Genomic DNA, 144,179 nt, shown 5'->3' on the forward strand with positions numbered 1-144,179 from the left:
TGGCCCAATTGCCGTGGACGGTCCGGGAGTCAGCGTGTTTTTACATGAGTAGAATGTGTGCTTTTATTTCAAATGCACCTCTGGGTTAATTTTGGGGCATAGGAATTTGTTCATTCCCCCCCCCCGAAAAATATAGTCCGCCCCCCCCCCCACAAGGTCTGAGGGACGGTGGAACAGCCCATGGCTGAAAAAGGTTGCTGACCCCTGCCTTAAAGCACGGGTAGGCAGACTAAGGCCCAATCGCCTTCTAAATCCGGGAATCAGCGTGTTTTTACATGGCTAGAAGGTGTGCTTTTATTTAAAATGCATCTCTGGGTTATTTGTGGGGCATAGGAATTTGTTCTTTTTTTTCTTCAAAATACAGTCCGGCCCCCCACAAAGTCTGAGGGACAGTGAACCGGCCCCCTGCTGAAAAAGTTTGCTGACCCCTGGTTTAAAGGAAGCAGGAGCGGAACAAGTGGGGGCGGGGGGTGGTCCACCCCGGGCACCGCCCTGGAGGGGGTGTCACTCGGGACCGCGCCCCCGCCTCTCACTTCTGCACGGCAGCCTCGGGAAACAAAAAACAAAAAAAAAGCTGCAGCTGCGCCGGCGCGGCCTGCTAGAAGGGGGGGGTGGCACTCGGGGCCCCGCCCCGCAATCGGCGCCTGAGCCTGGACGCTCCGTTTAGAAGTTGTGGGGGGGTGCAATCCCCCTCTACGTAGCGATGCCACGCCCCCCATTGGCATGGCAATTTGCCGCCCCGGGTGTCGCTGCGCCTCGCTACACCCCTGAAAGGAAGGCTTCGGGGGGGGGTATGAAAAGGTTATTTTAAACAATTTTTTTCGACTCATTATATATCATTTAATCTGTGGGGTCTTCCTAAAGCACTTTCCCCACTTGCGATTCCAACTTTTCGCACTTCCAGCAGCCTTTGGAATTCCTCCCCGTATGTCAATTTCGCCTTAATGTCCGGAAAAACCCAGACGTATGGCAGCCCTAACAAATTTATCCATTTCAAAGAGCGAAACAAGCTGGAGGAGTTTGTCCACAAAACTTATTAAGGGGACACATGCTTATTTTTATTTATTTCGTTCTGGTGCATTGCCACAGTAGGGAATGAAAACAAATATTTGAACGGCAACCTTCCCTCTTGGAGAGGAATGGGTAGGTTTTGCTACCGAGAATACAGGTTAGATTTTCACACTGCTGGCAATATTGTCAGAAAGGTGCCTATACTGAGGTGGAATACGCATATTTATTTTCAGCATAATCTAAGATCAATTCATTTAGGCTGATAATTAATTGGCTAAAACTAGTTAATGAGTGGGCAGCACAGGTCTCAGAAGCAATCAGCTGCCATGATATTGCCACCCTGAAAACAATGGCTGACTAGGATACATTGGTTTTGCTTGCATAAAACAGAGCCAGGTTCAAGGTCTCAGCACCTAATTGGTGTTTTCCTTGCAAATAAAACACAAGAGATTCCCATAAGGATTTGAATGGCCTGCCTTCCCAAAAGGGGGACATTATTTTTTCTCCCTTCAAGACCATTTCCCCAAACAAACCAGAGATGCCCCCCGATCACTTAAATCAGGGGTCAGCGAACTTTTTCAGCCGGGGGCCAGTCCACAGTCCCTCACACCTTGTGGTGGGCCAGACTATCTTTGGGCCGGATCTGGCCCCCGGGCCTTAGGTTGCCTACCTATGACTTAAATCGACCAATGAAAAAAGAACCCCAACGTGTTGAAATATAAATTATCACTAGATGATTACCTGTATGAAGATAATGTAACATTTATTTGAACTGGCAAATTAGTTGATGAATCAGTTAAAAGTGCGGAGGTTGTTCAGCTACAGAAACCTTTAATCTCTAACAGCCTCGCAGAGCTGCTTTGGCAAAGGTTTATTACCACAATTTCCATTTTTTGTAAAGTTTATGATATGGGGGGAATGTTAGACAATTCCAGATATAACTGGAAACGGGGGTGATGGGCTAAAATACGGAAGAAACGCCACACAGAATTGCATATTATCTTTCCCTTTTTTTAAAAAAAAAGCAAAAAACACACACACACACAAAATCCTTCTATTGATTTAATAAAGATAATTCCTGGAATGTAACATTAGAGTCTTTAAACCTGTTCCTGTCTCCAGAAGTTCCTTTTCCTATATAGATAAGTCTGTTGCCTGATTAAAGATATATCAGCCGTACCTGCATATACAGTGGGCTGCAGGATTATTTGTTGCAGAAGCTGCCCTCTAAGAAGAGGCTTTGGGAGAGGATGAGAAGGAATTATTATTATTATTATTATTATTATTATTAGTAGTAGTAGTAGTAGTAGTATACTGCCCTTCCTCTGAAGATCGCAGGGCGGTTCATAACAGAAAAATACAAAATGAGAATACGTCTTGTTAGGCGGCCCCAGCCACACATGGATATTGTAAGGACTTGTCTTGTAAACAATGGTTTGCATCCAGAGAGGTCCTCACATGAGTGACAGGGGCTTCTGTCCTCCACAGGAGTGGGATCTCCACTTTCCACCAGCTCCCCTTATGCCAGACGCAGCTCCAACATGCCTCATCAAGAGCTGTTCCTCGCAAGAAGCTTTCCATCAGCTTTACGGAACTGAGCTGGAGATGCACCACGCCACACGTGGAATTTCATCCACCATCTGAATCCCTTAATCGTTCATAAAATTGGCTGCCCGATTACTTGTGGCACCTTTCTAATCCATCGAGCAGTTTCAAAACCATCAATCTGACTGACTAATTGAAGGAATGCTGCAGCCTTAATCAAATATAATGTATCATGTCTTCATCATGGTGTCACCTTTTTCGCATGAACTCTGCTCCTGTGCTATGATCATCATCAGCCTGAGTCACAGAAATTGAGTGAGTGAAGCTTGTCCCTTCACCTTGGCTGCATTTGGACAGAAAGGAACTTAACCTCCTGCCGGGCTCCTGCCCTAAGTTTAGTACAGTGGTACCTCTTCGAACTTCATTCGTTCCAGAGTTCCGTTCTTAACCTGAAACTGTTCTTAGCTAGAGGCGTGCTTTCGCTAATGGGGCCTCTTGCTGCCGTTCTCATCCTGGGGCAAAGTTCTCAACCCGAGGTAACTCTCCCAGGTTAGCGGAGTTTGTAACCTGAAGCGCTTGTCACCTGAGGCGTTTGTAACTCGAGGTACCACTGTATTATGTCCAGATCCTAAACTCTGGTGAATCTCTAGGCTGGTCTTATCATTAGGCAGAATGAGGTGGCTGCCTTAGGCAACAGAGTTGGGGTGGTGGTTGGGGAAGGAGGTTCCACCTAAACATTAGGAAGAACTTCTTGACAGTAAGAGCTGTTCGACAGTGGAATTTGCTGCCAAGGAGTGTGGTGGAGTCTCCTTCTTTGGAGGTCTTTAAGCAGAGGCTTGACAACCATCTGTCAGGAATGCTTTGATGGTGTTTCCTGCTTGGCAGGGGGTTGGACTGGATGGCCCTTGTGGTCTCTTCCAACTCTATGATTCTATGATGGAGAGCATTCCACGTGGCCTAATATCTTCCCACAAGTGCAGAGCAAAAAATTATCCCATGGTCAGTGTTGAAGGAAAATTCAAGTGCCAGTTAAGACAGTGGAAATGGAAGAGAACACCATCTTCCCCTTTGCTTCTGGCAGAAAAATATATTGGGCCACCTCTGGTGAACCCTTACTTTAGTTTGTTGAAACAAGCCAGTTTCATAACCTATGGTTTGACTTGTTTCAGCAAACCATAGTTAACAGTAATCACAGTTTCTTGGATCTGGATAACCCAGCAAGCTGAGGTTAATTAAAATGGAAACAAAACCTTCCAAAAGCCTCCTTGCAGCCACAGCAGAGGCAGGCATAAAAGCCCGGTGCTTGATGGGGCTTGTTCCTATCACAGTAAACCATGGTTTATCATGATGCCCAAACCCAGTTCATCATCCCCAAGTCTTTAAATGTTTGCCTCTTAAATCTCTGCATATTATTAGACGGCGGTTCGAATATAGGAGCCAAGCCAGTTAAAAAGGCTTGACAAGCCCTATTTATCTTTTCTCTCCTCCCCACCCCGCTTGCTAATTTCCCGACTTATTAATATACAATGCTTGCTCACTTATTTTTAAGCACCTTTTTTAGTATTTTTAATCATGTTGTCCCAATTAGGTAGCCCTGTAAAAAGTTGCAAGGGAATGATGAAACACCCCCCCCCCCTTTAAAAACAACTACAGCCACACCACAGTGTTCTCCCTTTTATTAATTTATCTGGACAGAAAAGTGATTCCCAAGGCAGGAAAAGGGTGGGGGGGGGAGGAGATGCCTTTGCCCCCTTGCTTTCAGCCTGAGAATGAATTATTGAATGGGCAGAAAGAGAGGGTGGGGAGAGCAGAGAAAAGATTTCTTTTAACTGAAAATTGTATGTAACGAGAGGTCATAAATGTGAGTACTGCACCTTTAAATTCACAGCTGCCATGCAATAAATATATTTTACGTGGTGGGGCATTTCAAAGGCGGCATTCCTGGCGTGTTTTCTTGTCTATAATGGAGGGGCTGGTTTAACGCAGCAACATAAACACTCCGGGTCCTGTTGATTTTATGGACTAGCACGCCTGTAATTTATGATAAAGTATCTGAGCACTGGGCAGCTCGGGATGGCTTTGGGGAGGGGGCGTTAGTGGGGGAGAGAAAGAAAGAGGGAAGATAAAAGGGGGGGCGGAATTACAAGCATGCATTACTTGAAATCTGAAACAATATGAAAGGCTTAAAAAGAATGGTGACGGAGGATTAAATTATGCCGCGATCCTGGAGGCCTTAAGACGTCCAAGGTGCAGACTGTTCTAACATGCTGGCGTGTTGGTGAAACTGTGTTCTGGATTTGTAAAGAGCCAAGAAGCTCAGAGCAACCCGCAGAGTTCCCTATCTCCTGTTTTCCCCTGGTAGGAAGCCTGTTGGGTAGCTCAGGCTGAAGGAGAGTGAGATTGACTCCAAAGGACACCCAGTGAATTTCATAGGTGCATCAGAAGCTGCCAAGGTATGAAGGGAGGCCATTGGCACATCGAGCTCAGCACTGTTTTACACCAGGCATCCCCAAACTTCGGCCCTTTAGATGTTTTGGACTACAATTCCCATCTTCCCCAACCACTGGTCCTGTTAGCTAGGGATCATGGGATTTGTAGGCCAAAACATCTGGAGGGCCGCAGTTTGGGGATGCCTGGTTTACACTAACGGGCAGCGCTCCCTGGTTTCAGACAGAGTTGTCTCCCAGTCCTGGCAAAGGAGATTAGATGCTCCTCCACTGAGCTACAATTGGCTCCATACTTGCTTACGAACTGCCTATGCACCCTCCAGATGTTTTGGACTACAACTCCCATCAGCCCTGGCCCACCAGCCATGCTAGTTGGGGCCAATGGGGCTTTCAGCCCAAATTTCTGGAGGGCACACCAAGTTGGCGAAGGCTTTGATGGAGTTTTGTAATGTTACGGAAGATATAGAAAGAGGTAAAATTCTTTCATACTACCGGAAGGGATTGGAAGGTCAAACTTAATAATGATAACGATGATGATAATAAAAATCCTGTATTTATTCCTAGATTCCTACTCTAGAAATCTATGAAATCCTTACTGACACCCTATTTAATGTAACTTATGGAACTCAGTGCCATAAGGTGAGGCAGTGTCTACCACAGGCTTCCTCAATCTCAGCCCTCCAGATGTTTTGAGACTACAGTTCCCAGCATCCCTGACCACTGGTCCTGCTAGCTAGGGATCATGGGAGTTGTAGGCCAAAAACATCTGGAGGGAGCCTGGTCTACCGGCTTAGCTTTAATCATGATAGTGACAGACTAGGTAACTTTGTAGGAAAGGATGACAAACCTATCAGAAACCATCATAATAAATAGAACCTCCAGGTGCAAAGGCAGTCTACCCTGGAAGGCCAGGTGCTAGAACAGGCACCCCCAAACTGTTTTGGGACTACAACTCCCATCATCGCTAGCGAACAGGACCAGTGGTTAGGGATGATGGGAATTGTAGTCCCAAAACAGCTGGAGGGCCGAGTTTGGGGATGCCTGTGCTAGAACAACCTTGCAAATAGGTCCACAAAAATGCTGGGTGGGGGCGGTCAAAGAGGGGGGATTGCTCTATGGCTCCTGTAGCAGCCTTCTCCCCCCTTCCTTCCCTTTTGCAGTCTGGAGCTTTGCTTTGCTGAGCACAGAGTAGGGGGGTTTCCCTCCCTCCCGTGCCCTGTACATAATTTCCCTGCTGAGCGCAGAGGCAGGATGGAGCCCTCTGCCCTTCCTTTGTCAGCCCACTCTCATCCACCTGTGAGCAATTCCTTGGCACCTGGGGCTTCCAGGCTGGTGCTTAAATGCAAGGATGTTCTAGGGCAAGAGATAGGATCAGACTCTTGGAAGCAAAAGACTGGATGATCTTGCTCAGAAACCATGCTGCGCACACACACACACCGTATATCTCCAAAATGAGAATCGGTGACTTCCTCCGATCCCATCACTGCTCTTCTGGGTGTTTTCATAGTTTCCCCTGCAATCATCACCCCTCCCCTTTCCTTCTTCAGTCCAGATGTGATCCCAACAGCTGGCATGGCTGCAGCAGGGGAGAGGGGAAGATTCAAACGCTCTTACATAGCAACAGGGGTGAGGGGTGCAAGGGACGATCATTAATCATTTTTGTAGGGAGAACCTAACAGCCGTCTGCTCACAGCCTGGCACGGGGTGGGGGGCGGAGAGGGGAGGGGGGGAGGGATGGAGGCTTGTTTTCGGTGACGTGGCAAAGACTGGGTCTGAATCTGGAGTCTCACTGGAGCACAAGAACACGAGGCTTTGGGGGAGTTAAAAAGTCTTACGGCATCCCTCCCTCTTTAGAAATTCATTTCTAAGTTCTGTTCCTTGCTTTCTGAAACTGGGATCACATAAGGTAGATGGGTAGATCAGGGTGCAAGACTCCAGGATTCTATTCTACGCTTTGTCATTGTGCTAAAATATTGGAGTTGTTGTGTTGTTGTTTTTAAGTGTGTGTGTGTGTGTGAAGGCCCACCCCTTCCTGTCTTGACCTGTAACCAGCCTTGAGATTCAAATTCAGGCAATGTAGAGTTCCAAGTTACCTGCCTGCCTGAACCCTGGATTGCAGGGACAGAAAGAAAAGACCTGGCTTCCAGCCTCCTAACTGAATTTCTGCATTGCGGATGCTAAGCAAGCCTGGATCTGACCAGTGCCGGGAATGGATGGGAAGTGGGAATGCACCCTTGAGTTCCACCACGGAGAAAATAAATAAACTTAAAAGTAGTCCAAAAGAGCTTTTCCTGGCAAGCAGATAAAGCGAGGCCAAAGATTTGCCTGCTACCTTTCTGCACAGTGGGCTGCAGTTAAAGATTGGCAAAAAAAAAAAAAGCCTGGTAACCCTCAAAACTGCCATATTTCAAAAAGTAAAAATCAGGACACCCCGAAAGACCCCAAAATTATTGAGCTTTTTTAAGGAAAACTCCAAAGTTGTTGACCTTTCAGAAATTCCCCCCAGATGTCAGTTCCGCCTTTGAAATCTCAGTAATGTCCAGGAAAATCCGGACCCACCCAAACCCAGCCCCCCCCCCCTGTTTCTCAACTCTTGATTGCTGCCAACCCACAAAAGGGTTTGAGCTCCATCTCACAAGATTTTTCAACTTCTTGTCGAACGAACAGACATGGATATTTGACTTGAGTTGCCTGGCTGCCCCCCCCCCCCACCGCAGCCCGCTCCCCAACTAATAATATTTTCACCTTAAAGTTTGCACCAAAAAAGAGAGAGCACTTCTTCGAGTGCTTTCTTCTTAAGCCTCCTCTCAGGGAAGATAATTGAGCAATTAGTGACAAATTACCTTCAGTGGCTTTCCCCCCTAATGAAGCCTTATGTAACAAAGTGCCAATTAAAAGCCACTCCTGAAGAGAGAGATGTGCAGTTTAAGAGTTTTCCCTGTTCTTCCCTGCTATGGAGTCTGTTCCCCTATTGACTTTGCTCCAGCTTGGTCGCTGGGATAAGCTCCAGTCCATTTAGACTCTCTAAAGGCTCTATTTTCATGGCACCCTTAGAATGGGGCAGGGGAGATGTTTGTTTTTTGTTTGCCTTTTAATGAGAAGCTACCCAGCACACATTTCCTGGAACAATTTGCAAACAGAAACATAACCTGTCTTTTGAATTGTGCACATCTCCAAATTTTGCGTTGCGGTTGTTTAGCCATCATGTACAGAAATGCATGAACTACTAGGGGTGCATGTACTGGTGAAAATAGAATTCAAACATTTGTTGTGTGAGTCAAAGCAGCGTGTAAAGTGTGTGTATATTAGTCAAACCGGCAGAGAAATTCACACTAAAAAGCTGACAGATTTTCATGAGGATTAAAAAAAAAAATAGTAATGATCGCAAATTGCTGAGGAAACAAGAAGAAATGAACATAAACTTTGAAAAATTAAAGGGAGAGAAACCGAAAATGGACAGATGGCAGTGTCCAAACTTTTTTCAAAGAGGGCTGGATTTGATAAAGCAAAGGGCCGTGAGGTCCGACCAAAGCGCCAACCAAAGTTGTTGAACTTTTTTCCGGGTTCAAGTTGTTGAGGTTTTTTTTTAGGATTTTACCCCAGGAAATAAACTGCCGCAGGGGCTGGATTAAACCCACCGACGGGCCAGATTAAACCCCCAAAATGGACTTTGGATGTGCCTGGATTGGACCATCCCTAGCCTTCAAATTTCACTGCACTTTTCATTTGTACACCACCTTTCTATATTGCTATACACAAGGTAGTATACAAGGCAGGGATGCAACAAAATATACACCAGAGATCACCCTACAGCGATCTGATGCAATTCAAATAAGTCATTATCAAAATCTGGCTATAAAATAAACAACCTATATCAAATAAAGTAATATTCAATGATGCATTTAGAATGGAATGGAATGGAATGGAATGGAATGAAATAGAATAGAATAGGATAGGATAGGATAGGATAGGATAGGATAGGATAGGATAGGATATGGGTTGACAGTCATTCTTGGCTAATCCTTTGCAGTCCTTTGCAATTCTCTGTGATGGGAGACTCAGGGTCTCTGTCAGAGGATGCTCAGTGCCCTCGGCAAACTGCAGTTCCCAGGATGCTTTGAGGGGGAAGCCTTGGCTGCTAAGCTGGCCTAAAACAGAGACAAAGCCTGCCCACCATATTACCTCCAAAAAGCCGCCGACTCTTTTTGCTGGCATTCCAAGATAAAACTTACCTTTGTCGTGTCTATAAAATTTGCCCTTTTCTCTCTTTGGATGCAACGAAAGCTCTTGCTTATTACACCCCCTCGCCTCCTGCTCTCCCTGCTCCTGTCCATTCTTCATCTTGTGTCCCTCAGATCTCTTTCCTTCAGCTCACATGATCTCAGCTGCTTGTCATCATGATCAGGTACACGCTTCTATTCTGTTTTAGCCGGGCTCCCTGTATTGTAAATTCTTCCACTGACTTTCAAACGTCTCCTTTCTCGTCCCCACTTCTTTTCCTTCCTCTTTACAGGACTTGACTCACTAGTAATATCATCTCTTCTTCTTCCTCTTCCTCCTCTTCTTCTTCTTCTTCTTCTTCTTCTTCTTCTTCTTCTTCTTCTTCTTCTTCTTCTTCTTCTTCTTCTTCTTCTTCTTCTTCTTCTTCTGTGAGCCCTCGTAGCCAAGTAAGATTGTCTTCCATGAACACGGTCTGAACAGTGACTGTGGAGGCAGATTCTGGATCCCCATGTCCTACCACAGTGGGGACATTGGTTTCCGGGTGGGAGTTGATCACGGTGTGGATTTGCCAAGCGTGCCTTCCTCTTAGCATGTTTCTCCCTTGCGTCCTGAGTTTGAGCATCTTCAAAGCCCATGACACCTTTGGTAAAGGCTGTTCTCCAACTGGAGCGCTCACAGGCCAGTGTTTCCCAGTTGTCGGTGTTTATACAGGTGAAACTCGAAAAATTAGAATATTGTCCAAAAGTGCATTTATTTCAGTAATGCACCATATTTTATTTTTCCTTTAATTTTTACAAATGTTTTCTTTTGGAAATTCCACAGTACCGGTAATAAAGCAAATAGTTACAATAATACAAAAATAAACAAAAATAAACATCACTATTACATTTCATTAATTACATTCCATTTATAATTGAGCCGCCTAACGACAAATAATTACAACAAATAAAGGCTTGACATATCTTGCTTTCAAAGGCATGCATCTATCTCATATATTGGTTTCACCTTTTAAGTTGCATTACTGAAATAAATGCACTTTTCGACGATATTCTAATTTTCTGAGTTTCACCTGTACTACTTTTTTTAAAGATTTGCCTTGGGAGAGTCTTTAAACCTCTTTTGTTGACCACCAGCATTACGCTTCCCATTTTAAAGTTCAGAAGAGAGTACCTGTAGTTGCTTTGGAAGACGATCATCAGGCATCTGCACAACATGACCAGTTCAACAAAGTTGATGTTGAAGAATCATTGGCAGTGGTTCTCCAGGGTTTGAGTCCTTCTCAGCTCTACCTCAGACTGGGACCTTCTGCAAGCAAAGCAAATGCTCTTCCACTGAGCTCGAACCCCTCCCTCTGCATTCTTGTGCCATCCCTGGTCCTTTGTAAACCTGACGCCACTTTCTGCATCTGCCTCGCCCTTCCTTTCTGCCCATACAATCAGAACTCTTTGCCTTCTGTCTGGCAAGAGGGACCCGTTGCTATAGAAATACAGAAAGGGGTCGTGCCACTGGGGGGGGGGGCTCAGTGGTTGAGCAGAAAGTCCCAGGTTTTAATTCCTGGCCTCTCCAAGCAGGACTGCGAAGGTCTCCCATGCGAAACTCTGGAGAGCTGCTGCCAGTCAGTGGAGACAATACTGGGCTAGATGGACTCAGCACTGAACCGGATGAAAGGCCATTCCTAGAATCATACAACTGTAGAGTTGGAAGGGACCACGAGGGTCATCTAGTCCAAGCTCTTGCAACGCAGGAATTTTTTGCGCAATGTGGGGCTCGAACCTACAACCCTGAGATTAAGAGTCTCGTGCTCTGCTGACTGAGCATTTTGCTCCCAGAAGAACAAGGTGGCACTCTCCTCCTTTTCCTGTATATGTTGGGATGTGAATAGATGCTAGGAGAGGGTATATTTATTCAGCCAGAACTTGCCGGAACTCAGTTCTGGCAGCTCTCAGGTGGCCACCATTGCCTTTATAAGAGAACAAGGGAGGTGTTCATTGTGAGTTCTGGTACCTCTTTTTCTAGAAAGATAACACTGTATTTATTACAAATTTTCCTCCCTCCCTCACATTTGTGAATTCAACAGAGTGGCATCCCTTTGCAGCTTAAAGGAAATCTTAGTAAGGCTAGTTTTAGCCATTTAACTAATCCTGAATGCTTTAAGGCAGACTGGATTCTCCTGGTATTTCCCCCCTTTCTTCCCCTTAAAACAATAATCGCACAGTCTTGTAAAACATGAAAATGACATTTACTCGCTAGGAATACTTGCTGAAGCGTAACAGATACAGCAGCGTTGTTCAGACAGGCTTAAACTGGTAACTGAGTTACAAAGACATACTTAAGTCTAGCTTAAGATGTAGACTGAGCATGGACCTCAGGCTTAGCAGATGTTTTCGGATGGAAAGAGGAAGAGAGTTTGCCCGGGCAGGTAGGACAATATTTAGCTATGTGCTCCCACTGTCAGGGCACGGTGGGAGTGTCTCTCACAGAGTTCTCTCTAGTAACTTAACAGGAAAACTCTTGTTACAGGTAGGTAGTCGTGTTGGTCTGCCATAGTCGAAACAAAATTTTAAAAAATCATTTCAGTGGCACCTTAGAGACCAACTAAGTTTGTCATTGGTATGAGCTTTCGTGTGCATGCACACTTCTTCAGATGCAGGAAAACTCTCGTGAACTTCCCCTCCTATCATGTATCTGTCTAGCAAAACTTGAATTGTTGGTTCCACTGCACTTTAAATATCCCACAGTATCCAAGCTGGCTAGATGGGTAGCTGAATCTTATGTCAACATAGGCAAGGCGGCTGTGTCCACCACCACACCAGAAGGCAGCAACTAGCTTAGGGAGCGCATGGCAGGCTGCAGGGCACACACCTCGCCTCCGCTTCCTGCCCACTATAGCATCTGCCACTGACTCCCTCCTGCTAACAGAAGGGACAGCCCTGGCTAGGTGGGCCAATGACCTGACCCAATATGAGGCAGTTTCCATCCATCGTTCCTATGCATTTCGCCACAGGGGCACATAAGCAGGCCTGTTTGCTGAGACCATCAGCTGAGCTGTAGTTTGAGGTGCTCCCTCTTCTGAAGTTAGCTGAGTTGGCGTGGGACTTTCAGTTGTGGCCCCAGCTGTGGATTTTCCTCCCCAATGATGGCCATCTTCAACCTTCTTGAATACACATGTTGTGATCTCTTATACACCAAAGGCTTTAATTACCAGGGAAGGCTGTTTGAATTTTACCCATCATAATCGCAGTGCTCTTCTAAATGGGGTGTGCATGGTGATTTTTTTGTCTTATACAGTCGTACCTTGGTTCTCGAACGCCTTGCGACTCAAACGTTTGGCTCCCGAACTCCTCAAAGTGAGTGTTTCGGTTTGTGAACGTTTTTTTGGAAGCTGAACGTCTGGCACGGCTGATGCGGCTTCCGATTGAGTGCAGGAAGCTGCTGCAGCCAATCGGAAGGTGCGCCTTGGTTTTTAAATGTTTTCGGAAGTCGAATGGATTTCCAGAACGGATTCCATTCAAGAACCAAGCTACAACTGTATAGGATCTAACTGGTTGTGATGCAAAGATCCCGCAAGCTCTGGTGCAGGAATGGGGAACCTTTGACCTTCCAGATACTGCTGAACTGCAACTCCCATCAGCCCCAGTGAGGATGATCAATGGCCAGGGATGATGGGAGTTGTAGTTCAGCAACATCGGGGGGGGAGAGGTTTCCCACCACTGCTCCGCTGGAAGGCTGCCTGCCCCACAATGTTGGAGGTAAGGAGAGATTAATGAGCTCATGATAAATACTTTACATGAGGAAGGGGATAGGAATGCTAGTGAGCCATGAAAAGGTCTTCTGCAGAAGCTTGCACAAATAGAAGACTTTTTCTGGAACAAATGGGAGCACTGCCCCTCCAGCCTCAGCCAGCCCCCACCTTTGTACTTTGCTTGCCTTTGTACTTAAAACCATTTCATTTGTACGTAAAACCAGGGGGGTATTACTGGTTGCCGTCTTCCCTCTTCTTAGTCTCAGAACTGCCCTCGTAGATGTAAGCAAAGAGGAGGATGGGGACAAAACTAGAATTAGTTGGTTCTGCTTTGCAGCCACAACAGCCACCAGTTGCCATTAATTGTAGGTTGTTTTTCTCATGCAAGGCGGTGATCTTTGGCCAAGTCAAAAGTGGTGCTTTGCAAGCAGACAACAACAACAACAACAACAAACTTATTTGTACCCCACCCATCTGACTGGGTTGCCCCAGCCACTCTGGGCAGCTTCCAGCGTATATAAAAGCATAGTAAAACATTAAACCTTAAAAAGCTTCCTTCTCCAGGGCTGCCTTCAGGTGTCTCCTAAAGGTTATACAGGTGAAACTTGGAAAATTAGAATATTGTTGAAAAGTGCATTTATTTCAGTAATGCAACTTAAAAGGTGAAACCAGTATACTGTATGGGAGAGATGCATGACATGCAAAGCAAGATATGTCAAGCCTTTATTTGTTGCAATTGTAATTATTTGTCATTAGGCGGGTCAATTATAAATGGAATGTAATTAATGAAATGTAATAGTGATGTTTATTTTTGTATTATTGTAACTATTTGTTTTCTTACTGTGGAATTTCCAAAAGAAAGCATTTGTAAAAAATAAAATTAAAATAATAATAATAATAAGTTGCATTACTGAAATAAATGCACTTTTGGATGATATTCTAATTTTTCGAGTTTCACCTGTATATAAAAGGCTTTCCCTAACCAAAAAGCCACCTTTGGATCCACTCTTTTAGTGGAATGGTAGGATGTAAATCTTATAAACATTTTGATTAATTGATTGATTGATTGATTGATTGATTGCATGGCCTTAGGGTGCCGTGAGGCATCAATGACTCCTTTTTATTTTTTAAAAAAAAGGATTAGCAAAATACGGTACGTAAGTGGAGACATTGATCGCATATATTAATAGCAAACTCGTTTCTCCAAGCAGGGATCTTCGTGTAGGTGAAACAGCAGCATCAAGGCACTAAGTATAAGAGCTAAGTATAAGCATGCTCACGGGAGCCCCCTAAGGATTGGTGACATCAGGATAAAAATATTGGGGGGAGAAATGTAAGAGGGAGGCAAAAGCATATCCCACTGAGGACTGAGTGTGCTCAGTGGTCACAGAAGGCTGGGGTTTTGACTGGGAGAGAAATAAAAGTTGGTAAACCAGGGAGTAGAGAGAAGTGGTATCCATGAAGAAGCGGTGACTGGGTGGAACCCTGAGCAGGAGCACTCTATACCACAACACTTTGTTGCAGCTCTCACTTGTCAGCGTTTACTAGTCATGGGGGCTGTATCCAATGCTAGTCCTCAGAGAAAACTTATTAAACATTATTTTAGCATTTCGATAATCTTTATTGTCATTGCCCCATGCAGAACAACGAAGTTGAATTTAATTAGGTGCATTGATTTCGGTGGGTCTACTCTGAGTATAACCTAGTTCTCATCGACCTGTGTTCAGAAGAGCAACCTCGACTTTCAAAGACAGTCGTAGAAGACGTAGAAACAGGTACAGTGGTACCTCTACTTACGAATAACTCTGCTTACGAATGTTTCTACTTACGAACGGAGCTCCGTCCGCCATCTTGGATGCGGTTTAGATAGGATTTTTTCTACTTACGAATTTTTAGATAGGGTTGCTTCTACTTACAATTTTTTTCTCCCAATGCATTCCTATGGGAATCGACTTACAATTTTTTTTCGACTTACGAATATGCGTTCGGAACACATTAAATTCGTAAGTAGAGGTACCACTGTGTCTTCTTCCAACTGCCTCTTCTTTAAATGCACGACCCACCCTTAACCCTTAGGTCCCAGGACAGGGTACAACAATCTAAAGCGCAACGTTAAAAACAATTTAGAACCAATAGCCATCTCAGGAATATGGTGGGGCTTAAGAATATACATCTCAAGTGTCAAAGGCCAGAGTGAAGTGGTTGGGTGTTCAGCGTAGCCCTGAAAGCCACACAATGAAGGTGCTGGACACAGAAGCCGATTGAGGGCAGCGCAACCAGTTTCGCCACCCTGGGTGCCAGGCCTAAGGGATGCCACAGGGCGTCACCACTATGACGTAGCAGGGAAGAGCTGGGGGAGGGCACCAAATGTTGACCTCGCGCAAGGTACTGCTGAAATTTGAAAAACAAAAGCCCGCCCTTTCTGGACACACCTCTGTGGGGAGGGAATTCTGCAACTTTGGGCCTGGCACAGAGAATGCCATCATTATGGGCAACCACCACTCCCGAAAGCATGAGGAACTGTAGAGTTTGGAGGGAACCATCCACACCACACATTTGGAGCACAAGGCTGCCCTCGATTAATAATAATAATAATAATAATAATAATAATAATAATAATAATAATTTTATTTGTACCCCGCCCTTCCCAGTCAAGACCGGGCTCAGGGCGGCTAACAACAAGAATATCAAAGCAAACATAAAAGAAACAATTCAATTAAAATGCAGATTAAATACAATGTTAAAATTCCATTTTAAAATTAGGAATCTACAAATGGAACCTCATTTAAATATCTGTAGGATAAAATCTTAGGGGAGGGTAACACCGGGGTCAGACTGAGTCAGACTGAATCGTGGGAATGGAAGTTTGCCTTCTCAGGGAGCTATAGTTCCAAACACCCTTAAAACATGGGCGTAGCCAAGGGGGGAGGCAGGGAGGGGCAGCTGCCCCGCCCATATCAATAAAAAGACATAGCAAACTGAGGTTTTGCCCCCCCCCCAATAAAAGGCCTGCCCCTCCAACAAAATTCCTGGCTATGCCCAAGCTTAACAAACTACATACAGTTCCACACAACAAGAACTTATTCATATTTCTACCGTTATTTGCATACTCTTTTAGGTAGAGAGACAACTGTGATTTTGAAATCACAGAATGTGCAGATTTGCAGGGGGTGGGGAATGCCTCTCCAAATCAGACAAACATGACCAATACATGAAGTAAATATAAGCTGTGGCCTTTAAAATCCCCATAGCAATTGGCTACGAGAGTGCAATACACTTTGTCTATACACACAGCGGCATCGGAAGTCGCTTCTACGCATGTCCGGAAGTGCGTAGAAGCGACTTCTGGCACTGCTCTGCCTATTTCCAAAATGTCCGCAGTGCCAGAAGTCGCTTCTACGCATGTCCGGAAGTGCGTAGAAGCGACTTCCGGTGCTGGCGCGGCACCCGATGAACATGGCCATCGGCAGGAGCTCCGTAATCCGGGGGAATACGGGGTATTTTGCCATTTGGGACACCTGCGGGAAACGGTAAGAAAACACAGGTGTTTCCCGAGGGAAACGGGGTACTTGGCAGCTATGACATACATACACACACACAGAGAGACTGTATAGATATCTGGTTTTAGCTGCTGATGGGTGACGGAATGTTCACGAACATTCCAATTGCTCAGGAGTTTTTGTTTATTTAAAAAAATGGAAAGAAAAGAACAAGCTGTTGCAAAATTCCTAGGAGCGGAAGAGCTCAAGGAAGGGTTCAATAAGGAAAGCCGGGGTGGGGGGGATACTAGCCAACTGTTAGATTGTGCAAATGAGTTTTGTGTAGACATGTAGAACAGCATCTACGAGTTGTATCAGAACAGACCCATTGAAGCAAATGACCTTAAGATAGCCGTGCCAACTAATTTTAACGGGTCAACTCTGAGAATACAATCTGGTGTATTAAATCTGAGCTCTGGGTGCGTGTATGTCAGAGAGAAAGAGAGGATGAAGCAGATTAGATACAGAGAAGGTACTACACATTATCACACAAATGTGTCTGCAGAATGATGTGGGTTTTTACTCTCATCATCTAGTTTCAGTTCAAGCTCCATGCTTTTCAGTGCACCGCAGTCCACACATTTACTCATGTGTGGAGTGACCAAGTTATGTGAGAGTGAATTAACCCTTGTAGAATAAAACTCCAGGGCCCAATTCTACTATCCATCCAGACTTTCTAAAAAGAAGGGTTAGAGGAGGAATTTGGTTCCGTGTGCATTTTAATGTGAAGCTACCTATTTCAGTGAGAGATTTTACTTTTCTGGGCTCCTTGATCACTGCAGATGGTGACAGCAGTCACGAAATTAAAAGGCGCCTGCTTCTTGGGAGAAAAGCAATGACAAACCTAGACAGCATCTTAAAAAGCAGAGACATCACCTTGCCAACAAAGGTCCGTATAGTGAAAGCTATGGGTTTCCCAGTAGTGATGTATGGAAATGAGAGCTGGACCATAAAGAAGGCCGATCGCCAAATAATTGATGCTTTTGAATTCTGGTGCTGGAGGAGACTCTTGAGAGTCCCATGGACTGCAAGAAGATCAAACCTATCCATTCTGAAGGAAATCAGCCCTGAGTGCTCACTGGAAGGACAGATCCTGAAGCTGAGGCTCCAATACTTTGGCCACCTCATGAGAAGAGAAAACTCCCTGGCAAAGACCCTGATGTTGGGAAAGATGGAGGGCACAAGGAGAAGGGGACAACAGAGGACGAGATGTTTGGACAGTGTTCTCGAAGCTACCAACATGAGTTTGACCAAACTGCGGGAGGCAGTGGAAGACAGGAGTGCCTGGCGTGCTCTGGTCCATGGGGTCACGAAGAGTCGGACACGACTAAACGACGAAACAACAACAACCTATTTCATGTTTGGAGGCAGTAATGTTCCTGCTGGAAACTGCAAGAGGGGAGAGTGCTCTTCTGCTCGGGTCCTGCTTATGGATTCTTCCCACAGGCATCTAGTTGGCTTCTGGGATGGAATAATGTTAGACTAGTTGTGCCACTGGCTTGATTCAGCAGGCTCTTCCAGTGTTCTTATGTTTGGACTTCCTGAAACAATATGCAAACCAAAACCATCCTTTGAAATTTGTGCTTCTCTGAATTTTGCAATGCAGTTCTCCAACCGAGTCCTGCCTGCAAAAATCGTGCAAAATGTGAAAAATTTAAGGGGAAGTCCAAATATCTTAAATAAATAAATTGTCCAGTAGCACCTTAGAGGCCAACTAAGTTTGTTCTTGGTATAAGCTTTCGTGTGCATGCACACTTCTTCAGATATGAGGAAGTGTGCATCGAAAAGCATACGTCAGTAATAGCATGGAACAATGCATTATATTAAAGGAAATCTCTTGGAGAAATGTGCGTCAGGAAAAATTGCAAATACTGTACAAAGAGTGTAAATGGAGAGAAATAAGCACTAAAATGCTTACAAATTTTCATGAGGATTCTTTTCAAAATTGCAAACCAATGCTGCAATGTGGAGAACTGAATTTAAGATTAGAGCAATGAGAATCTGAGAGAAACCAAAACGGGCAAATTTGTCCATCCCTGCTAAAGACCCAAGCAGTGATTACTGTTATCCATCATGGATACTCCTCAAATCTGAAACTACCAATCTTGGGTAATCAGCACGTCAAGCCAAGGCCAATTTTGCCTTGACAGACACTTATCTCTCCCTCATCCGTGTCAGAGAAAAGGGGCCAAAAAGAATAGGGGGAGGGGAAAAGCAAAAAGCAAAACCTGTTTTAATTCAAAGCAAACGTAGGTGGCAATTTCTCAGAGAAGTGACTGGTGGATGTTTCTTGGTACTGCTTTCTGCGAAGAAAATTAGTAAACTGGCTCCATCCTTTCCTCCATATTCATATACTTGACTGCTATTTCTAAGATAACTTAATAAATCTAAAACAAAAACATAGAAGTGCCCTATCCAGTTTTTTCTTCTTCTGGGGGTGGTCAAGGGTATGCAGTACTGGCCACTTCCCCCCTCCTCCAAGGTTAAAAGTGTGGCACTTTATGTAACAGCTTCATGGTGAGTACCAGCACCAATTTTTCTTTAAAAGAAAGCACTGGCCCTATCCATATGAAAGATTTTTTTTAAGCAACCCAAAGAACATGTGAAAATCTGCATATTTAGAGTGGAGGCTCCTTGAGGGCTGGGCTCTGTGTCCGTATTTATTGTTTTTATTTACTTATTTATTTTAAAAAATGAGTCAATAAAATACATAATGTGTTGTGCAGATCATTATGTTACATTGTTTAGGGAAGCTTTTAATGTTTAATAGATTAATGTATTTTAATACTTTTGTTGGAAGCAGCCCAGAGTGGCTGGGGAAACCCAGCCAGATTGGCAGGGTATAAATTAGTTATTATTATTATTATTATTATTATTAACATTTGTAATTATCCCCCCTCATTTTCTCTTGCTTACATTTTCTTTTCTTTGTTTTTCATCAGAGGATAAAAAAGGTACATATAATGCTTGTGTTTTCAGTTCATAGGCTCCTATCTACAGGTCTCCCTTCCATTTTCTGCCTACTCCTCCGTTGTTTCCCCAGGTCAAATTTTAGATTCTAAACTCCTGGGGCAGAGGCCTCTTTTGTTACGCTTTGTATGCACATTGATGCTCTCTTTCCAAGGTACACACACCTCAAACACAGTGTCAAGAATTAAGCTTCAAAGGGGCACACTTCACTTCCCTCCGCATAGTTTAATGTGCCTGATTCTGTGGCAGGACTTGAAGATCCTTCATGTTCGGATCTTGTTTGCTTCTTGTGTGCAGTATCTTTGATTTCAGAAAGTGTTTATGCATATTTTAATTTCACTTTGAAAACCCTTCCTAAGCCACCAACTTCTTCACTGTATGCCCCAACTTCTTCACTGTCCACTTTATACATCTGATTAAGTTTGGGTTAACCAGAGAAAACTCTTCCTACAATAAAATTGTGAATTTGATGATGATGATGATTGTGAGGTTGATTTAAATATATGTATGCCCACCCTTAATCTGAAGATCACTGGGTGGTTTACAACATAAAAATACAAAACGGTTCTACTTGCTGAGACAATTACTCCCCTAGATGACACTGTGGATGATTGGGCTTAAATAATAATAATAATAATAATAATAATAATAATAATAATTTATTTATTTATACCCTGTCCCATCTGCAAAGGATCATGTGCAATGATCAAGCAATATTAATTAAATAACCACAGTTAAGTTTGGGGAAGTACATAGTCTATGGTTTCAGGGAACAACATCACCAGGCCTATAGGAGTTGGGTCCTGCTGTTAGGATCAGGAGCTAGACCAGGGGTCAACTACCTTTTTCAGCCACGGGCCGGTCCACCATCCCTCAGACCATGTGGTGGGCCAGACTATATTTTTTTTAAAAAAAAATATGAACAAATTCCTGTGCCCCACAAATAACCCAGGGTTGCATTTTAAATAAAAGCACACATTCTACCCGTGTAAAAACACCAGGCAGGCCCCACAAATAACCCAGAGATGCATTTTAAAGAAAAGGACACATTCTACTCATGTAAAAACATGCTGATTCCCGCACCGTCCGCGGGACGGATTTAGAAGGCGATTGGGCCGCATCCGGCCCACGGGCCTTAGGTTGCCTACCCTTGAGCTAGACCTCTCTCCCTGCTGGATGTTAATCCGGATCTCTGGGTTGCTCCTTGGTGTCATGGGTGTGTCTACTTTAGTGGCTCCCCCCGACAGGCACCTGCCTGGTTCTGTTGGCTGTGGCTCAGTGCTGACCCAGCAAGACCTGCTACCTTGTCTAGGGCTCAGGTTGCCAGGTGTTTTGAGTGGCACTGCAAAGCATAACAAGATCTATGCATCTCCATGCCAGGGAAAGCCTTTACCTGCTAAAATCCTGAATGCCAGTTTTTTTAAAGAGGGGGGAGAACACCCCCCCACACACACACTTACACAACAAGGTGACAACCCTGATCTACCAGGGCTGAATATTTTATTTTATTTTATTTTATTTTAGCAGCAACCTCAGAAATAGGTGCCTGGGCTAAAAACTCTGGGCAGCGGCTGCCTCTAAAGTCCAAGAGAAGAGAGGGAGATCGCGGGGAACAACTGGGGCCAGCCCAGGGGAAGGAGGCTGGCCGGCTCCTGGCGGTGCTAGGGCGGGCAGGGTGAGTCTCCCTGCCGCCTGTCTCGTCCGCCAGAAGGACCCCTCGCTCAGCTGATAACCTCCGCTCTGGTCTCTTTCCCATCGGAGGAGGAGGAGGCGAGCGAGGCAGGCAGAGAACGAGTTAAAGAAAAAACCCTTCTACTTCCGGATGTGTTCATAGCTCAGGGCTGTGAAGCTAAGAGAGAGAGGGAGAGAACCAGAGCGCACTGAGAGAGAGCATCTTTCTTTCTTTCTCTCTCTCTTTCTTTCTCTCTCTCTCTCTCCCCTCCTCCTCCTCTTCTTTCCACATATACAGAGAAGGAAGCAAAACAGCCTCCAAAGAAGCAGAGACAGGCAACGAAGGGAAACCGCAGGCAACCTATTTGATTGATTTTTTTTAAAAAAGAGATATATCTATAGATAGATAGATATATAAAAATAGCCATCGTTTGTTTTTTTAGAATCCAAACTCCCAGCCAGAAGAGAGAGCGAGAGGGCGCCTCGTCAATTTCATCCTCTCGTTTCCCTCCTCGCCAGATCCACTGCTGCTTTAAGAGGAGGGGAAACTGACAAGCCCATATTTTCTCTCTGTGTCCCCCCCTCCCCGCCCCAGCTTCTCTGTTTGCTGAGCAGAGGGGGCCGGGGTGTGTTGTGGGAGCTGAATCCTCCTTGGTGGAGATGCTGGGTGGGGGGGCTTTTTGGAACCTCTGAGCCCCCCCACACCTCCCTTCTTGCACCCACTCTCCTCCTCCTCTGTTTCTTCTTCTTCTCTCTCTGTCTCTCTCTCTCCACCCCCCCCACCCGGTTTTCCTTTTCATTCCTGGCTTCTTGCTTTGATAGGATTGAAGCCACAACCATTTAAAAGGGGAGAGGGAGGAGAAAGGAGCCGGGGGGGGAGAGAGAGAGAAGAAGAGAGAGTCGATGTCCATCTTTTAAAGGAGGGGAGAAGGAGAAGGAGAGGGGAGGAAGAAAAAAGAAAAGACCGGGGGGAGAGAGAAAGGAGTGTTTTGGAGAAGGGGTGGCGGTGTTTGATCATCACACACACCCCTTCTCTCTCTCTTTCTCTCTCCCTCTCTCCTCCCCCCCCTTCCAATTTCAAACTACCACCGGGTTGTTGATATTTTTTCCCCCCTACAAGGACCATCAGTCACTTGAAGTCTGACACCTCTCAGCACTTGATGGGCAGCTACGACAGCCAAAAGGCAGAAGAAAGGGTCTACTTGGGAGAAAGAAGATACCCACAAGCAAGGAAATAAGGAACTCTAGCCTCCCCCCCATGCAAACACATCCACGCAGATCTGTCACCCCGGCATTTCACTAGCAAGCTGGTTTAGGTTTGTTTTCTATATCTGTACGTGTGTGTGTGTAAAAGGTTAGCTTTCCCCCCCTCTCTCTTTTTTGGGGGGCTATTTTCAAAAAATTATTATTGCTGCTGAGCGATCCACAGAGAAACCGGCCGTCCCTTAAAGGAAAATAGGTTGTTTCCTCCCCCACCAAAACAAAACAAAACAAAAACCCCTACCCAAGGCAACAAAAGCCAAACTGTTTGAAACAGTTTCCATCTCTCACTTGGTTGATCTTCTTGGAGCGATGGGGTCAGAGAGGGGGCCAAAATGAAAGGTCTCCTCTTTGAAAAGGACTGAAGTTTCTCTGGCCCCCTCAGAGCCGCCTCCCCCCAAGGGGGAGAAGCAAGACGGAAAGAAAGCCCGAGAGAACAAACTTCCGAGCGTCTGATGGCACAAAGGGTAAGTGATGGCGAGGATGATGATGGTGGTGATGATGATGATATGTTTTTGGGATAGAACTCGGTGTTGTTTGCGTCGCATGCGAAATCTGTTCTGAAAGATGTCTATCTTCTGGCCTAGACTCTTAAAAGCACACGACAAAAACTCAACACGTCAAAAAAAGGAATGATAGGTCTGCATGTTTGTGTGCGTTGTTTATAGATAGATAGTTTTCTTATTGCCTGCTCTTTCGGAGAAGAAAAATAACTTTGTGGTTTGTGAAGTTAGTTAACTCTAGAACTCACAGCTATAAACTCAGACAGGGCTTGAACCTGCCTGCTGCCTTTAAAACAGCCTCCATCCCTCCCTCCTTCAACACTTCCCATCTCAACTTCTTATTTGTAAATATTTGTCTCTTCCCTCCCTCCGCCCACCCCGGGGTTTGATTGGCAAGTGTCAAATGGAAATTTTTGGATGGGGAAAAAAGAAAAGAGAGTGGAATGCCACTTTTGAAATATATATATATATTTAAAAACATGTTCATTTCCAGTAAATTAGCTGTCACCCTTAGTCAATATAAATAGAGGCACGCCTCATTCTCGGGTTAACTGTGGTTTAAGAGATATGGCTTTAAAAAACAACAACATCCGACTAAATATTGACCGGTGTTTTGAAGCGTCTCTATAGCAAATTTCAGCAAAATAGATGCATTGGGTATAGGCTATTTAAGAACAAAACAAAAAAAAAGCAGCCCGGGACAAAACCTCTCTCATGCAGGGCAAACTATTTCTTGACTTTCTCCGTCTAGCCTTTTTGCTTTGATTCCACGTTGCTCATTTGAAAGCCTCAATGGGGCTGCTTTGTGGCATTTTGCGATGCCTTTCTGAAGTTTTTCGACTCCTTTTTCTCCTCTGACCCCCCTCCGTGGAGCGGCAGAAAAGATCTGACTGGTCTGAAAGGCTGAGGTTAATGTGTCTTCAATGTGGCCGGTTGTAAGAAATTCAGGAAACTTTTCATGGGACTTTAATTCCCAAACCGCCACCGTTTATTTTGTATGGGGGGGGGAAATGCTTCAGTACCCACCCCCTCCCCACTATTTTGAAATTCATCCATTGCATTTGGATCTGGAGGGGAACTACAATTCCTTGCAACAGAGACAGAACGAGCTACTTCCTTCTGCAAAAAAAGTCTCTCAATTTTCCCCCACCCACCACCCACCCAACTTCTCCATTGCAGCTCGCACCAATATTTTTTAATTCAAAAAGAATCTCTGCCGCTTTATTTTAAAATCCCTGTCCATTCTGACTAAGTTTTCAAACTTTAGAAATCAACTGTTTCTCTAGGCAAAAGCGGAAAGGGTGGGGGTGTGTTGGAAATCCTTCACATACTTACAGCTAGGAGAAACTCTGATAAGATAATTCAAAATATGAGTGTGCTCAATTATTGTTTTGCAGCCAGCATTTGTGCCATCACCTACACCTGAACAATTTAAATTACTGTTGTTGTTGTTGTTCATTCAAAAGTCCCATACCCAGAGCATATGTGGGGCATTTAAAAGGCATTCATTCATTTAATTATTTGATATTGTGTATTTTGCACCAGTTGAAAGAGAGGTCTGTGGAGTTTCAAGCGAGGTTTTGCGAAACGAGAGAGAGAGAGAGAAAGAAATAACGTCAAACGGCCCATAAGATCCTGAGATACGGCATGATTTAAATGAGAATAGTTGGCAGGGTGAAAAAATTTCACACTTTTTCTTTTTTTTTGCTCCCCCCTCCCCACGAAAGGGGGACGGGAGATGTGAGAAGAAGAGAATGTTTTTGTTCTATTTAAAAAGAACATTGAAGTTTCGAAAAGTGCCTGGCGGGGTTTAATGAGTTATAAAGGGGTTGACTGTACTCCCTTTAAGGAGGAAAAAAGCGAGCGAGAGAGAGATCATTGGGGCAAAAAAATGTAGGTGTTGATTTTTTCTTAGGGTGACAACTAGTCCGGGAAAGGATGAAGATGACCTGCGAGTAACGGGGGGACAGGGACAGTTCATTCAGGAATTAAATCCAAGCTTATTTGAAAGCACCCTTGCAGGAAGCGTGGAAAACAGGCAGATTCCCAGTGTTGAAAGATAATAATAATAATAATAATAATAATAATAATAATAATAATAATAATAGTTTCCTTCTTGGATAATTCAGTCCCAGGACAGAAGTGTGATTGTGTGCGTGCGTGAGTTTGATCTCTCCAAAGTTCAGTGCCTCCCCGGCCAGGAAAAATGCTTTCTCACTTCTTTTAAAGTTTGCAAAGAAGCGATGCAGCCTCTGGTCCACTAGCAAAAACAAAAGCAATTGGGGTTTAAGGAAGCTAGATCCCCCCCCCCCAAGGTGTTTTGCAGTTTGAGGGTGTATCAAACTGCAAGCGAAATTAGCAGCTTTCCCACCTGATTTGCAAGTAACTTTTTTTGGGGGGGGGACTGGTGGGGGTCTTCTAGGGGCTGTGTTTTCTATGGGGGGAAAAAAGACTACGGCGCCCAGTACTTGGGAGTGCGACGCTGCGCGCAGGCCTTGGAGACGGAGGCTGAAATTAACAAGGCCGGCTTCGTGAAATTGACGAGCGCTGGCGTGAAATTGACTTAAGTGGCCGAAGGCACAAAAGAGGAGACATTTGTGGCGAGAGATGGCGAAAGTTTGGGGGCTGTTGTGAGAGGCGGCTGGAAAGAAATGGCCGGTGGTCTCCTGAGTGGAGGATTAAGGGCAAAGCTGGTCGTTGGTGTATGGATGCTGCTGCTAAGCTTTATTTTAATTTTTATTTATTTTGAGGGGGGTGCAGAAGAACGACAAACAAAACTAGCAAATGTTCGACCCAAGTGGAAAACTCGGGAAAGTCGTGATGTCGGTGGGAAAAGATCAGGACGCGGGGAGATTTAGATAATAACTAAGGGTTGTGTCTATATATTTGTGCTCCCCCCCCCTCAATACTTCGCCCCAAGTTCCTCTCTGAGATGAAAACCTTCCCAAAATTTGCTTTTAAAAAGTCGGTAATTTGAAAGGCATCTTTCTTTGTATCACACACACCAATGCGACTTTTTAGGAGTGCTTATATACGGGTTTCCCTGGTGTCTGGCTGTGGGCCATTTATTCGCCCTTTGGGGATGCGAAATTGGCTAAATGCGTCTAGATCGGATGTCTAAACTTTCTCTTTCTTTCTGTCTGTCTCTCTTCGCCCCCCACTTCGGCCCGTTTTCGCACCTGGGTCTTCTTTACCTCCAGTACGATGACTTGGTACATTACGCCGGAATGGACGGGGTCTCTCTGCCGGGCTTCGGAGACCCACACACGGGCCGGGGTCTGCAACACCACGCTCTGAACCAGGGGGGCCCTTACGGATCCGCCGGAGTGAACCACCGGCCCGGCTTGCCCCCGGGGCTGGGCACCAACGACGCCTTGAAGAGAGAGAAGGATGAGATTTATGGGTGAGTCCGGCTCCCGCTCAGTCCCTCGAGAAAGGACGGCGGGAGGGGGGAGGGGGGTTGGCAGAGGTTCGGGTGATGAGCCCAACTCGCCTTGAAAACTTGTGCGCGCAACTCTTTGGCATCGGGGATCGGTCCCCCTCCTCTTCTCCAAATCCTCTTTGGATATTGGAGAAAGGGAGTAGAAGGGTGGTGGAAACATCTGCGCCCTGATCCGAAGCCTGCCTCCTCGGGAGTAAATGCCTCTGTGCTCTAGGGGGCTTCCCACCAAAGGAAACGGGCCGCAGCAAGACTCAAAACTTCTTTTGCAGCGGCTGCACCCCCGCTGCTTGTTCGCTTACTTCGGGGTGAACCAGGCGGAGCCTGCTCCTGCTTGCACGGGGGACTTACTCCCGAGGAATCGTGCTGCAAAGTCGCAACCCGCCCGCCCCTCCCCCCGCCCCCAATGCGCGCTCACTTGGAAGGAAGCCTCTCTGAAGCCAAAGGGGCTGCTTCCCAGTTAGACGTGCGGACGATCTGACCGCAAATCTGATATATTCCAACCGGGATATTTTTCTAAATTCAGCTGGATCTCGCTCTCTCACACACAAACTCTTAGCGGATCGAAGATGTTCCCTTCCGGTAGATCTGTCCTCAGGCTTCTCCCCCTTCCCCCAGGAAAGAGGGTTATTATCGTGTTTGCTTAATTGATCGATTCGGTGGGACTTTACTTCCCTGCGGGTCTCCCCGTCTTGCTTTCCCCAGGGAGTGTAAATAGTGGGGTCCCCCACTCCACCCCCACCCACCCCAGTCTCGTGCACACCTTATCCTTTGCAGCCGGATCCTCTGGGTGTTTATTCGTTAGTATTTTCCTATGTGCTGCTAGTATTTTCCTTACTCCCGGGTAAGTCTGCCGAGGACCGCAGCCTGAATTAACTGTCCTCTCCGTAATCGGTTTGTTTGGTGACTCCAACCAGACAGAGTTGATTTACAAGGGGCATTTTCTGCTTGGGTTCCGCAGGCTCTTCTTGTTTAGAAACCCGCTCAAGGTGCATGGGATTTCTAGAACATCTGCACGCCTCGAGATTTATTTAGGCGTCTGCGGTTTCTAAGACTTCAGTTTATCCTCGCGCTTTTCTCCGTGGGGCGAAAAGGATCTGACGATCCAGTGGGTTGTATATCTTTTTCTCTCGCGCTATCCATTCCGCATGTTTCTTCATGCCAAGGAATGATAGGATTCGCGTCTCCTGTTGCTGGCTAGCTAGATTTTCCTTCCTCCTGTGCGCTTATGATTCCCAATCTCAGGTGGGTGTCTCTCCTCCTTTCCAAAAGGTCCGTTCCTCTTTTTGGCTGCCCGTCTCAGGATTTCCATAGCAGATGAAATGCTCTCGGGATTTCCGGGCCTCTTTTTTTTAGTTTCCACCAATCCTACCGTATAGAAACACACACACACACACACACACACACACACACACACACACACACACACACACCCTTCTGAAGGCTTTTTGTTTCCTGCTAGAGGGATAGGGGCGAACCCTCCGACGATCGCAAGAAATAAGAAGCGGGAAAGCAACGGAGGTCATACTGTACTATTGAAATCTCAGGATTTCACTAAGACCTCGGAACAGCAGATGACAGAACATGAGGAAGATGCCTTATTCCAAGTCCATTGGGTCCAGCTAGCTCGGAAACCTGGCTCTCCGAGGTTTCAGACGGGGTTTTCCCCGGCCCTACCTGGCGATGCCATGGAGAACCGAACCAGGGACCTTCCTCAATGCGAAACAGATGCGCATCTACTGAGCCTCGGCCAGCTGTGGAAAGCCGGAGGGCGGCAGGTTGGCAAAAGCAGAGGACGCCGGGGAGGCGGGATTGGGGGGGGGCAAAGGGACACTGGAAGGTGCTTTATCCTGAGTCAGGCCCCATTTGGCTCTGCCTTGCCCGCTCTGGCTGGCAGCGGCAGTGATTCTCAGGGTTTCAGGCAGGGGATGATTCAAACCCGCACCCCAAGTGGAGATGCCGGGGTGCATGAAAAGCAGATGCTCTGCCACTGAGCCTCAGCCCCTCCTCCTCCTTATTATTATTATTATTATTATTATTATTATTATCATCACCATCATCATTTGCTGCTATTATCATCCTGTGGTTGAGAAGCGAGCAGAAAGAGACTCCAAAGTGCGCAGCTCAGCTGAAAGGGTGGTGGAGAGGATTAAAAAATATATAGAGTGATTGAAAACAACAGCGCTTCCGTGTGAATCAGCCCAAGGATCAGACCCTCCTTGCAGAGGTGGCCCCTTCCTTCCCAGGCTTGAGAAGAGGCAGTTGACTCAGATTTGGGGCATCAGCAAAGGAATGGCAAGGCTGGGAGGCGGCTGTGTCCCAGGGGAGAACAGTCCCTTCGCTCTCTTCTCTTCCCTCGCCCCCCCAACTCCAGCCTCAGTTCCCCCATCTGTAAAACGGGACTAACAGCGGACTTCTCAGAGCAGGTTTGCGAGGTGTGAGACTAGGATTTGCGGCAGGAGCTTTTGAACGGAAGGAGGAGGAATCTTTTTCGGGGTGTGGGTGTGTGACAAATTCATGGAGCAGCGTGGACAAATTCATGGATCCCGCGTGAACTGGATCCTAAGACGGAGATTCGCAAGCCCCGTTCTAAGTTATGAGCTTCCCAGAGGTGTAAGGCTGGGCAGGAAAGGGGACCTTGGGTTAAAGGGTCTTTTCGTTTCATCCCACATGACGATCCTTGTAGAATTCCCCACAAAGGGGTTGCTACACACCACCTCCACCACCCCAGTTGAAAAAGGCATTTAATAAAACGGGCATAAAAATTATTTTTCACTGCGGGGTGTGTGTCTTAGCATGCAGCGTTTTACAAAGTGCCTTTTGTTGCTCTTTGCGCTGGATCGGTCCCAGCGAACAGGTGGGGAGCTCCAGATCAGGGTTTGTGCTGCAGTTTTTTTTTCAGAGCAGAGGTGAAGTAAGTGTGTGTGTGTGTGTGTGTAGGTGCACGCATGATTTTGTGAGGAGAGGAGAAGTGGGCATGGATATGGCACACCCAGATCCACATCCTCAATGGATCTGGATTTATTTGAGCACCCAAGAAGGAAAAATCCAAATGAGAGTTTAAAAAAAAGTTTAGTAGATGTTTTCGTTTTTTCCTTGTTACTTTTTTTTGAAGCGAGTTTACTCAAAACCTGATTCTGGGATGTGCTTCTTGGAGCACTTTGCCTGAGACTAGAGTTAGTTTGGCATTAGAGCACAAACCCTGCTCAATCAGTCAAAAAGTCCGCTTTGCCCAGTGCCCTGTTTCCGACAGCGGCAAGTCTAGATCACTGGCATTCGGCTGGTTGGTCAGGGCTCACTATTTGGTCAAGGCCTGGTCATTTATTTATTTACTTACATTTATGACAAACTAACATTTCAAACAGAATCATCTTTACATATCATATTGACTCCCCCTCTTTCTGCAGTTCTTTATATTTACTCTATTTTCCTGCATATCCCAATCTAAATCTACTTTATATTTCATTTCCATCCATTTCATATATGTTTTCACTATATGGTCAAGGCTGGTCAAGGCCTGATCTAAGATGGGTTGCAACAGCAGCACTGCTACCAAAGAGATAATAATAATAATAATAATTATAGAGAAATGGGTCGCCAAATGTATGCTTGGCTTAAGGCGGTTACCCAGGTCTGAGAACCTTTAAGGCCCACAAGCAGGCCATGAAATTAATTGTCCTCCCCAATTGTCTGTTTGCCAGCAGTGTTTTCTGGGATATACTGCCACTGAAGAAGGAAGCTCCATTAAGCTCTGGCTTTTTGGTTGCTTCCTGTTGGGTTATCAGGCTATGTCCCACAAGCAGCTTGGGTGACCATAAACCACTCTTCTAGGTTGTCAGTGCAACCATCACGGCCACCCCATAGAGATGAGGTAGATGCTTCTGTGTGCTTCCCGGTTTTCCATGCGCAGTGGCCGTGTGGGAGAAGCCACCACAAATGCCCTGCCTCCAGCTCGTGCAGGAAACACTGTACATGCTCCCTGTGTGATTGGCAGAGCACACCCCAGCCAGGTCCCTGTGATATTGCAGAGGTGCCTATATCTTGGATCGCAAACAGGGTCCTTGTAAGAACATAAGAATGTGAGGTCGGCCTGCTGGACCAGGCAAAAGGCCCAGCTAGTCCAGCATCCTGTTGCACAGTGGCCAGATTCCTCTGGGAAGCTGGCATGCTGGTTATGAACGCAACCTCAGAGCCCATAGCAACATTGCCGGCCCGAGGAGCCGCTTAGATGGGCTGGGTGGCTAGATAAGCCTTCTCTGAGTACTTTTTTATGCCAGCTTCCAGTTGCAAAGGTGCTCTTTCTGCTCCTCCTTGTGAGCTACAGACTTAATGCCGTTGCTCATCTTGAATCCCTCTTCCACCGGCTCTTCTGTGAGTAAAAAGAGTGGATCAGCCTAGTCCAAGCTGGGGCCCTTCAGATGTTTTAGACTCCCAGTCCTATCAGTGATGGGAGCTGGAGTCCAGAACATCTAGAGGACTCCAAGCTTGGGTGTATTGCCGCATGCTTTGACCTCTAGGGATTAGGAGGGAGGAGGCAAATCTCAAATGGGAGTCTCAAGAGAGGCAACGGGAAGAAGCTAGGCGACGGTGGGAAGGCGCAGTCTATTTCTGAACCTGGGGACAAGATGTAGCTGAAAGGTGCCGATTTGTGAGACCGTGTTGAGTGTTTCCCCCCTATGGTGGAAGTCTGTACAGTTCTCAGGTGACCTGCTGCCTAGGTGTTGACCAGACATTGGCCTGCTTAAGCTCCAGCAAGGTTGTGCCATCATGTGGCTTTGGACTGCGCCCTAGGGACCTCACCTGCCTTACTTGGAAGCGAGTTCCATTTGCATCCATGGGTGGCATCTCATGCTAGTCCCATTCAGAGCAGACTCATTCAAACTAAGTTTGGTCCATTGGTTTCAATGGGACTTCGTAACTCTTAGCTGCATACAACCCAGTGCCACATAACTTCCATATAATGGACACAATCCATCAAAATGTGCAGTGCAATCAACGTCCAGCTCATTTCAATGGAACATACTTCCCAGTTACAGTGTGTAGGGCTTAGGAAGCTGCCTTCTATTGGGTTAAGACCACTGGTCTGTCTCACCTGGTATTGTCTTCCCGGATTGGCAGCTGCTCTTCAGGTCTGGGGTTCCAGGCAGAGATCCTTCCTAGCCTTATCTGAAGAGAGATTCATCCCAGGATCAAACCTGGAAATTCCCGCAAGGAAGGCAAATGCTGTGCCACTGGGTTGCAGCCCTAAACCGTGACTTCAGCTTTAGTTCTGACTAATGGCAATGACAGCAACCTCGGTACATTTACTCAGAAGTAAGTCTTGAAGAGTTCAATGGGACTTGAGTAAATCCCCAGTCAATGTGGGTTAGGACTGGGCTGCAGGACCCTTCTTTAAAAGGCACAGGACTGAACTTGGTGATAACTCAATTGTTTTGCTCACACCGCACTGGTGTAAATTTGGGGTTTGCTACCAAATGTAAGTAAGTAAGTAATTAAGTAAGTAAATTTTTATTTATACCCCGCCCTCCCCGGCCAAGGCCAGGCTCACGGCGGCTAACATTAAATATCAAATACATTAAAACACAATCAAACAATTGATTAAAATACAGCTTAAAAATTAGAATCAGGATAAAATTAAATGACTGCCTACGACTTACAACCATAGGGGTCGGGAACCTCAAGTATTCATCAGGGCCAGCTATCCATATTGGTAGATGAAGATGTCAAGTCCCACAGGGCCCTGGTCTCCTGCGATAGAGTGTTCCACCAGGCTGGGGGCAAAGCCATTGCGGATCTTCAGCCAATCCCAGCTCCCTGTATGGGGCATAAGTTTATTCTATTCACGCTGCTTTTTTAAAAAAAAAAAAAGTTAAAATACAATGCACAATGTTTTCCTTAGGGCATTCTCATCCCATGCATGTTTATATAGATGTAAGTCCCACTGATTTCAATGGGACCTCATCTGTGTTTAGGATTTGGGGTAGGGGGAGCGTCTGAAGATTTCTTCTCATGACCAAATTTCTCACAGCTAACATCTTTGCCCCCGCAGGGAGATTTATGGGCTGGCGTATCAGGGCTGCGGTCTTTTCGCTCCTACACCCCGGACAATTGACAGCTCTGTCATTAGGAATAGAAAGGTGTATGTTTGTTTTTGAGGCGGAAAGGCTGCTGGAAGAGAAGAATTACCCCTTTCTAAACCCCCGCTCCCTGTGCCCATTGAAATAAAAGCAATTCAGATCCCCCACCCTCTTCAGCTTCTCAGCAACCCGATTATTGGGAAATGTAATATTTCTGCATGGTTGGGTTTTTGTTATATACTGTATAGCGAATGGTTAAATATTTGCTGTGTTGAATAATTATATAAATATCTCTTTCCAAGTGTAAAGAAAATTACATTTTAAGAAGAAGAGCTTAAGGGGAAGGACACTGAGAACCGAATTCTTGCACTTTTTGTATGGAAAGCTCAGATCGAGCCCCCCCCCCAACCCCAAATAAAACCAGTGTTCCTCTTCCTAGCTGTGGGTTATCAGCCAGAGTATTTGGGAATCGGATTCTGAAGACAGCACAATAACACCAGGAGAACCTTGTAGGCCAGAGGTCTGGCTAGCCCAGCATCCTGTTCATACAACCAGATGCCCCAATGGGAAGCCCCACAATCTGAACACAAGAGCACTCACAGCACTTGTGATTCCTAGCAACAGGTCCTCATTTTCACGAAAAAGGCTAAGTGCCCTTTGGCGTGCATTCTGCACCCTCGCCAGTTCTAGCCCAGGATAGAAATCACTGTAGAATCTGGTTCTGAATCAAAAGTGCTCTTCCCCCTTCGCAGCAAGGTAGGGAAATGCAGAAACTGGTTTAAAAGCGTCACTGGGGGGTGGGGTGGGGTGGGGGGAGCAACTGGCCTCAGAGGAACATGATGGATTTCCCTTCCTTTCGCCTTCGACTTGCGCTGTTCGGTTTGAAGCTTTCCAGCCATCTTAGAGCAAGTATATTTTTTTCCACCCTACGAGACATAAAAGTTATTTGCCCCCCGCCCTCCGCCATGCCCAGCCCTGCAACACCCTACCCCCAGATCCCTACTTACAGCTGGCAATGGTTTTAATTTGCAATTCCACCCCCACCCCCACCCCCCCTTGGAATTTGCAGTGGGGCAGAGAGGGAGAGAGAAGCTGACATGTTGCAGGATTTTGCCTTCCCATCTTTCTTGGGGGGCAGCGGGGGATTTGTTTTGTTTTACGTAGGAGATCTAAAGTTCCGTGGAGACACTCACTTAACAGCTACACCGTGCTGGGCCTCAGCTACAAATATTTGTGTAACATATGGTGCGTGAACTTGTATAATGTATGGCTGGGAACACTCTATCCATCCAAATCTAGGGGGGAAGTGTGTGTGGGGGGGGAAGCAGCCGAGGGATGGCATTTACTGGTTTGCAGCTGACATTGCTCATAAGACATAAATCACAGATCAGGACGGAAGTGAGCTCCCCACCGTACCCCCAAATGAGCTCTTTGAAATAACTGTGATCCTAGCAGAAACAGTTTCTTAGATCCACATACTGCCTCCCCCCTCCTTTGAACGACCTCTCTCTTGTTTTTTCAGAATTTGCTCTTCTACCAGAACGTTACTTGGCACGTAGACCAAGATTCTAAATCACAATTTTTTTGCATGGATTTTAAGTATTGTGGAATTAGGTTTTGTTTTTTACAAAAGGCCCTTGCTGTTTTTATTTACTGGGTGGGGAGTTTCCTTAACACATGGAGGTTGATATCTTGACAATGCCACACTGTGGTGACTTTGAGGTGTGAACATACTATGTCATACGCCGTGTCCCAGACAGGACTTCTGCAGCCTTCGCACTGTGCGCGCGAGAGAGACGGTTTGATGGAGTTTGTCAGTTCACAAACCCGGTTTAGAGGTCTCCAGCGCTGGTGGGCCAATGCAGGGTCTGGGGATGGCAAGAGCAGATGATGATGATGATGATGATAATAATAATAATAATAATAATAATAATAATAATAAATAATTATAATAATATTTATACCCCGCTCATCTGGCTGGGTTTCCCTAGCCACTCTGGGCGGCTTCCAACAGAATATTAAAATACAATAATCTATTAAACATTAAAAGCTTCCCTAAACAGGGCTGCCTTCAGATGTCTTCTAAAAGTCATGTAGTTTTCTCTCTCTTTGACATCTGGTGGGAGGGCGTTCCACAGGGCGGGTGCCACTACCGAGAAGGCCCTCTGCCTGGTTCCCTGTAACTTGGCTTCTCGGAGCGAAGGAACCGCCAGAAGGCCCTCAGCACTGGACCTCAGTGTCTGGTTTGAATGATGAGACATGATTCATGATTATAGTTTACTGGGTTTCCATGTGTCTTCGACTGAACAAGAGCCGTCTACAGAGCCTCTCACAGCCAAAGCTTGGTCCTGGGGCCCATATGTGAAGTTGAGATGGGGGGAAAGTGGGTCTCAGGGCATATGCAGATGATTTTTTGTTTGTTTCCAACCGTCTCTCCAAGACGTTTTTGTTTCAACAGGCTTTGCTGGATGGGCAAATGGGTCTTTACCATAAATGTCCACTTGTTAGGATTTTAGTCTTGCGTTAAATATATGGGCAGAGTGTAAATAATAAAATTGCTGTTGTTATTATTGTTGTTTTTCGGTTTTGGTCTTATATGCCTGGAGATGGTGGTTTAGAAGGCAGTTAATAAATCAATGGCGAGGGTATTAAGAGAGCAGCAATATGGGTTTTCATGTTATGGGTCGTATCCAATGTCAAGTCTTATTCAGAATAACCCACTGAAATTGGGCAGCAAGACTAAGGCCCATTATTTTCAATAAGTCTACTCTGAGTAGAACTTGGTTGGAGACAACGCTATGACCCTTGGGCAGCATTACCACCGCTGCCTGGCCGAGGAAAGTAAATACTGAGAACCAATGCAACTTCCCCCCCAATTTTCCATGAATTTTAATGTACAGTAATTTGTTTTTTCCTTTCAAATGGTCTCGAACACCAAGGGCCCTTTTGCCTCACTTCATGCTGGCAGCGTGGCAAGTCAGGAAATGAGGGGGAAGCACACAACTCTGTAAGAAGAGCTTATGCTCCGAGCCTCCAACTCTTTTCCAAACCCAGCGTGGTCCAGTTTTTGTTCCGAGCTGAAATGTTGGCTGGTCTCTTTGGATCTCCCACTCTGCTAGGCCCTAAACATCTCCTCTTGTGTAACAGGCATCCCTTATTCCCGCTGCTGGCCCTGGTCTTTGAAAAATGTGAGCTGGCAACCTGTTCTCCCAGGGACACTTCTGGTTCGTATCCGGGAGGAGACGTCTGCTCGTCGGATTCCTTCAACGAAGACATCGCCGTCTTTGCCAAACAGGTTGGTTTCTGGAGAATGAGAGGGGCTTGAGGATGAGCAGAGCCGGGGAATGCTTGGCAGCATGGGCGTAGGCAGAGGGGGCAGGAGGGGGCAGTTGCCCCCCTAGAAGCAGGGCCGCTCGCCAGCCTGCCCCGCTGCCCGGTGCCGTCTCCCTTCTCCCTGGCTGGCTGTGGGGCGGGTGGAGGGAAAGCCCCAGAGCTGTGCAAAGCGTTTGGCAGGCTTTCCCTCTGCCCGCCCCACAGTCAGCTGGCTAGAGGACGTCTCCCTTCTCGCTGGCTGTGGGACGGGTGGAGGGAAAGCCAGCCAAAGCGATCGCGGAGGGTGAGGAGGGGATCGGAACAGCCCGATTTCGGGCTGATCCTGGCGCCCCCTCGCCCCTGCCGGTCGAGGAGGGGGAGGACGGGGTCAGAACAGCCCAATTTCGGGCTGCTCCTGGTGCCCCCTCGCCCCTGAACAACCATGGCTTTCCTTGCCCCACTGTGGTCCCTCCCCTCCTGTGCCTTGGCCCCGCCCCTTGCCCCTTGCCCCCCCTAATTTTGATCCTGGCTACGCCCCTGCTTGGCAGTAGGAAAGTAGAGGCTAGCCATGCAAATAAATCTTCTCTAAGTAACCACTCCTTAAAAATGTTCCTTAGCCAAATTGCCTACTTGTATGTATTTGTCCCTGGGGAAAAATGTCCCTGGAAAAGACCCTGATGTTGGGAAAGATTGAGGGCACTAGGAGAAGGGGACGACAGAGGACGAGATGGTTGGACAGTGTCCTCGAAGCTACCAACATGAGTTTGACTAAACTGCGGGAGGCAGTGGAAGACAGGAGTGCCTGGCGTGCTCTGGTCCATGGGGTCACGAAGAGTCGGACATGACTAAACGACTAAACAACAACATGTATTTGTAGCCTTTATAAAAAAAATATTAATAATTAAGAGCCAGGTTCTAGAAAAAGATTCCTGACTTGGGTGTCCGAAGACAGGTCTTAACTCGCCAGAGGCAGTGGAGAGGAGCCCCATGGCCCCTTCAAAATGACTTCTTTATCACAGCAAAATTTCGAGACTTCATGCATCCAACAAACTGGATTCTGGCCCGTGAAAGCTCATAAATTTGTTAGCCATTCCTTATTTTTATTTCATTTAACAAAGAGTTATATACTTGGCTCAAAGCTGTTTGCACAAAACGGTGTAAAATGTTCATTAAGGAAAAACAAGCTTTCAAAACAGGAAGCAGGAGAAAAATTACCAAATTGCAGAGAAAACCAATGGTTTAAAAAATAAATATGCATAATAAAATCACATGTCTGGGTAGACTTGCCTAAACAAGGAGGAGGTTTTTATTTTTAGCAGGCCAGCATGGTCAGTGGTCAAGTTTGATGGGAGTTGTAATCCCACTGCTAGAGGGAAGGGAAGGTTGAGGAAGGTTCAACCTTCAAGGTTGGTTTACAGCGTTGAAAGGCAGAGCACCTTCCGCTGGATGCAGATTTCCCATGCAGTGCAGAAAGTCATGCTGGCCTTTTGCTTAGCTCCAAGGCTTAAGGTAAAAGGTGACTTTCATTAGGACCATGATGCAGGAGAAAAGGGTTACACCCACCTACACCCATGTTACTGTCCTGATCCCCGTTGTTGGGATTTCCTTGCCTGCTGTTTCTCGATGAAAAGCAATTGCCCAACCTCCAGGGACATGCATAGTCCCTGACCTTAAAAAAAATCCTCTGTAGTTTTTTAATTGTATGGAAATTAGGGACATTTATATTCTTTTAATCCCACATTTTTAATCATCCTTTATATCTTTTCCATTCTGGCAACCGGGCAGAAGAGGGTGAAACTCTCGCAAAGCTCGTAGCATTGGTAGGTTCCAATAATAATAATAATAATAATAATAATAATAATAATAATAATAATATATTATTTGTACCCCGCCCATCTGGCTGGGTTTCCCCAGCCACTCTGGGCGGCTTCCAACAAAGATTTAAAATACATTAAAATGTCACACTTTAAAAACTTCCCTGAACAGGGCTGCCTTCAGATGTCTTCTAAATGTCAGGTAGTTATTTATCTCTTTGACATCTGATGGGAGGGCGTTCCACAGGGTGGGTGCCACTACCAAGAAGGCCCTCTGCCTGGTTCCCTGTAACTTCACTTCTTGCAGCGAGGGAACCGCCAGAAGGCCCTCGGTGCTGGACCTCAGTGTCTGGGCAGAACGATGGGGGTGGAGACGCTCCTTCAGGTATACTGGGCCAAGGCCGTTTAGGGCTTTAAAGGTCAACACCAACATGCAAGGTTTTTAGACGGGGATTAAAAGTCCACTGTTGGAATGATTGCTCAGTTAACCAATATGATGAACCAATGGAGGTCAATTTCTCCCTCATTTCATTGGAAGGCGAGCTCAAAGCCAAGATGGATCAAATGAATTGCCTAGGATGGAACAAAAAAGTGTGTGTGTTTTTTGGGTGGGGTGGGGTGGGGTGAGCAAAGTAGGTTGTACAATCCTAAAGTCTGTCACAAGGTTTCTACACTTAAAAAGGAAAAGCTGTCTCAGGAGTAGAGAATACAGAGTGGAGAAATAGCATGGGGAGGAGGAAAGGGGAGCTTAACCCTTTCCCTCCTTTATTGCAATTACCAGTACTCTGCTCCAAATCCCTGCCCCTAAGCAGCTCCTGTCCTTCTTGGTTCAAAACATTGATGTTTGAAATTCTTGCTGCTTCCAGACGTCCTTTACACTGAGCATTCGCTCTAATAAGTTTGTGGGGAACTTAAGCAACATTGCGTTCAGGGCCGGATTTAGGCTTGATTAGGCCCTAAGCTACTGAAAGTAATGGGGCCCTTTATATGTCCAACTGTCCTATGTCAACAACAAATTGTCGCTGTTTTTTTGTGTTGAATATATGATACCATATGGACCTAATAGGTATCTAAAGCCATTTGCCAATAGAGCGCTTCTGCGCATGTGCACACTGTGCAGATCACTTCTGCGCATCTGCGCACCGCGGAACCCGGATGTAAACACTTCCGGGGCGGCGGTTGCAAACCGATCGGTCGCAAACGGAGGCGGTCGCAAACCGAGGTATGACTGCCACTGTATTAAGCTCTAACTTAAAATGATTGGGGCCCCATTACTTACATCATAGGAGCCTACCAAACACAAAACACTGTTGCTGTATGTAGGTTTCATTTTAGTTGGGTTTTTTTATCTTATATTTTGGAAATGTACATCCAGGTTTTATTCCTTTAATTTTTGGGGGGGCCCCCAAGAGAGTGGGGCCCTAAGCTATAGCTTGCTTAGCTTATACGTAAATCCGGCACTGGTTGGGTTCAACCCCTTTCCAGTACATCTCCCCTGCCAAGGGTGCTTCTGTAGTGTTGCTTTCATTATAGGTAGGCTTCCACCACATGGTGGCAAGCTCAGGAGGCACAATCAGAGCTGATTTGGCACAATCAGTCCCCAATCAGACTTTCTAGTGCAAGGAATAAGCTCAGTAAGCAGTCACTGGAAACAGTGGGATTCAAGTTGCAAGAAAGGAGATTCCGGCTCAACATCAGAAAATACTTTCTGACAGTAAGAGCTGTTGGACAGTGGAACGGTCTCCCTCGGGAGGATGTGGACTCTCTTTCCTTGGAGGTTTTAAAGCAGAGGTTGGATGGCCATCTGTCACGGATGCTATGGTTGAGATTCCTGCATTGCAGGGGGCTGGACTAGATGATTCTCGGGGTCCCTTCCAACTCTCTATGTTAACGTCACCTAACCTCCCCTGCAAGCAAATCGGAACAAATGCTTGATAAACAGGGTGTCCAGAAGCTCTTAAAAACAAGCGAGTTTATCGCACGAGTGATACTAACGAACTTTAACTGTGTAGTTTTATGGTGTTAAGCAGCATACGGAGCCAGTTGAAATAAAATAAACTGTGCAACCTGTATTTGCCACTGTGTGATGGAGTCCCACCTGACAGTCTGGAAGTGCCCCCAATGGGGAGAAAAGCCTTTGGGGATATTGGTGGTGGGGCGGTGCAGAGAGCAAACTGATGCAGAGAAATGGTGAGCCGAGAAATGGTTAAGAAACTGGTCTTTCTCAGTTCCAACCCCCCCCCCTTTTTTAAAGGCATAAGGCATTGTTATATGTGTTAGCAATGTGCTGTTTGTCCTTGAGACACAGCTGGGAATTAGGAAATTCCTTTTACTGGGATTTAGCTTTCCCCCACCTTGTATCTTTTCAGCCAGTTGCCAGCACAACACAAGGGGAAATGGAGGAGTCCTCCTCACTCGCCATTAAAATAAAATAAAGTAAAGTAAAATAACTGTACTCCCAAGATCAGCCTTTGCCAAGCTGGTGCCCCCCAGATGTCTGGGAATAAGTGGGTCTGATGGGATTTGTAGTCCAAACACATCTGGAAGGCACCAGCAAGGCAAACTTCGCCTTAGGTGAGTAAACAACTTTTGCCCTGTGCTCCAACCCCAGATCTGCCCAAAATGGACTACACACACACACACACACACACACACACACACACACACACACACCACTCCATCGCAGCTCCCTCTGGATCTCCTCTTAAAGGCCACCCCCCCCGGTACCAGAACCAGATTTTTTGATTCTCCAAGTTGGCAGAGCCCTATCCCAGAACGGAGAGGATGAGGCCAGGCGCCTGGGTCTGTTTAGTGCCTTGAAACTATTTACTGCCGGGATTTCTCTCTCTCGTCTTTTTCGTTTCTTAAATGAGACATGTGGAGGGGGAAACTAAACTTTTGCATTTTGATACAGGGAGGGGAAATGTTGAGGAATTTTCAAAGCACAGGGGGCTCCTGGGGTGGGGTTCCCAGGATTGGGGGGGGGGGTTTGGAGAGAGCGAGGTTGCAAACTTTTGAAAGTGAAATATACGTTCTCCTGCCAGCTGCTGCTCTCAGGGGACGAGAGTCACATTTTTTTTGCTGTTTCTTTACAGTTTCTGGGAAATGAGAGAAACAGATTTTTCAGTGATGCGCATCGATTCCTTACATTTCTCTCTATCGTGTTTTCTCCCTCTGTACTAACGCTCCTTCTGTTTTTCTTCTGTTCCCCCTTCCCATCCCGAAATGCCCATTTTTTAGGTTAGGACAGAAAAACCTTTATTTTCTTCCAATCCTGAGCTGGATAACTTGGTAAGGATGCTTTTTTCTTGTCTTGTTTTAAGTTTTTAAACTGCATTTCCCCTGTCCGTCTGCCAGCCTTGCCTACTCGGCATAGGACCACAAAGTATTTTCTCACATTTTAGTAATCACCCCCCACCCACCCTCCATTCAGAAAAAGTGGAGCGTAGTGGCTAGAGTATTGGTCCACGATCTGGAAGACCAAGGTTCAAGGCCTCACTTGTCCATGAAGGTCATTGGGTGACCTTGGGTGAGTCACTGCCTCTCAGCCAACAATCCCCTCACAAGATTGTTGTGGGGATTAAACGAGGAGGGGGAGAAGCAGCTACACCCCTCAAGCTCCTTGGAGGAAAAGCCGATGAATCAATGAATAAATCAATTAATATGCGTGTGCCATCCAGATGTTGTTGCACTCCAGCTCCCGGCAGCCTCACCCACCATGGTCAAGGATAATGGGAGTTGTAGTCCCACAACACATGAAGGGCGTACGCCCATCTTAGACACACACCATCATTCCTTTACACTAGTGGGCCGCAAATGGCAGCCAGCAGAGCCAAATCTGGATTCTGAATAACTGGCCTGCCAATGAGTCCACCAGTGATCCTCACTGCCTGCTAGCCAATTGGACACAACTTGGGTCTTTTCCGTTGAGGGTGATGCAGAGGCCAGTTGCTTAGCAAAACCGAGCAAATAAAATCCCTGGCTCTACAGTTGCTGCAGCCATCGGTCTGCTAGGAAGTCTTAGGCAAGCCGCCACCTCTCAGCCTTAACTAGGGTAGCCACGTGTCCTACAGGAGAGCCTGGTGCTGGATCAGGCCAAAGGGATCCCATCCAGTGTCTTGTTCTTACTGTGGTCACCCAGATACCTGTGCAAGGAGGACCCAATCACAAGAGCCATCTCCCCTCCTGCGGCTCCCAGGTATTCAGAAGTATTGCTTTCTGGCAAGTACAGTAGCCGTTGATGGCTTTATCCTCCTTTACAAAGGAGAGTCTCTATTTGAAAGGCTGTCTGGTCCAGGCCCAGTTTAGAGATAGATAACTCTAAGAAGGAAGAGGCCTTGAAGCTGCTCGTCAGCAGTTAGCTACACCTGGGCAACAGGTGAGCAGGCCCACAGCTCCCCTGGTTACAGTCTTCCTCACTCTGCTGAGATGTTTTCATTTCATTTCTAGCCCAGGTTTCCACCAAAGAGCTCAAGGTGGCGTATGTGGTTCTCTTCCTCCTCATTTTATCCTCTCAACAGCCCTGTGAGGTAGGTTAGGATGAGAGGCAGTGACTGGCCCAAGGCCACCCAGTGAATTTCACGGCTGAGCAGGGATTTGAACCCTGGTCTTCCAGGTCCTCACCCACTATTCTAACCACAACATTATAGTTATTACTCACAAATAGGTATCTGCATATCAATTGACATTTGTGCAATTTATTTCCGCCTCCCCCTTTTTTGGGGCGCATCTCCTCCTTTCTGGCGTCACAAACGTGGCCGTCCTGCTCACTCTACCCAGGTTCCCGGAAGAATGTGTTTGTTTGCCACAGCAGATGAGACGGGTGACGCTTTCCAAAGGATTGACTATAGTGCCTTTTACATGGGTTAACTCCGAACATGGATTTAATAAGTTGTTTGCCTCAGTCCATGCATGTTTTCTTCAGAAGTAAGCTAGGATCTTCACTCTGTGCACTATATGTCCATAATAATAAGCTCGTACACCGGCTGCACCCCTTCCTTGAGATACAGTAAACCCACAACTTACATGGGCGTTGTGTTCCGGGGATCATGCCTAAAGTCAAAATTGTGCATGGTCAGAGCACATTGGGTGCAATGGCGGGTGGGATTGCCAAAGCGTTTTCTCATGGATGCCCACCCGCTTTCTAATTTTAAAATATTTTTTGCCAGGCGCATAAAGCTGAATGTGCACACAGGGCCGCCTTACCCATAGGCGCTAGGGGTGTGAGGCTCCCGGGCGCTGGGCTCTCGGGGGCACCAGGCCGAGAGTCCAGGGGCCCAAGAGTTGAGTCCGGGGAAGATCCCGCCCGTCGTCCGGAGTGCCGCGATGGGCTCTTCTGCTGTGGGCGGCTCTGCACTGTGAGTTCAGGAGCAATGGAGCCAGTGAGACGCTGAGGCGGGCGGGCGGCTCCGCCCTCCTGCGCACCTGGGACTGGGCAACCTGGGGGGGGGGGTGCTGGGCAGATCTTTGCACCCCAGTGCCGCATATGCTTAAGACAGCCCTGTATGCACAAGTTAAATACACCAAAGTTGAGGGTTTAGTGTATCTGATTTTGCCGCAGTGACACAGGCCTAAGTTACATCCCATTGGAATGACTGTAACATGCTCTATATGGGGCTGCCTTTGGAAAATGCTCCGAAACCTCAACCAGCTCAAAGAACTGCAGCCAGATTTGTTGACCAGGGCCGGTTAGAGGGAGCAGATGACTCCCGTGCTGGAACAGCTCCACCAGCTACCGGTCTGTTTCCAGGCAGAAGAAGAAGAAGAAGAAGAAGAAGAAGAAGAAGAAGAAGAAGAAGAAGAAGAAGAAGAAGAAGAAGAAGAAGAAGAAGTGTTTGGATTTGATACCCCGCTTTATCACTACCCTAAGGAGTCTCAAAACAGCTAACATTCTCCTTTCCCTTCCTCCCCCACAGCAAACACTCTGTGAGGTGAGTGGGGCTGAGAGACTTCAAAGAAGTGTGACTAGCCCAAGGTCACCCAGCAGCTGCATGTGGAGGAGCGGAGCACAGTTCAAAGTGCTGGTTATGATCTATAAAGCCCCACACCATGTAGGCCCAAGCTCTCTGAAAGACCGTATTCTCTTATATGAACTTGCCTGGGATCTTCAGGGGAGGCCTTTCTCTACATCCCGCCATCCTCACAGGAAGGCTTGGTGGGGACATGGAACAGGGCCTCCTCAGTGGCTGCTCCCAGACTTTGGAGCTCTCTCCCTAGAGAAGCTAGCCTGGCTCCCTCCTTGTTGTCGTTCTGTTGGCAGGTGAAGACCTTTTTGTTCCAACAAGCTTTTGGGAATTGACTGCTTTTAGTTAACAGGCTGGTGCCATGCTGTTTTCATTGTAATTATTGGTGTATTTATAAACAGATTTTATATATGCATATAGTTTTAATTCTATCAATGTTTAATTGCTTTTTAATGATGGATTATTCTATGTTTTTAGCAGTTCTTGATTTTGTCTGTAAGCCTCCTCGAGTCGTGTCAGGGAAAACGGCAGGCTAAAACAGCAACAGTATCACAGTCTAAGAAAAGTAATACAGTCACCAATCTTTAGCAACTACTTACAGTACTTTCTCTCTCTTTATAATTGCAGATGATCCAAGCTATTCAAGTTCTGAGATTCCACCTTCTGGAATTAGAAAAGGTACAGATGTTTGCTTTGCAATTTCTTTTATCCTTTTCCCACCTGCAAACCCTACACTCGCCCCTCAAAAAAAAACCCCAAACCTCCAGACTTAGCAATTTAGAAATGAGGCAGAAGGACATAATTGATCCCTGCTTTATTAGAGGCATCCCTGATTGGAAGAGAGCTGTGCTTTCCTACAATAACTGCTGAAACCAAATGTTGGGCCAAATCAAGTTTGCTGAGAAGTCAAGTTGTGGTCAGTATGTCTTCCCTGCTGATATCCTGCACCAAACCCTTAGAAAACGTTACTTAGGCCCACCTCCCAGTACCTGAGACTTCAGGCATTCCCCACACACCTCCAGGCTTATCATGAGGGACAGAAACTTGTCTTTATAAAAGGGAAGTTGATGGTGGGGGGAAAGTTGAGATTCTCCACAGCAGAATTCTCAGCCTCGTAATGCAACATCTCACATATTTCTTCTGTGCTTCTGCAAAACTAGTTTTCATATAGCTCAAAGTAAAGCCTGAGGTGGTCCCTGGGAAATTTGAAAGAGTGAAAAATCCCACTACCGTGTTTCTCATATTATAAGACATGTCTTATATTTATTTTTTCCTCAAAAAACACACACTATGGCTTATTTTCAAGGGATGTCTTATTTTTTTCCTCCTCCTCCTGCCGCAGCCGGCATTGCTGCTGCGCCTATCACTAGTTCTTATTTTCGGGGTATGGCTTATATTCCTTGAATGCTTAAAAATCCTGCTATGGCTTATTTTATGGGGATGCCTTAAAATATGAGAAACAGGGTATCTCAAAGTATAGGATTCTTTAAAAAAAATTTTTTTTTATCAAAATCCAAGTTATCCTCCAGCAAAAAGAAAAAGAAAAAAAGTTTGCAAATAATTTCCCTTTCTCACTAGCGGCAGCAACAGCTGTCTCCAATTTTGAAGTATTTCCTCATATGGGAGTGAGAGGGGGAGAAGTTTTAAAAATAGACTCAGAGTCCAGTTCTCCATTATGCTTTTACGGCACCAGAACTCATAGATTTTCAGATAAATGCTAATCTAGTGATGCCCCCCACCCATTAATACTGATCCCGAGAGGGATGGCTAAATAATACAGAAATGATATGTCTCTGTGTTTATTTATATACAGTGGTACCTCGCAAGATGAATGCCCTGCAAGACGAATGCGTCTTGCAATCTGATGGTGACTCGCAAGACGAATTCGTTTTGCGAAAAAGTTGTCTTGCGAATCGCGGTTTCCCTTAGGAATGCATTGAAATGTAATGAATGCGTTCCTATGGGCAAAAAAAGAAATTTCAATGCATTCCTATGGGAAACTGCGATTCGCAAGATGAATTTTTCGCAAAACGAATTGACTCGCGGAACGAATTAAATTCATCTTGCGAGGCACCACTGTATATATCTTGTAGGTTTTGTGGCTCGATCCACAAATCTCCTGGCCACCACAATGCTCAGGTTTTCATCCCACAGCCACCCGTTTCTGAGCTAGGCATATACACCAAGGACAGGTTGTGAGACATTAGATCTGAGCTATCAATCCACTATATTTAGCAACAGGTAGGTAGCTGTGTTGGTCTGCCGTCGAAACAAAATAAAAATAAAATAGAAAAATTCCTTCCAGTAGCACCTTAGAGACCAACTAAGTTTGTCAGTGGTATGAGCTTTCGTGTGCATGCACACTTCTTCAGATACACTGAAGAATACACAGATACACTGAAACAGAAGTCACACCTATCAGCCCATTACCCATTCCCACCACCCTTCTTAGTAATTCCCCTCCTCACCCTCCCACTCTATATAAGGGTCTGGTGACTTCTGTTTCAGTGTATCTGAAGAAGTGTGCATGCACACGAAAGCTCACACCAATGACAAACTTAGTTGGTCTCTACGGTGCTACTGGAAGGAATTTTTCTATTTTATTTCTATTTTATATTTAGCAAAGCCACTATGGCCTTGTCAATGGAAGCCACTTCAGGTTAGTGGCTCCGGTTTAGCAAACCTCATCACAGGGCCCCGGTGCTGCAGCTGAGCTGAGAGGAGCTGGCTGGCTGGCTGGCTAGGTCGCCACGAGGCACTTTGCCATGCAGCTCTGCTCCTTCGCAGCTCTCCTTTTGCTTGGATCTCAAGGTTTCTAGCTCCACGTTGACAGCTTCAATTGTTCTAGGCAAACGTAACTGAAGGCCAAGCTGCAGAAAGGCATCCAACGAGATCACACTTGGAAGCTGAGGCAGAGCATTCCTTCTGCCCGCTGCTGCCCTGCTGCTTCTCCCATCACCTTTGGCTCAGCCTAAAAGCGGCCTTCGCCAACATGGTGCCCTGAAAATATTTTGGACTACAGCTAGAGTGCGCCAGGTTGGCATAGCCTGTCTAAATAATTTATCCTGGCAAGGTCTGGCCCAGAAATAAGTGTATGGGGTGCTTGTTGCTTATGCGTTTAAGTTCAGAAGAAGCTGGGTTCATCGGAGGTTGTTGCCTAGCAACCGCTCCATCTGAGCGATACCTTGGACCAGTGTCTTCGGCAGGCATCCCCAAACTTCGGCCCTCCAGATGTTTTGGACTACAATTCCCATCTTCCCCAACCACTGGTCTTGTTAGCTAGGAATCATGGGAGTTGTAGGCCAAAACATCTGGAAGGCCGCAGTTTGGGGGTGCCTGGTCTTGGGCCTCCTACAATCAGAAATTTGGCTATGGGTGGTTGATGTCACAGTACTTAAGATCACAGGCTGCTTGTACTGGTGTGTCAGCCCAGTTAGAATTTCATCCTTTGTATCATCAGAAAGTATAAGAGAAGAGCAAGTAAGATTATTTGACTGAAGTTAGCTGTGCCTATTAATTTCAGTGGGCCTACTCTGAGCAGGACTAAAATTGGATGCAAGCTTTTGGGTCTTCCCTGCAAGAGACAGGCCATGCTTCTTGGCTTAGGGTCACGTCCAAACTGGGGACCGTTGTTTGTTTTGCTCTAACAAACCACGGCCAGTAAGCCAAGGACAAACCTTGGCTACAGATCGGAGTTCCTTGGAAGGGAAACAAACCACAATCCCTGATTTGGATGTGATGCTAAGATAGGGTTCGTGGCTTGTGTCTCTCCAGCGCTAGCAGGAGTGCGGGCAGAACGAACATAACCAGATTGTGCTGTGACTTGACAGGGCCTTTTCGGTGATGGTTTCCAAGTGTGGAACACCTTCCCAGGAGAGGTGCATCTGTCTCCCTCACTGTTGAGAAAGTTATAAATATTCCTGTTTGCCCAAGCAGCTGATGGTGGTTTGTTGCTTTATTTTATTTTTTATTTTTTAAAAGATGTTCTAAATGCTTTATTTTTATTGCACCATTTTAACGTTTTGATGCTCGCTGCTCTGGGCTCCTCTGGGAGGAAGCGCAGGATAGAAATTCCATGAACGAAATGAATAGATAATAAATAAATGTGGCCGCAGAAAGCTAGCAAGTCGGGGACGGACGGACTAGACTATAACCCTTCTCCCTGACGTGATCACCTTCTATGTGAAACCTGAATGTTTATCTTTACAAAAATCGAACAATCCTTTCACCTAGAAATCTAACACATCAGGGAGATTTCTCCTCCCTGACACTCCAGCTTTCGAGGCACAGGCTGCTCACCTGTTTGAGTTATTTGGTGGGCCCTGGGAAAGAGTGGGTGGTTCGGAGAAAGGTTATTTCAAGTCTACCCCCCTTTAACCAGCCCAAACCCACATGCGAAAACCCCACTGGTTGCCTCTACAGGTGGGGCATGGGGTTTTGTGTGTGTGTGTGGAAATAAAGGCACGCTCTTTGCTAGGGTAATGAGCTCGTTAGCCACACAATAAAACTCAGTGTTTGTAACCTGATAAATCCCTTGTTAATGTAATTAACCCTTTGATTCACGCAGAGGGCACCTGCTGGGAAGCAGTGGACTCTAGAAGCTGGGGTTTAATTCTTTGTCCTGGGGAAAGGGGTGTTTCTGAGTTCAGAAGAGGGAGATGGGGGTTGGTGGTGCTCTGCTGGGTCAGAGAAAAGGCTGTGGGGAGGCGAAAAGGGGAAGCGGCAGCCCCATTCAGTCACCACTGAAGTCTCTTAGATCTCTGGCATGCTAACATTAAGGGGGCTCCAGAAATTCACTAGGCAGTTACCAGATCCAGACCTGCTTAGTTTCAGCAAGGTGCTGGCTTCATGAACGTTCAGAATAAGCCCTGGCTGGCGGTCTGTTTATTAAAAACAAAAGCCCTGCCAAGTTTCTAGAGCCTGGTGCTTCAAGAGGAGCTTCGAAAAGGGCAATGGGGCATTTATTCATTCATGTTAAAGCATTCATAAACCGATCAGTATTTCAAGAATCTCTAAGTCTAAAAAAACCACAAACAATATACTGTTAAAGCAAATGAAATGATAATGAAATAATAAGACTAAACTTTACAAAACCCACATATATATAAACAGGAACAAAAACAGAGCCTGATAAAACAGCAATATAAAAGCACAGAAAAGCGAATAAAACAGAAAATCAGAGGACTTAAAAATATGTAAAATGGGGGCTTTTCTTATGAAGCAGGAAAATCCTGGGCATATAAACATACTCTCTGATTCCTGCTCTTGAACCCAGTTACTGATGCAGGATCTGTTATGCCATGATTAGAAAGGAATAAGTCCATGAGCATTGTATATCTTGCCCCCTCCCCCCTTCCCTGAGTTCTTGGTTTCTTCCAGAACTCCTGGTTGTTTAGGGTTGGTTGACACAGTGAGCAGAATCAAATGCTCAAGCCTGGACTGTTCCATTCCAGGCTGCTGGTGGGGTAGAGGGTTGCATATTTGAATGCTCTCCCATGGGGAGGTGGCGGCAGCGGCAACTGCCCCTATTCCTGATGCAAAGTGAGGCCACCGATTTTGCAAGCCATTCTGGGTGGCAGAGTAGGAGGCAGACAGGTGTGATCCATGGGGACCACAGTCTAATAGGAAACGTGCTCCATGATGGCGAGCGGGAGATGTGTTTTCAGGAATGGGAGCGAGGTGCCTCTGCCTTGAGCATTGCCCAGCTTACAAATAAAACTGTGGACAAACAAGCTCGCATCCACACCGTACTTGTGAAGCACATAGCTTCCCCCAAAGAATCCTGGGAATTGTTGTTTGCCCCTCATTGATCCACTGTGTCCCCGCACCCTCAAGAAACTACAGCTCCCAGCATTCTTTGCCGGAAGCCACACGCTTTCAATGTATGGCACGAACGTGGCTAAAGCCTATGACCCTTTTATTTTAAATTGGGGAAGTTGCTTGTGCAGATGAAACACAAAGGTGTAAGAATGGCTCTGCTGCCGGATCAGGCCACCTGCTCCAGCATCCTATGGCTGTCCAGAAGCCTCTGGGATGCTTGTGGGCAGACCACAAAGGCAGGCGCCTCCCCTACCATTGATCCCTCAGCATTTGATGTTCTCCGGTACACTACCTCTGAACATGGAGTTTCTGCTTAGTTAGCTTGCCTTAGAGATATTAAGAGACTTTCCCTCCAGTGAAATTGCCTAATTTCTTTTTAGAGTTGCTTGCAAGGGGGCTTCGCAAGACCAGACAATCAGCTGCAAACCATTATTATTATTATTATTATTATTATATTTATTAAATTTGTATACTGCCCTTCTTCTGTAGTTCTTTGGGTAGGGCAGGTGGCTTAAATGGTCTGGCAGGCCAAATGGGGAACCCTGGGGGTTGCACCAAACACCTTGAATGGGTGAGTACCTAGACAAGTCCTGTTGAGTTTTGGTAGGTCTGGGACAATGCCTCGTGGGTCAGGGCATGAGGTCAGTAGGGGAAAAAAGTTTGTGTGCTCTTCAGCTCAAAATGCATGGTGCATTCAACAAAATACAAATGCAGGAACAGTTCTGAATGTTCAGGTGGAATACTTACCAGCTGGAAATTCCTGGCTTTTAAACCAGCCACTCCAACATTTTCACTTTTTTCTTTCTTTTGGGCAGGTACATGACCTCTGTGACAATTTCTGCCACCGCTACATCACTTGCCTCAAGGGGAAGATGCCCATCGACTTGGTCATCGACGACAGAGACGGGGGCTCAAAATCCGACCTTGAAGATTTTGGCGGCTCCTGCGCCAGCCTCTCCGATCAGGTAGGACACATGAGCGGGGCATGAGCTTTGGGTAACAGGCCCTGGCTGCAGCCGAACCGTTTGCCTGCTGCAATCATAATTTGACTTTAAGAAAAAGTTTTCTTAAAAGTTTTCAAGGAGTTTTCTGCCGACATGGAAATTTGCAAATGTAGATTCTCAGGTGCGTGTCTGAATGTTGCGCTGGTGATCAGCGGCATCCCTAAGCCAGCTATATTGCAAAATGTTTTATAGGAAAAGTGGTGTGGTGTAAGGATCTCCCAGTGGCATTTCCATGCACAGCGCTCCCTTGATGCAAAGCATCATTCATGAGTTTGGGATGCTTACCTGCAATAGCTCAGGGGTTAAAGTGCTGAAGGTTCGGTCTCTAGCATCTTCAGGTATGACTGAGAGGTGTGGGAATGTTCAGGATGGCAAGAGAGCATATATTGGTTATTAATATCCTCCCTAACTTGTGCTAGCAAGTTCCTTTACTTAGCAGAGCTTACATTCCCCCATTTTACATACACAGCACATAGCTGGTTGCAGGCTAGTGTGAGCCTCTCACTATTATACAATTCAATCTGTCTCAGATTGAATTGTACGTTCCTGGTAAGTTCCCTTGAATCCCTCTTAAAAGAATAAAGACGCCACAATCTTATTCAAAGTCTATAAAAGTAGTTTACTTACATCAGTTCACAGTTGGATCCCTGAAGGCAAATATGTACATGTGGATCTACCCCATATGGAGAGGAATGATCCCAGTGCTTCTGCTAACTGGGAGCTAGCAGAGGAGTCCTTTGGTTACCTGGACAGGTTAGATCATGCCCACCTTCTATATATATATATATATATATATATATATATATATATATATATAAACATCTTTATTTCAAAAACAAAAAACCATACAAATAATAATACATAAAGCAACAAAAACAAAACATAAAACACAAAACACACAAAATACAAAAAGTACAATAAAAATACCCACCTTCTATCACATGCAAAAGGAAGGATGCTGCAGCCCAGGAGGAACAGGAAGTTTCAACTGGCTGGGCCAAACATCCCCTTGCATGTCCACTCTAGGAAAACAAGGAATGTTGTATTTGACTGCTCCCAGTGGATTACATCCCAAAAGATGGACCCTTATCTGGAACCATGGAAAGCCACCGCTAGCCAGTGTAGACAGTAATGTGCTACGTGGACCAATGGTTGGACTTGCAATACAGCAAATTCCTATTTTCCCAATAGCCAATGTGCAATTGTGGTAACAGCAGGATTTTCCAGATTGTTATTTCACATTGCAATTTGGGATCCTAGAGTTGTTGTGCCAGTTAAAGAGGATAGTGATCTGGCTTAATGCTACATTCTTTATTTATCCCCCCCTTTTTTAAAAAACAATGGGACATAGCTCTTTTCCTGCTGTGGAAACAACCCTTTATAATTAGTTATTTCTTACCATTAGCTGCGCTGCCTTTTTGTGATGAAATTTTAATCCCATGTTCACCATTTTCTCTGCTCTCTAGACATGCTGGAATTCTGTTCTTTCCATCCCTGAAAAGGGGAGGTTGAAACAATCCCTTTAATAAATAAGTAATCCATCATGTGACCTTGTGTTTTCTAACCATTTCTGACCGACTAGCTTGGGTCAGCTTTCTTTATGCTGGGCAAGAGTTATAAGAAGTCTTGTCTGGCCTCACGGCGCTCCCCTCTTTCTTTCTGAGAGTTAATGGCAACTTTTCAGAACCCAGTTGTTGTATCGGGGACATAACATTTGCTGTTGCAATGATGTGACCCCACCCTCTTCGGTTTAGGAAATGATAACCCCAGATATTTCTTATACAGCTGTTTCTTCCAAACATATTGAGTTCAGAAGAGTCCCTTCTAGTCTTAAATCCTGCTCTTATCCAGGGCCTGCTGCTCCAGCTCCCTATTTTGTGCGTAAAAGTGTGGAGATCATAACCTAACCCGCTTTCTCTGCTGAGAGACTCTTACTTGGCTAATATGCCCAATCTACTGCTTCAGTCTGTTACAGGTACTATCTAATACACATTCTGCTTTTGTAAGAAACTACAACCCCAGAATATAGCTGCCAGACTGGTGACTGGGAGCAGCTGCCGGGACCATATAACACTGGTCCTAGATGATTTACATTGTCTCCCAGTATTTTTCCGAGCACAACTCAAAGGCTTGGTGGTGATCTTAAAAGCCCTAAATGGCCTCTGCCCAGTACAGTCAAACCTCGGTTCTCGAACGGCTCCGTTTTCGAACATTTCGGCTCCCGAATGCCAAAAACCTAGAAGTAAATGCCGGTTTTTGAACATTTTTCGGAACCCGAACATCTGATATGGCTTCTGCTTGAGTGCAAGAAACTCTTGCAACCAATCGGAAGCCACGCCTTGGTTGTTGAACGGTCTTCCGGAACGGATTATGTTCGACAACTGAGGTTTGACTGTATACCTGAAGGAGCGTCTCTATCCCCATCGTTCTGCCTGGACACTGAGGTCCAGCTCCAAGGGCCTTCTGGCGGTTCCCTCCCTGCAAGAAGTGAAGCTACAGGGAACCAGGCAGAGGGCCTTCTCGGTAATGGCACCCACCCTGTGGAACGCCCTCCCACCAGATGTCAATGAAATAAACAACTATCTGACTTTTAGAAGACATCTGAAGGCAGCCCTGTTTAGGGAAGTTTTTAAGGTTTGATGTTTTGTTGTGTTTTTTATATTTTGTTGGAAGCTGCCTAGAGTGGCTGGGGCAACCTAGTCAGATGAGGGGAAGATAAATAATAAAATTATTATTCTTATACGTGGGGCCAAAGCAAATGTTTTCCTCTCCGCCCAACAGGGTGCCAGACTAGGGAAGAGCTCACTTTTGCCACAGATCTGAAGTGACCACTTGCAGAGAGAGAGAGCCCTTGAAATCAGGCCATACAGAATTACACCAATGGCCTCCACCAATGACTCCCCAATGTTTAGGAACAGAGGCTTTCCCCAGTCCTAGCTGGAGTTCCAAGGGTGCGAATCTTTTGCCTTCAAGTAGCGTTTTGCCATGTGATGATACTTTTTGTTGAGGCGGGCGGAGGCGCAGAAATAACACTTGGATATCCTCGGGCTACCCTACTTCTCACATAAAGCATTTTGAAATATAGCTGACTTTGGGATCTCCCCCCCCCGCCCCCGGTACCCCTTGTCCCGCCCCCCAACAGGTTTAGCAGGCTTCTGTTTGCTTCAAAAAGCCTTTTGATCGGCAGCGGCAAGGGGGAGAAAGGAATGGTGTGTTTGCATCCTACAAAGCCAACCTTATCTCTCGAGCCACTTTCCACTCTTTTCGGTCTACCTTAATTTTTTTTTTGGGGGGGAGTGATTAATAATGGTGTAAAATAAATATAACCCCTTCTCTCCCAGCCTGTATGGCCACTCTCACCCCTTCCCCTGTAAGGGAAGAGGGGGAGGGGGCAACCCAGCTCTCCTTGCAACATTCATGAGCTTGAAAGAAAAGGGTCGGACATTTGGAAAATAATTACCCCTGACAGTTAGCTGGTAATGAAGGAGACGTGGTCGCCTCTTGCACTGCCCCTGATCTCTCCCCTCCCCGCCCTGGCAACTTTTTCATTTTTTCCCAAGCCCCGCTAATGCAGTCAACACATTCATTTGCCTATAGCAACTTCCTTGCATTTTTAATGTGCCCCGGGGCTATCGGGCTGGAAGCTTCGCAGAGTGGAGGGTTTTTTTGGGGGGGGGGTTGTTGGCGCAGGGATATGGAGGGGAGGAGGAGGAGGAGGCTAATTCTAGCAACATCCGCAGCCCGGCATCTGAGGACCGACTCCTTTCTTAGCCGTTCATCTCCCCTTCCACGCTGAACATGAAGGGGAAAGAAAGCGCTGTCGGATGGAGCCCTGTCTTCTCCCATCACCAGCGACTGACTGCCTAAGGGAGCCTGTAAGCAAGGCCTGGTGGCCTGCCCCTGTTTTTTCACCCCACACCCTGCTTTATCACAGGTACACTGCGCCTCTACATGGAGGTTCTGATTAGCTATTGCGCTCCAGGACTTTCAATATGAGCCCCCCCCTTTTTTAAACAAGTCGTCTGAATTTCCCATTTTTACCCTTTGACACTGATATTTTGACCAACCTCGGTTCTCCCAATTGTAAATTGCTAGGGCTAATATTAATATTGCATTTTTTACACCTGCAGTGGGGCCTTCTGATGAAGGGCAGGTAAGAAGTGCACTTTGGGTGAGCCTACATGCCGTGTAACTTTTGCCTGGCTTTTACCCGGGGCCAAGCCTTGACTGGGGCAGCCCTGCAGAACTCCTTGCCAATAGAAATTTGGCAGGAGCCATTCCCTACCCATTTTTTATGCCTTCTAAAAACGGTACTATTCAGACATGCCTTTTGAACCTGAGATTCTTCCTTTGACATTCTTATTGTAGCACTGTGTTTTTCTTCCGTGTGTGCTATCTTCTTGTAGGGAAGTGCGATTTTTAATAAATAGAAAAATAAAGGTAGCGGCTTTTGCTGCGGCCGTCAGTTTCATGATTGGGCGTGGGGAATGTTAATATCCCAAATCCCAAATAATAATTATTAAACATTCAAATCCCACCCCCGTTAACATGCTTCTCTCTGCTTATGGCCCTTAAGTCTCCGTCCTTTGGCTGGGGAGCCAAATCTCAGCCCTGGACTTGACTCTTAAGCGGCTCTCGTGAAATCCGCTTTGGGCAGAAGCTCCTGGGCCTGCACTTAATTAACCGCTAGTGTTGCTACCTTCGCTTCCTAGAGTTTGAAACAGCGACCCCCTGACCCCTCCCTTCCCGTTTATTGTGGTCTACAAGTGTTAGGTTCGCTTTCGAAATCCGCAGCTCCTTAACCCCCTGAACCCCCTAGGCCTCTCGCTTGTGGGGCTCCTGTGATCAGCTCTGCCAGGTTAATCAGGCAGGGCATGAGAGGGCAGGGCGGGGGCGCGGGGGACCCGGGGCTTTGTTTTAGTCCCCCGGCAAGTCGGGGGGCTGCAATCCGAGCCCCTTCGGTAGCTGTGCGAGAGGCCCGGTGTCCCCCTTTGAACTCTGTTCAATTGGGCAAGGGAAGGGAAGGGAAGGGGGGGTCAAAATAATTACAGCCCCAGCGGAGGCGTTGTGGAAATCCCTGCTAAATCCTGGCCTCCTCCTTAAAGGATTTATGGGGAGGGATAGAAAGGCTTGCATGGGAGAAGGAACTGGGAGCTGCGGATAAGGGAATTGCCCCCTTTCCCCCATGGCAAGGATTCCCTGAGCTGGCAGCAGCCTCTGGACAGGCGGAAGTCGAACCGGCAAAGCTGCCACCCTTGCCGAATACCCTTGCCAGGAAAAACAAATTTCATAGAATCGTAGAGTTGGAAGGGACCCTGAGGATCATCTAGTCCAACCCCCTGCAACGCAGGAACACGCAGCTGTCCCTTACGGGGATCAAACTTGCAACCTTGGCGTTATCAGCACCATGCTCTAATCAACTGAGCTTTATTTTGTCTGTTTGTTTCTTCCTGTTGGCGCAGGGCCAGGGTAGGGAAGAATTTGCCTTCCAATGGTCCCTGTTTACAAACACGCTAGGGGTGCTAATAATACCAGTCTACCTTGCAGGGATATTGGGAGGACTTTTGAGGGGGTGCAGGCAGTCTGGTGCCCTCCAAATCATTGGACTACAGTTCCCATCATGGGGGGGCACATGGCTAACTTTCCATACTGAGCACCCAAAGTGACTGGGGAACAGGAGTGGTGGAGAGAGAGAAACTTTCCCAGAGAACTATTTTTCTCCTCCTCCTCATATGCTCAGGGATGAGGGATGCTTCGAGGTCAATAAAGAATTAATTGCAGGGTGTTCTAATTGGTTTGCAGAATGTACATGGGCCGTCTATAAGTTTTCCTAGCTGGGTCTCTGCCACGGGAGTCTATTTTGTACTGCCTTTACATTCACCTGCTCTTATTTTCTGTGTCGTGTTTAACTGGTTTTCCACGCCACGTTCCTTGCATTTTGTACCTTGCCCTGAGGTATGGGCGAGGGAGGCAATTTAGTTAGCTAATTAGTTTAATTAAGAATACAATATAGATTTGACTCTGGTTGCGTGGCATTTGGGACAGCCGAGCACTTTCAAGGATCAGCTCAGTTCTTGCAAAGCTTCTCTTCCAAGCCATTCACGGCACTCAGGAATAAGAATTGCCTTGTAGGTGACAGGTGAAGGGCTCTATATCTAATCTACCCTTCTGCTGATAATCATTCTTCCTGGGTTGGGGATGAAAGGAAAATGTGGTTCTGGGTAATATCCTGGTGCCCACTCACACAGCTAGCCTTGCCATGTGTGCTCTCTTCGCCTGCAGAACAACTCTTGGATCCGGGACCACGATGAGACGGGATCCACGCACTCGGGAACGCCGGGACCTTCCAGTGGTGGGATCGCATCGCAGAGCGGTGATAACTCCAGCGAACAAGGTAGGTTTAGCGGATGCTGGAGGGAGGAGAAAGGCTCTGCTTCCGTGGTCCTGGATTTTTTGTGTGGGCACATGGCAAGCAGAGCATTGCAGAGAGAGCTCTTTAGGCGGAATTAAGTATCTAAAGAAAGTGTGAAAAGTGATGTCTTTGACCAAGAGCGCTAATACAGCGAAGAAAGAATTTAAGGGAACAATTGTAGAAAAAGAAAAGACATCCACCTCAAATAAAAATATTTGACACGGGTCAACAAAATAGGGAAGCTCAAGAAAAATAACTAGTGGTCCACGTATAACAAAATACAGCGGTACCTCGGTTTTCGAACGTTATCCGTTCCGGAAGACCGAGTCCTGAAATGTTTGAAAACCAAAAACTCAGTACGGAAGACTCGATACAGAAAGCTCAATACGGAAGCTGGGTGGCATGTTCGACTTCTGAGGCGAGTTTGAAAACCGAAGCATCTATTTCTGCGTTTACGGAGTTCAAAAATGTTCATCAACAGAGACGTTTGAAAAACAAGGTCCCTTGTACCAACAATGAACCAGGTAACCTGACAATAAAATTGTTGCACGGCAACGAAAGTTAAGAAACTGAGTTGAAAAAGTCAGTTACGATCACCATAATCATGATAGTTGTTCTTAGCATTTAAATATTGCAGCCTTACTCAGCCTGGGGTCTTCCAGATGTTTTGGACTACAACTCCCATCAGATCCAGCTTAATTCATTTGCCTTCAGTCTGGGAAGAGTGGCATTGCAGAATGACTTAACCGAAGGCAAGCAAAGTCAGTTCCGAGTGAGGGGAATGCTTCCTGAATCACATTGCCCTCACTGTGAACGACGCGTGCCAACTATATGAATTCTGGGAAGGGGAGTGAGCGCAGTCCCATTCTGTGCAGCACTCTCTTCTCTTTTGAGCCCTCCTCTCCAAAATCTGTGAAGCCAGCAATGCTTTTCGTAGCAGACTTCTTTGCAGACAGTGCTCCTCTTCCTAATTTCAGCTTTCATATTAACTCAGCCATCTATGCCACAGCCCTGTGTGTCAGGCCATTATTTATGAGACTCGTCTTGCAAAAATAATAATAATGAGGGATGGAGGCTGAGGCAAAGAAAATGGTGGCTCGGCTGAGGATTTGTACTGGAGAGATGCATGGAGCTGGCTATGGAGGGAGAGTCCCTCTGTAAAATCGCGGTCCCTTAGCACAAGAGCCATGACAGACTGGAGTAATTTGTACGTTGCAGCTGCAAACTTTCACCCAGCGATGAGATGCTTCTGGGACTAAGATGCTGGTTATAATGAAGTGAGGAGGGCCAGTCGAGTCTAGACTTACTTGTCTTGTTTTTCTACAATGTATTCAGCGGCTTGCACAGCAATGGCCAAAGAGGTCCTTACAGAGCTTTCCATCTGAATTTAAGCAGTGTATTATGTGGGAAAGTCAGTAAAGGTTGGAGAGGAGGGCAGAGGGAAGGCTGAGCAAAGGGGGGGGGAATGTGAGCACATCCAGTTACATCCACTTCTTTTGGGGACCCCAGTTGCAGGATCAAAGGCTCTCAGAAAATGAGAAGATGGGGCACATCTGTGAAACCAGGCTTTGCATAGTGGTCTTCACCAGAGACAAGGTGTGTGTGGGGGGGATATACCTTTGGGTACCTAACATACCCCAGCTTACCTGCATACCCTTAAACTGTGCCAAGCAGTGCTGGATTTAGAGTGCTGTGGTTGGTTTCCCCGCACAGGGCGCTGAGCCAATGGGGTTCAAAATTGAGAAGATCCATTTGCGGGCAGCAAATGTTGGCCTCGCTCAGGGTGCCAGACTCCCAAAGATTTCCAAAGTTTGCTCCTGGAGCCAAGGCCACCCAAACATAGCGCAGAAATGATCAGCAGTGCTTTAGGATTATGAGTTCTGTGAACTTACGATGTAATCTGTGTTTTATCGGCCAACGTATGGATCGGGATGCAATTATTCTTTGGATTCCACAGTCCTTTGAATTTTGCGATGTACGAAAGAACTGTCTCATTTAGAATAAAATGGATTTCGAAGGGCAGACCTTCAGATGAGGTGTGCTCAGAAATGCTCGTTTTGCGATAGAGCAAGTATTTGAATAAGTAAATGAAAACAAGTATTTAAGGATGAATTTTCACGCTGATTTTTATTTTTTTAAAAAAACAACACCCCAGAGGCAACTGTAAAAACAGAACAGGCTTATGAACAAAAATGTGTGAAACCAGATTTCTCCATTGGAAGAAATTATGGTCAATATAGTCAAACCTGTCCTAAGGTGGGGTGTTTTATTTTTGGGGGGGGGGGAGGATACAAACTGGCTTGTGTTAAGTGTTCCGGGCCTTCTCTCATCCAGATTCTGAAGCGTTGCAAGGGAGCCCCCCCCCCCGTGCCAACGCTCTGCTTTCCCTCCCCGTGCCTTAAGCCAGGAAGGAGATGCATTGTGGCCTCCCATCTGTGTTTTGCAATCCCCGCATGTGCGGAGAGGCCGTGAGTGCCCACCTACAACACCTGTGAGCATGTGCCACAGAAAGCCGGAGATCGCTGTTATGCTAATTAGAGTGTGAGTTTTTACACACACACACACACACACACACACACACACACACACACACGGGCCTCTGCATTCCAGCAGTCGCCATCTGTTGAGCAAATACGCTGAGAATGGGGGCATCGAACTGAAGAAAGGGGAAGCAAAGGCAGGAGGAAAGAGGAGGGCCGTGTGTGTGCTGGCAGCCCTCAAAGCTGGGGGTCGCCCTGGGAGTCACTGCGGCAGAGCTGCAAGCTGCCCCACGGAACCTCCTCCTCCGACCTTGCAAAGCGCAGAAGTCAGCCTCCAATGGGGGGGTTTGTGAGGGGGGAGCAGGCGAGGGAGAGATGAAAAAGGAGGACCAGAGTTGGAGGAGGGGTGGACTGCCCTGGGAAAAATCGAGAAACAGCATCCAGGTTTTTTAGAGGCGATGGGGTGAGCGAGGCCTCCTAGGGGAAGGAGGAAGATTTAGCCTGCTGACTTCCCGGCCCCCTCCCCCCCCAAAAAATGTCCTGTCTTCTTCTTGCCTCCATCCTGGTCCTTGCCTGCTGGGCCCACTCCTCTCACCAATGTGGGCGGTAAAAGGATGTGTGCGTGTTAGGAGACCTGGCATGCAGGGCTTTTAAGGGACGAAGGGTTAACATTTCCATCCACTACCCCCTCACTTCCTTTCACACAGTGCCCTTCAGGAAAGTTAGCCATCAGCCCAGTTGCTAATCCCTTGCAAATCAGCAAGGAGTGGTAAAATTGGCTGGGCCAGTTTTTGAGATGCTTCCGGCCTGGAGGGTTTGCCTTCCTTTGACCGCTTGGAGAGCTTGGGAGCAAATATGGTGCTGGTGAGTGTGAATTAAGCTCTACCCCATGGGTAGGCAAACTAAGGCCCGGGGGCCGGATCCGGCCCAATCGCCTTCTAAATCCGGCCCACGGATGGTCCAAGAATCAGCGTGTTTTTACATGAGTAGAATGTGTCCTTTTATTTAAAACCAATCTCTGGGTTATTTGTGGGGCCTGCCTGGTGTTTTGACATGAGTAGAATGTGTGCTTTTATTTAAAATGCATCTCTGGGTTATTTGTGGGGCATAGGAATTTGTTCATTCCCCTCAGCCCAAAAATATAGTCTGGCCCTCCACAAGGTCTGAGGGACAGTGGACCAGCCCCCTGCTGAAAAAGTTTGCTGACCCCTGTCTACCCAACCTCTCTCCTTCTGTGGCTATATCAGTTGTTCCAGGCAGGGAAAGTTCAAAACAACCATTTAATTTTTATTTTTTTAAAAACCAGATTAAAACACCCATCAGCATTCTTCGTACCTAGATAGGCTTGCCGAAAGAAAAAAAATGTTTTCAGCAGGTGCTGCAAAGGTTTTGGTGAAGGTCCCTGCTTGAGATCAATAGGCAGGGAGTTCCGAAGTGGGGATGGGGGTTCGCCTAGAGCTTTGAAGGCCCCACCCATCAAGAGACCATCACCAGCTGAAACCCACTTCTTTTTTGGCCCAGTTCCCCACCCTGCTCTTCTAACCACGAAGCATTGGCTTGTCCCCAATGTTAGTCCTGCCCAGAGCAGACCCACTGAAATGAACAAGTCTGAGCTTGGGCCAGGGGTTCCCAACAAAATTTTCTCGAGGACCCCTCATCGAGCCGCTATTGTGACAAGGACCCCCATTAATTCCTAATCCTAAAATTAAAAAGTGAGAGCCAAATTAAGAGTCTTTTTATATTTTATATTTATACGTTTTTTTACAGTTCTTCCTCTTCATCTGTAGGCCTTTGTCGTTTTAACGAACCACTTTTTAACCAACGGTCCATTTTTAACTACACGAACTGTAGCTTCCGCGAAAAACAACGCTTTGTTTACGAACACTACTGTTTTGCAAAGAGGCAGCGCGTGCCAGGGAGGAGGGAGGGGAATGGAGAAGACAGGGTACCTGCGCAGTAGCACACAAATGAAGCCGACGCGCACAAAGCATCTTGGGGAGGTGAGCGTTAGTAGAATGCGCGCGCTGCCTCTTTGCAAAACAGTAGTGTTTGTAAAGCGTCACCTAACGGCATACAGCAGAACTACTGCCTCTATCTAATTCTAGTTTTGCGCTAGACTCTGCTCATGCAGGAAGCGGCCAAAACAAAAAATCTGTTATCATACGAAATATATTTAATATATTTTTTATTCTAATAGCATCTTGCGGACCCCTCTGGCATAGCTCGCGGACCCCTGGGGGTCCCCGGACCACCTGTTGGGAACCACTGGCTTGGGCCATTCATTGCAATGGGTCTACTTTGAGCACAGCTTGGTTGGAGACTCGACATCCATAAACCTGTCTGCAGGCCTCCAGAGACAGGCCTGGTTACTCATGGCAGGAACAGAAAGAAGCCGGCCCCGTGTGTGTGTGTGTGTGTGTCCCCTTTCCTCTCATTCCAAGCAGAATGGTGACGTTCCAAGGGTCAAGGGGTCGGCGCCTAAACGGGAAGGGGAGGGGCAGCTTGCTTTTTGCAAAGCGAAATGCAGGGGGGAGGGCTGGGTGTTTCTTGCTGCCCACCAGCGGCTGATCAAGCCGACATTTTTGCCCGACATTCCATTCCTTCTCTGGGTCAGTCGGCTTCCCTGGCTGCCCGTGGATTGGGGAAGTTACAGGGGACAGATGCATGCAACAAAAGACACACACACACACACACCCCAGCCCCAGCTTAAGTAGCAATGGGTTAGGTAATAATAATGATAATATGCCACCTTTCGCCAGAAAACTGCAGAGCGGCTTGCAGCATGCAAGACAAATTTCACAACATAACATCTATGTAACATCTAACTCAAAATAATTATACAAATGCAATCATTTTAAGGAATGCATAATGAAACGCGAATTCTCATAAAAGCAACAGCATAAATAGAAGAGAAAATCAGCAGCAGGGTATCTAAACTATAAAGGCAGCCCACAGATGCAGAATCTTCTGTCAAAGGTAGCTCTTGATCCTGGCTACCTATAGAAAAATGACAGAGTTTCCCAGCTCTTCACCTGAGGGCTTTCCTTCCCTCTCCTAGTCTCTCACCCTAGGTGAGCTTCGCTTCCCTGCTTCTCTCTCAGGGCACTTAGCACTAAAACGTTCCCGTGCATTAACCCAACTCTTTACTGTGTACACCTCTAAAGCACATTTGAAGCACATTGCGCTACTGAGTACTGGATAAAGGGCTTGGTAAATTTAGGAACCGTTTTGCAGCTCCGAAGTACGGTATGTTCCTCTGGATTCAATGGGACTTAACCCCAGGTAAGTTTGTACTAGCGGTGCAGCCTTGATTGCATCGTGTGTGCAAATATGACCCGAGCATCCATGTATGTGCTCGTGCCAATGTATATACCATGAAAAGGAAGAGGGCCGGAGTCAAATTGACTGGACCAGAAGCGCCTCAAAATCTGGTCTAGTCAATTTCTGCACTCCACTGAATTGCAAAGGATTGGCATCTTGACAGATAAACTAACTTTCTGAAGGACAACTGTGAGAAAGGGGATGAGAGTTACGCCAGTCTGGGCTGCCCCACCCATGAGGCAAGCTGAGGCAACTGCCTCAGGCGGCAGGTCCACTGGAGCAGCAGATTCTGGTGTCGATCTTTCTTCTTGTTCCTGATGCAGAGCTTCCCTGCCCCCTTCTTCCTTGGCGGGGAGGGGGGCAGCATTTTGGGGTCCGCCTCGGGTATATTGGGCTGGCCCTGGGACCTGGGTTTTACCCTTCTCCAAACCAGACTCTTGTGTCCAGGTTGGCAACAGATGTGAGATCAGGTAGCATCTCTCAGTGGGGTTGGTTTGGGCCTAGTGCAGGGGTCAGCAAACTTTTTCAGCAGGGGTCCGGTCCACTGTCCCTCAGACCTTGTGGGGGGGGCAGACTATATTTTGGGGGCAGTGGATGAACCAATTCCTATGCCCCACAAATAACCCAGAGATGCATTTTAAATAAAAGGGCACATTCTTCTCATGTAAGAACACGCTGATTCCCGGACCGTCTGCGGGCCGGATTTAGAAGGCGATTGAGCCAGATCCGGCCCCTGGGCCTGAGTTGGCCTACCCATGGCCTAGTGGCTTCCAGGTGCCAACTCTTAGAGTGGGATAATAAATTCAGACCCTCCAAGTGTCCCTATTTTCCCTGATTTAGAGAAGCCATCCTGGTTTCTGATTTGATCCCGGAATGTCCTGCTTTTCCTTAGGATTCCCCTATTTTCAATGGAGAAATGTTGGAGGGTATGGAGTTATCCTGTACAGGGAAGGGTTTTTTGTTTAATTTTTTTTTAAAATGTTTTTATGCCTGTTGAAAGCTGCCCAGAGCGGCTGGGGCAACCCAGTCAGATGTGTGGGGTATAAATAGTAAAATTGTCATTATGGAATGGGACGTCCCTATTTTCGTCAGAGAAATGTTGGAGGGTATGTAAATTAGTCCTTCAGAGGGTATGTAAATTGGTTTTCCCAGTAGTGATGTATGGAAGTGAGAGCTGGACCATAAAGAAGGCTGATCGCCAAAGAATGGATGCTTTTGAATTATGGTGCTGGAGGAGACTCTTGAGAGTCCCATGGACTGCAAGAAGATCAAACCTATCCATTCTGAAGGAAATCAGCCCCGAGTGCTCACTGGAAGGACAGATCCTGAAGCTGAGGCTCCAATACTTTGGCCACCTCATGAGAAGAGAAGACTCCCTGGGAAAGACCCTGATGTTGGGAAAGATTGAGGGCACAAGGAGAAGGGGATGACAGAGGACGGGATGGTTGGACAGTGTTTTCGAAGCCACCAACAAGAGTCTGACCAAACTGTGGGAGGCAGTGGAAGACAGGAGTGCCTGGCGTGCTCTGGTCCATGGGGTCACGAAGAGTCGGACAAGACTAAACGACTAAACAACAACAACAACAATATGTAAATTAGGAATGAGGGGAGAAATTAGAGGGATTTTCCTCTGAGATCAGGCTCCTTTATTCCAATAATAATAATAATAATAATAATAATAATAATAATAATAATAATGTGTTTACACAACTAGCTTAGGCTGGGATCTGTGCCCCTGTGGTGCTAAAGCAGGCACCCCCAAACCTTGGCCCTCCAGATGTTTTGGACTACAATTCCCATCATCCCTGACCACTGGTCCTGTTAGCTAGGGATCATGGGAGTTGTAAGGCCAAAACATCTGGAGGGCCGCAGTTTGGGGATGCCAGTGCTAAAGGGTACTTTGCTCATTTGTATTTGTGGATAAGAAAACTCTGGATCATCTGGTAAGGCCTGGGCTAAAGTCCTACCTCTGGTTCCACTGGAAAGCTGCCATTTCTAAGCCTCGGTTTTCCCTGTCTGTGAAATGGGGGAATACTGCAGTGAGGACACATGAGAGAGCTGCATTTTTATCTTAGGACTGCAACCTTTCACTAATAGGTTAGTCAACAAAATCATTTTGTAATTTGATTAGTGCTGGCTAAGCAAAAGAGTCAAAGGCACATTTTAATTCTGGGTTAGGACGTTAAGACACCTGCTTGTTTATGTTTTGAAACTAGTTCCCATATGTGACTAACAACGGGGAATGGCAAAGTAGAAATATCAAAGCCTTCTCTTTCCTGAAACAAGGAGGAGGAGCTTTCATTTATTAAATAGCAAATCATTTCAAAATGGGATCTATTTTTGGTAATGTGCACATTTATTTCAACTTAATTAGATAAAAGACAGACAATTAATCAAATAAGCATACAGTATAAAAGCTTGTTTTTTTCTAGGTTCAGATATTGTGTTTCTTCATTTAGGAAGAGTGTGCACTGTCTGTTCTGTGGCAGAACACAGAAGTGAGAGCCTCCTTGAAGCACACTGTTTCCCCCCCCATCCTGCTCTGCCTGGTCTAGTCATAAACCATAAATCCACCTATAATGTGGTAAGCAGACAAGAAAGGTGTAGAAGGGTACTGCCTGACCTTATCAAAGTCCCGAATCCTGGGATCTGCAAAATAATAATAATAATAATAATAATAATAATAATAATAATATGGTGACAGTGCTCACTTCGCCAAAATTTCTTTTGGTGAGGCTCTGCTGCCATTGTGCACATCTCACTGCAGTGACGTTGCTGCAGCCTTTCTTTTCTTTTCTTTTCTTTAATCTTGGCCTTTTGGCTTGCCTGGAAAAGCCCAACCTTCCAGCTGCATCTGCACCTCGCCCTTCTGGTTTTGTTCTTTGGCAAAGAATTGTCCTTGTGCACCCCTCTGCAAGCAGAGTACTGGAAACAGAGGGCAATGGATTTTACTTTTGCATTTTTGTGTGCGGTGGTGGGGAAGTGGGAGAGGGGAGGGAAGCAGGGTGGGGCTGGTGATCAAGTGGGGACACGGGTGATGGCTGCTGGAAGCCCCCGACAGCAGCGCTTTCTCTGATGCATAATTTACGTCCCCCTCCAGGCAGGGCTTTTAAGCTGCCTTTTAGCCGGAGGATATAAAAGCATGACAGCTGTTCCATTGGGCTAGGATTGGGCGGGTGTGGGGGGAAAGAGACGGGATTTTATGTTTGTTAGGCGAGGCTTGTGTGCAAAGGGAGGCGGTGAGCGTGTGATAGCAGGGGGTTCCACAGTGCAGGCCCCCCCCTTTTCTTGGGCATTGATAGGAGGGAGGAAGTTCTGTCTTCAGCTGAGGAGGTTGACTCAAAACGGGCAGAAGTCAATGGGGTTTTTCCTTGTAAGTGGAAGGATGCTACTGTGTGGGATAAGAAACCTTATTTTATTAGCTTTTAAATCTCAGCTTTCGCCCCAAAGAGCTCAAAGTGGCCGTACAGGGTTGTCCTTCCTTTTTTAAAAATCCTGACAACAACCACCCTGTAAGGTAGGCTAGGCTAGGCTGAGAATGTGACTGGTTGGCCTAAGGCAGTGCTTCTCAAACTTCTTTATCTGGGCCATGTTTTCAGAAGGCTCGCTCCACACAGAATTTCTTATTGATGACATTGGAAAACGAAAGGGAATAGCTCCTACTCGCACTTGATTTATAACACAGAACACAACTACTTTATAATATGATCACGGGGCACCCAAAAAGTATAAATGCAGCTACATAATAGCACAAATCATTGCCAATATATAATTATAAATGAGTTTTCTCCAGCTTTCCCCAAGGTTGTGACTCTGGAGTACAACTAAGATTGTGCTTGATGCTCAGTCTTGATCTCATTTTGAAAACACATCTATCCATATTCTGCAAATAATCCCCCCCCTCTATACTACACTGAAATGTTTAAGTGTTTCTTTGATGGTCCTTGAACTTTCCTGCCACACTTGCCATCCTCTCCTGCCACACGAGTGTGGCACATCATACCCTTTGAGAACCCCTGGCCTATGGTCACTCATTGAGCACCAGGGCTAGGCAGGGCCTTCTGCCTGGTCCTTCCTGGTCCTAAACCAACACTCCAACCACTGCACAACACTGCCTCATCTTCAGGACCTTTCGTGGTTATGCATAGGCGGTTTTAGGGAAGTGCGACTGGGTGCCGCCTTGCAGGGAGCGCCGAAACAATGCTGTAGAACGGAGAGCGAGAGGCACCAAATTTTAGCGTCACTGAAATTTCAGAGCCCAAAGTCTGCCACTGAGTTGTGGGATGTATTTCAAATAAAGGCAGCACATCATGTTCTTCCTTAGTAATCCACCATCCCAGAGAGAGAGAGAGAGAGAGAGAGAGAGAGAGAGAGAGAGAGAGAGAGAGAGAGAGAGAGAGAGAGAGAGAGAGAGAGAGAGAGAGAGCGCCTTGCCTAGGCTTCCAAGTCCTCTGCCTCCTCATGATATAAAAACTTCTTGTATGTTAAACAGAAAGGTCTCCAAGCCTATTTAAAAACATGAGCATAAGTTATAGCATGCATTACGGCCTGCATTATAAAACAAATATGTTGGCATGTGTTTTTATCTAGTTTTTAGCTTATTGTTGATTTATTTATTTATTTATTTAAAAACTGGCTTTAAAATGTTGGCTTTTTCATTGATAATTTCATTTATTCTTCTTATAAACTGCTTTGAGAGTTTGGGGGCTTTTCAATCAAACGGGATATGAATTCTATGAATTAAACAAACAGATATACAGAGAAACGTGCGCAGTTCATAAGAAAGAATTACACAAGGCACCCCCTCCCCTCTGCCCCTGAATAAAGGTATGCTGTTCCCCATTCCACTGGGGGGGGTGCCTCCCCCAAGATGTTTGCTGTTGATTTAGGGCGATTCGTCATAATTTTCTTTCCACTAAGATAAATCCCAGAGCAGGGTTACATCTTAAAAAGTATAGAATAAAATAAAACAATCAGGGGTGGGGAATCCAAACCACCACAGTAGCCAACTCAAATATCCCATCCCAGCACTGCAAGAGTGGCGTTGCTGGATTCCATCTCCCAGCCAGCATGGCTAATGAGAGATACAACAGCATCTGCAAGGCCACAGGTTAGCCACCTCTGAGGCTGGTTAATTATCTGATATCTGGAGTGGGTCATTATCTGAGCATCTGGTGCCTCCCTGTGGCATCTGATGGCCAACCTTTGGCCTCCCAGGTATTGCTGGACCACAGGCTCCCAATATCGCTAACCACTAGCCATGCTGGCTAGAGCGGTTGGGAGTCCGACAATGTCTGGAGGAGCCTTAGGTTCCCTTCCCTGTCTTGTCTACTTGCGAGCAGAGGAGATGCCTGTGGCCAAGTATAGAATCGTAGAGTTGGAAGGGAACCCCAACGGTCATCCAGTCCAACCCCCTGCAATGCATCCGTGAAAGATGGCCATCCAACCTCTGCTTAAAAACCTCCAAGGAAGGAGAATCCACAGCCTCCCAAGAGAGGTCAGAAGGTACAGTGGGACCTCGACTTACGAGCTCCTCGACATCCGACGTTTTCGACTTACGAGCGGAAAAAGTGGCCGCGTGCTTACGATTTTTCCGACATCCGAACGGAAAACCCATTCGCGGCTAGATGCGGTTTCCTCGACTTACGAGTTTTTAGATGCAGTTTCCTCGACTTGCGAATTTTCCCATTTCCAATGCATTCCTATGGGAAAGCGCTTTTCCTATGGGAAACTCGACTTACAAAGTTTTCGACCTATGAGTGTGCCTTTGGAATGGATTAAATTCGTAAATCGAGGCCCCACTGTACTTCTTGGTGTTTAGTTGGAATCTTCCATGTGATAGCCTTTAGCTATTGGAAGATGGCTATCATATCTCCTCCTCTTTTTGAGGCTAAACATACCCAGCTCCTTCAACCGTTCCCCATAAGGCTAGCCTTCTAGACCCTTGACCGCGTACGCCATTTCTCTCTCCTTTTGTGTTGATCCAGTGGACGTGTGACAGCCAGCTCTGCCTCAAGGACACAGGCAGCCCATCTTAAATTGACGGATCGTCCATCTGTTTTATCCCTCTTAACTCACTGCTGTTTGCTCTGACTGATGAGGCCTCTCCAGACCAGTGTTGAACCATCTAGAGATGCTACAGGTGGAAACAGCCACTTTTTGCATGCAAGACACGTTCTCTACCATGACCGCTAATGCCTGCCTAATGGACAGGCTTAGCTGGTCCTCTATGGTGGCCAGATCCGAGGAGCACCTGCTACACTGCAAACAAAAGAGAGTAGTCCTTCGCACAGTTAAACTATGGAACTCGCTGCTGCAAGCGGCTGGGGTGGTCACCAACATGGATGGCTTCAAAAGGGGATTAGATGAATTCACAGGGGATAAGTGATCAATGGCTACCAGCCACGACGGCTATGAATGCCCCCCAATAACACAGTCCCCACAGGGCTAGTTCAGATGTGTTTCCGGCACAGTTTGCTTTTAGCTGCTAGTTTAGAAATCAAGGGCTGTATGCCAAGATATCCCAAAAGAACCTCCATGCCAGATGCAGGGACAAATATAGGACATATATTACCTTTATATTCTGTTCATGAATGCCCGATCGTGTCTGTCTGGTTGCTTTGTGTAGCAGTATTCTAAACCATATGGATCCATCAAAGCAATTCATATGCATAACCTCCTTCCTGCTCTTACAGCTGTGATGCAGCAGCTGGGTCTGTAATGTTCAGCCAGCTATGCGTGTGAGCAGGTCAAAGTGAGCAGGGGGAGAAGGGAAAACTACCTAGCAGCTCACTATTCTTAAAGACCCTGATTTCAGTTTACAACAGTCCTCCCAAGGGTGAAATTCCACTACCAGCCTCTAGAGGGCCACTGACGTTTGACGCTTGATACTGTGTCTCCCCCTAGTGACCACATATGGTATGACTCCAAAACCTCTTTCTAACTGAACCACAGCAGATTTACTCCCACACATCGTGGGCCTCTTTCTCCGACCATCTTTTTCAAAGAGTTTTCTCTCTCCATTTCTGCTTCTTTTTCCTCGCAGGGGACTGTCTAGACAACAGTGTGGCCTCCCCCAGCACGGGAGATGATGACGACTTAGACCGAGACAAAAAACGGAACAAGAAAAGAGGGATCTTCCCCAAAGTGGCCACAAACATTATGCGTGCGTGGCTATTCCAACACTTGTCGGTAAGAACCTGGATCTTTGTGGGGGAAAGGGTGGGAGAGATGGGAAGGCGCCAGGATCATCATACTGAATCAAACCACTGGTCCATCTGGCTCAGCAGTGCCCCTACTGGCCGAGTCCCCAGTATTTCGTGCCAGGGGGTCATTCCTAGTTTTAAATGAGAGTGCTGGGACTTGAACCCCGGGACCTCTTCAAAAACAAGGGTCCCTGTATCCCATTCTCAGCTACGCAGGGAAGAATTGGGAATGGGGGGGACGGGACAATTCGAACAAGGGTTGATGGGAGTTTCCTGGAGTACAGAACAGATCAGATACGCAAAAACAGCATATTCTGTCTCTAAAACTAGGACTGGGGAACCTGTGACCCTCCAAATGGACCCCAACTCCCATCAGCCCCAGCCAGCATGGCCAACAGTCACAAATGATGGGAGTCGTAGCCCAACAAAGATGTGGATGGCCACAGTTCCCCCCCTCTCCCAAATTAACCCAGTTTCAAACCCTTCCATTGGCTCAAGGGATCACGGACCCTTGTTTTGTGAAGCAGCAAGGAGCAGTTAACAGAAAGGTCCTAGCACGAGGCTTCTGTTTTTCGCAACACCCTCTCTACCTGATCACTTCTCCCCTTGCCTTTTTGGTGAGCAGCAGCAAAGACCTAGGTGATCTTAACACAAGAATTTGGAGTGGAGAAGCAGAGGCTCTGTGGTGGTTGCTGCTACCTCTGTCTCCCCAGTGGTTAGCTGTCTCTCCTCCACCTCCTAGGGCTGGGTTGAGCTCGTATTCTAAATGGTTTTTATCACGAGAGCATTTATTTATTTATTGCAGTTATTCATATCCTGCCCCTCAGGATACAAACCCTTCCAAGTTGGTTTACACAAGTGAGATTGAACTACATTTAAACACACACACACAAACACACCACAATATACAGTATCAAGGTACAAACAATATTGTATATCACCATGATCAATATCAATATCATCAGGGTGCTTTCCACAGGGCAGTGACCTGGTATTATTATTATTATTATTATTATTATTATTATTATTATTATTATCCCACCCATCTGGCTGGGTTTCCCTAGCCACTCTGGGCGGCTCCCAACAGAATATTAAAAACACGATAAAACATCAAACATTAAAAACTTCCCTAAACAGGGCTGCCTTCAGATGTCTTCTAAAAGTCAGATACAGTCATACCTCTTGTTACGAATGCTGCAGTTTGCGTACGACACGGGATGCGTACGCGCCAAATCCAGAAGTACTGGAACAGGTTACTTCCAGGTTCGGCGGTTTGCGCATGTGCAGACGCGACAAATGACAACATGCCCATGTGCAGAATCGGGCCGCACACATGCGCAGACATGGCACTTCATTTTGCGTACTGCTCGTGTTGCGTACAGGGCTCCGGAATGGATCCTGTACGCAACATGAGGTACCACTGTACTTGTTTATTTCCTTGACATCAGATGGGAGGGTGTTCCACAGGGTGGGTGCCACCACCGAGAAGGCCCTCTACCTGGTTCCCTGTAGCTTCACTTCTCGCAACAAGGGAACTGCCAAAAGGCCCTCCGCACTGGACCTCAGTGTCCGGGCTGAACGATGAGGGTGGAGACGCTCCTTCAGGTATACCGGTAGAGTGGGAAGGCATTTGTCGAACAACCACTGGAGGCCATGAGAATTTGACCCTGGCTTCAAACTTGCTTGAGATTTGTAGCATGGGCGTCTCCAGAAGATCCCCACCTCCTCTTCCTTTAACAGGAGAAGTGGAGTCGCTGTGGCAAGTGTGGGGGACCTCTTCCTTCCAACCCATGGGGTGGATTTCCCCATAGGCAGCTTTCTGAAGGCCACAAGTCAATGGTGGATAGAGGCAAAGTGTGGGCTGAGCAGAGGATGCAACTGTTACCTTTGCATGGCAGACTACATCCCAACAACCACGCACAAGTCAGATGTATCCCCTCCTATATTTCTCCAATGAAAATAGGGACGCCCCAATCCACAATGCTAATTTTACTATTTCTACCCCACACATCTTATTGGGTTTCCCCAGCCACTCAAGGCAGTTCAGCTTCCAACATACAGTGGTACCTCGACAACCGAACGATTCGACTTCCGGAGGTTTCGACTTCCGAAGTCGACAACCCCGGAAGTCTTTTCGCCACGCACGCCCTGCGTGCGCGTTCTGCGCCTGCGCAAAGCGGCACGCACGGTCGGCGCCTGCGCAGAAGCGGCGCTTCGACAACCGAAGACTTCGACTTACGAAGAAGGCCGCGGAACGGATCGTCTTCCTAAGTCGAGGCACCACTGTATATAAAAACATAACAAAACATTGAACATTAAAAAAAACAAAACTTCCCTGTACAGGATTGCCTTCAGATGGTTTGATAACTCCAATGAAAATAGGGGCATCCTAAGGAAAAGCGGGACATTCTGGGATCAAAACAGAAACTGGGAGGGCTTCTCTAAGTAAGGGACATTCCTGGAAAATAGGGGCACTTTGGGGGGGGGGGTCTGCAGATGCTTCTACGTGCTCACACCATACCAAACAAGCACTAGGCATTTTCACAGTGCAAAGAAACCCTCCAGGCAGACCAAAGTGCTTTGAGAGGATACGAGGCCCTTGAGGGGCAGGGCTTGGGCAGGAGGCGTGGCCTGCAGAGTCCTGAGGTCCGGATAGCAAGGCTTGGAGGGCCACATTCGTGCCACCGCTAGGCCTGAGGTTCATTTCTCTTGGTCTGTGGGAACAATTAATTCCAACCAGGGGCATTGCAAATTTCCAAGATAGGGAGGCTCAGACTGGGCAGTTCCCTCTTGAATAAAGTGGCCCCACTTAAATGCCTAGCTGGCATTAAGAGGGCTGAGACACTGTTTCTAGTGAAGTTGGAGAATGGGGAGTGTATTGAGGCCCCTGTGCCGCAAGTCTCAAACTAGTTTGCATCTGGGGATGAAGGAAGCGTGCTGAGTCCCCAACATCTCTGGCTGCAAATAAAAGGAACCTCCTGCAATCACCTGTGTCTACCTCTCCTTCCCCTTCCTGAAGATTTCGGGCAGGGGATAGTTCAAGAGTTAACGTAGAGATGGTTAAATCTGGTTGTTCCGGACGTTCCACTGCAAACTTTAGAAAGACAAACTCCGTGAGGGTTTTTGAATGGTCAAGTTGAACAGCAGACCCTCCAAGTGTCCCTGTTTTCCAGGAGGGAGAGACCTGGCATTCACAGAAGCCTTCCCGGTTTCTGATTTGATCCCAGAACGTCCCATTTTTCCTTAGGATGTCCCTATTTTCATCGGGGAAATGTTGGAGGGTATGGAACAGCAGAGGCAGCTCTATTAATTCTGGGGCAACCCTGCAGTGCGAGCCCATCCCTCACGCCAACGTGCTTGAACCAGGGGTTTTCTTCGACAATAAGGCATGCGAACCATCCATTGTTAGAATGGGCCCAAAGCTGGCCTTAATAAAGGAAAATGTTTCAAGGTCCCTTCTTAGGCCATGGTGCTGTTCATTTCTTCCTGCGCGCCATTTTCTACCATTTTCTGCCTCCCTGCTTGCGGCCCCCTTTGAACTGGCAAGCGGGCGGCTTGCTAGCAGTGGGCATCTTTCCATGCCCGCCACCCAGGCTCCCTTCCCTTCCCCTCCTCGCTCGCCACCAAGCTGCCAGGCAATTAGGCAGGGCCTCTCCCTGGTTAGTTAAACAAAGGCGAGTTAATGAGCGCTGGCCAATTAGTGGCTAATTGAAGGAGCTATAAAGCTATTAGAGGCTGGTGAAGGGTAATCAATTCTAGCCAATTACCCTGAACGCATTGGCAGGGAGTGAGGTGGGAGGGGGCTTCCAAGGCTAAGCAGCTATGACTAAGCTGGGCCCGGCCTGGCTCAAATGGGCTAGGGAGTGAGCGAATTGAAATTGGGGCAATAGTTGGTGCCATGTTTTGAACAGCAGCTTTAAATTAAAAAACAAAAAAGAGATTTTCATGAGAAAAGCTTTAGCCTTTCAAGAGGATGTTGGACTACCGATCCCATCATACATGACCATTGGCTGTGCTGGCAAGGGCTGATGGGAGTTGGAGTCCAACGACACCTGAAGGGTCATAGGTTTCCCCCGTGCTGGATTTTCAGGGCCCAGCAAAGTAGGGGGCATGCAAATCTCCCTAGGGAGAGAGTTCCACAGATATGGGGCCATCCATGCTGGAAAAAGGCCCTGTCAACTCATGTGGGAGAATATATGGTGAGTTCATGTGGATTGGGAGCTAAGCCTACTTCCCCCATCCTGACTTCAGGTGCTGATAATGAAACCTGCCCCCTCTCCATATAGAAGTGTGATGGGATACAGGGAACTTCAAAAATAACAACCCTCTTGGTTATAGAAACTTTTGCCAACCTGGTGCCTCTCCACTGCTTTGGACAGCAACTCCCATCAGCCCCAGCCAGTACAGCTGTTAGCCAAGAATGATGGGAGTTGTAGTCCGCAACATCTGTAGGGCTGTCCCCGATCTACTGGGTTACATTGTCTCAACCGCTTCCCGAGAGGTTATATGGCAGTGGGAACAGGATCACAGTCCTTAATGCAGGATGATAGTGATTTCTTTATGTGCTGTGATAGGAAAGCCTGTCATCTGTCCTTACTAGGACACTGAAGGCTTGAACTGCTGTAGAAGCTATTTCCTCTTCACAGGGATCCCTGGGAACTACAGTTGTGTGAACGGGAGCCTAGGGAAACTCTGAACACCTATATTTCCTAGTTTCCCTTTTTGGGAGAATCCATAAATATTGGGGGGGGGGAACTATGTACATTTTTAAGTTGAATTCCATCTCCCCTTTTACATTCAAGAGTCCCCCCCCCACAAGGAAGATACATTTAATTGTGCATCAGGATACCCCCAAGCTTTTTTTAAATATTTTTTAATGCAAAGTAGGAACAGTGAATTATCAGACAGTCCATCCTGTCCTGGCAAGTAGGGGAAACTGGGAGCATCGGTGGAAGTTCTGATCTCCACGATGCTCCAGAAGAAAGCCCCAAAGGCAGGTGGTGACCTTGTGTTCAAAACCTGAGAGTTGCATCCACAGCAATTGCCCCACTCTGCGTGTGACCTGGCTGACCTTCGCTCATCTGTCACCGGGCTGTCAAGAGTTGGGGGCCCTACGGAGGCCCGGTTGTGACTCGTGGGCAAGGACCCAACTCATCCATCATTTGGAGTGACAGCTAAAAGGCCAGAGCAGGCGGAGGGCAGGATGGGGGGGGGGGTGGACAGTTGCCAGGTCCCCCGATACCGGGTACAGGGGAACTTGGTGTCTTGGAACATCTGCTTGGGAATTGGGGGAAAGAAAGGGACGTGGTTTTGTGACGGGCATGGAAAAGGAAGGTGCTCCCCAAAGCCCTCCTGGGATCTGTTCCCATAAGGCGAAGAGATTGGGGCCGAAGAAAGGAGCCTGAAAAGAAAGCAAAGATTGTGACCTTCAGTTGGTGCGGGGCTGGCAGAATTGAGAAGCAGGGCTTTTTCCCTGGGCCTCTTCTTGAGGGTGCTGGTGGGGTTGCATGTTTGTGTGGATACTTCACACCTGGGGGTTGGGGAGAGAGAGGCAGTATATCTCCCTGCATGTAGAAATCCAGCTCTTCAAGAAGGACTCCGTTTCACATTCCCCTGGTACATTCCCCCCCCCACTTTTTTTTAAAAAAAACTCTGCAGACAAGGCTGGCCTTAGCACCTGGCATCCTTAGGCAGTGGCTAGGGCCCAGGCCCGCGTGGAATTTTACCTGTGGCCCAGTATTCAAATACTCCACATCACCCCTCACCCCTGTAGCCTCAAGTGGTATGGTCCACAAAAAAGCTTTGCCACTAGATTTCTGCTGATCATATAAATTGGGCCACGGTTTAGCAGAGAGAAGGGAATGCATGTGGCCAGGAGCTGCTGATTCTTTTTGCAAAATCTTTTTTAAAAAGAGCTATTGAGCTATTTTTAATGAAATTCGCCAAAATCTACACTTCCCTCATAGGCTGCCATACGTCCGAATTTTCCCAGACACTTCAGAGATTTCCACCTGGACGCTGTTTACAAGGGCCGAATACCAGCTATGTCCAGGGAATTCCAGATGTATGGCAACCCTAGCTAAATCTTTGGCCAAAAGGCTCTGGGCCACATCAAAGGCTGAAGAATTGCAAAGGAAATTAGAAATAGAGAAATCAGAAATAGAGTTGGGAGGGACCCTGAGTATCATCTAGCTCAGGCACCCCCAAACTTCGGCCCTCCAGATGTTTTGGACTACAATTCCCATCTTCCCCGACCACTGGTCCTGTTAGCTAGGGATCATGGGAGTTGTAGGCCAAAACATCTGGAGGACCGCAGTTTGGGGGTGCCTGGGTTAGGGTGTTGGACCAGGACCCGGAAGACCAGGGTTCAAATCTCCACTCGGCCAGGAAGCTCGTTGGGTAAAGCCTTGGGCTTTTCCATACCCGTCACAAAACCACGTCCCTTTCTTTCTCCCAATTCCCAAGCAGATGTTCCAAGACACTGTCTCTCAGCTTCACCTCCCTCACAGGGTTGTTGTGAGGATGATACAAAGAGGGCAAAAGTTATATATGCCGCCTTGAGCTCCTTGGAGGAAAGGTGAGCTATAAAAGCAGAAAGTTTATATAAAGCAGATAAACCACATGTTCTCACCTGAGCATCATGTGGATGCCTGATTTGTGGAAGATGCTTCAGGGGGGAAGATGCTGGGCTAACATCAAGGTTGGGAAAGACCAGACATCCCTCTGAATCGATGCGTTGCATATCATCAGACCCCACTGGCAAGAGGGAGCAAAATCTGCTGCAGTGAGTAAGTTGGCTCCCTGAGGTAGTGGGGTCTTGCCCATGCCCTTCCCCCAAAAAACTGGAGCTGACACTGGCGGGGGGAAGTTGGCTCTTCTTTCCTGATTGGGTGCACAATTGTTCTTCCAATTGGATCCCCCCTGTTTCCTCTCCTGTGCTGGAGCAAGTGGGGGCAGATCTGGGAGGAAGCTGCACTGTTGACAAGAGAGGAGAGGACAAAAGGAATTCTTCAGCCAGATGTTCTTATCCAGAGAAGACATAAAATGGTCAAAGAGGTTCCCAGAAGGCAGTTGTGCAAATTGGCACCTGTGGGTTGAAGTGAGTAGAAGGTGGAATCAGAGCAAGACCATAGACATAGAGGCTTTCTGCTCCTGAAACGAAAAGTCAGAGAACTGCCATCGGGGATCTGCAAACGTTTCCATAGCTGTGGCATTTGGGTACTTAGATCTGTCAAAGGATTTGTCATTTTCTGGCAGGGCCCCTGTGCCTTGAACAGCTATGGGGACAGGCAAGAACATCAACAGGGAAGCTGTTCCCCGCCAAGCATTGCAGTGATAGGGGAAGCTTTGCCTGTTGAGCTTCTGCCTGTTGTTGTGGAACTACAAAGGCACAGGAAAGAGAACCAACTTAGTGTAGAACACTTGGTTGATGGCTCAGTTGGTGGAGCAGGAGGCTCTTAATCTCAGGGTCGCCAGTTCTAACCCCATGTGGGGCAAAAGATTCCTGCATTGCAGGGGGTTGGGCTAGGTGACCCTCCAGTGCTACAATTCTAGGACAGTTTTGCTTGTACCATCTGGACTCAAATCCCCACATGTCTATAAAGCACTCTGGATAGTTCGGTGCTCGAATTATGCTGGGGGCCAGGATTTGTTACATCCTCATCAACTTTGCAGTACTCACTCTATTCCTGGGAGACCATAGGGCACATCATTAGAGCCCCCCTACTCCCCCCCATCAATTCTCTCTCCCTAACCAACGCACAAGGTTGTGATGCTAACATGGGATGATCGCTATGTACGGGGGCCAAGCTCAAATCTGGTTTAAGAAACCTTCTGCAAAACCCTTCAGATAATATCGGGCCAGCTTCACTGACACCCTCCCCAACTTCTCTTCTTTCCCCCTGAACAGCACCCCTATCCCTCGGAAGAACAGAAGAAGCAGCTAGCTCAGGACACGGGATTGACCATATTGCAAGTCAATAACTGGTAAGGACCTCAACACTTAGCTCCTTTAGATCCATGTCTTCGCTCAGTCCGGAGGTTCTCTTCATTGATTTGGGTGGCAGCCAATGATCAGTAATTTCAATGGGTCTACTTTGAGTAGGACCCACACTGGATGCAGCCCTTTGGGTTTACGCAATGGTGACTTTTTAGCTGTGTGTGTGTGTTTAAATGAAGCAGGGGGTGCACACGATAGAGGCTTTAAATTAATTAATAATCTGTTTGAAAATATGTTGCTGAGCCATTTTAAGGACAGAAGGAGGGCTTCCTGGATCAGGCCAATGGCCCATCTAGTTCAACACCCTCTTCTCACTGTGGCCGCTTAGATGCTCTAATGGGAATCAAAGAGGACCTAAGTGGAACAGCGCTCTCTCTCTCCACTTGTGATTCCTAGCAGCTCAAACTTAGGCTCACCCAACGACAGGAGGGTCGAGTGTTTTTTAATACGATGATTAATTTAGCACATGGAAGTCAGTGCCACAGAAAGGGGAGCTGGCCACTAGACTCAGCAACTCAGTTAGATATACCCATAGAGCAGGCATAGGCAACCTTGGCTCTCCAGATGTTTTGGAACTACAACTCCCATGATCCCTGACCACTGGCCCTGTTAGCTAGGGATCATGGGAGTTGTAGTTTCAAAATATCTGGAGAGCCAAGGTTGCCTATGCCTGCCATAGAGGATATATCATCTATCAGCTTGAATCTCGGGCGATAGGGCCAGATAACAGGGGAGAGAGCCCATCGTTTCATCCCTTGCATGTGGACTTTCCTGAGTCATGTGGCCGGACCAAAACGTTGGGCAAGGTGGACCTTTGGCCAGGAAGGAAGGCAGTCTTGCGCTCATGCTTACCCTGCTTGTTTTTCAGTCTGAATTTAAAATCATTGACATGTAATTGGCTATAAAGATATTATTATTATTATTATTATTATTATTATTATTATTATTATTTTAATTTCTCCCAAGGCAACTCCCAATTTGTTTGGGTAAACTGCTGTTCCAGAGCATCATTTGGCTAAACAGAATTTCTGACTACAGGGGGAGCCTGATTTTGGGAACCAGACTTTAGGGGTTGCCATTCCCTCCATGCTTTGCAAACCAGTGGCCAAAGTTCTCCGACTGTCCCTGCTGGCTGCAGAGTGCTGGTATGATTATTGCAGCAGGCCTGTGGCTCAGAGGGAGAGCACCTGCTTTGAATGCAGAAGGCATCGAGTTCAGTTTTTGACACCGCAAACTAGGGTTCCCTTATCTGAAACCCCAGAGTGGCACTTCCAATTGGTGTTGATCAGACTTCCCCCACCAGGCGCCCTCCATTTGCATGGTGGTAACGCTCCTGCTGTGGCCCACCTTGGATCAGGCCGTGACCCACTAGCAGGTCCTGACTCACCAGCTGAAGACCAGCACATAGACAGTACTGAGCCAGAAGGACCAAGAGCCTGACTCTGTACAATGCAACTCCCTAAGCTCTTAGTGTGGCTCTGAGACCCGGTGTGGGGCTGGCAATAAGCAAGCGGCGTTCACCAGTTCAGTATTAATATTTTCTTTAATCAAATAATCCTCAACATATTTCCACTCTGTGATCTGTTTGAACTGAAAGATATGCAAGAGAGTTAAAGAATGCATGTATGTATATAACAACTATATGTATATAACAATTCAGATAATGTAAGATAAGTGAAAGTTAATCAAAAGGGAAGCGGTGTATAAGCAGTAGGGAGTCAATTTTTTAATTATTATTATTTGTTCTCTCTCTTTTTTTCCTTCCCCCCTTTTTATTTGTAAATTATGATTTTGATTATTTTCTTGTTTATAATATTGGCTCAAGTTATTTGATAAGATTTTACATGTTTTGTTATTGCTTTTAAGAAATTGAAATGAAGATTTTTAAATTTAAAAAATAAAATAACAGAGGACTAGCAGGGAAAAGATACATTTTGGCGGGAACCAAGGGCACGGATTCCCTCCCGCAGAAACCAATCCGGCAGAGGATCCAAATCCTGAACCCCGAACCAGCAAATGATAGACGTTCCCGCTGGAACTTGAACATTCAAATTAACTTTGTAATACAATACAATAAACTCTATATTACAATAAAAAAATAATAAATAAGCAAGCGGCGTTTTGGAGAGGGGCAGCATAATCCCAAACCAAACTTTGACCCTATTATCAGTTGGTGCCTGACTCCTCCACTGCTTCTTCTGTCTCCTGCAGGTTTATTAATGCCAGGCGGCGCATAGTTCAACCAATGATCGATCAATCAAATCGCACAGGTATGGGGTTCCATCTGGGAGAGGGGAAGTGGGGTTTTTTGGTTGTTGGGTTGTGTGATCCAGGATGCTGGGGCTGCACTCTCTTAACTCAACCTCCTCCAACATGGGGCCCTCCAGATGTTTCGAACTACTGTTCCCATCAGTCCCAGCTAGCAACGCCAGAGGTTAAGGATGATGGGAGCTGTGGTGCAGCAACATCTGGGCAGCTGCAGGTTCTCCCTCTGTCACAGGAGGAAGCCAGTCAGTAATCACACAGTACAAAGTTGGAGTTCATTCCCAGTGGTCTTACTCCATGAAAATCAGCTGCCAAGATTGAACGTCCCCGTCTCCCAACAGCCTTCTAAATCACCTCCTCTCCAGGGCTTTTTCCAAGCAATCTGAGACTGTGCTTGCTTGCAGCCAACCTCTCTTCCGCCCCTTTCATGCCTCTTCTGATTCCAGGAGTCGGGGGGGGGGGGGAAGCTTATCACAACAGGAGGGGGAGACCACAGTGACTCTTTACCAGCCAGACTCATCTCTGCCTCTTTGCCTCCCACCTCCCACTCGCTTGCTTCAGCTTCAGCTTCTGTCTCTGATTCTGGACTTCTCTCTGCCACAGACTCTCCCTGCTCACTAAGCCCTGTTGCCTCTTCAGCTTCCGAACCTCCTCTTCACAGTCTTCTCCCTCCGACCACTCATCAATGTCCCACCACCAATCCCCTGGCTCTGAGCCTTCTTCCCATGGGGGTTCCCCAGCTGGTTCCTCCTACCACTTCAAACCAGTCCCATGACACCCTCTCTGCTCTATCTGGGACTAATATATAAGCCTTTATCAACCTGATCTTCTGCCCGATGGATTTTGGGCCTTCCCTTACATTAGCCCGCTCTGGAATATTACAGCAATGAATCAGCAGTTGACAGGATTATCAGATACCTAGAAACCCTAAACTAAAAACCTTGTTATACCTAAAAGATGAAGTAGGGAGGACCTTGCAGTTGGTATGGAATTTATTAATGGCATCTAGAATGTGCAGTGCCTTGCGTCAGCTTCTAAGAAAGTTCCCAACGGATTTTCACACAAATCCTCAGTGGGTCATGAAAGCAAGCAAGTTTTTGAGATGATGTTCCTTTCTTCCAAGCAGGTCAAGGGGCACCGTACAGCCCTGATGGGCAGCCAATGGGAGGCTACGTCATGGATGGGCAGCAGCATATGACGATCCGCCCCCCAGGTAAGTGGAGACTGAACTCAAGGCAGCAAGGGAAGTAGAGAGGCTGAGAGGGCACAGTGGGATTAGGAGATCAGAGGGATTGGCAGAGCTGTCGATTTTGGTTTCTCAGCTTCCCATCTATGTGCTCAGTTTCTCAGCGCTAAAAGGCTGGCAAGTTTCCAAGAGGACTTTTTTTTAAAAAATCCCACAAACAGATGTGGAAAAGGGTAGTGCTTAACTGAAGACTGGAGAAACTGAAATGGACAGATCTGCCCATTGCTTACCTCTGCCACCAGACTTAGCCGAGGGACCTCTCAGTACTATAGCAGACTCTGATTCCAACGCCTGAGGTCCGGTTCGGTTCAGATTTTTAATGTGGGCCTATGTCAGTCACACTTTCTGAAACAATATGGCAAACCGAATTGCAGGCATTCTTTGAAATTCACTCTTCTCTGGATATTGTGACGCACGCACTTCTCCAACCAAAGAATGTGTGCATTCAGGGAAAGTGTGGAGAAAAATTCGTTGCAGCGGATAAAGACAACATTTGAAGTGTATTACAGTATATTGCTTGCAAAAGTGTGCGTTCCAGGCAACATTGCCTACAAACATGTGCACATTTGGAGGCAATTGTGCTAAAATGCTGACAAATTTATGTGAGGACTTTAGAAATAATAATGGTTTGCAAACCGTTAACAGAAATGTGGAGAACTGAGCTTAAGGCTGGAAAATGAGAAACGGAGGGAAACCAAAAGGGACAGATTCGTTCACCCTGAGCCCTGATAAATGGGTTGTCTCCAGTGCAAGTTCTACTCAAAGTATAGTGCTTGAAAGAAATGCATTTTAAGTAATGCATTCACACAGTAGTTTATTCCGTTTCCCCCCGGTGTTTCCCCAGCTGTGAATTTCTGCATTATATTTGAGTGTTGCCATGACATAAAAGACACTTCCGGAAACGTGGCGGACTGTAGCCCAAGTTTAGCACTCGTTTCTGTTTGCAAATAACAAGAAAAAGAGGAGCTAAATTGCAATATATTCTGCTATATTTCTGGCAGCGGCTTTGACATTGTGTGAAAAGCTCAAATACAACTTGGCAATCAACAGTTAGGGAACAGTTCTAAACCGCTATGTGAACCCAGCCTAATTTAAGCCTGTTATTTCAATGGGTCTCCTAAGCTGGCTACAAACTTAGTTGGCTACAACCCTGTGTGAAATAGAAGTGGGGTGCTGGGAGACTTACAAACTCTGTCTTGTCCTCCGTTTACAGGACCAATGGGGATGGCAATGGGCATGGAGGGTCAATGGCACTACATGTAAAGCCCTGAACCCGCTGACAACACGAGATGGGGAAGTGAGTATCTCATGGGACTTTGCGGTAGCTGGTGGGTTCATCTGGCCTCTTTCTCCAGGAAACAGAAGCAGCATGACGGGCGCTCGTTGAAGCCAAGTGTGGCATCCGTGCTCGCACCCTTGAGCAGCTGACAGGACCCACTCACACGGGCGCCAGCTCCGGGTCCCCCCCTATCATGGGCGTACCCAGCGAGGGGCAGGGGGGCAGCTGCCCCCCCAGAAGCAAAAATTTTTTACCATATTTTACGGACCATACCCCACACTTTTTCCCTCCGAAAACTGATGGGGAAAAGTCGCTGTGGGATGTTTCCGCCCTCTCCACGGCTGCAGCCAGCGACAGGAACATGGGGGGGGGGGAGAAGCAGCCTGAGCTGGGGGGGGGCAGACGGGAGCTCCATCCTTCCTTCCATTCTTCCTTCCCCCCTCTTTCTTTCTTCCTTTTTCTCCCTCCCTCCCTTCTCTCTCTCTCACCCCTTCCTTCCTTCCTTCCTTCCTTCCTTCCTTCCTTCCTTCCTTCCTTCCCCTCCCTCCCTCCTTCCCTCTCTCTTCCCCTCTCTTGCCCCCCTTTTGATCCTGGGTATGCCCCTGCCCCCCGTTGAATGGCCCAAGACATTTTGGCACCTAAGGCAAACCACAAAAAGGTGCCTAGGCCCCACCAGGTTAGAAGGGCATGAGTGAAGATCGATAACAGGAACAAGGGGGGAATAAAGATCTACATCGGGGTCTGCTGTCCCCGTGGATCCTCCCACCCCACCCCAGGTGGTTACCTCACCTTGCCTCATGGGGTGGGCCGGCCCTGCTTCAAACCACTGCTGGGAATTTCCCATGGTGCCCTGGGTCTGCACTGAGGCTTTGTGATTGGGGCATTTTGGGAGATGCCCCTGAAGCATCTGGCTGGTCCATTTGTGGGGCAGGGAGGGGGGCGGGACTTCAGCCAATAGTGCTGAGCTGATACTTTGCGGGAGACATTCCACACACACACACGAGATCCTTTTCTCTCTCCTCTCTGCTAAATTTCTCTAAACAGTATCCACCATTTTAAATTATTCTGTTGTTGTTTTGATGTTGTTGATGTTGTTGTTGTTGTTGTTGTGGCAGCTGCAATTCCCGCTCCCCCCAATACCCTGGAATGGTGCAAAGGGGTATTTGGAGTGTGTGTGCAAAATGCAAGGGTGCCCACACAGCTGCTGTGAAACAAAAAGGAATCAATTCCAGTATGATAGTGAGGCAAATAAAAATAAATTCCAGTGGTGTAAGGATAGTTATTCTTAGATATACCTTCAATGTTCATTTAAACATAGTTATCTCTGTCTTTTACAAACGATAAAACTTTGTGTTTAGAAATCCAAACATATTTTTGTTATAAGGATAATTACTCTAAGATTTATTTCTAATGTTCCATTTTTCAACATTCCAGCTGATGAAGAATTGTCGAAACAGGGCCTTGTCCTGGGATTTTTTCACTGGAATTTATTTTTATTTGCCTCACTATCATACTGGAATTGATTCCTATTTGAATTCATCATTACATAAATAAAACCTTTTGAAGACTTACTTGAAATTCATCTTCCTCCTGGTCCGAGTTCTGGCAATTTACTGTTTATTTCTGGACTTCACCAAGAACTCCGATTTCTACAGTGAAACAAAAAGGAGCAAACAAACGAAAGCCAAACAATTTAGCAGAAACAAACAAAGGTGGGCTGCTGCAGCCGCTGCTGATACTGAGCTCCCCACCAAGCCACCCAGAAAACTGTTGGAGAAGTTCTCTTTCCCTGGAGAAATCCTATGAAATTGTTGCCCCCGTTTCTCTGCCTGCAAGCAGCATAATGGGAGTTCCTTGTGAGCATAGAACTGGTTCTCTGGGCAGAGTCTGGGTCACTCATTCAACATGGTATAGTGGCCAGAGTGTCAGACTAGGACCGGGGAGACCAGGGTTCAGAGCCATATTTCAAAAAGTGAAAATCAGGACACAAAAGTTGTTGGGTTTTTTTGGAGGGGGCTAAGTTGTTGAGCTCCCCCCCCCCAAAAAAAGACCAACAACAACAACAGTTTGGGAGCTATTTTAAAGGAAATTTGGCATAAAATCTACACTGCCATAAGCCCAGGTTTGCCCAATTTCCCAATTTCCAGAAATTCTGCAGAAACACTATTTCTGATATGTTCAGGAAATCCTGGACATATGCAGCTCTACTTTAGAGGCCCTAAGCACTGGAAAAATTATGATGCCCTCCCCCACTAAGTAAAATAAAAACCATACTAAACCATTTTTAAATAGTGAGAAAACAAATTTATTGCAAAACGTGAAAGGATCTGGTTTCTTTGCATTGTTTTGATCAGGCATCCCCAAACTGTGGCCCTCCAGATGTTTTGGCCTACAACTCCCATGATCCCTAGCTAACAGGACCAGTGGCTGGGGAAGATGGGAATTGTAGTCCAAAACATCTGGAGGGCCAAAGTTTGGGGATGCCTGGTTTTGATCTACCTTAATAGGGCGGCTCCTGGTTTAGGTGGGGATAAGGGATAAGAAGAGAAGAGTGTCTTGCTTGGTCCCAGCTCCTGCCAACCTAGCAGTTCGAAAGCACGTCAAAATGCAAGTAGATAAATAGGAACCGCTACAGCGGGAAGGTAAACGGTGTTTCCATGTGCTGCTCTGGTTTGCCAGAAGCAGCTTTGTCATGCTGGCCACATGACCTGGAAGCTGTACGCCGGCTCCCTCGGCCAATAATGCGAGATGAGCGCGCAACCCCAGAGTCGGTCACGACTGGACCTAATGGTCAGGGGTCCCTTTACCTTTACCTAAGGGATAAGAAGAGAAGAGTGTCTGCTTGGCTGCTGCCCTAAATACACGTTTAGTCTCCCAATTGGGTAATCCGGGGTTCAAAAGGGGCGCGGCTGGCGCTGTGGTCTAAACCACTGAGCCTCTTAGGCCTGCCAATCAGAAGGTCGGCAGTTTGAATCCCTGCGACGGGGTGAGCTCTCGTTGCTCTGTCCCGGCTCCTGCCAACCTAGCAGTTCAAAAGCATGTCAGTGCAAGTAGATAATATAAGTACCGCTGCGGTGGGAAGGTAAACAGTGTTTCTGTGCACTCTGGTTTCTGTCACAGTGTTCCATTGCGCCAGAAGTGGTTTAGTCATGCTGGCCACATGACCCGGAAAGCTGTCTGTGGACAAATGCCGGCTCCATCATCCTGAAAGCAATATGAGTGGCACACCCCATAGCCGCCTTTGACTGGACTTAACCATCCAGGGGTCCTTTACCTTTATACCAGGGTTCAAATCCCCATTTGGCCCTATCTCCTAGCCTCCCCTACCACACACGGGTTGTTGTGTGGGCAAGAGGCAGAGGGGAAGAACTGTGTACGTAACCTGGGGCTCTTCAGATAGAAATACGACAACAAATTGAAAAAGAAGATTTGAAGTACAGGCGGATGAGGGACGAAAGCATGGCTGGCATTCAATGTCTGCTCCTTCTTTGGCTCTTTCAGGTTTCCAGACTAGGCTATGTGCTGGGCAACATGAACCCTAGCAGGTTTTACGGGCACCAGACTCCCGGCACATCAGGACCTACTGAGGCCCGCAACTCCTGGCTTCCCCTGCGCTCCGTGAGAATGTGCCACAGACCGTTCTCCCTCTCCCCCTCCAGCCACGACGCACGGCCACTGTCCGCACGGCAACACCCGACCAGAGGAAGCGAAACACCCCCAGCACACCCAAACCCCCACTTGGGACGGGCCAAACACGGACAGCGCCCCCTCCCCGCCCTCCTTCTTCCTGCCCTTCCGCCAGTTCCTTCTCTCCCTCACTCCTTTTGCCAAATAAAGAAGGACCATTCCGACAACCTGTAGCCAAAATGACAAGGCTCCAAATTATCCTGCGGGCCCCGCGTCTGCCGGGGTTGAGGAGCCAGACCAAGCTGGACTTTGATGGAAAGAGGTCCCCCATTCCCGGCGTTTAAAGAAAGAACAAGAAAGAACAAGGGAGAGGTGGAGAACGCCATCCGTCTTTCAACAAAGATGCGGAGAGGGGGGAAGGCCGAGGTATTAACTTTTTCATTGCTTGGGGGTCTTATCCATCATTTTTCTTGCCATGCGCATACCTCACGCCCCCTTGCCCCCCGCCAACGCTTCAGACACGGTGGTCTCTTCACGGACTTCTTTTCCAAACAAGAGAATGTTCCAAGGAGGGTTGGTTTTGTTTCGTTTTCCAAAACCTTTCCTTTTTCTTCTTTCTTTCTTTCCCCTCCCCCACCTTCCTTCCTTCTGGATGTTTTAATTATTAATTAATTATTGGTGTCGATGCTCAGAATGGGGAAGTAAATTAAATTGTACATTTTATTTTCCTTTTCCTTTTTTCTAGGGTTCTTGTTTTTAACGTGCTTTTTTTGTTTGTTTTGTTTATTTTTTAAAACTGAGAAATAATTCAAGAAAAAGAGAAAAGAAAAAAAACCCAAAACGAATTACATCTGTGGCCTGGTGTCGTTTGTTCTCGCCCGGGTTGGTTTGTTGCTGTTCTGAGTTACCGAGAAAAAAATGACGTTCGCCTCCTCCTTGCTTTATAAGAAATGGCTGGTGGGATAGGGCGGGGGGAGGAATAATCCTTAAAGCTGCCATTTCTGGGCGGGCTGAATTTAAGGATCCTGAATGTGCTAATGTCTAAGGGTGTGTCTACACAAATAGATTTTTAATCCAGATTAACTGTTTGGACTCATCTGAATCTCCGGGCATTGGGGTCAAGCCCCACATTGGGCAAAAGATTCCTGCATTGCAGGCGGTTGGACAAGGTGACCCTCTCTTGTTCCTTCCAACTCTACAATTCTATGATTTTATCCTCCTAGGAAAACTGAAAATTAGAGTTCTCTGAAAGGTCTGGATGAGTCTTGTGCCATCTCCAACCTATAAACCGATGCCAATGCCAATTTTATACAAATTTAACTGTCATGGTTTCCTCCAAAGGATCCTGGGAGTTGTTGTTTGACATGGTGGAAGTAAGACCAGAAACTGCTGTCTATGTTCAGACCAAATAGAATCAAGCTGTGTTGTGTCCCGTTAGTTGGTTCCAGCCCAGCCATTTCATACCTCAACCTGATCTTTTGATTCCTATGTTGGACGACTGCTGGGACATCTAGAATTTTAAGGGGGTGTCATAGGCCCCACCAATGAGGGTGCTTTTCTCCCCACCTTCCCCTGGTCAGTCACTTCCCCGCTCCCTCCCAATCACAGACAGAAAAAGCACGCATTGTCTTTCTTTCCACAGGGTTGGGCGGAAAGTCAGATCCACACAAAACTGAAATGGATCCTCTTGAATTTGCACGATTTTACATGCTTGCCCATGGCCACCATCCAATTTAGGATTACAGTGGTAAAAAGCGCAGCAAAAATAATAGATCCAGCGCTTGCCAGCACTACAAAAATTCAAGGCACACAGCCTCATGAATAGCCATAATTTTTTGTACATAGGATGACAACAAAAACAAGAAACCACAAAATATGTCACCAAACTGGTTTCCTCCGGTTGTTTTGAACTATAATTCCCATCGCCTCAGCTGCAGATGGGAGATGTTCAAAACAACTAGAGGGCACCAGGTTAACAAAAGCTGGTTTACTGGACAGACAATCTGTTTTATTGAATAACTCTACAGTGGTACCTCGGTTTAAGTAAACAATTGGTTCCGGAAGTCTTTACTTAACCTGAAGCATACTTAACCTGAAGCGAACTTTCCCATTGAAAGTAATGGAAAGTGGATTAAATAATCTGTTCCAGACAGGTCCACGGAGTACTCAACCTGAAGCGTACTTAACCCAAAGTATGAGTGTAATTGCCTCTGGAAATCCGTACTTAACCTGAAGCTTACTTAACCTGAAGCAAACTTTCCCATTGAAAGTAATGGAAAGTGGATTAATACGTTCCAGACAGGTCCGCGGAGTACTTAAACTGAAAGTACAGTGGTACCTCGACTTACGAATTTAATTCGTTCCGAACGGACCTTCGTAAGTTGAAAAATTCGTATGTCAAAGCCAATGGGGAATTTTTTTTTTGAAAAATCATAAGTCGAAAAAATCCTATCTAAACCGCATCCAAAATGGCGGATGGAACTCCGTTCGTAACTCGAAACATTCGTAAGTCGAGGTACCACTGTACTCAAACCAAAGCGTACTTAAACCGAGGTATGACTGTAGTTTATCTGTTGTTTTTGTTCCGAGTTTTTATTAGTCTATATTTTTTTCCTGGAATTGATTATATTTGATAGTTAGTTTTATAGCCACCCTGAACGTGGCCTTGATTCACAATTGGCCATGTGGACTTTGAAAAACATCCCCGCCCCTGGAACGCTAGCCTGTCAGGGAGAAGGGGTCTACAACCTAGGCTTGTCCTCAACGTCCTAGCTACCTAGGTGCAGGGATTTTGGGGAAAGGTTTGCATTCAGTCATGTGACACCTCATCCCCTTCCCATTCCGAAAAAGCACAGCCCAGAACTATTTTTACTAAATAAGTCTATAGTGAGGCTGGGTAATCTCGGACCTAGGAGTGCATCCTTCGATGAACCCTCTGCTGGCCACACCCCTTCTTCACAGGCCACACCCTTCAATTGCCCCACTTTGCACCCCAAACTCAGCTGAAATTTGTCCTTGAATTCTGACCATCTCTCCTGCTTGTCTGGACAGACAACAGAGAGGGGTGTGTGGGTGTTTACCGGTATTAATGTTTTATTTGCAAATTTAACAAAGGAAAGGAAGGGGGAATTAAAGAGACACTAAAATAAAATAAAATAAAGGAAAAGGAATAATATATGAATATGACTAACAGTCATCATCAGAATATGCATCTTAAAATTAATATAAGCCCTCCAGATGTTCAAAATGTCCACATGAAATTGATTTCCATATAAAATATTTTTTAAATGTTGTCAGGGCAGAGAGGTCCTCAGACCGTTGCATAGTAGACAGTGGGTATTTATCCTTCCAGGCTCGAAGTAGAAGTCTCTTAGCAACCATATGTGCTTGCAAAATCCACTTTTGCCATCCTGCCATTAATCGCCATGCCACAGGAATATAATTTGAAAGTACACAAACACCTGCAAATATCAGGGATACTGCCAATACAAAATTGATGTGGATAACAACTTCGGACCAAAAAGCCCACCTTGTATGCCTCAACGTGGCATTTTCTGTGTTACACCTCCAATATTTGTCTGAGCTGGACAGTGCCTTCCTATACAGGGTCAATTAACGCTCAAAATATTGATTCTTGCCGGATCAATCTCAATTTCATGTCTAAGGAAACCTTATCTCTCCTGCATGTGCGTGAAGAAACTAGCCTACTGCACAAAGGTAAAATGAAATTAATTGCTCCTCCCACTTCGCTCTTCGCCCTTCCCATCACTGGTGTGGCCCCTGGAAGACTGTCCAGGTGGAGATGTGGCCCCCGGGTTGCAAAAGGTCTAGAGAAAACCCTCTTGGCTGCAGCAGCCCAAACCCTGACAATGCCGAATTTGAAAGGTGCAAGCCCCTTTTCCACACAGAGGTCGCAACACGGCACCACCTCACCTGATGCCAGTGCGCCAAGGAGAATTGATGCGGCTGAGGTGATGGGGAGAAAGCTGGCGGCAATATCTCACTGTGCGACAACCTCTTGATTAGGGAAAGGGGATAATGGGCCTCACCGGGCCTGCCGGTGGACAACCTGATGGATGGTCCGGTGGTCTGGAGGGGGATTAAAGCAAGCTGGAAGACGGAGAGCAGATCTAAGATCCATCAGGGCTGGCCAGCTTGACCTTTGTCCTGGGATATTAATACCTCGGTTTCCCCTCTTTTTCCAGATGGAAAGGCCAAACCTAAAAGACGCGGTGCTTTTGTTTAGAGAAAGATTTACAAAATGGCACAATGTGCGGAGAGAGATTATTATCTCCCCACACACCCAGTACACACACCCAGCTTGCTTGCTTCTCTCGGGATACGAGAACTTGGGTTTGCATAAATAAGTGCAAGTCTGAAAAAAGGGAAGTGCGCTTTCGGAATTGACGGCAGGAATGTGCCCAAAGGCCATGGGTTCTGGGGTGGTTTGGCCAAGGGGTTAAATGTGGCCCTCGAGACCTTTCCATCCGGCCCCTCGAGACGCTCCCCACACGACACCCTCCAGCAGCCTTGCTTTGCATCATTGAGCCTTTTTGCTTAGCAGGAATGTGTCCTTGAACTGAGATGGATGCAGAACGGAGAGATGTGGGTTCTTAGATGTGGCATTTGCATAGCTGGAATGTGTCCCTCTGTACACAAGTTGTTGTCGCTGGCATCTGTCTGTCTCGGGAGCCAATGGGGGAGTGTGCTGCTGGGGGTGAAGAGATACAGCAACTGCTGTGGCTGTAGAGGCCAATACAAGAGAGACATGTTTTGTTGCAGCTGGGGCAGAGGAAGGAGTCCGGTTGTGCTGTTGCTGATGCACCACAGCATTTCTTTTCTCTGCCCTCCTCCCAGTGGTCCTTCCTCCTCTGGTCACCACTATGGATGCACAACCTGACTGTCTCCAAGTGCTGCAGTCATCTGCAAGAGATTCCCACATGTTGTTGTTGTTTAGTCGTTTAGTCGTGTCCGACTCTTCGTGACCCCATGGACCATAGCACGCCAGGCACTCCTGTCTTCCACTGCCTCCCGCAGTTTGGTCAAACTCCTATTGGTAGCTTCAAGAACACTGTCCAACCATCTTGTCCTCTGTCATCCCCTTCTCCTTGTGCCCTCAATCTTTCCCAACATCAGGGTCTTTTCAAGGGAGTCTTCTCTTCTCATGAGGTGGCCAAAGTATTGGAGCCTCAGCTTCAGGATCTGTCCCACATGGTGGGGCTAATTAAGGCAACCTGTAATAGCCATACCTCACGCCAGAGCTTTCCAAACTTGTCATGTCAGTGACACACTTTTTATACATGCAACATTTCGTGACACAGTAATTCAGTTTTACTAGCAAACCGGAGGTTGAACCAACCCCTTTCCAGCCCTGTTCGCACATCACATCTACACACTGCAGCTGTCACGACACACAGTATAGAATGCTCTACCTTACACCCATCAGGTTGAGATGCTAACTCTTAGCTCCTGCCTTCTTCTGCATTGTTTTTTTGCTGCATTAGCAGCCTAAAAGTGACCTCCCCGGGGTGCAAGTCTAGCCAGTGTGTGTGGAGATCCTGGGCTGCCCAGACAAAGACTCTTCACAGCCCGGCTGAGATGGTCGAAAGGAAAGCGGAGCGATACATTTGGCACCAGCTTGGCTACAGGAGTTGCCGGAAGGAGGCGTACAAGGCGCCACCCAACTGCCTTAGGGACTCCGCTCTGGATTTGTGTAGGGTTTACCCCCGAGCCTATTCTTCTCCCAGAGATGTCCCACAAGGCAGTGGGGTAAGAGTCACATCATTTGCTCTGCCCCCCCCCCCCCGCCCTTTGCCTCTCACCACTGCTGGCATGTGGGCCCCTGGGTCTATGGACAGCTCCTTAAAGATCTGGTTTGGACAGAAGAAGAAGAAGAAGAAGAAGAAGAAGAAGAAGAAGAAGAAGAAGAAGAAGAAGAAGAAGAAGAAGAAGAAGAAGAAGAAGAAGAAGAAGAAGAAGAAGAAGAAGAAGAAGAAGAAGAAGAAGAAGAGGAGGGTGTCCGGCTGGCTCCGCCATCGACAGAAGAAGAAGAGTTTGGATTTGATATCCCGCTTTATCACTACCCTAAGGAGTCTCAAAGCAGCTAACATTCTCCTTTCCCTTCCTCCCCCACAACAAACACTCTGTGAGGTGAGTGAGGCTGAGAGACTTCAGAGAAGTGTGACTAGCCCAAGTTCACCCAGCAGCTGCATGTGGAGGAGCGGGGATGCGGACCCAGTTCCCCAGATTATGAGTCTACCACTCTTAACCACTACACCACACCACACCACACCACACAGACACACTGGTGGGAGAGGAGTGGTCCGTTAACAGCCATGATAGCTGAGTGGAGCTTCCCTGTACCAAAGCAGTCTACCCTGCATGCTGGAGACAAAAAACAGGGTGAGGCCGCCTCCTGGAGCCACCTGGCTCAGAGCTGATAAGAAGCAGAACACTGAGCTGGACGGACCGTTCGTTTTGTTCTTAAATCGAGATCACCCTGTGCTGTACAGATGTGCGCCGAGAGCTGTGCACAATGTGGAACGTCTGTTGTTTTCCTATGTCAAGAGTGAGCAGGCTTCAGGTTTGTGTGATCTGCTTTTCAGTGGCTCAGGCAGGCTGACATACGCCAACAATTAGGGGAAAGGGTGCTTTTGAGCGTCTGTCATGCATGGGGGTGGTTTGTGATCAGGAGCAGAATCAAGCGGGCAAGTTCCTTCACACCCAACCCACTTCCCCCCCCCAACACACCTCAAGGCATCTCTCCCCCCCACCCAGCCCGCGGTAACTTAATTTAGAGGTGTCTGAGCGGACAGCTTTTTTGGTCGTTGCTGTTGCTAGACAATGGGGAATCCGAAATATGGGCTGACCTGTGGCAAATCACCTAGAGATGCACCCAGAGATTCAGGACGGATGAATCTTTCAGCTTTCTTCCCCCTCCCTATCTCGTTTTCTCCAGTCTCAACTTCAGCTCATCAAATTTCCACACCAGGGTGCATCTTTTTTTTTTTTTAAAGGAAGCCATGGCGAAAATTCACCAGCACCTCAGCGTTGCTTTCTCCTGATACACACATTTCTGCAAGCGATTTTGCCGAACACAGACATTCTTGCAAACTGCAATCGGCGAAAAGCGAATTTCGAACGAGAGCTGGGTTTTGGTTTGCATATTGTTTCTGGAAAGGTGAATTAGGGGTAGAAGCTCAATTAAAGGCAAATCGAACTGGACACGTCTCCCCCTCTTTCTGCCCATGCCTATCCTCCAGGCTTTCGGAAACCATAATCTTACCCCTTTCTCATTTCCGTGAAGATTACAGGCACATATACACCCTCTTTCACACACACACACACACACACACACACACACACACAGCCAACCATTTCCAGTTTTTTGCCACGGACAGATTAACAGCAAACAAGGGGGCCGGGTTCCGATCTAGGCCATGCTAATTTACGGGGTATCTGCATCCCGTCTCTGGCAGCGTGATTCATGCCAGCAGGCACGCCAATTGGTGGGTAATGTCACTGAGAGGTTTGATGCTGCCGTGGTTGTGGGGGGGGGAGAGAGGGGGGAGGAATGATGGATGGGCCGTGCCAAAGAGGTAGAATTAGGTGTCGAGGACCCTGGCTTTCCAGGAGAAAAAATAGGAAGGGGTGGGAGCTGGGGAAATAAGAATCATAATAAAGTCATTTATCACCGGGCGATGCTCGCCAGTCAAGCCGGCAATCTCTGGGGAACAGGGCGGGGGGAGGAGAGGGGGGCAGCAAGGGGGGAGCGAGCCGGACTGAGCGCGTGTTTCTGAGCCACTGGTTTTTAAGCACTGTTGTTGCTTGCTAGTGGAACGGCGCGGGTGGGGAATAAGGAGTGGGGACCCCCGTTCTTTCGGCTTGCCAAATGTGGCCAAGGGTTATGCTATCAGTGGTTCCATATAAGAGCTTTTTTAAAGAAGAGGCTGGGGAAAGAGACCCATGGTTCATTTCCACAAGCTCCGGCCTACATTTGCCTCACCCGAAAGAGCACCTAGTCTGTGGTCCAAGTCCTATACAGAGGAGAAATTACTTCCATGTGGGCACAGGGGGGTCTGTCCATCCCCTCCCTGCAATAGGCCACAGGGTACCTGGGTTTTTGGGGGGTCTACCATCTCCCAGGAGCATACCCTCTAACATTTATTGGATGAAAAGAGGGATGTCCTATAATAATAACTAATAATAATAATAATAATAGTCGGTTCCTGTGTCGCGCTGGGCATGGCAGGGGTCACCATGGGCCGATAAGATGAGCCCTGTGGGCCACTACTGGCCATGGGCCTTAGGTTGCCGACCTCTGAGTTAGAGCGATCATGGAACCATCAGTATGGCAGCAATGAGTCTGTGGAAGAGGAGGAAGTGGCAGGAATCAGCTGGGGCTTTCTGGGAACACTCCCAGCTCATGGGCTTAGATCCATCCCCCTTTTTCGTTGCGCCGAGGGAGAGGCTAACCGCCATCACCCCATTTGTTTTGCTTGTGGCCGCATCCGCACCTTGCATTCCAAAGCACTAGGATGCCACTTCAAACAGCTGTGGCTTCTCCCAAAGCATTGTGGGAACTGGAGCTTGTGCCGAGAGCTCTTAGAAGACCCTTAGCCCCGTCAGGGAACTACAATTCCCAGAAGAAGGATTGGTTGTGATCCCACTCTGGGATTCGTAGCTCTGTGAGAGGAGCAGGGGAACTCCTAACAACTCTCAGATCCCTTAACAAGCCACTATTCCCAGGGGTATCATATGGCTTTAAACGTGTAGTACAGCTGTGACCTTTTCCTTTATGGGTCTTGGCAGTGGGTATAGATGCTTTTGGGGGTTCTCTGGGGACAACAGGCAGCTCCGGGAGTCAGGAACGGGTGCGGTTTTGCACCCCTGTTTGGCGTCAGCTTGTGGAGAAAGCAGCAGAAGCTGCTACCTGGAAAATAATAATAATAATAATAATAATAATAATAATAATAATAATAATAATAATTTATTATTTGTACCCCGCCCATCTGGCTGGGTTTCTCCAGCCACTCTGGGTGGCTTCCAACAAAGATTTAAAATACATTAAAGTGTCACACATTAAAAACTTCCCTGAACAGGGCTGCCTTCAGATGTCTTCTAAATGTCAGGTAGTTGTTTATCTCCTTGACCTCTGATGGAAGGGCGTTCCACAGGGCCAGGCGCCACTACCGAGAAGGCCCTCTGCCTGGTTCCCTGTAGCTTTGCTTCTTGCAGTGCGGGAACCGCCAGAAGGCCCTCGGCACTGGACCTCAGTGCCCGGACAGAACGATGGGGGTGGAGACGCTTCTTCAGGTATACTGAAGTACATGCTTGTAGATGTAGGGTTGCCAACACAGTGCTTGTGGGTGCCCTGGCAGCCTTGTGAACACCCCCAGGCACCTACCGATCCTCTCTGCTCCTGCCCCCTTTATCCTGAGGACAGTTACCTTCCTCCCCTGAAGAGTACATAGAGCTGAAGGAGGAAGTTGGAAGAGAGACATTCTTTCCTACTTCCTCTTACCACTCTATGTGCTTTTCCAGATTGGCGTTGGAGCAGCTGAGCAGAGAGGGGGGAGACTGAGGGGAAGGGGAAGGGAGGAGGCTGAAAGATGGGTGGGGGGAGAAAAAGAATGACCAAGGGGAGAAATCAGGGTGTTGAAGGAGTCGGAAAAAGAACAGAGCGCCAGAGAGAAAAAAGACAAGCGTGAACACACACATTGGATCTAGGAAGATTGTTACTTATAAAGCTGAAAAATTCTTTTCATGGGTTCCCCAGCCAACACTGAGAGCCAGTTTGGTGCATTGAGTGACATGCATATGACGCACTGAGCATATGCTGAACATGATCCGGGTTGCCCTGATGCTTTTTCATCTGATGAGGCTGCCAACTTCTTTTTTAATTGGCTCCTGTGCTTTTCAGAGCAGCGCATCCTCTAGATATGCTGTGAAAGGCTTCACCTGTTGGTAGCTAGTTGGCCACATCTGGATCAAGAATCAAGATGCCACTTGTGGGGAAGTAGGGGGTGTTGCCCCCATGCCCTGCTTCTGGGTCTCCTGAGGGCATCTGGTTGCCCACAGTGTGATACAGGAACACAGGCCTTGTACCTAGGCCTGCCTAGCTTAGCATTGCCAACACTGTCCGGCAGTAGCTCTCTGGGCTTTCAGGCAAGGGTCTCCCCAGATGTACCTGGAGATCCTAGGATTTGAACCTGGGACTTTCTGCATGCAAAGCAGACGAGCCACGGACTCAGTGGCCCTCTGATTTGATCCAATGCGGGGCTCTTCTTCCTTCCGAGCTGCTGGAAAAGGCCCAGGGGCGAGTGGGGCTTGTTTCCCCCCACAGAGCAGTTGGCAACCTTGTTAATTTTCATGCCCCCTCGAGGCCAAAGCCACATCCCAGGACCATTTGATCGTTGCTCAAACCTCGCACCCTGGGCAAGGATGACCAGAGCGTGCCGCGTTTTGCAACATCGGCTTGGGAAGGTTTCCGTTGCCGCAATGACAAAAGGTTTAAACAGATGGGTGTAGCGCAACCCCTTGCGCTCCCTGATCTCTGCCTCTGCTCTCCCCGCCATGGTCCCTGGGAAGGCTTAAACGCCATGCGTGGCCATCTCTGGTTCAATCACAGGCTAATGAAGCCACATTAATCATCCAATTATACACCTGTCAGGCTGGGAACAATGGCGCAGGGCGAGCTGAATGAGGCTGGAGGCATCGGAGCTCAGAGGGGCCCCCCAGGCAAAAACAAATCCCAGGGAGACAATAGGAAGCAAAACAGAGAGGACCCCGGAGCAGGAGGAGGAGGGGTGAACTGGGCGGGGGGGGGGGCGCAAAGGGGCTAAACTCATGGGGAGTTTTGTGTCTAGATAAAAAGGGGGGCATGGGCACCCAACTCAAAATCCCAGCTCTGGACTCCAGGCATAGAGTCGCTGCCAATTGCTGGAGCATCCCATCACCCAACAGTTAACCGAACTGTAAGCAAGGGCAGGCGGAAGCAACAATAAGCAAAAAAGGGGAGCAGTTGGGCTTTCAGAAATAAACCAGGGTTGCACCAAGCGCCACCTGGAAGACACTGGGACATACGAGCGGAGGAATTAGTGTTAGGTGAGGATGGATGGTCTCAGCCCATTTCAGTCCTGCTGGTTTCTCATTCCCCCCAAATCTTTAATTTAGTTCCCTGGGTTTCTGCAACCATTTGCAGCGTGCGTGCATGTTGAAAATCCTCGTGAAAATTCGCCAGCGTTTTAACATGACTTTCTCTCATAGGGACCCCTGACCATTAGGTCCAGTCGTGACCGACTCTGGGGTTGCGCGCTCATCTCGCATTATTGGCCGAGGGAGCCGGCGTATAGCTTCCAGGTCATGTGGCCAGCATGACAAAGCCGCTTCTGGCAAACCAGAGCAGCACATGGAAACGCCGTTTACCTTCCCGCTGTAGCGGTTCCTATTTATCTACTTGCATTTTGACGTGCTTTCGAACTGCTAGGTTGGCAGGAGCTGGGACCAAGCAACGGGAGCTCACCCCGTTACAGGGATTCGAACTGCCGACCTTCTGATCGGCAAGCCCTAGGCTCAGTGGTTTAACCACAGCGCCACCTGGGTCCCTGACTTTCTCTCATAAGAAACACTAATTGTTTTGTACCCAGCCATCTCTGCAAGCGCTGTTTCCTTTAATACAATGCATTTCTTTTCTTTTTTTTGATAATCATTTTTATTGTTTTATCTTTGCATAAAAAGGGCAAAGGGCAAAGGGTCCCCTGACCATTAGGTCCAGTCGTGACCGACTCTGGGGTTGCGCGCTCATCTCGCATTATTGGCCGAGGGAGCCGGCGTATAGCTTCCAGGTCATGTGGCCAGCATGACAAAGCCGCTTCTGGCAAACCAGAGCAGCACACGGAAACACCGTTTACCTTCCCGCTGTAGCGGTTCCTATTTATCTACTTGCATTTTGAGGTGCTTTCAAACTGCTAGGTTGGCAGGAGCTGGGACCAAGCAACGGGAGCTCACCCCGTCACAGGGATTTGAACCGCCGACCTTCTGATCAGCAAGCCCTAGGCTCAGTGGTTTAGCCCACAGCACCACCTGGGTCCCCCCATACATCATCAGAAATCGGAAAGTAACATTTCAATACAAAAAAAAAGTTAAATAAAAAGTATACAAATTCCAAAATATGTCTTATCGTGTTTTTTGGCTAAACTGAGAATTGCTACAATTTATCAACTTCATCTTGTGACTTATTTGTTTCTGTTCCCTTTCTTGTTTCTATAAATGTTTTCCTTCTGCTCCTCTTGTGATCGACTTCCACCTCTCTCTCTTTCAGACTTATTCTTTCATTTAATCAGTTTTGCGCTCCCTAAAATTAAACCCGTCACAAATTATCTTACAAATTAAACATAAAATTTTTGACTTAGGTTACTTTACAGCTGTTGCATTTTGTAATGTTAGCCTACCGGCGTTTCATGTCTTACCATGCTCCTTCAAGTACTCTATAAATTTTTCCCATTCCTTTTGGAACTTTTGCTCCTTTTGATCCCTTATTCTTCCCATCAGCCTCGCCAATTGCAGATATTCTAGCATTTTTTCTCTCCAGTCCTCTATAGTTGGTATTTCAGTCGTTCTCCACCTCTGGGCCAAGATAACTCTCTCGGCGGTGGTAGCATACATGAAGAGTTTATGATCCTCTTTTTTTATATTCCTGCTCAATATCCCTAGTAACATTTCCTCCGCTCTTTTTGGGAAAGTATATCTTAATACTCTTTTCAATTCATTATATATTTGCTCCCAATAAACTTTAACCTTTTCGCAAAGCCACCATTGATGGTAGTAGTCCCCCTCTTTAGCATTACACTTCCAACATTTTTTGTTGTTGGATTTATTAATTTTGGCTAATTTAACAGGCGTTAAATGCCATCTAAACATCATTTTCATGATGTTTTCTTTTAGAAGGGTACAGGCCGTAAATTTAATCTGATGTTTCCATAGATTTTGCCATTGATCGATATTAATATCATGGCCCAAGTCTATTGCCCATTTAATCATACATTCTTTGGTGATTTCGTCCTTTGTGTTCCATTCCAACAGGAGGTCGTACATCTTTGTTAATAGTTTGTCTTTACCTTCCACAATTTCCAATTGGAATTTAGATTTGTTGGTCTCGAATCCGTGATTTTTATTATCTTTTTTGAACATGTCCTGAATTTGATAATATTGGAGCCAGCCTATTCCCCTCTCTTTCAATTGCTCATATGTTTTAATCTTCCACCCCTCTTCCGATTCGACAAGGATATCCTCATAAGTTAGCCAATTCAATTCCATATTAGTTTTTTTATGGTCAAAACTTCTGTTGGTGACAACCACCTTGGAGTTTTTCTTTCAAGTATACTTTTATTTCTGGTCCACACTTCGTACAGTGGTTTCCTAATCACATGGGATAGGAAGCCTCTGTGTGATTTAACTTTGTCTTGCCACAGATAACTATGCCAGGTGAATCTATTGTTAAATCCTTCAAGATCTAGAAGGTCCGGGTCTTTTAGCGAGATCCACTCTTTTAGCCATACCATACAGGAGGCCTCATAATACAATTTGAGGTCTGGCAACGCAAAGCCCCCTCTTTCCTTTTTGTCAGTTAGTATCTTAAACCTGATCCGTGGTGTTTTTCTCTGCCATATATATCTCGAGATTACCTTCCTCCACTCCTCAAATATACCAACACCTTTTAGTACTGGTATCATTTGGAACAAAAATAAGAGTCTAGGAAGTATATTCATTTTCACTGTGGCTATCCTCCCCCACAGTGAAAGATATAGTTTTTTCCATGTTTCTAGGTCTTTTCTTATATCGTTCCAGGTTTTGATATAGTTATCATTATATAAGTTTATATTCCTTTCTGACAGCCAAATTCCAAGATACTTTACCCTCTTTACCATTTCAATCCCGTATTTCTCCTGAAGCTCTTCCCTTTCCTTTTTTGTCATATTTTTAATAATCATTTTGGTCTTTTTCTTGTTCAGCCTGAATCCTGCTAGAGTTCCAAATTTGTTCATTTCTTTCAGTAATTCCTCTAGACTCGTATCTGGATCTTCCAATGTTAGGACCAAGTCGTCGGCAAAGGCCTTCTGTTTATATTCCCTACGACCAACTCTTATCCCCTTTATCTCTTTGTTGTTCCTAATCCTGTCCAATAGGACTTCCAGAACCAAGATAAATAACAGGGGTGATAAAGGACACCCCTGCCTTGTTCCTTTAGAGATGTTTAATTCTTCCGTTAAATTATTATTAATTATTAATTTGGCTCTCTGCCTTGTATAAATCGTAATACAATGCATTTCTGCACGCCGTCCTCACGAAGATTTCCTCCTCTAGGTACACATTCGGCGAACGTATGCAGTTTTGTAACCATGGTTTAGTTGAGAACCGCATTGCAAATATTCAGAGAAGTTCAAAGGTTGGCTTCTTTTCAGTTTCCGTACTGGTTTGAGAAGCGCAAATTTTATGTTGCTCACAAAATGCAAACAAAAATGGACTTCTACCCTTATCCTTAGAGTTTAGGTTGCTAACTTTTTTTTTAACTGCCCTCACTCTTCCACCTTTAACAGCAAGCTGATATGCAGAAGAGCAGCAAAGGTTTTTTTCCCCCCTGGCATGGAGATAGAACCATGGGGAATGTTTTGAGTGTTTTAAACTTCCAAAATGATGTGTCATGCAGGCTGCTATTAAAACCCCAGGAGAAGCAGGACCAAAGGGGAAAGTGGGGAGTCTCAGTGCCCCCCCAGACCAATAATTGTGAAATCATTCACTCTGGACAGAGAAGGAACCCCTACCCACTAGACAACACTGCCTCTTCAGTTTCGGAGGTAAATCTCATGCTATCACAAGGTTGCCACCTCCCCCCCACCCGCCGCCGCCCAGGGTCTTCTGTTCAAATTCCGTCCACATTCTAAGGTGAGCAGACCAAACATGCACTTTCAAAACGAGTGTGAGCTGCACATCCTTGAAAATGTGCACTTTCCCCCCTGAATTTTACAATGCAAAGTCGTGTGTACAAGAAGTGCATAGGCTGGACAAACAGATCACCTGCAGGAGCGTCGCTGGTTGTTCTCCGAATAGGTGAGGCTTGTTTGGCAACTTTAAGAAACCAAGACTTTTAGTGTCGCCAGCCCAGTGCTGTGCAACTCCCAGCCCCTAGAGAAACCCAGCAGGCTCCTTCTGTGCTGACTTTTAAACACTTGCTGAAAACTTTTCTATTCTGGCAACTAAGATCATAGCCTTCCAGAATGCTTAATTGATGTCTGTTTTTTAAACTGTTAAAGTATATTTTTTATCATATGTTTTATTGCTGTAAACTAATTAGATATTTACACACAAGCACACATGGCACAGCAGTAAATAAATATTTGTACGAATAAAATAAAATAAAGCGTGCATATGAATGGATTCGTTCATGAAAATAGCATATATAAACGCATTGCACCAAGAGAGATTGCTTTGGCAGGGAAAGGCATACGTTAGGCAAAACTGCACAAACAATTGTATGTATGCTTGTTTCTTAATTTAGAGCATTTGGCGCCCAGTTCTCCAGCTGAAAAAGGCTCCCGGAGCATCTTACATGCAATCAAAATAAGGCAGGCTTACAGTCTGAAAAGCACACAACACACAAGGGAAAAGGGAAAAGGAGGGAAGAGGAAAATATATATTATAGAAAGAGGGGGCGGAGGAGGAGAGAGAATTCAAACTAAAATGCTTGTGAATTTTCACAAGGACTTCGAAAAACCAATATTGCAAAGTGATGATCGAAATACTGAAGACCAAGAAGGTGAGGAACTGAGAGGAGCCAAATTTGATAGCACCTGAACACAGAGGAATGAAATCACTTTATGCCAAGCAGGAGACAGTCTGCTTTGCTTTCTGCATCTCTTAATGCCACAGGATCAGGGGCAGAGAAGGGGGAGGGGGGAAACATAGCTACCACCCTTACGGGCGTCTCGCCTCGTGGATAAAAACACAAAACAGAAAAAACCAGGCAATGTCCACCTTTGCAACAACATTCCTCCCGGCTTGGTTGAAATCATGTCTAATCGCCGAGAAGTCATAAATATCCTCTTTTCAAATCTATCAAGCCGCAGATCCATTCTTTATCTAGAACTTGGACGGGAGGGAAGGTGAAATAGTTATGCCACTTCGATTAGATGGAATACCCAACTTGATTGCGCTGCATTTTTCAAGAACACAAAATTAAATTAAAAAGAAATGGGAAGTTCTTAGACAAAATGATGAATAGACTTTGATATCAATGTGTGTGTGTGTTTCATGGACGGCTGGAGGGGGGGCAGGGGGGAGGGAGCTTGCAATGAATGCAAAGAAGGAAAGTGGGTGAGTGGATACATAGCACTTTATCTGATACAAGGGTGCTGTTTAGATCAAGGCAACCATAAGTGAAGGCCAAATGAATATTGTTCTCTGTCTCTCTCTCATAATACTAGAACTCAATGGGGTCGTTCCATGAAGATCAAACATGGAAATTATCAAAAGGTGCAAACCAGGGGTCCTCTACTCATCATGTCGGGCAGAAGAAGCAATTATGGTGTCAGAAAATCCTTTCCTCTCCTAGGTAGGGACGCGGGTGGCGCTGCGGTCTAAACCAGGGGTCGGCAAGGTTTACCGGCCATGGGCCAGATCACTCCCACAGAGATTGTCCGTGGGCTGGACTGGCGCAGCTTGACGCCAGAAATTGCGTCTGCGCATGTCCGTGGTGCAATTTTCAGCGTCTGGACATGCGCAGATGCGATTTCCAGTATCTACAGGTGTGCAGACGTAATTTCTGGCGCCACTCAGCTTAGCGCAGCATGCGGGGGACTTGCCGAGCGGGTGGCTCAGTTCAGGGGCAGCTTGTGGGCCAGTAAAACAGTCTTCGTGGGCTGCATCCGGCCCATGGGCCACACGTTGCCGACCCCTGGTCTAAACCATTGAACCTCTTGGGCTTGCTGATCGGAAGGTCGGCAGTTTGAATCCCCATGATGGAGTGAGCTCTTGTTGCTCTGTCCCAGCTCCTGCCAACCTAGCAGTTCGAAAGCATGCCAGTGCAAGCAGATAAATAGGTACCATTGCGGCGGGAAGGTAAACGATGTTTCTGTGCGCTCTGGTTTCCGTCACGGTGTTCCGTTGCACCAGAAGCAGTTTAGTCCTGCTGGCTACATGACCCGGAAAGCTGCCTGTGGACAAACGCTGTCTCCCTTGGCCTGAAAGGGAGATGAGCGCCACAACCTCACAGTCACCTTTGACTGGATGTAACTGTCCAGGGGTCCTTTACCTTTACCTCCTCTCCTAATATTGCCAACGGGTCAGACAAAACCCGCCCAGGCAGTTCCTGTGCCATTAACAGAAATCTGATGTGCAGAAATTGGAGGGGAGCTGTCAAAAGTGGGCAACCCGCTACTCACCACTGCGGGGCAAACTGCACCTGCCTAAAGACCTAAAGACCAGAAGAAGATCCCAGTGGATCAGGCCAATGGTCCATCTTGTCCAGCATCCTGTTCTCACACTGGCCAACCGGATGTCTGTAGGAAACCCACAAGAAGGATTCGAGCATGAGAGCAACTCTCCCCTCTTGTGGAAAGGGAGGGGTTTTTTGCTGCCTCCGGCTGTGGAGTCAGAGCCATCAGGGCTCAGCGGGGTGGGGGGTGGGGGGATCAGGCTTCTGCTAGGGTCAATGATAGGCCTCTCCTTCTCCATGAATTTGTCAAATTCTCTTTTAAAGCCACCCACGTCAGGGCTCCCTGCCTCCTGGGGAGAGGAGTTATAAACTTCTTCCATGCCGCCTCTCGCTCGCCTGTTCTCTAATCTAAAAAGTCTAATCTAAAAAGCATTACAGTGGTGCCTCGCTTAACGAATGCCCTGCTTCTCAAAATTTCCGCTTAACGAAACGTTTTTTCTAGTGGAGGTTGCCTCGCTAGACGAATTCGTTTTATGAAAAATTCGTCTAGCGAATCGCGGTTTCCCATAGGAATGCATTGAAATTCAATTAATGCGTTCCTATGGGCAAAAAAAAAAATCCAAAAAAAAATTCAATGCATTCCTATGGGATTCGCTAGACGAATTTTTCGTTATAAGAAAAGACCCGTGGAACGAATTAAATTCGTCTAGCGAGGCACCACTGTACATGGCTTTGCCTGCCATTGGCTGCGTTGCCACCTGCTGTTGACCTCCAGCATCACCAGTCCAAATGGGCGTCATTCACCATGGAACACACCCCTTCAATTAATCCACAATAACCACTGCCCCTAGTTAGAGACCGACCCCACTTAGCTGAGTTACAGGTAGGTGACAAACTTAGTTGGTCTCTAAGGTGCTACTGGAAGGATTTTTTTTTTATTTTGTTCCCACTTAGCTGAAGTGTTCAAGGTGTGAGAATCTAGCTATTAAAGGATCAGGGCCCTTGGGGAAGGCCACCACAGCTGTTAATGTGCATTCTGCTGGGGCCAACGATAGGCCTCTCCTGCTCCATGAATTTGTCCAATTCTCTTTTAAAGCCACCCAAGTCAGGGCTCCCTGCCTCCTGGGGAGAGGAGTTATAAACTTCTTCCATGCCACCTCTCGCTTGCCTGTTCTCTAATCTAAAAAGTCCCAAACTCAGCACCCTCTTGATCATTTTGGCTGCCCTAACCTTTGCATCTGTGACGATCCATTAGAATGAGGGGGGGCCCTGCCCCACCAGCCTCCACCTTCCCTCAGCCAGCCCCCACCTGCCAACCTGCTCTGATCTGCACTGAGCAGGTCCTTTTTAACGTCAGCAATACCTTTCTTCCCCAGGATAGTGAACCTGGTTCAGTTCCCCAGGGTCTCTTTGCTCGTTCCATTTTCCTCCGCTGATTCTGATGACTAGGGCAGCCTTCACACACCTGGTAGACTAGGCATAGGCAACCTTGGCTCTCCAGATGTTTTGGAACTACAACTCCCATGATCCCTCGCTAACAGGGCCAGTGGTCAGGGATCATGGGAGTTGTAGTTCCAAAACATCTGGAGAGCCAAGGTTGCCTATGCCTGTCCAGGTAGACCTTCCTGAATTTTTTGACTACAACTCCAGTCCTGTTCTGCCTGGGGGATGATGGCCACCACCAACACCCCAATTTAATGGACATTGCCATTCGAATGGTGTGTGTGCACAGCGTCTTGTGGTTGATTTTGTGTGGCGGGGCTTACCTGGCCTACCCCAATATTTTATTCAAGTTGGCACCCCTGTATGGGTCCTTCTTTAAATGTGAATTGAATCAAATTTCTCCCCCACTGTGTTTGTGCGTTTGTGTGTGTGTGTGTGTGTGTGTGTGTGTGTGTATGAGAGAGAGAGATACAGATTATATCTCACAAACCAGTGCAAACTTTAGAGCAATAGCGCCACCTGGTAGCTGTGATCTTAGCTGATGTAATCAAAAGCACCACTTTCTCCTGTTTGAGTATATCTGGATTTGGTAGTCTGCACCATTCCAAGACCCCTCCAACTTTAAAAACTGGACCAGTTTTCCCAGAAGATGAGGAATAGGAACAGAGGAAGAGACAGGTGTCACACACATTGAGCACAGCAGCCAGGCTGGAAGGTATCTCACGACGTTCATTTCAAACACACCTGTTTATTCCTTTCTGAGGTTGAACTCTGGGTTGCAGGCAGAGAAATGCCCTGCAAAATTTGCAGCACAAGCTGGCTGTGTGTTTTTTCAGGGCCCATCCATTTCCTGTGATTGCAATTTTAACTGTTTTTTATGTTGATTCCTAAATTGCTGCAACCTGTCCTGGGGCCTACAAGTTTGCTAGCATCCCATTTGCTCACAACACAGGCAAGCGGTGTGTGTGTGATGGTCAGATCGAGGTTTTGGAGGGTCCATGGGCATGCCCCCTTGCCAGGTCCAGCAAGGTGAGTAAGCATCTTGCACTGGTGAAAAAACAGAACAGGTGGAAAGCTGGAGATTTTGGGGTGTTGGCCTCTTAGTGGATGCCCCACTTCTAGATTGGTTTTACCCAGAAACAGTGGTGTATTGTAGGTTGCCAGTGCCCAGGGCCATATGGAGAGGGGGGGAGGGAGGGAAACGGACAGAGTATGCATGTCATTCAACTGCCTAACAACATCCGCATGACCCAGGAGATTGCAGCCACGGAGATAAGAAGATTCATTCCATTGTCTGGAGAGGTCACTTCCTGGTTTGTATGGAGAAACTGCTTTTAATGGAGCCCAGCGACAAAAGCACACAGCTACGTTGCGTGCTGAAATATTGCAACCCTAACAAATTTGTGCCCGGGACAACCACCCCTGTGCCCACCCCGTGCTACGCCACTGCCCAGAGATCGGTGTCGCAAGAGGGTCTGCCAACCCTCTGACACAAAGACTCCCCTCATTCTGGAAGGTTCTGGAATGTTCTTCACCAATTTACTTTCTACATGTCAGGCTCGTCGTAGTGCTGCCACTCATCGTGGAGTTTGGTCTCCTTGACTTTCAGGTATCATTTGTTATTAATTTGCAGAATTCAAATTCATTGGGTTGTTGTTTTTTTGTCACCCACTCCTTATAGTTTAGCAAGATGGTGTAACTGTCAAATTGTTGAAGCCCACTGGTGTTCTGTGTTGCCCCTTTGTATTTTTTCAGACTCGATTAGTCACAATCGCTTCTCCTTTTTGGTTGTAAAATGCAATTGCAGCACCTTAACGTCTAGCAAGCAAATGCAGTTGCTGCCTAATCATGCCCAGTAACCTCTGTAAGGGCTCCTTTGCCTGTTTACAGGTTCAGCCTATTGCATAGATCCCTGCTGAATGTGGCTGGAGGATTATTGCTAAAGCCATCCTATACATATCAATTCATAAGTGAGTCCCATTGAGTTCAATGGAATTGACTTCCAGGCAAGTGTGCAATTATGGATAGGACTGCACCTTCCATTGTTCTCAAGTAGCATCTCTTAATTGCTACAATGTCAGTTTCTGTTCCCGTGGGTAGAGGTTTCCTCTCATTCCCCCCCCCCTTTGATTTTTCAAAGAGCAACATGTGGCTATTTTTCTTTCAAAATGGAAACAAATACTACCATAGAAAACTGGGAACAGAGACTAAGCAAGGCAATTAATAGAGGCAGCGAAAGCAGCAGTTAATAGGCTGTTAATCACTAATCCCCCATCAGCAAGAACCGACAGCAGTGAGCATAGGAGGCTGAACATGAAGCAGCAAACTTGTAAATTAATTAACCTTGTTGGGACCTTTTGCTGAATGAGGCTTACTCGTGAGTAAACATGGGAAGGCTCTTGACCTTGGGGAAAACCATTGCTTGGCGGGAGGGGGGAGCCAGCATGGTGCAGTGCTTAGAGTCCAAATCCTCTCTCCTCTCACTGCCTCTCAGCCTGACCTACCTTGGAGGGTTTTTGTTGGGGATTGAGGAGGGGAAGACTCGTGTATGCCACCTCAAGCTCTTTGGAGGAAAAGGTGGGAAATAAATGCAATTGTTTGGGGACTTCGCTGGCTTTTTCTGGCCCACGTAGGACCAGTCTGGATAGTAGGCCTGGTGAAGATTTGACATTACTCCTCCCCAGTTTTTGATTTGAGTTCCTATGGAAATGAGGCTGCATTTTACTGTTGTATTTAATCTTGCTTTTAAGCTGTATTTTAATCCATTGTTTTATATCCAGTGTTAGCCACCCTGAGCCTGGTCTTGGCTGGGGAGGGCGGGGTATAAATAAAATTTATCATTATTAATTAATAATGTTACTATCAAGGCTGTATTAATTAAGTGCTTGTGTGGCTACTCCAATTCAGTTTTGTTCTCAGCTAACTGCGGGAAAGCAAAGCCTCTGTAGCAAGAGCAGGCTTTCTTAACCATTAATACATTTCTATGGATAAAATAGGGACCCAGGTGGTGCGGTGGGCTAAACCACTGAGCCTAGGGCTTGCTGATCAGAAGGTCTGCGGTTCGAATCCGTGTGACGGGGTGAGCTCCCATTGCTTGGTCCCAGCTCCTGCCAACCTAGCAGTTCGAAAGCATGTCAAAGTGCAAGTAGATAAATAGGAACCACTACAGCGGGAAGGTAAACGGCGTTTCCATGTGCTGCTCTGGTTTGCCAGAAGCGGCTTTGTCATGCTGGCCACATGACCTGGAAGCTATACGCCGGCTCCCTCGGCCAATAATGCGAGATGAGCGCGCAACCCCAGAGTCGGTCACGACTGGACCTAATGGTCAGGGGTCCCTTTACCTTTTTATGGATAAAATACATTTGTAGAGAAACAGCCTACAACCTACAGGTAAAGGTTGCCCTGACCAGTAGGTCCGGTCGCGAACTACTCTGGGGTTGCGTGGTCATCTCACTCTATAGGCCGAGGGAGCCAGTGTTTGTCCGCAGACAGCTTCCGGATCATGTGGCCAGCATGACTAAGCCGCTTCTGGCGAACCAGAGCAGCACACGGAAACGCCGTTTACCTTCCCGCCGGAGCAGTACCTATTTATCTACTTGCACTTGACATGCTTTCGAACTGCTCGGTGGGCAGGAGCTGGGACTGAGCAACGGGAGCTCACCCCGTCGTGGGGATTCAAACCGCTGACCTTCCGATCAGCAAGCCCTAGGCTCTATGGTTTAGACCACAGTGCCACCCGCGTCCCTACTGCGCCACCTAGGTGTTCGCATGCCACACTCTTTCTTTGAAGACTCTCTGCACCCAATAAATATATATATAGGCTCGGTACCCCCTTAAGAAGTTGCCTTATATATGGATCATTGCTTCGTCTAGCTCAGTACTGGCTACACTGGCTGGCAGCTGCTCCTCCAGGATTTCAGAGAGCGCTCTCTGCCGGCCCTACCTGGAGATGCTGGGGATTGAACCTGGGACCTTTTGCATTTAAGTCAGGTGCTCTGCCATTGAGCTACGGAGCTTCCTCTCAAGGAAGAGACCTGCTTCATCTGACCAAATGTTCATCTGTCCCAGAATCCTGTTCGCATACCAGAAGCCCCTGGGAAGCCTACAAGCAGGATCTGAGTGATCTTGCTCTCCAGTAGTATTTCAATCAGTGTTTCCCAAACTTGGGTCTCCGGCCGGACTACATTTACCATCTTCCCTGACCACTGGTCTTGCTAGCTAGGGATGATGGGATTTGTAGCCTCTAAACCAGGCATCCCCAACCTGCGGCCCTCCATATGTTTTGGCCTACAACTCCCATGATCTAACTCCCATGAGCTAACAGGACTAGTGGTCAGGGATGATGGGAATTGTAGTCCAAAACATCTGGAGGGCCAAAGGTTGGGGATGCCTGCTCTAAACAGCTGGAGACCCAAGTTTGAGAAACCTTGATTTAGAGGCATTCCCTGCCTTGGAACTGGAGATTAGTACTAGCAGCCATTGATAGGCTGAACGTCCTCCGTGAATTTGCCCAAACCCCTTTTTATGCGGCGAATTCTGTAGTTTTAACTGTGTGAAGAAGTACTTCCTTTCGACTGTCCTTTTTTTTTTTTTTTTTGCTTCATTGGATGACCCCTGTTGGGTTCTATTGTGAGGAGAGAGGTTTCACAACGTCTCCCTGCTCGCTTTCTCCACACCCTGTTATAAGGAATTGTGTGCCACGGGTCTGCCCGAGATCCAGGCCCGAGATACCCCCCTGTGCCAACTCACCACACTTAGGGGGTGCAGAACTCCCTCCCTGTGGAATTGTTTTCATCTTATCAAACCCTTATCGAATGTGTGCCAACCCAACCACTTCCACCTGTGGAACGGGGCCCTCTTCATAATACACATTCTGCATGTGTAAGGAATTGATCTTTTGGAATGGCAGCACCTGCACTTCGGAACTCCCTGGCGATTGACACCAGGCAGGCACTCCTTTCAGCACCTGCTAAAAACATTTTTGTCTTCATGTGTGGGGTGTGTGTAAAAATGCACATATTTTCTGGCAAAGGGTGTTTAAGGAGATAACAGAAATCGCTGGGTTAAAGCTGACCAAAAGTCCAGAGGTATCATAATTATCAATTTACAAATGGGGTGGAAGGTTCGCAGGCTACAAAGGACTTGCTCACAAATTTATTGACAGCTGCACAAATTATGATAGTTGGAAGTGGAATATAAAATGGAAGAATGGCATAAGAAGGTGTGGCATTTAACTATTAATGATAAACTGACATGTGCCATTAAGGTGAGACGGGGAATATGCAGGAGAAATGATTTTGAGGAGATATGGAGGGTGTTTGTAGAATTTGTACTGTTAAAATGGAAAGGGGTCAAACCATCACAAGAGGTGTTGAAATTTTGGGGGGTTGGATAGCTGCAATGGAATGCTCTCGGTGGAGGGGTGCACATTTTAATTCTTATTTATTTATGATTATTACTTTGTCAGAATATAATAAGAATAATATAAATAAATGATTTTTTTAAAAAAAAATTGTCTAGTCAATCCTGTCCAGCTAGGTAGAATGTTGGCATGTGTTTTAATCTGGTTTCTATCTTATCATTGATTATAATTGTTTTTAAAATAAAATAAAATAGTTATTCTTAACTTTTCTTTTTACTAATGATTACATTGGTTTGGGGTTTTTTTGTGTTTTTTTTAAACAGCCCTGAGGGTGTTTTTGTTGTTGTTGACAATCAAGCGGTCTATACATTTTACGAAGGAAATAATAAAATAAATCCCCTCTTCAGCGCTCTCAAAATTCCTCCACTGTTTTGCCTGAGGAACCTCCAGATCTAGCAGCAGTCCATCTGCCTTTCCACCCCCTGCCGGTCTTTTAACAATTATGTTGCTTCTTCCTTTCTGTAAGCTTTTTTTTTCTTTTTTAAGCAGTTGGTAGTTATTTGAAATGTGTGCCAATTTAGCATAAATGGGTTCCCATTTCCCAAAGTCTGGTGCGAATAGTCTTGTGATAGACCCCAAAGGACGCCACCCAACAGGGGTACCCAGATCTGAAAAGTCAGAGAGAGACACGTCTTGAAAATAACCACACACAATTAGGATCCAGGTGTCGCTGTTTCCCCCCCTTCAAAATAACATGTATTCATAAATTGTTCATTTGTCTCTGGAGAGCGTCATGCAAGTTCTGCTAAACAAGGTTGTTGATTTTGTGTTTTTTTCTTTGCAAAATGAATTAACAGGCAAGATTCAATATCTTATGGCAACAGGGAGAGAGGAGAGAGAGAGAGAGAGAGTACAATGCAGAGTTTAAAAAAATTAAAAAGTTAAGAGCAAAAGTAGGAGCCAGCGAACTAGAAAAGTGAGGGCTGCTGAATTAAGATTCCCCGCCTCCCCAGTACTGCAAAGCAGAAAGAAACTTCAAAGTCTCTTAGTCTGAAAAGTATCTTCCGCCGTATGCTGAAAGGGAAGAAGTGGTTAGAAAACCAGATATAAACACCACATTTTATTCCCCTCCCACCAATGCAATAACATTTCTCCCTCTTCCCCCCCGTTTCCCACAAATGCATTAGAAAACTGTACCCATACTTTGGGCTACGAAAGTCAGGTGGGGATTTGGTAAAGGTTTTTTATTTTTTAAAAATCGAAACGCGTGCACCCGTCTTCTAGGGCAAGAAGGGCTCCCACCCGGCGTCAAGTTCATAAAGCCCCCCACCCCATGCTTGGAAAGCGAGGGAGGGAAGCCCCCCCCAAGAGCTGGAGTCATGTCAAAGATGTGGGCAGGAAAGAGAGGATTTGGGATCGGCCCAGCTATTGGATGAATGGGACGTTTGTCCCAGGTGAATTTTTCCGCAAGGGGAGCAATCGACTCCTGAGAACTCCCACGACATCTAGAGGTAAGCAGGAGCTTCGTACTCCCAGGATGGCTAATCTGTGGCCTTTCAGAAGTTGATGGGCTCAAACCCACCGCCCCTGGCCACAGGCCACACCGACTGGGGTTGAAGGAAACCAGTGGCAAAGCTGCATACTCCGCTACCGGGGGCGGAGAGCAGGCATGGGCAGCCCTGGGGTGTGGGACACGAGGGCATGGTGCACTGCCTGCAGGGGTGTGTCGCACATTCTGGGGGCGTGACGTGCCGTCTGTGGGGGCATGGCGCCCAGCGCATGGGGGAAGGTGTGTGGCGCATGCCCGTGGGCCCCACCGTGATGGCACCCTACCGGAATAGTGGTGCCGGGGGCGGTCCGCTCCCTCCACACCCCCGTTCCTCCGCCAGTGAAGGGAGCTTTCGCAAAACGACCTCTGGGCAGTACTGAATACTTTGCAACTTATTCCAATGCAAAACTGGGACGTGTGTCCTTCAGGACATGTGACTTGCACCTCGCTCTCACCCTGAAAAAGTGGGTTTTTTTGGGGGGGACGAGATCTCACGCGGCACCCAAAAATGTGCATTTTGGGGCGCAGGGTGAGATTGCGGCCCTGAAAAAGTGGCTTTTCAGGGAGAGAATGCAGTCCCAGAGCACAGCACCTGAAACGGCTGCCGAGATCTCGCGAGAAAAAAATGGAATGACCTGTTTCTTTTCGGGGCACTCGAAAGGTATGGTACTCCATACAACTGATGGTTTCTCCCTGCTTCTGCCCTCCCTCCCACCCTGCTACTTTAAAACCCTCTGGGTTCAGAATAGTGTAAACAGGTCATTTTTCTGCTCTGCCCCCTTTCCTAGGTCAGGTGAAAGTGGACAGCCTGAGCCAAGGTAAAAATATAAGCAGGGGCAAAATCTTTCATCTGTTCCCTCCCTTTCCAGAATATTGTTGCTCAGTCCTTATCCCCAGATGAAGCAATGCTTTTAAACCCCTGATACAATGCTTCCTCTGCTCCTTAAATTCTGCTGACATTCAGATTGGAAGCTCCTTGCAGGCAGAGACCTCCCTCTCTTTCCCCCCTCCTTCTTCACTGTGTTACTCTGTCAAGTGGCTCTGTTTAGTTAGTAACCAAAGCAAGTGTCAGAGGGACATAGGAAGGTACCTTATACTGAGTTAGACCATTGATCCATTCAGTTCAGTACTGTCTACACTGGCTGGCAGCAGCGGCTCTCCGGGATTTCAGACTCTGCTCTGCCAGCCCTAGCTAGAGATGCTGGACCCAAGACCTTCTGCATGCAAAGCAGATGTTCTACCGCTGCGCTATGGCCCTTCTTCTTAGACCCACTTATAGGGGCACAGCCACCCCTAAACCTAATCACACCAAGTCAAGAAACCTGTGGCCCTGTATGTGCTCATAGAATCATAGAATTGTAGAGTTCGAAGGGACCCCGAGGGTCATCTAGTCCAGCCCCCTGCAGTGCAGGATTCTCAATTAAAGCATCTGTGATAGATGGCCATGCAACTTCTGCTTAAAAACCTCCAAGGAAGGAGAGTCCACCACCTCCCTGAGGGAGTCCCCAGTCAAACAGCTCTTAATTGTCAGAAAGTTCTTTTTGATGTTTAGTCGGAATCTCTTTCCTTGTAACCTGAATCCATTGGTTCAGGTCCTAACCCTCCAGAGCAAGAGGAAAAAATAATGATGATAATAATAGTTTTACTGTTTATACCCTGTGCATCTGGCTGGGTCCCCCCCACCCCACCCAGCCATTCTGGGCGGCTTCCAGCAAAATATAAAAATAAAATCAAATGCCAGACATTCAAAACTTCCCTAAACAGGGCTGCCTTTTCTAAAAGTTGTGTAATTCTTTAACTCCCTGACATCTGACAGGAGGGTGTTCCACAGGGAGGGCGCCACTGCCGAGAAGGCCTGGTTCCTTGTAACTTTATTTCTTGCAGTGAGGGAACCACCAGAAAACCCTTGGAAGTGGACCTCAGTGTCCGGGCTGGACGATGGGGGTAGTGACGTTCCTTCAGGTATACTGGGCCTTTGAGGCCGTTTAGGGCTTTAAAGGTCAACACCAACACTTTGAATTGTGCTCGGAAACGTACCGGGAGCCAGTGAAGATCCTTTAGGACTGGTGCTATATGGTATCAGCAGCCACTCCCAGTCACCAGTCTTAAATCTTGCTCCATCTTCCATGTGACAGCCCTTAAGATATTTGAAGATGGCTATCATATCTTCTCTCCGCTTCTTCTTTTCCAGACTAAACACACCCAACTCCTTCAACTGTTCCTCATAAGGCTTGGTTTCCAGACCCTTGATCATCTTGGTTACCCTCCCTTGCCCACCTTCCAGCTTGTCAACATCCTTCTTAAACTGTGCTGCCCAGAACTGGGACCAAGGCAGAATAGAGCAGGGCTATGTCTTCCCTTTATTGGGGACACTAGACTTCTGTGGATGCAGCCTAGAATAGCATTAGCTTTTTCTTTTCTTTTTTGCTGCGCTGGACTCCAACCCCCTCCAGCCCAAGTCAGCATCACCAACAGCCAAGGATGATGGGAGCTGGAGTCCCAACTCCATTTGATGGGCTGCAGGATTCCTCGCCCTCATCCAAAGGCCTCCCACTGGCCATTGCTCTCATAAGTAGATGAACCAATGGTAGGGCCGGCCCAACGTATTTTGCTGTCTGAGACAAGCAAGGGCAATATGGCTCCCTTCCACCAGCACGACTACATTCCATGTAAAAAAATGGGCCAGGCTGGTAGTTGAAAATGAGGGCCCCTCCAGAAATCCTGTTTATTGTGCGTTCATGATGGCTTGTCCTCAGGATGGTATCTGGGCTGTTATATGCAAGCCAAATTTCAATACTGTTTGTGCCTGCAAAACCTTTGGAGCAGGCATACTGTTTCATTTCCCATTCGTGCATCTCCCGTAACTTCCTGCTGAAATCCTGTAACTTTTTATTTGTCTTTGTCCTGCTTTCATTGTGCTATATTTCCCCTCCAGGTGGCAATAATGCAGCGACATTGAGGAAGCGTTGCAGAGCAACTGCGGAATGGTGCGTCCATTATAAACCTACCACCAATAGAGTACTGTTGCATCGATGGCATGTTGCAGAAGACACTTGGAAAGAAACCATCTGCCTAGAGAGGGTCGTACTTTCAACACTGGTAATACCAGAGCATCCCACACACCACACCACACCACACCTGACGGTAGCCGGGCAGGTCCCAAAGCAAACACAGCCCTGTCTTACAACACTGCTCCCTGCCCATCAGCAACTGCCGCCTGAGGCAGCCACCTCATTCTGCCTAATGGTAGGGCTGCCTCTATTCAAAATAGTGGGTTGAAACAGAACTGTACCGCGTGGAATTTCTGGGATTTCTGCAGGAAGCTTTGCGATGGGCTGAAATGGCCATTTCCAACCGGCTAGCATGTTTCCAGTTTGACCAGTAAAACTTGTGTCTTCTTATTCTTCTGGTCTTCCACTCTTCAGCCAGTCATTGAAACCCATCATCTGCCAAATGTGCATGTTTTTAAAGCTAGACAACCTCTAAGACCAAGTATGATTGGACGGCAATGTTGTCCAATGGCAGTGTGAGTCTGGTTTCAGATATGCTGTCTTTCTAGAAAGAGGTCCACCAGCCAATGATGAAGGACGAAATTGGGTGCCAAAGCTCAGGTGGAGAAGGAACGGAGTCTTGCTAAGAGTTCAAATAATCCCCACTCTGTTCATCAGAGGCATGATGCTGGGGTGCCTGGCCATATCTGGTTGGCACCCGGGATGGCCCTGGGCATGAGGGCAAGAAGGAAAGTCCCAGAGAATGTGCAGCAAAGAGGCCAATTTATTGGAAGTGAAATGCATGCGCTGCAACTGCATTGAGAGCAGATTTGCGAGGATGGGACCTTCCTTGTCTCTCGCTCACTGCATCTGTGTTCATAAACTGAGGGGGAGCTTCCCTCTTTGTGGAGAAAAGTTATTAGAAGGAAGCGAACAAGAGGGAACGGTTTCTTCAAAGAGAGAGAGAGAGTCCTCAGGCAGCCACAAGCTTGGAGCAGCCCAGCGCTCCCAGTTTCAAGATGGCGGCACTTCCTCTTCCTGTATCTACAGAGGGGTTGCAAAACGGGTTCTGAGCGAAGGCTAGTCTCCAGTCTCTTCTGTCTCAGCCAGGCGTGCACGATTGTACACAGTACCTGGGTGGGCATGAGCGCTCACCACAAACTGTGACATTTCTACTAGGCCAGGGAGCCGGTACGCCCAGGTGCCGATCATAATGTTAAGTCTAGACAAATGTTTTGCTCCAGAAAGAGACCTCCGAGTTGCCTGCAGAGGGAAATACGGTAAGATCTACAAACACTGATCTGCACATTCAGACGGGCAGAAGGAAACGGCATTCGCTCAAAACAGCGTTCCTGCTTCCATTCACATTCTGCATGTAGGTGAGGCCATCTATCACCTTCCCAGCACCACCCCACCCCCCACAAAAGAGCATCGTTTCTACATTTCTGGCACACTGAAATTTCTCCGTCCTCCTTCCTGGATCCCACACGCTTCTCCAAAAGAATCACATGGGGATAAGTGGATCACTGAGGACAACCCATACCTATAGTTCAAAGGAAGGTCATCAGGTCCCATCCCCCATCTGAGAGAATCATTCATAGTGATGTGCCACGCCATTCCGCCACGGATAAGGTACGAAATGACTCCTAAAGAGGACTATACCATTCTCCCAGCCACCCACCTAGAGCGAAATTCTTCTCATTGTGGTGGGAAAAGACATTCCAGGAAAGGAGGAGAGAAGACCCTGTCCTAACAGTCGGGAAGTCAGGGGTGTCACCCTCCTTTAAAAAGCAGGGCAGTAGATACACTTATTCTAACACCTTTCGCTGTAGAGAGCAGAACAGGAGTTAAAAGCGAGTTATGGCGCTGTTCCAAAAGAAGTTCACTACTTTGGTGAACGTGACCTCGTTTAAAAAAAAAAAAGCAGCAGGAGATTTTGCTTGTCCGTTGGTCCCCTTCCAAAATCCCAGGAACGGATGGGCAGTGTGTGGGGGTGATGAATGTTGAGGTCAAACGTCCCCTTCTATTTGGAGTGGAGCCAGTTGTCACGTCTCTCCGGCCTGATGACAACCCCAACCCATTTCCAAAAGCACGTCGGAAGCGACTGTCGAGAACGTCGGAATTATTTTAAAAGAGAGAGAGAGAGAACAAATGGCAAAATCCCATCACGCTACTGCTGGCGTAGGATTCACCTCTCGAGAGCGGCCTCCTCCCGTTTCATGAAACGCCACGCCCGCCTTCAAGAAGGGGGAGCAAGAGAAGGGAGGGCCTGATCTGGTCCCTTCTAGGGTGCTGTGCAGCTGAAGAACCACAGGAGGGTGTTTGAGCAGACACATTGCAGACACAGCGGTAGCTGGGTGTTAAAAACAGAACACACACACACACCATGCTCCATCTCTCTTGGCGTCCCTAGTTCCAGTGGGGGGGGGGAGACCCCAGGACTGGAGTATGGCAAGACCCCCTTGGGGAGCGAAGAGTGGAGAAACAGAAGTGCCCTCCTTTGAGAGCAAGTGGGACAGGGCTGGGGGACAAAAATGGCCTGGAGGTTCCTGGAAATTTTGTGAGCAGCCATTGGGCAGGCCTCTGCACCTGAGGCGAGGAGAGAAGGGGCCCCCTTGTCCCATGTGGTTCAGAGGGGTGGCTGGATGGCTGGTGGGGAAGGGTGCTCCGAAACTGTTATGTACTGAGCTGAATCCTAGAACAATAGGATTCAGAATCAGCGGGAGCTACCCAATCCAACTCCAGGTGGAAGTGAATCCGCAACCTGATTGGCCTGCTGGAGCAGCCAATCAGGCGGCTGGCAGAAGTGAATCTGCTACCTGATTGGCCTGTAGGAGCAGCCAATCAGGCTGCAGGCAGAAGTCAATCCATAAGATAATTGGCCCACAGGTGTAGCCCTGAAGTAGCCAATCACGCAAGGCCCATTGTGTAAATAATGTATATAAGCAGATGGTTTGGGGAAAAGAGCCATTCGTCTTCTCTTCTCCTCCTTGATGACTATGAGCTGAATAAAGAGCATGAAATTCACTCTGGACTCCGAGTATATTTCAGAAACCTTGTGGGGGAACCAGGCTGCAGGAGTGTCTGTTTGCAGAGGGTGCCCCCCTGTTGGCCAGTTATCTCTCCCAAGCCCCACCCCATGCGTTCAGCCCGGCGGTCCTCAAAAGCCCTTGATGTGGCAGTAGGCCTCGAGGCTGGCAAAGAGGATGTAGACGAACCAGAGGCCCATGAAGAGGCAAGTGGTGAGGATTTTGGGGGTCCGGGGACCCCCCAGCTCGCCCCCTATTTGCGGCCGGCGGCGGTACATGAGGACGCTGATGGAGACAAAGGCGAAGATGGTGAAGAGGGTGACGGAGAAGGCCAGGCTGCCCGTCTCCACCTCGAAGTTTTTGCCTTGGAAGGCCCAGTAAATGGCCGCCACGGACCAGGCCACGCCCAGGCCCAAGAAGACGTTGACGGCGTTGCTCCCAGTCACGTTGCCGATGGAGGCGTCGGCACACTGGTCCTGGAGGGCGGCCACTTTGCTGGCAAAGGTGTCTGTGGGAAGAGGAGAGCCGTGGTCAGTGGGGACAGGGGGCGGTCGGCAACCCTGGGGGACCCCCCCCCCCAGCCTCCTCGTCCTGCACTGATGCCCTGGTGCCACAAGGGGGCAACAGCAGCCAAGTGCCCCCTTCAAGGGAGGAAATGGCTGGCCTCTTGTCAGGCTTCGGGGACAAACGGAAGTGTAGACAAGTCTTTAGAGTGGGCAAACATTTGCTAGGCTTTGGGGACAGCCAGGGATCCTATTTGGACTCTCAAGATCATCTCAGTGCATGCTGTGTGAATTACGTTGCAAATTTGCTGTATGAAAACAGCACCCGCATACTATTCTCTCGGTAAAGCGGCCTTTCCTTTGCGTGTGAACTTCTGGGGGCATCAGGTTAAGGGTAAGAACGTATTTGCAACAGAAAACTTCGTACGAGATCCAGCAAAAGATCCTAGGCCTCTTGAGCATGGGCATAGGAATGCTGGTCACCCCTGGGGGTTCAGAGGCCCAACTTGCAGCAAGTCTCCCCGCCACCTTTCTGCTCTCGGGATAAATACCTGGTATGGAAGTGCCTAGCGCCACAAAGACCACGGCGTTGACAGAGTCCTTGAGGCCGACAGTGCAGCCAAAGTGGGAGGCCAGGTCCCCGATGAGGGCCGTCAGCAGCCCAATGACCAGTATGCTGACGCTGAAGCAGGCCCACCCGTTCCAGTACTCGGTGGGCGGCACGCAGGCGAAGAGAACCTTCCAGAAGACCGTCAGGAAGTGCATGACATAATCGAAGCAGGAGGGGAGGCGTTCCTCGCGGCCGTCTTCCTCATCTTCCTCGTCTCCTAGGGATAGGGAGGCAGGGGCTGAGAGTTAGAGCCGTTTCTGGGCCAAGAGGGTGGGGAGGCCTGCAAACAGGGGTGCCAACTTGAATAAGATATTTGGGGGGGGGGCAGGGAAGCCCCGCCCTGCATAATCAATCAAATGATGCCCATTTAAATGGCAATGCCCACCAAGCTTTGTGGGGGGGGGGCGCTCCAATATTTTATTGGAGGCTCTGAAGTGACTTCAACCCCTAGGAGTTGGCTTCTATGTCTCCAAATGATATTTATTGGATTTAGGAAGGAAGGACAGTCTATAAGGAAGTAGTTCTTAACACACACACACACACACACACACACACACACACAAGGCATCACTAAGTTGTCGGATTTGTGTGAGAATGGGGATGAGCTTCGAGCACCATCTAGTCCAACCCTCTGCAATGCAGGAATCTTTTGCCTAATGTGGAGCTCAAAATAATAATAATAATAATAATAATAATAATAATAATAATAATAATAATTCTACCCTGCCCATCTGGCTGGGTTTCCCCAGCCACTCTGGGAGGCTTCCAGCAAAAGATTAAAAATACATTAAAACATCAGTCACTAAAAACTTCCCTAAACAGGGCTGCCTTCAGATGTCTTCTAAACGTCAGATGGTTGCTTATTGCCTTGACATCTGATGGGAGGGCGTTCCACAGGGCGGGTGCCACTACCAAGAAGGCCCTCTGCCTTGCTCCCTGTAACTTTGCTTCTCGCGGTGAGGGAACCGCAAGGAGGCCCTCGGTGCTGGACCTCAGTGACCAGGCTGAACGATGGGGTGGAGCCGCTTCATGACCCTGAGATTCAGCGCCTTATATCTCCTGGCTCAGCTAATGCTTAGCTTGTGTCTGTTAACTGCCTGGGGCAGCGGTCTCAGCATAACCAGAGATGTTGCAATGGAGTTTGGAGTTTCGATCTGTACAGAGCAGCAAAAGATTGAACTCCCACAACAGAAAAGGTAAGATAACTTGAGGGAGAAGAACGACTCCGGAAACCCGGTTCCCCTCCAGATGTTTTGGACTACAACTCCCATCAGCCCCTGATGTAGTCCAAGTCATCTGGAGGGCACCTGCTTACTGGTGGCTCAAGTAAGAATAGGGATAGGTGAATAGGTTGATGGAGCAGTGCTGAATTTGCCCTAATGGATGGGTCAAATCATTGGTCCACTTAGTCAATATCAGGGCCAGCCCAATCTATTTTGCCACCTGAGGCAGAGCTGCAACTGCCCTCCCTCCTGCCAGCACCAGGCTAAGGGGCTTCAAAGGGAGGTATGAATCTGTCACTTTCAGTCGTTCTTTTTTTCCAGCCTTGAGTTCAGGTCTCCACATTTACCCATCAGCTTTGCCATTCGTTTTTTTAAGTCTGCGTGAAAATGCGTCAAAGAATGGGTGAAAACTTCTCCTACCAGGAGCATTTTTTTCTTGCAGAACAATTTCCCCTAACACAATGCATTTCTAAATGTCGTTTTCATTTCTACATGCTTTACACACACACACACCCTGGGGTATGTGCATTTCGCACTCGTGGCTTGGCTGGATAAATGCAAAATTCGGAGACAGGCAAACGCCAAAGGATGCCTGCCTTTCAGTTTCACCTCTTGCTTTGGGAAGTACGAATCAGGTCTGTGAACTGACTTGAATTTATCCCACATCCCAAGTAAGAACCGGCCTCTAGCGCTCTGGGATCCCATCTAAGAGGTGCTCATTGCTCCTGGGTTCAGATCACGTTTAATTTCCTTTCCGTTTAAAATTTATATCCCACCTTTCCTCCAAGCAGCTACGGTGGCCTACATGGTTCCCCCCTTGCTCCCATTTCATCCTCACAACAACCTTGTGAGAACTGAGAGGCCGAGGGACTGTCTGGCCACAAGGTCACCCCGTGAGCTTCATGGCTGAGCGAGGATTTGAACTACAGTACAGTCTCCCAGGTCCTAGTCCGACACTCTAACTACTACACCGCGCTGCCTCTCTTGTCTCGCCGGCCCTGCTCGTGGGCCTTTCACAGCAGCAAATTCACCTGTGCGAATTAAAGAGGCAAAAATCTCCCTTGACACTTGTATGCTTCGCCAGAAGTCCTACCTGTATTGATTCCTTCTCAAAGTGCTTTTCTTCTCCTTGTTTATTCTGGAAGATGCTGTAGGGCAACCAGGCCACTAGAGGGCACCACGGCCATGCCACATAATGACTGGGAGATCTATGCCTCATTCTACCAATGTCTGAAGGTCCTGTCTGCCTCACCTCTGTCAGGACTGCTCCCACCCAGCAGAGAGTACTGTTTACATTCTTTTAAACTGCTTTTTAATTCTGTGCTTTTGTGTGTGTTTTTAAAAAAACTTTTAACTGTTTTTATTTGGAGTTTTTTTTTGGGGGGGGGAGTATATTCAGCTGTTTGTGTTTATATTTTGATAATTCATTTTGTGTTTTTATAATGTAATTTTATCTTGTGAACCACCCTGAGACCTGTAATAATAATAATAATAATAATAATAATAATAATAATAATAATAATAATAATAATAGGGGTCGTGCACAAAAAGGTGGCTACTTTCTACCTCCACTGGTAGAGGCAGCAATGATTCTGTTTATGGAAGACAATCTTACTCGGCTACGAGTGATTGCCAAAGAAAAGATAAAGGTAAAGGACCCTGGATGGTTAAGTCCAGTCAAAGGCGACTATGGGGTTGCGGTGCTCATCTCGCTTTCAGGCCGAGGGAGCTGGCGTTTCTCCGCAGGCAGATTTCGGAGTCATGTGGCCAGCAGAACTAAACCGCTTCTGGTGCAACGGAAGCCGGAGCGCACGGAAACGCCGTTTACCTTCCCTCCGCAGTGGTACCTATTTATCTACTTGCACTGGTATGCTTCCAAACTGCTAGGTTGGCAGAAGCTGGGACAGAGCGACGGGAGCTCACCCTGTTGTACGGATTCGAACCGCTTATCTTCCGATCTGCAAGTCTTGGTGATTTAGACCACAGTGCCACCCGCTGAATACCAGTTTCTGGAAACCACAGGAAGGGAGAGTTGCTCTTGTGCTCAAATCCTGCTTGCGGGTTTCCTACGAGCATCTGATCAACCACTGTGAGAAGAGGATGCTGGACGAGATTTGCCACTGGCCTGATCCAGCAGGACTCTTCTTATGTCCTTAGATCACTCAGCCCTAAACATTGGCTGTGTCTATGCCAAGAGATGGTATTTTATTTGGCCAACGCAGGTTGGCACTGAAGCAAGCAAGCTTCTGAGCGTCACAGAATTCTTCACCCAAACTGATCAACCCCTATGTTCGTTTTTGAATTCTTTAGCCTGTGAAACTGAAAAGCTTGCGTTGGCATCCACCTGTCTTAAGAGGCAATGGAGTGCACCTACAAGGGTGAAGTCACTGAAGTGACCTCCCTGGGGCACAAGCTTGGGCAGTGTGTATGGGGGTCCTGGGCTGCCCAGATGACAAGACCTCTCGGCCTCGCTGATGTGATCCAAAGGAAACCAGATCCTCCGACCATATAGGCTAGGTGAAATATACTCGGAGTCAAGAGTGAATTTCATGCTCTTTATTCAGCTCATAGTCATCAAGGAGGAGAAGAGAAGACGAAATGGCTCTTTTCCCAAAACCATCTGCTTATATACATTATTTACACAATGGGCCTTGCGTGATTGGCTACTTCAGGGCTACACCTGTGGGCCAATTATATTGTGGATTGACTTTTGCCTGCAGCCTGATTGGCTGCTCCTACAGGCCAATCAGGTAGCAGATTCACTTCTGCCAGCCGCCTGATTGGCTGCTCCAGCAGGCCAATCAGGTTGCGGATTCACTTCCACCTGGAGTTGGATTGGGTAGCTCCCGCTGATTCTGAATCCTATTGTTCTAGGATTCAGCTCAGTACATAACACTAGGCATCCCCAAACTGTGGCCCTCCAGATGTATTGGCCTACAACTCCCATGATCCCTAGCTAACAGGACCAGTGGTTAGGGATGATGGGAATTGTAGTCCAAAACATCTGGAGGCCCGAAGTTTGGGGATGCCTGATATAGGCAAAACAGAGCCATGATGTCTAATAGCCACAGACAGCCTCTGAATTTGCCTAATCCTGTTTTAAGCCTCACAGACCTGCAGTGGTTTAACCCACGACCCTTCTTCCAGGGGAGTCTTTAGCATATGTGCTGCCGGGGTGCAAAGATCCACCCAGTGCCCCCAAATTTAGTTTAGCCCTGAAATTAGTTTTTACTATGCTTATGTCAGACATCATGTTTACACCTTATCTCTTGTTTATGAAAGAAGGGAGGAAAATGAAAGAAACTTCTTTATTTGCTCATTTATTTACAATACACTTATAGTTGTTGAGTCTGACAAGCAAATGACAAGCGCTGCCATCTTTGGTAGATGAGCACACCAAGTCGAAAGTCCTTTAGTGAAACAGTAAGTACTGTATATTCCTGCGTATAAGACTACTTTTTAACCCAGGAAAATCTTCTCAAAAGTCAGGGGTCGTCATATACGCCGGGTCGTATTTCTTATACGGCGAGTATATCCCAAACTCTATATTTTAACTGGAAAAGTTGGGGGTCGTCTTATACGCCCAGTTGTCTTATACGCCGGAATATACAGGGTAATACCTAGGTATATATGTATTTTGTTTTTCCAGCTTGATCAAAATTATTTATTATTTCATAACAGGTAGATAGTTAGGAGCTTAGGTGGCTCCAGCAGCAGGCGCCCCCCCCCCGAATTTGGCACCCGGGTGCACCGCACCCCTTGCACCCCCGGATAAAGATGGCCCTGCCTTCTTCAAATGGCCCTCTTGGGATTTGTTGCTCTGTGAGGGGAATAGAGGGGGTCTCCTAGCAGCTCCCCGCACTCTTAACAAACTACAGCTCCCAGAATGCTTTGGGGGAAGCCCAAGCGGCTGTTCAAAATGGCATCACAGTGCTTCCGTGGTAGGGCGTGGCCTTAGTATCTGTGTTGCTGCCCTTGCAAAAATCAGCAGGGGTGGGTGGGAAAGGGGAGGCAAAACTGGAATGAGTTGGCTCCGCCTTTCACTGGCCCTGGCTCCGCCTACCATTTGGATTCCACCTCACCGGTCTCAATGGACACCAGTTAGCACTATTTGGCTTGTGTTACTTGGGCTGTTTAGCAATTTGGAGAGCCCAGAACTAAAGCCCTTTCATTGTAAATTCCTGCGTTGCACGGGGGATCGACTAGCTCCACAATTCTATACAGTGGTCCCTCAACTTACGAACTTAATCCGTTCCGAATGCACATTCGTAGGTCGAAAAGTTCGGAAATCAAAACGCAGCTTCCCATAGGGAAAAAAAATATTCAGAAAAATTCGTAAGTAAAAAAAAACCGCATTTAAAGCCGCCAGCGGTTTCCGTTCGGATGTAGAAAAATTAGTAATCGTGCGGCCATTTGTCCCGTTTGTAAGTCGAAACCTACGGATGTCGAGTAATTCGTAAGTCGAGGGACCACTGTAATCCTATGGCACAAAATAGTCTCCTTCCTTCTCTCTCTTTCTTCCTTACCAAAGAGTGTCGGGGGGGGGGGGGTAGTTGACCGTGTGAAGGGAAGAGAGATTGAAGCAAAGATCATTGTGGGTGGACAGCAGTGCAGGACTTGGGGGAGGGGGGAATATATAATTTCTCTTTCTGTTTCCCTCCCGGTCCACCCCCCCCCACACATTTTTTAAAAAATCCACCCACAGCTTTTATAGCGGCTGCTGTCCCCGTAAAGAGATTTTCAGGGCAGCAGCAAAACTATGCAACGCCTGTGCTTTATTTATTTGTTGCCAAAGAAGTAATTTCTAGGCTCCTTGGTTGAGAGGAAAATCATAGATTTCAGCAGATTTACTTAGTCATCAGTGCAAAAAATAAATAAATCGATTTTCTTTCCTACAGTTCATTATGTGAGGTATGGCCAGAAGGCGCCACGATGAATCCTTTCCCCTTCCCCTTCTTTTTTAAAAAGCAAATTCCCAGGGTAGATGGGTGGAGTCTTGCGTGAGGGCCAGGAAGCTGAGAGGTGTTGACTTGTGCATTAGAAGAAGGCGTTTATATCAGTGTTTAGGTTAATGTATTTTCCGCTGCATTTCTTCTCTAGCATACCATTTGTGTAAGGTTGTCGTCAGGTTGTAGTTCGCATGGCTGCTAACAGATGGCGCTCACCCTGCAAACCACAGGGTGATGACCATTAGGAGGGGATGGTGGGGAATGGAGAAGGAGAGGAGGTTGAAAAGAAGGGCGGGTGGCAGAGCGGGAAGGGGGGAAAGGACTTGGGGGCAGAGAAGCATTGGGGCAGGCCCATTTGCTGTTGAGCCATGCAGTTTGGGAACAGACACCCACAGCCAAAGCAATCTGCCCCTTCTTACCCTGCCCCCAAAGGAAAAACTTTGAATTCCTTTTCACCCTTCCTCCTCAAATCCTTTGGGCAGGGAGGTGGGGTGGCGAAATCTCTAAGCAGGATTGACCTCTGTAATGCAAAGGTAAATCAATCAAGGTCGATTCGGATGTGCAAGACAGCTCCCCGCAGGAACTAGGTGAGCCTCCCTGGGGAGAGCATTCCACAAGCGAGAAGCCACCACTGAGAAGGCCCTGCTTGTGCACTGCCGCCCTCTGGACCTCCCGGGGAGCAGACACACAAAAGAGGGCCTTGGGCGACAATCGCAGGGTAAGCTCACGACGGCAGCCTATCTCAATAGCCCAAAGCTAGAGTCGCCTACCTGCACTCACGGTGATCGCCTCTAGAAACTGTTCCCGCCAGGAGTGTGTGCCAATCACCAGAGCCAGGTTTGTCTTCTTGATTAGTTTATCCACCGTGTTCTACAGAGAGGGGGCAACAGAAGCAGAGTCAGGTCTGCCTGATATGCATCTATCATTTTAAGCAGCCGTGGCTTCTCCCAGAGAATCCTGGGAACGGCAGCATGTTACACAGAGAGTTATAGAATCATAGAGTTGGAAGAGACCACAAGGGCCATCCAGTCCAACCCCCTGCCACGCAGGAAACACCATCAAAGCATTCCTGACATATGGCCGTCAAGCCTCCGCTTAAAGACCTCCAGAGAAGGAGACTCCACCACAATCCTTGGCAGCAAATTCCACTGCTGAACAGCATTTACTGTCAGGAAGTTCTTCCTAATGTTTAGGTGGAATCCTCTTTCTTGTAGTTTGAATCCATTGCTCCGTGTCCGCTTCTCTGGAGCAGCAGAAAACCACCTTTCTCCCTCCTCTATGTGACATCCTTTTATATATTTGAACATTGCTATCATATCACCCCTTAACCTTCTCTTCTCCAGGCTAAACATACCCAGCTCCCTAAGCCGTTCCTCATAAGGCATCGTTTCCAGGCCTTTGACCATTTTGGTTGCCCTCCTCTGGACACGTTCCAGCCTGTCAGTATCCTTCTTGAACTGTGGTGCCCAGAACTGGACCCAGTTCTCCAGGTGAGGTCTGACCAGAGCAGAATACAGTGGTACTATTACTTCCCTAGATCTAGATGCTATACTCCTATTGATGCAGCCCGGAATTGCATTGGCTTCTTTAGCTGCTGCATCACACTGCTGACTCATGTCAAGTTTGTGTTCTACCAAGACTCCTAGATCCTTTTCACATGTACTGCTCTCAAGCCAGGTGTCTCCCATCCTGTATTTGTGCCTTTCATTTTTTTGCCCAAGTGTAGTACTTTACATTTCTCCGTGTTAAAATTCATCTTGTTTGCTTTGGCCCAGTTGTCTAATCTGTTAAGGTCATTTTGAAGTGTGATCCTGTCCTCTTGGGTATTAGCCACCCCTCCCAATTTGGTGTCGTCTGCAAACTTGCTCAGGATGCCCTCGAGCCCATCATCTAAGTCATTGATAAAGATGTTGAATAAGACTGGGCCCAATCAGAACCCTGTGGCACCCCACTAGTTACTACTCTCCAGGATGAAGAGGAGCCATTGATGAGCACCCTTTATTAGAGTTGTTAGAAGACGCCCCCCCAGCTACAATTTCCAGAGTTGTTTAACAATCTTTCCAATTCCCATGGAACTCTGGGAATTGTAGCTCCATGAGGGGGAATGTGGGGTGTGTGTGTGTGTGTGTCTGCACCCTTAACAAACTACAGTTTCCAGGATTCTTCACAGGAAGCCATGACTGTGGTACGATACTGCTCTAAAAGTATAGGGCAGGTGGCGTTTTGGTGGGAGCAGTGTGGTTTCGTCAGTCTTACATTCAGTCCTCCACGCATAATCAACAAAAAACATCTATATTAGGGGTAGTAAATAATATTATCATTTAACTATTATTAAACAATAATATAATTTGGCATTTATGAATAGCACAGTAGTAAGAGTCGAACGTTTCATGTTACTATTGTGAGCCACTTTGAGCTCAACGCGGGTGTTGCAAAAGCGCCATACAAATGCCAAACCAAAATCAAGATCCAGCTAAGCCTTTTTATGTTGCTTGCTTGCTGTTATTTATTTAATGCATCCTTATCCCTCCTTTTCCCGCCAAGGAGTGCAGGTGGTTCGCGTGGTCCTCCCTCTCCTCCTTTAATCCCCCAAACAACAACCCTGTAAGGTTGGACTGAGAGGCGGTGACTGGCCCCCAAGGTGAACTTCATGGCCGAGTGGGGATTTGAACCCTGGCCTCCCAGCTCAGTGTCCGACGCTCTAACCACAACGGCACACAGGTGCGAAGGGCTGGGAATTGACGCTGGGCAAGGCACCTGCTATGTCCCCCTCCTCACCTTGAAATCATAGGATTCCTCAATGATGACTTCGAGGCGGCTGTTTTCCCCCAGGACGGGCTTCCCCATCTCAGCGATCCGCCGGGCTTCCTCTTCCTCGGCCGAGAGCTTCTTGTCGGCATCCACTAAGTCAGGGGGAAACACGGCATAAGGAAGAAGAGACTACAGTGGTACCTTGGTTCTCAAACGCCTTGGTTCTCAAACGCCGAAAACCCGGAAGTAAGTGTTCCGGTTTTCAAACATTTTTCGGAAGCCGAACATCCGATGCGGTTGTCAGCTATTGTTTCCGGGGCGCCTGCGCCAATCAGAAGCTGTGCCTTGGTTTTCGAACATTTCGGAAGTCAAACGGACTTCCAGAACAGATTAAATAAAAAAAATTCCTTCAGTAGCACCTTAAAGACCAACTAAGTTTATATTTTGGTATGAGCTTTCGTGTGCATGCACATATTTCAAGTGTATCTGAAGAAGTGTGCATGCACACGAAAGCTCATACCAAAATATAAACTTAGTTGGTCTTTAAGGTGCTACTGAAGGAATTTTTTTTTTATTTTGCTTCGACTCAGACCAACACGGCTACCTACCTGTAACTAGAACAGATTAAGTTTCACAATTTTGTTTTTGCTATTTATTTTGCTTTTTCGTTTTTGAGGCTTTTTCGGTTAATTTGTTTTTGTGACTGTGGGGAACCCAGTTCAGCTACTGATTGACTGATTGATTGATTGATTGTGTGACTGTGGAAAGGGATAAAAGCCCCCCATCCAAACAATAACTATCATCAGTGCAGGTAAGAAAAAAAAGTAATTTTAATTTTTATCATCTACAATACTGTCTTATTTATTTTATAGTACAGTACATTGATTATTGCTTTCATTTTCTGGATCAATGGTCTCATTAGATAGTAAATTTCATGTTAAATTGCTGTTTTAGGGGTTGTTTTTAAAAGTCTGGAATGGATTAATACGTTTTGCATTACTTTCTATGGGAAAGCGCGCCTTGGTTTTGGAATGGACTTCTGGATCGGATTAAGTCTGAGAACCAAGGTACCACTGTATACTGACATCCCACCCTCTCAAGTAAGTGGGGCACCTCCAAAGGACATCTAGCCTGACCCTCCTGCCAACAAGAGGGAGCACGCCGCCACAGCATCTCTGATTGGCAGCCATACACTCCCCGCTTAAAAACCTCTAGCGAAGGAGCGTTCCTTTCCACCCTGCAAGCTTCATCACCCTCACAACAATCCTCTGGGGTAGGCTAAGCTGATATATAGCAACTGGTCCTCCAGGAAGTAGGCCGAGTCAACCAACTTTTGGTACCCAGAGATATACTGCTCTTATACATGGAGGTTCTGTATTTTGCTATTGTAACTTTTCACTGTGGAGGGTAGGCTTCCCTTTCTTGTGTCACACAGCCCATTCCTCTGCATTAAGAGATTTTGGAGTCCATTTTTTATTAAACTTTAAAAATTTGCCATATATATTCTAGACCAGGCATCCCCAAACTGCAGCCCTCCAGATGTTTTGGCCTACAACTCCCATGATCCCTAGCTAACAGGACCAATGGTCGGGGAAGATAGGAATTGTAGTCCAAAACATCTGGAGGGCCGAAGTTTGGGGATGCCTGTTCTAGACAGTGCTTTTTCTTTCTTTCTAGAATAATAGGTGCTGGTACTCACCATGAAGTTGTTGCAGTAAGTGCCACACTTTTAACAACAAAAAAACAGGTGCCAGTACTGCGTACCCTTGGGTACCTCCTGGGGGAAAGCACTGATTCCAGATTCCAAATTTGTTATACATTTCTCTTTAGACTTCCTGTCTTTCTCTCCTCCACCTCCTCCTCCTCCTCCTCCTCCTTTAAAAAAAATCCCCAGCCCCAGCCAACATGTCCTGGTGACCCCATATACCCCACAGATAAAACCTGTTCCATGCACAATCTATCCCCCAAAAGAAGAGAGAGAGATGTTTTGGGCAGGTGAGATCTCTCTCTCTCCCCCTCTCCCTCCCTCTCATCAAGGCACACATTTTCATCTCAATCTCTTCCAAAGCGTATAGTTTCTCTCCCACTCACTGCCTCTCTCCCCAGAACATGGCTAACGCACGCATACACACTTTCTCCCACGCACCCTCTCCCGTGGCATTCCCCCGCCCCCGCAAAGTGCTCCCTCTCCCAGCCACAGATGTTTAATAGAAGGCTATACCTCATCTGCCAACGGTGCTCAGCAACCCTTCCTCTGCCTCGGGGAATCTGCACACTGCTGCAGGGACAGGCCACAGGAACAGGATATCTCTCTCACACACTAAGGTTACCAGATTCCCCCACCCCACCCCCATGAATCTGGGGACACTTTCCAACTTCCTACTAAATAGATGGATTTTTTCAGGGGACTGATTTGTAAATCCGGGGGTGGTCCCCAGGAGACGGGGACGTCTGGTAACCTTATCTCAAGCACACCATTTGATATGCAATGCCATCGCACCAGAGAAGCAAACACACACCGCTCTGAGAAATGTCAACCCCCCCTTTTTTTTTTGCTTTCCTCGAAATTCTATAGATTTCCTTCCTCCTAACCCCACCAGAGGAAATCAACAAATTTGCATTGGATTTTGCAGTGGACAAAATCCAGTAGCAAACTGGGTTGTTGTTGTTTATTAATTAATTATTATTATTTTTTTGCCAGCCTTAGTGAAACCATTTTAGTGTTCCTCACAAGTCCTCAGATATTTTGTCCTCTAGATTCGGCTAAAAGCAAGTACCAATCCCTTTGGATTTATGTCCAGGACGCAATGCATTAGGATCCATGCCCCATACATTCGTGTGGTGGGGAGGGGGGAAGCACAGGAGAGGTTTACCAATAACTAGCGGTTGCAGAACCTCCATGTTTAAAGGCAGTATACCTTTGAATACCAGCTGCTGGGAACAAAGAACAAAAACACCTCCTTCGTGCCCCACTTGTGAGATTCTTGAGGTGTCTTCTGGATATTGGAAGATGGTCAAAGTGGATATTATGGCCTGGACCAGCAAGACAGTTCTTGTGTATTTATATATTCTTAGCTTGCATGAGGAGCTGTAACAGAAGGCAGTGAACTCTCTTTCATGGGAGGTTTCTAAACAAGAGGTCGGATGGCCGTCTGTCAGGAACACTTCAGCTGCCATTCTTGCACTGCAGGGGGTTGGACTAGATGCCCCTTGGGGGTCCTCTTCCACCTCTTTGATTCCATAACCAGCTGGAAGTGGCATGTACAAGTATTGCACACCCTGCAATTATGTGTCGTGTCTGGGTACAACAGGGGCACAGGCGAAAATTGTAATATCCCTGTCCTTCAAACATTCCCAATACATCTCTCCTCCCACATACCAGGGAAAGGGAACCCTCCAGATATTGCTAGAATACTATTCCTACCATCTCTAACCATTAGTCACACTGGCTGTGGATGACGGGAGGTGGAACCCAACAACTTCTGGAGGGCCGTGTGTCAAAGCAGAACCCTACCCTTTGTGAAATGCCCTTTTCTAATTTATTTATTTTTTTGCAAATGAAACATAGGGAAAAAAAATCCCTCGTAATAAAATTTCTCTCTCTGCAAAACCTTTTTGTGTCCACGGCTCCCTTGACTAACTACATTCTTTCTGCGGCTCCCCTGTAGGGCTCAGAAGCCCAGTTATGTCACCCTCTTACCTGCAGAGCTGGCAGCCTCTCACCCTTTTTCAAACACCCTCAGCCTCCTCTCCCCTCTCTTTGGGAGCCCTCTGGGCAACCACTGCTGCCACCCCTGGTCTCTGAGCTGCCCCCCCCGCCCCAAAGAGAGGTATCTCCTCACATTGCTCCACAGGGGCCTGGGAAGCACCCCTTGGCCAGCCCCAGAGGCACTATTCGCCTAGGGAGCTTATAGCCAGGGCTGCTGCAACAAACAGCTGTGGGAGGTAGAGAGACACGAGGGTGTCAGAGGAGGGAGGGAAGGAAGGAAAGAGGGACAGAGGCCAGGGATGCCCACAGCACCCCTGACCATCATGCAAGGCACCTCAGGGTGCCACAGCACACTGGTTGAAAACCACTGCTTTGCCCATTTACTTGGGCACTGTAAGCCCAAGTGAATTCAGCGGAAATTACTTCTGAGCATAGGATTTGCCCGTCCGTTACTTGGGGCTAAGTTGCTCCGCCTCTACAACAGGCGTAGTAAATGCCCTGCCCTTAGGTGCTGGAAAGTTTGTGCCCGTGAGACGTTCAGAGCGGGTGGAGAGAACAAGGTGGGGTTGGTAAGTGTGAGCTGCATTTGTGAAGGCAGAACCAGTCGGAGGTTGAAGAAAAAAAGGAGAACAGGCAAGGGAGGGCGGCTTACCTTGGTTTAGCAAAAGGGCTGCGACAAAGGAAACAGAGAGAAAGAGAGAGAGAAATTATGCAGATCGTCAGTAAAGAGGCAGAAAGATTTGTGATCTGAAGGAACAGCCACCAGGGAATGGAATGGCTGGGGAGCCAGCCCCACCCCATCAAAGGCAATGCAGCAGGGATTCCACGCTCAAAGCAACCCCCCTCCTTCTAAGCAACTGCTAGGCGCCTCTAGGGATGGCACCAGGCAGAGCCAAAGTTGGGTGTTTACTGAGGCTCCAGGCCTGCCGAAAGGCTCTACTGCTTCAATAGCACCATCCTTTTCAGTTTTTGCACAAGAGTAGCTTTTCAGCTCCCCTGGTCTCCAAGATTAAGGGGTTCCCCGCTTGGAATCGTGGGGGAGCCTCACCCTTAGTCCCTCTCCGAAATCCCAAAGCCGCTATCACTAGCAGAGTAGTTATTTACTTATTTATATGCTGCTTATCTGCCAACACGGCTTCTGTAAGCGCTTTACAAGTACAAAACCAACAGCAAGCAGCAAAACGAAAAGCGAAGTGCCTCCCCCCCCCCCCGTCCGCTGGTGGCAGTTTTGCAAGGCTGTGTCCCAGTTCAGGTGGGCTGCTTAGAACATTTACCCCCTGAAACCAAACTGAACAGGGGAAGGGACCGGGATATGAAAGTGGGGGGCCCACAGCAATAGGTTCAGGGCCTGAGGTGCCTCCCCTGTGCCATAGAGGGAGGTGGGAAGCAGATGGTCCTCTAGCGATGCTCCTCCATCATTTATGACCATCTCTAGATGAACATCACTCCCCAGTTTTCACGATGACACCTCCAGTCTTTTCCTCTGGATTTGAAAGGTGCTTTCCCCACCCCACAGCCACACCTACCTGATATGCCCCTTTTCAACCAGCGTGGCTGTCCCAGCTCTATGAAGAAGCTGTCCTTCTTCTCATATTCTTCAACATCCACAATTTTCACGTAAAGGGATTTCCTGGAGAAGGAAGGGTGGGAGGGGAGAGAAAGCATTAAAGTCTTCATTAGGATGCTGAGGTTGCAAACCATATGCCCAGATATCCCCGCAATGATATTCAGCCCTGCAGGATCAGGCGGAAGCCCCCATCTACTCCAACATCCTAACCTCCAGTTCCAACCAGGGGCCCATGGGAAGCCCAGAACCAGGTCAGCTGAGTGCAACAGCCCTCTCTCAACTTGTGATTCCCCCAGCGACCGGCTTTCAGAGACAAGCTGCCTCTGAGGGTGGAGGCGCAGCTCAGCCATCATGAGTAGGAGCTACCTGTGGAACCAATCGTTAAAATTTACTGCATGTACCGCACTGAAAGAGAATACTTGGAAGATGATATATAGATGGTATTTAACTCCAGTGAAATTATCTAAAATGTATAGAATGAATGATAGAATGTGCTGGAAATGCAAGGAGAGGGAGGGAGATTTTTATCATATGTGGTGGAAGTGCGATAAAGTTAAAGAATTTTGGGAAATGATATATAATGAACTGAAGAAAATCTTTAAATATACTTTTCCCAAAAAGCCTGAACTATTTTTGTTAGGAATGATAGGTCAAGAAATTAAAAGAGAAGATAATGTATTATTTTTATATGCAATAACAGCAGCCAGGACTTTACTAGCCCAAAAGTGGAAGACACAGGATCTACCGACGATCGGAGAGTGGCAGACAAAAATGATGGACTATGCAGAACTAGCGAGACTCACTAGCGGGATCTGGGACCAGGGGGAAGCAAAGTTCCTAAAAGACTGGAGTAAATATGTGGATTATATGGAAAAGAACTGTAGAAGTTTAAAAACTCTTGCAGGGTTGAAGTAAATCCTGCGAATCGAACTTAAGGGGAAGAAATAAAGAAACTGCGAGATAAGCTCTGATTAGAAAACCTGATGAGGGGAGGGAGGGAAGTCACAGTAGAATGTAGGTTAAGGTGTCATTTTGTAATTTGTATGTGTAAATGTGCAATAATTGGAAAATTTAATAAAATGTTATATAAAAAAAATGAGTAGGAGCTACCAAAAGGCCTCGCCCACAACGAAATTGTCCAATCTTCTTTCACGGCCACCCGAGTTGGTGGCCATCTATGTGTCCTGTGGCAGCCAGTTCCAGAGGTAAATGGTGTGCTGTTGATTGAAGAAGCACTTCGCTTCCTCTGAATCTCTTGCCAATGAGTTTTGTTGGATGGCCCTGGGTTCCAGTATCATAGAATCATAGAACCGAAGATTGGAAAAGGGACCCCAAGGGTCATGTAGTCCAACCCTCTGCAACACAGGAATCTCAGCTGAAGCAGTATGATGGGAGCTGGGGAGAGAAAGCATCTCTCTATTCCCTTTTTCTCTAGGCCATGCGTCATTTTATAAAAGCTCTATCATGTTCCGATCCTTTATTCATTATCCCCCGACTGAAAATCCCCAAATGTTGTAAGCTTTCCTCATAGAGGAATTGTTTCAGCCTCCTGATCACTTTTTGCAACTTTATGCAAAACCTTTTGCCGCCCCCCCCCCTTTGCAACTTTTCCAGGTCTGTGATCTGTGATCTCCTTTTAGGGATGCAGCAGGAAACCAGAATGATCTTATGCTGAATAAGACCACTGGCCCTTCTAGCTCACTATAGCTCTGCACTTACTGGCAGCAGCCCTCTCTAGAATTCTACAGAAGGAGCCGCTTGCCAGCCATGCCTGCAGGTACTGCTGGGATTTGAACCTGGGGCCTTCTGAATGCAAGGGGGGACTGCTGAGCTATGCCCCTCCTGCAAAGTTGGCACTTCATGACAACTTGGTAATTGGCTTTTGCAACTGGGGTGGGGTTTGGGCTTTCAAAATGAGTTTGTAGTATGGTGTTGAGAACTCCATTCAATCCTAATGGGATAGATAGATAGATAGATAGATAGATAGATAGATAGATAGATAGATAGAGAGAGATAGATAGAGTTAGATAGATGATAGATAGATAGATAGATAGATAGATAGATAGATAGATAGATAGATATAGATGATATAGAACATGCATCCATAGCAGTGACCAGAGGAGCAAGGAGGAGGAGCGCAGAGAGAGGAAATGCCATGGTGCAGCAGCACAACCAGACGCCTTCATCTGCCCTGACTGCAGCAAAACATATCTCTCTTGTATCGGTCTCTACAGCCACAGCAGGCGCTGTAATACTCCAATGGTTTGGCTCACCCCCATAGGCACAGTCTTCCATTGTCTCCCAAGACAGATGGATGCCAACAACAGGGGAGAGAGAGAGAGAGAGAGAGATCCCACTGGAAGTCAGTGATTACAATGCAGTGGTACCTTGGTTTGCATACGTCTTGGTTTGCATACGTCTTGGTTTGCATACGTTTTGTATTACAAACACATCAAACCTTTTTTGGGATTACAACCCATTGGGGGGGATTATGAACAAAAAATTTTCGGAGGCCCCATTGGCGAAAGTGTGCCTTGGCTTACAACCTGTTTTGGTTTACAAACAGACCTCCGGAACGGATTATGGTTGTAAACCAAGGTACCACTGTACTGAGCTGTACCAAGCAAAGTTTTTACTTGGTATTTCCTCAAGGCTGAAAAAGCCGCCCCCCCCCCTTGAGCCTGTAGTGTAATTAAAGCCGGGAGCCCCTGAAAAAGCAACCCATCACCCAAAGACCCACATTTTGCAACCCCTTTTTATCTTTCAAGTGCACAAGAAGAAAACATTTCCTTCCAGCCTTGGTTTCCATGGTGTGCTACGTGGTGCACAAATGCGCTCATCAGACCACCCCCTCCGGGTTTCGCATCCTCCCTCTTGGCTCGTTCCAAAGAGTGGGCGCCTCTCTGGCAGGTTAGGCTTCTGCTGTCAGCCAGATTAGGGGAAGATCACATCACTGGGGGGGGGGAGGAGAGGCAGGGATCCTTCCCTGCTACTCTCTCCACTCCTTTGTCAGACCCTGGCAGATGGGCAAAGGGATGACATCAGAAACCAACGGGAAAGGCAGGAGGAGGAAAAGGAGGGAGGGAGGGAGGGAGGGAGGGAGGGAGGGAGGGAGGGAGGGAGGGAGGGAGGGAGGGAGGGAAGGAGCTTTGGTCAATGCTGTAGGTCAGGGATAGAGCATCCACAACACATGCAGAAGGTCTCAGGTGAATCTCAGGGTTGTGGGTTGGAGCCCCACGTGAGGCGAAAAGATTTCTGCATTGCAGGGGGTTGGGCTAGATGACCCTCGGGGTCCCTTCCATTCTCTACAGTTCTATGATTCAAGGATGCTGGACTAGGTGGGCCACTGGCCTGATACAGCAAGCTCTTCTTCCTGACAGTCCAGCGGCTCTTGCTGTCTGCACTGTGGTCCATCAGCCCATTCTCACTCTCAAGAGAGTGGATTCGGGGATCTCTCCGCCAGATTGTACAGTCTAGTGAAGGAGATCTCATTTGGCTTCTTACTATGTTACTTACTATGTTAATAGATTATTTTATTTTATTTTTCTGTTGTAAGCTGCCCAGAGTGGCTGGGGAAACCCAGCCAGATGGGTGGGGTATAATTATTATTATTATTATTATTATTATTATTATTATTATTATTATACTAGACGGGTTAAGACTTCAGGGGTCAGCAAACTTTTCCAGCAGGGAGTCAGTCCACTGTCCCTCAGACCTTGGGGGGGGGGGGCAGACTGTATTTTGGAGGGGGGGGAATGAACGAATTCCTATGCCCCACAAATAACCCAGAGATGCATTTTAAATAAAAGCACACATTCTACTCATGTAAAAACACGCGGATTCCCGGACTGTCTGCGGGACGGATTTAGAAGGCAATTGGGCTGCATTCGGCCCCTGGGCCTTAGTTTGCCTACCCATGGGTTAAGTTTACATGAAATACCTGGGACAGCTTTGCCACTGTCCGTTGTGCTGAAACGAGATCTCTCACAAGGCCTTTAAAACTTCCTAAAGGTAAAGGGACCCCTGACCCTTAGGTCCAGTCGCAGATGACTCTAGGGTTGTGGCGCTCATCTCGCTTTATTGGCCGAGGGAGTTGGCATACAGCTTCCAGGTCATGTGGCCAGCATGACTTAGCCGCTTCTGGCAAACCAGAGCAGCACACGGGAACGCCATTTACCTTACCGCTGGAGAGGTACCTATTTATCTACTTGCACTTTGATGTGCTTTTGAACTGTTTAATTCTGAAATATCCCCCCACTTCCCATCCCCCGATACCCCCAACTTTCATTTTAGGTGGTTGTTGCCATGCAACTGGGATCTGCTGCCAATCCAGGCTCCCTCGCAAACCTACCTGCGTGACACACGTGTTTGCAAACACAGGGTTGCCATCACTGTTGGTAATTGCATTTGAGTTCTGCCCTTCCTCCGAGGATCCCAAAGTGGCAAGTATTGGGCTTTTGCAATTGCATCCTCCTCCTGCAAAGGAAATTTGGCAACCCTTTTGGGGGGTGGCAGGGGTTCAGAGCTGCATTCCCTTGGAAGCAATCTGTTAACCAGGGGCACATGCTGGTGGTGGGTGGAGCCAGAACCAAGAATGGGGTGCAGTGTTTTGCCTGCATTGTTATAATAGATGCCACATAGAATGTTCTGTGCTTAAGCGGATTGCAAATGTTTCCAGTGTGGTGTAGTGGTTAAGAGTCTGATGCAGAGTAAGGGAAAAAGACAATGTGTGCATAAATCTCTGCAAAAGACCGTGATTTGACAAGGGGAAACCCCCCGTGAACTTGGAGTCGGGTCAAAGGAAGGATCGGCTAGCCGCCTTTAAGACGTCACAATAGAAAAGAATGTGAATGCTGTATGAGACTGAGACTGAGAGCTGCAGATAAGCAAAAGAGGAAGTTTTAAAAAAATAGACTTCAAGGCTACTCAGTGTTGAATTTGAGACTGAATAATAAGAGAAAAAGTAAAGAAATTGAGGTTGGATCCAGTTCAGATGGGACTTTATTCTTTTTATATTTGGAAAATATAAAATTAAGTCAACAGCAACACCACTTCCTGCTCTGCCACAAGTATGGAGGCGGAAAGCATCAACAGGAAGGAAGAGAAGGTTCTGGACCGTGAGAAGAATAGTACACAGTGGGACTTAATTTTGACAACAATTCTGGAAATGACAGAGGAGATTCGCAACCCCAAAGGTGTTGTAACAAGCTTGGATAAGAGGACTGATGAACTAATAGAAATGAATTTTGAAGCAGATGATCCATATGAATTTAGAGAGGGAGAAGAGGGAGAAGAGGGAGAAGGACTAGGGGAAGGATTACAAGAAGACGCATGCTGTGACGCATGTTGTTTTCTACACACAAGCACATCTCACATCTCAGCCTGGTGAAAGCACTCAAGACAGGTGCCTTTAGAGGATGAGTGAAGGGCATGAACTGGGGAGGGTACCAAGGGCCAGAGAGAAAGGCTTTTAAGACCGCATTCTCCCATAGGACCTGTGGTTCTGCACCCTTGCTCTGAAAAATGAAGCCTCTCCTTGACTCTAGGAGAGTCGAGAGCCATACATGAGTATCCAAGTCTTGGAGCTTACAAAGATCAGGTGCCGTCCAGAACTCCATAAACACAGCAAATGAGAGATGAACAAGGAGTTGATTGCGGAGAACCCCCCTGATGAGCAACTCCACACACACACACACACACACACACACACACACCCCAACTGACAGAAGTGCAAGCTTGCACTCAGGAATTAAGGGTCTGTGGAGTCATTTGAGAGATTTTCTTAAAGACTTTCGACCTGAAGCTCTTCCACGACAACATCGCAGGTCTGCCACGCAGCTGTGCTAGGATGGCTGAGATAACGTATGTGAAACATTGGGATGGCCGAGATAACGTATGTGAAACATTTGGAAATGCATGATAAACTATTATGGCGATGATTTATCTGCCTGTCTTCATCGCGGCTTCCCAGTTTGTTTCACTTGCAGACAAGTCCCTGCAAACGTGTAGCCTCTGCCCTCTGGTAGAAAATACCTCTTTCTGACTCATTTTCTTATCCCCGTCTACAAGATTTGTCATCACAGATAATTATTCATTTCATTCCGCCCACGGTTTACTTCACCCCCTACCCCACTCCAGCAGTATCATTTTTTAGATAGATACTTTTCTATCTCACACACTCACTGATTACACAAACAACACGCGCACACCATGTAAAATGTAAATCAAAGACACACAATCCCAATTTAAACTGACCTAAAAAAGGCATCCCCAAACTGCGGCCCTCCAGATGTTTTGGCCTACAACTCCCATGATTCTTAGCTAACAGGACCAGTGGTCGGGGAAGATGGGAATTGTAGTCCAAAACATCTGGAGGGCCGAAGTTTGGGGATGCCTGACCTAAAGGTTAGATAAATTTCTTTAAATCGTCTGTTTATTGAAAGCAGGGTTGGTTTTTTTAAAAAAAAAAACTTTGCCACTGCACATCCTCTCAAAATCCACAAAGGAGTTGAGACTATGTTTGAGCATGTGCAGAGTGCACCTCCTGTACTCCCAAGTAGCCACAACCAGGTCTCTTCACCTCTCCTAATGAAGAGAGAGTTACTTCCAGGCCAGAGAGGGCATGATTTCCAGACAAGTTATTTTAAAAATAACTATTTTAATTCGGGTTGCCACTTCCCCCACACTGGGGGGGGGGGGAGAGTGCAAAAGAGGACACCGATCTGCATAAAATTTGCATGTGTTGATTTATATGCTTGGGCGCAAATTTAGAAATAATTACTATAATTGAAATAGAAATGCGGCACATCTCGCCTGCGACCTGTTTGCTTCCTCATTTTGCTATCTGTTGAGGGTGGGCAATTTCCAAGGCCCCTGCATGCTTCTCTTCATAGGGTCCTTAACTTTCAAACTCTGCTAGGACCAGGAAGCCTTCCAGAGGATGCCTTCAAAACACGAGGACTGTCCTCTGTGAGGACTCTAATTGCTATTTATTTCTCAGGTTTACGAATCAATATAACTGAACGCAACACCTTAGGCAAAATAAAGGCAAGGCTGTGCTCCTGCTACTCCCTGGGGCCGACTTGATCATTGGGCAGAATGAAGCAACAGCCTCAGGCAGCAGATAATCAGGGGCGGCAGCAGCAGCATCCCGGAGCTGTTCCCACCCCACCCCAAATAATTTTTATTCATTTTCCAATATTCACAAAAATAAGATTAAAAAAAAACATAAAAGAAAAAGAAAACATGAAAAAGAAAAACATAACAATTCTTACATTTTTAAAAATAACATTGTTGACTTCCTCAATCCCCCCCCACTGGGTCCATTTTATAATATCGATTAAGCAATTTTCATTTTGTATCTTAAATCATTCTAACACATTTTATCATTATCTCTCAACTATTCTATTCTAAAAAACATCCATTACCCTCCACCAATAATTAATCAATTAATCCAAATCAAAAATTATTTTCCCATCCTCTATCTTTTATTTCTCCCCTTAGCCTCAAATGTATTTACCAAAAATTTTCCATGAATTCAAATATTAATTTTTCTAACATAATATCATTTAATCACTTAAAACTAAATCAGCCCCACTTCCCCTGGACTCAGGGTCTCCCAGATGATTCAGCGAGTTCCATAGGCCATTCCAGTTTCGCACCATCTAAAGCAATCAAAAAATAACGACCCTTATTGCTCCTCACCCCACTCCCACCCTGTCCCTTCCTATCCACCCTTCTTCCTTGGTCATCCCCTGCTGCCTCCCCAATTCTTTAAATATTACAAAACACCATCCAACTGCTTTCCCACTTTTTAGCCCTTTCTCAATTTTTCTTTCCCTTAAACTCTGGCCCCAGTATGGATTCCACCCTCCCTCTCTCACTGGGAGGGCATTATTCCATACTGGTTCTTCTTTCAAAGCTCTTGAAATCAAACATGAATCTTGTTCCCCCCAGCCTGGAGCTGTTTCTCCTGAGCCCCTAGCATGGGCGTACCCAGCGAGGGGCAGGGTGGGCAATTGCCCCCCGAAGCAAAAAAATAATAATTACATGGTTATAAAGTGATGAAACAAAACAAAATTAGGTAGGGCGATGGCGAATAATCGGTTGTTTACCACACTGAAATGGTGTAAAAACCAAGACGTATCTAGAGCCACCTAGCAACTGGTAGAGGAATCTATGTCAGCCAGCCATTGGGATTCAAGGGAGGGAGAGGTCTCTAGCCGGCTCTAGCAGAGAGAAGAGGGAATCTTCTAGAGGGGTCTAGTGAGTTCCGCGTCACTAAACTGAGCCGCCCGCTATTAGTTTACCTTCTTATTTACATTTAGAAGACATCGAGGCTGCCTAAATGGATATAAGAAACTGGTTCCAAAAGGGTAAGTTAAGTAATTTCTGTAGAAAATTAAATTTTAAAGGGTAAAGACCTGGCTCAGAAGTACAATGGGAGAGGGCAGACTGACTGGGTTGTGTTTGATGAGCGTCCATCGGAAATTCTTCAAGGAAAATCGGGACTGGATTGAAACGAAAGTTTTGAACAAGTTTTCTTCAAACCCAAGAAAAATGATATTAGTATAAGACATGTAACTAGAATAAAAAGTAAAAAAAAGAAAATAATTGTAATAAGTACCGTAATAAAGCACTTCTATAATTATATATAATTTTCTTAAAGTTTTGGTTTCATTCACCTTTTCCGTGCTGAAATGTCACAACCTGAACGACCATGGCTTGCCCTTGCCCCCCCCCCAAGTTTTGATCCTGGGTTCGCCCCTGGCCCCTAGCCAGGAGCAGGAGAACCTCACCCAGTCCCGCTATCTGGCTGTTGTAGAGGCCACACCCTCTCCTCAGTCATATCTCAAGCCACACTCCTTTTCCTCAGGGGACACGACCTCCCATCGGCCCTTCTCCGCAGTCTCCTTGGGTGTTTGTGGCTGACTAGAAAGAGTCTTTGCACCCACCCCAAGTACATGAGCAAGCATCTCTTTCAGCTGCTTCTCTGGCTAGCATGCCCCCGCCTCTTCCTAACTTTGTCCACTTCCCCCACCCACCCACCCCAATCCATACCTGCCAAGTTGCTGTCAGAGAAATAAGGGACCGGGCCGGAAATAGCAGACCGGAAGTAGCGCTGCCGCCATTTTGGAACTGGGCGGAGCATGCTCAGAAGTGACTTTTGATGCTGCTTTGCCCAGTTCCAAAATGGCCGCCACGCCAGAAGTCGCACTGTCCCCCCACCAGAGGTCAAAGAGAACAACAATTACCAGACCTTTAGAAGGCATCTCAAAGCAGCCCTGTTTAGGGAAGCTTTTAATGTTTGATTTCTGTATTTTAATGTTTGGTTGGAAGCCGCCCAGAGTGGCTGGGGGAACCCGGCCAGATGGGCGGGGTATAAATAATAAATTATTATTATTATTATTATTATTATTATTATTATTATTATTATTATTATGGAACTGGGCAGGGCAGCATCAAAAGTCACTTCTGAGCATGCTCTGCCCAGTTCCAAAATGGCCGCTGCGCCAGAATAAACCGTGGGAAAACAAAAAAAATCCGTTTTTCCAGCTAGGAACAGCTGGAAAAATGGGGATTTCCCGAGGAAAACGGGAGACTTGGGAGCTATGCCCCAATCCCGCAACCAAATGAAGCAATTGGAGGGAATTAATTGGGGGGGGGTCCCAGGGAGAGGAAATTGTGTTGGTTCCCTAACAAGTGGGAAGGTGCTTTGCTGCTCCCTTTCCCACCCCTCCCATCAGTAGCAGCATCAGGGAGCAAGGTTGCCGCGGCAACCAAGATCCTTCTTGTTGACACGAGGCTCAGAGAAATCAATTACAGTACTGACAAATTACACAGATTCCCCCACCACCACGGAAAGAAGGGGGGCCGAGGGATGGAGGGAAGGCAGAGGAGACAAGAACTCAAAAAGTTATTGTGGGGTTACAAGGTTGGAAAGGGTGAGGGAAGCAGAGAAAGAAACACTGCTATTTTTCTTCGTTCGTTTGCTTGGCCCGAGCCTATCACCCGCCTACCCGCTGCAGCTTCCCTCAAACTTTGTGAGACTGCACCCCAGCCCTTTTGAAGGGGAAGGCAACTTCGGCACCCAACCCACACACTGGGCACTAAGAACATCAGAAGAGGCATAAGAAAATCAGAAAAACCCTGCTGGATCAGGCCAATGGCCCATATAAATCCAGCACCCTGTTCCCACAGGGGCCATGGGGAACCAGCAACCAGAATTTGTGCCCACGAGAACTCTCCCCTTTTGTGGTTTCCAGCAACTAATATTCAGGAACATCATCGCCTCTGATCGGTGAGGCAGTAGCCACTGAGAGGCTTTTTCGTCAATTTCTTTAATCCTCTTTTAAAGCCATCCAAGTCGGCGGCCATCACTGCCTCCTGAGGAAGAGAGTTCCATAGTTTAACTTTGTGCTGCATGAAGAAGTCTTTCCTTTTAGTTGTCCTGTACATCTTCATGGGGTGCAGGGGGTCTTTCAAGCAGGAACTCAGGGGAACTGATTTTCCTTACCTTATTATTATTATTATTATTATTATTATTATTATTATTATTGGGGGGGGCTCTGGCTGCTAGAACATATATATATATACCCAATGCTTGAGCCCCAAATCCACCTTTATCTGTAATCAATAAAGTTGTGGCCATTTCTAATCCAGATCATTGTCTGCTTGGTTTTATTAATCACATCTTACCTTTAGCTCCCAGCCGAGGTGTGTGTGTGTGTGTGTGTGTGTGTGTGTGTGTGTGTGTGTGTGTGTGTGACTGCGACTGGACCCACAACATACATACATACATACAAACTAACTAACTAACTAACTAACTAACTAACTAACTAACTAACTTCATAGTTAGTTCCCCCACCTTTTCCCATAAAAAAAGCAGGGA

General features: G+C 47.0%; 1 protein-coding gene across 7 annotated transcripts; it reads left to right on the plus strand.

Moving 5' to 3' along the window:
* Positions 1-21,305: 21,305 nt before the first annotated feature.
* MEIS3 (Meis homeobox 3) lies at positions 21,306-87,020 on the plus strand. Of its 7 annotated transcripts, none has more exons than XM_060275537.2 (13): positions 21,306-22,873; positions 26,110-26,312; positions 35,573-35,720; positions 40,792-40,842; positions 44,142-44,192; positions 50,150-50,299; positions 56,621-56,732; positions 69,597-69,742; positions 77,666-77,742; positions 79,967-80,025; positions 81,147-81,233; positions 82,480-82,563; positions 86,047-87,020. In XM_060275537.2, exons 1-12 carry the CDS (start codon positions 22,862-22,864, stop codon positions 82,527-82,529), a joined length of 1,146 nt encoding a protein of 381 aa, XP_060131520.1. In that variant the 5' UTR covers positions 21,306-22,861; the 3' UTR covers positions 82,530-82,563; positions 86,047-87,020. The 7 variants fall into 7 exon arrangements, with proteins under 7 accessions (XP_060131520.1, XP_060131519.1, XP_088528877.1 ...); XM_060275536.2 differs by having other exon boundaries at positions 21,332-22,873; positions 81,144-81,233; XM_088672751.1 differs by lacking the exon at positions 21,306-22,873 and adding an exon at positions 24,735-24,802.
* The last annotated feature ends 57,159 nt before the right edge of the window (positions 87,021-144,179 follow it).

Source organism: Zootoca vivipara, chromosome 6 (genome assembly GCF_965207765.1).
Source record: "Zootoca vivipara chromosome 6, rZooViv2.hap1.1, whole genome shotgun sequence".
Classification (NCBI taxonomy): Eukaryota; Metazoa; Chordata; class Lepidosauria; order Squamata; family Lacertidae; genus Zootoca; species Zootoca vivipara.

Bases quoted from the DNA above. Each gene is read 5' to 3' on its own strand.
- MEIS3 (XM_060275534.2), top strand. From the start codon at position 25,561: ATGGCCGGTGGTCTCCTGAGTGGAGGATTAAGGGCAAAGCTGGTCGTT. The intron at 69,743-77,665 runs GTAAGAACCTGG...CCCCCTGAACAG, and splicing joins GGCTATTCCAACACTTGTCG to CACCCCTATCCCTCGGAAGA. The intron at 81,234-82,479 runs GTAAGTGGAGAC...CTCCGTTTACAG, and splicing joins TATGACGATCCGCCCCCCAG to GACCAATGGGGATGGCAATG.